General features: G+C 59.5%; 6 protein-coding genes and 1 non-coding gene across 17 annotated transcripts in view; 1 reads left to right on the forward strand and 6 right to left on the reverse strand.

Annotated features, from left to right (window-relative positions):
• Window positions 1-5,668: 5,668 nt before the first annotated feature.
• On the forward strand, window positions 5,669-23,657 carry TCFL5 (transcription factor like 5). Of its 5 annotated transcripts, XR_008557827.1 has the most exons (7): window positions 5,669-6,383; window positions 6,952-7,138; window positions 7,694-7,856; window positions 9,196-9,439; window positions 11,810-11,951; window positions 22,696-22,839; window positions 22,935-22,999. XR_008557827.1 is itself a non-coding variant. In XM_008157170.3 (6 exons), exons 1-6 carry the CDS (start codon window positions 5,725-5,727, stop codon window positions 23,055-23,057), a joined length of 1,518 nt encoding a protein of 505 aa, XP_008155392.3. In that variant the 5' UTR covers window positions 5,669-5,724; the 3' UTR covers window positions 23,058-23,657. The 5 variants fall into 5 exon arrangements, 4 of the variants coding, with proteins under 4 accessions (XP_008155392.3, XP_054580492.1, XP_054580493.1 ...); XM_008157170.3 differs by lacking the exon at window positions 22,696-22,839 and having other exon boundaries at window positions 22,935-23,657; XM_054724517.1 differs by lacking the exon at window positions 22,696-22,839 and having other exon boundaries at window positions 9,199-9,439; window positions 22,935-23,657.
• Window positions 7,457-7,577, reverse strand: LOC114228238 (small nucleolar RNA SNORA1). The gene has a single exon (XR_003614379.1). It is a non-coding gene; the product is annotated as a small nucleolar RNA SNORA1 (small nucleolar RNA).
• A 575-nt stretch (window positions 23,658-24,232) lies between the features above and the next one.
• COL9A3 (collagen type IX alpha 3 chain) lies at window positions 24,233-47,233 on the reverse strand. Its single transcript, XM_008157111.3, has 32 exons — window positions 47,153-47,233; window positions 46,553-46,621; window positions 45,354-45,389; window positions 44,709-44,780; window positions 44,075-44,128; window positions 43,165-43,200; window positions 42,894-42,917; window positions 42,594-42,647; window positions 42,214-42,267; window positions 41,882-41,923; window positions 40,782-40,838; window positions 40,418-40,471; window positions 39,887-39,940; window positions 39,585-39,638; window positions 39,142-39,195; window positions 38,413-38,466; window positions 37,688-37,741; window positions 36,616-36,669; window positions 36,465-36,518; window positions 36,226-36,270; window positions 36,090-36,143; window positions 35,952-36,005; window positions 35,435-35,488; window positions 35,244-35,315; window positions 31,744-31,779; window positions 31,201-31,245; window positions 30,134-30,166; window positions 29,842-29,988; window positions 29,695-29,749; window positions 29,105-29,287; window positions 25,323-25,400; window positions 24,233-24,420 (listed from the first exon to the last, which is right to left on the reverse strand). The coding sequence occupies exons 1-32, from the start codon at window positions 47,216-47,218 to the stop codon at window positions 24,233-24,235; spliced, it is 2,040 nt and encodes a 679-aa protein (XP_008155333.1). The 5' UTR covers window positions 47,219-47,233.
• A 1,859-nt stretch (window positions 47,234-49,092) lies between these two features.
• OGFR (opioid growth factor receptor) lies at window positions 49,093-59,209 on the reverse strand. Its single transcript, XM_008157169.3, has 7 exons — window positions 59,011-59,209; window positions 56,540-56,608; window positions 55,960-56,038; window positions 54,039-54,117; window positions 53,232-53,298; window positions 52,572-52,720; window positions 49,093-52,044 (listed from the first exon to the last, which is right to left on the reverse strand). The coding sequence occupies exons 1-7, from the start codon at window positions 59,173-59,175 to the stop codon at window positions 51,078-51,080; spliced, it is 1,575 nt and encodes a 524-aa protein (XP_008155391.2). The 5' UTR covers window positions 59,176-59,209; the 3' UTR covers window positions 49,093-51,077.
• A 3,484-nt stretch (window positions 59,210-62,693) lies between these two features.
• MRGBP (MRG domain binding protein) lies at window positions 62,694-66,762 on the reverse strand. 3 transcript variants are annotated; one of them, XM_008157110.3, is made up of 5 exons: window positions 66,479-66,722; window positions 66,170-66,291; window positions 64,460-64,541; window positions 64,154-64,228; window positions 62,694-63,574 (listed from the first exon to the last, which is right to left on the reverse strand). In XM_008157110.3, the coding sequence occupies exons 1-5, from the start codon at window positions 66,624-66,626 to the stop codon at window positions 63,387-63,389; spliced, it is 615 nt and encodes a 204-aa protein (XP_008155332.1). In that variant the 5' UTR covers window positions 66,627-66,722; the 3' UTR covers window positions 62,694-63,386. The 3 variants fall into 3 exon arrangements, with proteins under 3 accessions (XP_008155332.1, XP_027989276.1, XP_027989277.1); XM_028133475.2 differs by lacking the exon at window positions 62,694-63,574 and adding an exon at window positions 63,588-64,007 and having other exon boundaries at window positions 66,479-66,762; XM_028133476.2 differs by lacking the exon at window positions 62,694-63,574 and adding an exon at window positions 63,588-64,004 and having other exon boundaries at window positions 66,479-66,761.
• Window positions 66,763-83,989: 17,227 nt separating this feature from the next.
• On the reverse strand, window positions 83,990-105,867 carry NTSR1 (neurotensin receptor 1). The gene is made up of 4 exons (XM_008157109.3): window positions 105,184-105,867; window positions 88,166-88,367; window positions 85,026-85,116; window positions 83,990-84,239 (listed from the first exon to the last, which is right to left on the reverse strand). The coding sequence occupies exons 1-4, from the start codon at window positions 105,865-105,867 to the stop codon at window positions 83,990-83,992; spliced, it is 1,227 nt and encodes a 408-aa protein (XP_008155331.1).
• Window positions 105,868-125,235: 19,368 nt separating this feature from the next.
• The window catches only part of SLCO4A1 (solute carrier organic anion transporter family member 4A1), an 18,899-nt gene continuing 8,111 nt past the window's right edge, over window positions 125,236-136,023 (reverse strand). For 2 of the 5 annotated variants that reach the window (XM_028133482.2, XM_008157108.3), the window contains exons 2-12: window positions 135,479-136,023; window positions 135,026-135,116; window positions 133,598-133,719; window positions 133,169-133,280; window positions 129,941-130,095; window positions 128,617-128,812; window positions 128,366-128,531; window positions 128,096-128,268; window positions 127,781-127,845; window positions 127,282-127,430; window positions 125,236-126,161 (exon numbers count right to left, since the gene is read on the reverse strand). The exon at window positions 135,479-136,023 is cut by the window's right edge. In XM_028133482.2, coding sequence (XP_027989283.2) covers window positions 126,003-126,161; window positions 127,282-127,430; window positions 127,781-127,845; window positions 128,096-128,268; window positions 128,366-128,531; window positions 128,617-128,812; window positions 129,941-130,095; window positions 133,169-133,280; window positions 133,598-133,719; window positions 135,026-135,116; window positions 135,479-136,023 — 1,933 coding nt within the window. In that variant the 3' untranslated portion in view covers window positions 125,236-126,002. Of the gene's footprint in view, window positions 126,162-127,281; window positions 127,431-127,780; window positions 127,846-128,095; window positions 128,269-128,365; window positions 128,532-128,616; window positions 128,813-129,940; window positions 130,096-133,168; window positions 133,281-133,597; window positions 133,720-135,025; window positions 135,117-135,478 lie in introns of those variants that run through there. The other 3 variants (XM_054724311.1, XM_028133489.2, XM_028133486.2) reach the window with 3 other exon arrangements.

A 136,023-nucleotide genomic window follows, 5' to 3' on the forward strand; every position in this document is an offset into this window, starting at 1 on the left:
AAGCCATAATCTCCCAGCAAAGACAGTAACAAAACCTGCTCCCACCACACGAGACACCATCCCAAAACCACGCTGCCCGTCCCCAGGAGACCACACTTCCGTGAGCTGCCCGCCCTGCACACTCTGGGAGCAGGCCAGCTCTCTTGTCACATCTTCCGCTGGCTGACAGCACAAGAGGAAAGGGAAGCCGAGGCAAGTGGTTAATAGACATACAAACATGTTCCTGTCAAAGTCAGAAGAGGCACTTCAGCTATGACATCCTTGTTTCTGCAGCTGGCCATCTGGCCGCCGCTGGTATTCGTAAGGACCCCATTCCCCTGCCCAGCCTATGCTCCCTGTGCTGGTCGGGCCCCCAGCCTGGTGGGAGACCTGCCTTCCTTCCTGCTGGGTCTGTGCTGTGGGAGTCCTGGCTGAATTACACCATTGTCATTCTCTACCAACTATAATCACAAGAAACGGGTGCTCAGCGCCGGCCAGCCCCTGACAGGCCATCCCCCAGGCTGGCACAGTCTGCCATCTTTCCCCTGGAGAAGGTGCTCCTTCCTTTGGGCTGAGCCCTTTAGAAACTAAACTTGCAGGAACAGAAAACAGGTTTTTCCAGTGGATCAGCAGGGGCCATTGTGACAGGTCCCTGAATCCTGGCTTTGAAGCCAGAGCACCAGTACTGTTGCTAACTTAGAGCATATACTTGTGTCCTGAGACATCCGCCGGCCCTGTGCCGTGCTGCACCTAGCCAGCTCTGTAATTGGGTCCACAAAAGGTCATGGGACACACCTATCAGAGCGGCCAAAATCCAGAGCACCGACAACACCAAGTGCTGGCGAGGACGTGGAGCGGCGCGAACTCTCCTGCACTGCTGGTGGGAACGCAGCTGGTGCAGCCACTTTGGAAGACAGCGTGGTGGTCTCTGACAACCTGAACAGACTCGTGTTTACCCAAAGGAGCTGAGAGCTGATGTCCACACAAAACCTGCACATGAGTGTTTATAGTCATCCTATATGAAAAAGCCTAACATGCTAAGTGTCCGGTCGTCCAGTTGTCCATTCAACCAATCAAAGCATTATATGCTAGTGATATGCTAAGGCCCTCAACCGCTCGCTATGACGTGCACTGACCACCTGGGGGCAGATTCTCCCATCTATAGGTTAGCTTGCTGCTGGGGTCCGGCTGATCAGGACTGAGCGAGACAGGCCGGACACGCACTGGAGCCCTCCCACGGCCCCTCCCCGGCTGACCACCTCCTACGTCCCTCCTCTGCCCTGATTGTGCATCATTGGGGTCCCTCAGCCTGGCCTGTGCCCTCTCGCAATCTGGGATCCCTCGGGGGATGTTGGAGAGCCGGTTTTGGCCCGATCCCACAGGCCAGGCTGAGGGACCCCAATGGTGCATGAATTCGTACACTGGGCCCCTAGTTTTATTCATAATCACCAACACTTGGAAGCCACCAAGATGTCCTTCAGCAGGTGGAATGATAGGTCAGCCAGATGGGGGAATATTATTCAGCACCAAAAAATAAATGAGCTGACAAGCCATAACAAGACAGGGAGGAATGAAATGCATGACTGAGTGGAAGAAGTCAATTTGAAAGGCTTCTGTGTGACTCCAACTACGTGACATCTGGAAAAGGCAAAGCTGTGGAGACAGTAACGACCAGTGGTGGCCAGGGGTTGAGGGGAGGGATGAAGAGGCAGGGCACAGAGGATTTTAGGGCCGTGAAAGGATTCAGTGTGATATCAACATACATGTCCTATACCTGTTAAAATTCTGTTAAATTTATTTATTTATTTATTTATTTATTTATTTATTTATTTATTTATAATATATTTTATTGATTTTTTTACAGAGAGGAAGAGAGAGGGATAGAGAGTTAGAAACATCGATGAGAGAGAAACATCGATCAGCTGCCTCTTGCACACCCCCTACTGGGAATGTGCCCGCAACCAAGGTACATGCCCTTGACTGGAATCGAACCTGGGACCCTTGAGTCCGCAGGCCGACGCTCTATCCACTGAGCCAAACCGGTTTCGGCTAAAATTCTGTTAAATTTATTTTTTATTTTTAAGTAATTTTTATGTATTTTAAAGCAAATAATTTAAATGTGCAGCTACTGAGATACTTTCAAAAACTAATCTACTTATGTTCTCCCAGTCTCTATGCCATCTCCACCAGGAAGTTCTTCTGTATTTTAGTTGTAATGCCAGTTTGTTCCTGGGAGCATGTCCGTGCAGCATCCACTTACTCTCAAAATTCTGTTAAATTTACACCTAAGTGAAAGTTTAAAAATTTTTTTTATTGTTTAAAGCATTACATGTAGTAGTACATATATCTCCTTTTTTCCCCCCATTGACCTTCCCCCAGCCTCTCCTATCCTATGTCGCATGCCCTCATCCCACGCCCCCAGAGTCTTGTGTCCATTGGTTGTGCTTATATGCATGCATACAAGTCCTTCAGTTGATCTCTTCCCCCGCCCCCACCCGCCCCAACACTCCCGAGCCTTCCCGCTGTAATTTGACAGTCTGTTCAATGCTTCACTGCCTCTGTATCTATCTTTTTCTTCATCAGGTTATCATGTTCTTTATTTTCCATAAATGAGTGAGATCATGTGGTATTTTTCTTTCATTGCCTGGCTTATTTCACTTAACATAATGCTCTCCAGGTCCATCCATGCTGCTGCAAATGGTAAGAATTCCTTCTTTTTTATAGCAGCATAGTATTCCATTGTGTAGATGTACCATCGTTTTCTGATCCACTCATCTGCCCTAAGCGTGTTTTTGAGTGAGTGTACTGGCATATTTTAATTTCAGTGCACACCTGTGTATCACTGGTATACGGAACACAGTGGACATCTGCATGCTGTTCGTGTCTTCAGTGACTTGCTGAATTCACATACTCGCTTTTAGAGATGTCCTTGGATTTCCTGCACAGATGGGCATGGGGTCTGCAAGTAAAGGTGGGCGTGCACTTATCTTCCACCTGAAAGCCTGTCTCTCCCTGCTTTGTTGGGCTCAGTGGACCCTCGGTCAGTGTCAGTACTGAGCAGAAATGGTGACTGTGAGCATCTCGGCTTTTCCCCTCATCGGGGGTGTGGGGCATTTGCTCTTTACCACTAAGAGTGACATTAGCTGTAGTTATATTTCCTGTGTGCCCTTGGTTGGCAGAGTTTCTATCAGGAATGGATGTTGGATTGGTCAAACAGTTTTTTGTGTGTTTTTTTAGGTAATCATATGGCTGATATTTTTCATCTGTTAATATGGTAATTTCCATTGGTTGACTCTTAAAAGTACACAAAGCTTGCATCATAATCTCCTTTTTGTTAATTGTGTTGAGTTCAGTTGGCTAAGATTTTGTTAAAAAATTTTGCATACTTGCTCAGTTGGTTGAAGCATTGTCCTGTACACAAAATGCTGTGGGTTCAATTCCCCATCAGGGAACATACCTAGGTTTTAGATTTGATCCCCTGTTGGGCCCATACAGGAGGCAACCAATGGATGTTTCTCTCTTTCTAAAAAATCAATAAAAATATATTCTCGGGTGAGGATTTTAAAAAATGTTTGCCTAGCCCTAACCGGTTTGTCTCAGTGGATAGATGAAAGGGTCCCAGGTTCGATTCCGGTCAAGGGCATGTACCTTGGTTTCGGGCACATCCCCAGTAGGAGGTGTGCAGGAGGCAGCTGATCGATGTTTCTCTCATCGAAGTTTTTAACTCTCTATCCCTCTCCCTTCCTCTCTGTAAAAAATCAATAAAATATATTAAAAAATAAAAAATGTTTGCCTACTTGTTCATGGGGGCTGTAGCTCTGGAGTTTTACTTTCCTGTAATATTTGTGTCTGGTCTTCACCTGGGGTTGTGCTGGTTCCCCAGGAAGCTTGTGTCTGTGCAACAGTTTCAAGTTTAGCATTCATCCTCATCATGTGAGGCTCCCATGGACGGATGGTGAGCTTATGGTTTACTGGGTGGTCCAAAGCCGCTGAAGTGACTGGACTGCAGCGTGGGTCATCCCACAGCTGAGCAGTGCTGGCCTCGTTCTGTAAGCCGCTTCCTTCCTTCAGGGCTCCTCTCCCATTTGGCCTTCTCTTTTTCTCACACGTTTGGGGCCTGGGCCTGCTATTTGTGCAAAGCCCTGCAGCGGGGTGCTCACTAGGGCTCACTCGCCTCCTCTTGGGGTGATGAGTGCAGCGCTGTGAGCACAAACAACCACTGGACTGCACACTACATGGATGTGAAAATGCTCACCTGTCCGAATTCAAATGACGGCTCGGAGACAGAAGTATGGCCAAAAGGAGATTTTTAATAGTTCTCGAGAGCGGGTGTCCGTTGGTACAGGCACACCTGAGGCAGCTAACACAGCTTCTTTATTTAGTCCCTCCTTCAGTTCCTCATTGGCTGAGTACTATGGAGTCACCTGTTTCCTCAATGTCTCCCACTGGGCCATTTATTTATTTATATTTATTTTTAATATATTTTATTGATTTTTTACAGAGAGGAAGAGAGAGGGATAGAGAGCCAGAAACATCGATCAGCTGCCTCTTGCACAACCCCCACTGGGGATGTGCCCGCAACCAAGGTACATGCCCTTGACCGAAATCGAACCCGGGAACCTTTCAGTCCGCAGGCCGACGCTCTATCCACTGAGCCAAACCGGTTACCGCCCACTGGGCCATTTAAAAGAATTGGGCTGGCCAAAACCGGTTTGGCTCAGTGGATAGAGCGTCGGTCTGCGGACTGAAGGGTCCCGGGTTCGATTCCGGTCAAGGGCATGTACCTTGGTTGCGGGGCACATCCCCAGTGGGGGGTGTGCAGGAGGCAGCTGATCGATGTTTCTCTCTCATCGATGTTTCTAGCTCTCTGTCCCTCTCCTTTCCTCTCTGTAAAAAAATCAATAAAATATATTTAAAAAAAAATTTTTTTTTAAAATAAAAAATAAATAAAATAAAAGAATTGGGCTGAGGCCTTTTCCAGTTGCCTACACCTCCCCCTGTCCCGGGGGTTTCCACCATGATGCTGGCCCACACCCACAGTTCTTTGTTCCTATATCCTGTTCCCTCCTCCCTACATTCTGTTTGCCCTCGGGAAATTCAGGAAATTCCACCTAAAGCCCACCATGCTGGAGATGGATCACAGAGGCCCATTCCCTACAATGGACGAGCAGTACGGACTGTGCAGGAGCTCAGTAAAGCTGTGCAAATACCTTAGTCTCTTGGCCGGTATTCTGGAGTGCATCGCACGCCCTGGTAAATACTGGATGTGTATTGATCTGCCTGACTCTTCACCTGGCACCCAGACTGCCTGTCACACCTGTGTTTGGGCCTCTTCACCTGTCTACTGTTGGGGCGCCTGGAGACGTCGTGTCCGCCCCGCATGCTGAGAAGTGGGGAGCCGCACAGCACCCCGTGGCTCCGTGAACTCGGTGGAAGTGTGCGTGACTACCCGCCAGGCTTGGGTGGTTTCCGGTCTGCGGACCCCGGACCCCGGCCGTCGGGACCCGAGGACACTGGCCCCACCCCCGCGTGCGCGCGCAGCCCGGTCCGGCCGCCGCGGCCGAGGGGCGGGGCGGGGGGCGGTTGGAGGGCGGGGCCCGAGGGCGGGGGACGCGCAAGGGGAGGGGCTGCCGTTGGGGGCGGGGCCGCGCAAGCGCGTTGGGCCGGCGGTTTCCGGCGCGCCGTCCGCCTGTGCGCGTCCGACGCCGGCCCGCCCGCCGCGCGCCCCCCGCCGTTGGCGCCGGCATGTCGGGCCCCGGGCCGCGGGAGCCGCCGCAGGCGCAGGCGGGCGGGCCGGCGGGCCCCGAGGGCGCGGACGCGGCGCTGGGCGAGGCGGGGCTGAGCTTCACGACCACCGACCTGAGCCTGGTGGAGATGACGGAGGTCGAGTACACGCAGCTGCAGCACATCCTCTACTCGCACATGGAGGCGGCGGCCGAGGGCGAGCTCGAGACGCGCCTCAACTCGGCCTTCCTAGCGGCGGGGGGCGCGGCGGCGGCGGGGGGCGCGGCGGCGGCGGCGGGCGGGGGCGCGGCGCCCGTGTACCCGCTGCTGTGCCCGCCGGCGCTGGCCGACGGCGGCTTCGCGGGCGCCAACCCGTGCCTGGGCCACATCGACTTCCAGGAGCTACGCATGATGCTGCTGAGCGAGGCGGGCGCGCCCCCCGCCGCCGCCGCCGCCGAGAAGACGCCGGGCGCCGACGGCCCGGGCCCCGGCGCAGCGCGGCCCAAGGCGCCCGACGCCGCCGGCAAGGAGAACGCGGCTGCCGCGGAGGGCGCTTGCGAGGCGCGGGCCAAGTCGGCGGTGCGCGTCCGCCTGGAGGACCGCTTCAACAGCATCCCCGCCGAGCCCCCGCCCGCCCCGCGCGGCGCTGAGCCTCCCGAGCCCGGCGTGGCGCTCAACAAGTGGGTGCCCGGGCCGCGGGCGGGAGGGCTGGTCTCGGTGGAAGTGTGCGTGGCTACCCGCCGGGCCTGGGTGTGGAGGAAGGGGTCCTGTGCAGAGGCCACCCGTCCCTTCTGCCGCCATGAGCAGGCGCAGGCCCCGCTGGGTCTGGGTGAGGGAGACTTCCAGTGAGGTTTGACGGATGGCCCGCTCTGGTGAGCTCCCAGCCTATCTGCTCCCGGAACCCTGCAGCTTGCCATCCATCCCACCCTGTAGTTTTCCCCATTTTATGCAGAGTCATGATTTTGGAGGATGGCTCCCAAAAGAGACTGGTGTCCAGGGCGTGCTGGGGAGGAGGAGGAGGTATAACTAAAGATGACACAGTCTCCCTCTGAGGAAGAAGGTTGAGCTTGTCCATTACACCCGTTGACAGTTGCTTGGTCCGTGATGGGTGTGTTCCTCCCGGCAGAGTTGAGCACCTCCAGCAAGGGCAGTGTTAACCGCTGGAGGTGATGGTGAACGGTGGCCGGGTTCCAGGAAGCTTTCCAGCCGAGTCACCACGTGTTTCTGGGTTTTCTTTTGTCTCGGCAGTTTGGTGACTCTTATTCGACATCCATCTGAGTTAATGAACGTTCCTCTTCATCAGCAACAAAACAAATGCACAGCGTTAGTGAAAAATAAGACTGCTGCCGCGGCCACTACTCTGCAGCTCACCTACCCCCTGTTCACTGCGAATGCCTGCTCCTCCGGCGGGGGCGCCAGCCTCTCTCAGACACAGGTGCAGAAAGTGGCCTTGTTACGTGAAGTTAACGTCTTCACTTAGGTTCTTCCATTGACCTTTTTAACTTTTTCAAATAGGTAGCATTTGCGGCTTAGTTGGTTGGAGTGTTGTTCCATCCAGCCAAAGGTGGCGGGTTCGATTCCTGGTCAGGGCAGTTTCAATCCCCCGTTGGGACATGAGTGGGAGTGACCAATTGATGTTTCTCCCTCACATCGATGCTTCTCTCTCTTCTCTCTCTAAAATTTAATACAAAAAGAAGCAACATATAAAATTGAGAGCATTTATGTGGTTAGAGAATTTTTTTTTATTTGCAAAAAGTGTTACAGGTCTCATTGCCACCACTGTAATAAAATTACTGTGATGGAAGCATAACCTGTGTCTCAGTGTAGCCACATTAACAAATTGGTTAGGGAACTTCCAAAAGTCCTCTGTGACCTAAGCTCTTCATGTTGCATATTAATAGCTTTGCCGTCACTGCTGTTACTGCATTGCATTTGTACAGGAAAGAGAAGGCGCATCTTGATCAAGTTCCCGTTGCTTCATCTTTTCCAGAGTTCTAATAACTCATGTTCTATACTTGAGGCTGCCAAACATCAGGATATTGGATTGCCAAGAGCATTTTCTTTCTGTTACCAACAAGAAATTGAATCCACGAAGCAGACTTTAGGTAGTAGAAACAAAGCTTTGCCTGAGCAGGTTTGGATTAAAGTGGGAGGTAAGCCACCAGGTGGAAGGGAACAGGTACTTCTGCCCGACCTTTGCCCTCCTGTCCTTGTGGTCTTTCAAGGGGGCGGTGGTTTAGGAACGTGACCAGTCTTGGAAGTGTCTGTATCTCAGGGCGTCCATCTTCCCCTCGTCACCTCACTTCAGCATTTGCCTGGATTACGCTTGGTATGGGAACATTGCGTTCGGGGCTTGTTCTTGATGGTAAATACCCTACCACAAAAATGATAGACTCACATGGAGTTTCCGTTACCTTCAAGTCGGCAAAGCACGTAGGCTTGTTTGTTTTTATTTTCCTTGCAAGTAAGGCACGGCCTGAATTTGCTGGAAGCTTTAGGAGACAGTCTGCGGGTGGACAGGGGTCTGAGTTGGAGGCAAGGGGCCATAAGGTGACATAGAAACACAGACACTGCTGAAGGCAAACTGCTTTCCTCAGACGTTAACTCTCACCCCTTTTCCCTGGAAACGTTGGTTGTCAGGTTACCCACCCCCATAACACAGCGGGCACTAAGCTCTCCGAGGGCTGTGGCGGCACATGGGGTGGAGGGCTACTGCTTTCTCCTGAGGCAAGAACTAATTTTTTCCTTGTTTTTATGGCACTTGCTACAAAAGTATATGTTAACATTTGTCAGGTGTGAAGGTTAAGATTGAAATAGTTCCTGAACTGATTACTCAGCTTAAGGAATAAAACATCACCAGTGCCTGCAAATTCCCTCTGTCCAACATTCTGAAATGCGGTGATTCTTTTGAACGTAGCTTTATGTGGCTTCTCGGGATGCACGTCACCACGCACACCAGTTAGGTGTCTGCTGCTCTGTGTCTGGTGGAAACGATGTATTTCTGTATCTGATGTGATTGCCCCTCATGTGGGAAGAATCACTTGTAAGGTGAGGGTGAGTTGAATCTTCAACCACTTAGCTTTTGTCCTCTTCAGAGAATTGCAGGTAGAATACCACTTGTCTTATTAGAATAATTTCAGCTTTTCCCCCACTCTGAATATCAGAAAAATGAAATAACTTCTTGGTTGATAGATGACAGTTAATGCCTGTTGATTAACAAGGGGGGCTTTGGCAAGGCTGTGCTGATGAGCACTCGGCCTGTTGTGATTTAGTTGTAGGTTTGTGCCCCGTTTGGTGTTTGGAACGGGGAGCGTGGAGCTGGCTGCTCACACGGAGTTGCCTTCGTGTCCAGCTCGTCCTCTTCAGGTCTCTGGGCTCCTTTCCCATTAATGTTTATGTCTTGGATTCAAGATGCCAACAATGTACTCGGCATTACTGGAGATAAGTTAAAAATAAATAATTAAAGTTCCACTTGTTTCTTCTTTTGCAAAGAAGAAGCGCTGTGCAAACAAGCGATAAATAAGAGGAACCGGAGTAGGATGCGTCAGTTGGACACCAGTGTGGAGCGAAGAGCCCTCGGAGAGATTCAGAACGTGGGTGAAGGTGCCACCACCGCCCAGGGCGCCTGGCAGTCTGCAGAGTCATCACAGTCACACCTTGGGGAGCAGTCCCAGAGCGCCCCGGGCGGAAGGTCACAGCGCAGGGAAAGGCACAACCGCATGGAGAGGGACAGAAGGTAATGTGTGTGCGTGGGACCGAGCTTTGGAGCGTCTGTGGTCACCTAACTTAGACACATTAGTGATAACAGGCACCTTGCCATAAAAACAAGAGGAGCCGTGTCTCTGTTCAAACGGAGGAAAAGTTCGAATGAGTAAACGTGGACTTTGCTCTGCTGGGTGGATTGGAGTCCCCAACACCCCCAGACCATCCTGATCGATGAGAAAAGACATGGAAAAATTTGAGAAGGTGGAGGGGTGGGGGAGGGGCCTCCCAAGGGCTCTTCGCAGGGGAGCCCTGAGTTCTGGGACATGTGAAAGCTGTCAGCAGATTCCATGCCGAGATTGTGTTGGGACCAGTCCTGTGGGCGTCCGCTGCCCAGCACACAGTCAGGCTCCGGACCCAGAAGGAAAGCCCTTTCATGCAGACCACATTGTACAAACCGCTTAGGCACAGGGAGCCTCTCCCCTCACGGTGGGAAATCTTAACGTTCCCAGATGCCAGCCAGGCCAGCCTCATGGGCCTGCCTTCCTCCCTGAGCGGGGTGCAGCCTGCCGGCAGTTCCCCTGCAGCCCTTGTCACCAGTTTGTCCTGGTTCCTTTAAGAATGTTGGGGAAGGAGGGGGTTAAAACTGTTAAGTTGTTTTGTCTCTACATATATTTGCAGATTCTGTGAGTATTGAGGCCAGAATCAGGGTGGTTAGTGTTTCTCTCTTGCAGCTGGGGTTTTACGTGATGTTTTCTAACAGAGTTAGTTAACCCAGGCACTTCATTGAGCATGCAGGCCAGTTCTGTTATAGGCTCAGGAGGTGCAGCCCGTGGTGGAGCTGAGGCGGGTTACCTCTCTAAGGCGGGCGGGGACCTTGTTTCTGCCCAGGGCCATTTGGATATTTGTAACATTCTTGGGCCAGACAAGATTATCAACTTAAAAATTAGCTGCTACATTTTTTTAAAAATATATTTTATTGATTTTTTTACAGAGAGGAAGGGAGAGGGATAGAAAGCTAGAAACATCGATGAGAGAGAAACATCGGTCAGCTGCCTCCTGCACACCCCCTACTGGGGATGTGTCCGCAACCAAGGTACATGCCCTTGACCGGAATCGAACCTGGGACCCTTCAGTCCGAAGGCCGACGCTCTGTCCACTGAGCCAAACCGGTTTTGGCTAGCTGCTACATTTGATCAAACATTTAACTCACCCCTGATGCCTTGACAGGGCCAGACCTAATGATTTCGAGGGCATGAAGTGGTCCGAGGGCCAGGTTTCCCCACCCCTGCTCTAAAGGGTTACAGTTAAGCCAGCAGATACCATGGACTGGGATGCACACACACCCTTGAGCTCACCAGGTGACAGAGAGCATCTTTCCTCTGGCATTTGTTTAGAGGACAGTCACTGAGCACCTGCTCTGGGAAAACCCTCACATGCTCACAGTGGAAGTTTCCATTCTCACTCTGCCCCGTCCTAGTCTATAACAGCCTTCCGCCAGCTCTTTCCATCCTGTCCTGAGTTTCCGTCTATAAGAGCTACTGTCTACTACGTAGGTTTGGGTTAGAATTAAACAAGCTGATGAGGGGTGGAGAGCACCACTAAGTGCCAGCTGTGTTCACAAGGTCATGAAGTCCTGCGTGTTCAGTGGGCGGCCAGGACGAGGGCCATGTCCTGTGCATTGTTCGACTCCGCACGTCACTAGCCATATGTGTGAAAGTCACAGATGCCTAGTCGTGACTCCAGCTGTGATTTGAATGGTCTCTAAGGAGCCCAGGTTTCCAGATGTTAATAGGCTGGTGGTGTCGTCCTTTTTGAACCTGGTCCCTTGGTGAAGTGAGGCTGGGATCTTCGTCCTGGGCACACAGCGGGCAGCTCACTAACTTGAGGCAGAGGGTGACCTGCCCAGTAAAGAACACGACCCTTTGCTTCTAGTTTTAGGGGTTTGGGTCTGTCGTTGGTCTAGACCAGGGGTCCTCAAACTTTTTAAACGGGGCCAGTTCACTGTCCCTCAGACCATTGGAGGGCCGGACTATAGTTTAAAAAAAACTATGAACAAATTCCTATGCACACTGCACATACCTTATTTTGAAGTAAAAACAAACAAACAGCGAAAACACCCGCATGTGGCCCGCGGGCCGTAGTGTGAGGACGCCTGGTCTAGACCCTTGAATCTGGCCCCTGAGAAGTAAATAGGGAAACTCCCTGAGGACGTGCCCAGGGCAGGAGTGGCCCAGGAAAGGAGCCTGGGCTAGGGCAGTCGTGGGCACCCGGTCCTGGGGGGACAGAGGCCTTCGCCCGTGCACTCGGTGCCAGGCCCCTGAGCTCTGACCCTTCAAGTGACACACACACTTGTTCAGCTCTGTCTGCTTCAGATTCTCTGTTGCTTTGGATTTTGCTGTAGGCGCAGAATCCGCATTTGCTGTGATGAGTTGAATCTTTTGGTCCCGTTCTGCAACGCCGAGACAGATAAGGCCACGACCCTGCAGTGGACCACTGCGTTCCTAAAGTACATTCAGGAGCGCCATGGAGATTCTCTTAAGAAGGTGAGTATTGCCCGGCCAGCGTGGCTCAGTGGTTGAGCGTCAGCCTATGAACCAGGAGGTCACAGTTCGATTCCTGATAAGGCACAGGCTTGGGTTGTGGGCTTGACCCCTTGTGTGGGGCGTGCAGGAGGTAGCCGATCCATGATTCTCTGTCATCATTGATGTTTCTCTCCCTCTCACTCCCTCTCTGAGATCAATAAAAGCCTGTTAAATAAAAAAGGTGAGTATTGAGGCCAGGTGGAGTTTCAGGAGTTTGTCAGCTCATCCGTGTTCTAATGTGTCCTTTTCCCTGAAGATCCCAAACTGTCCTCTGTGTCCGGAATCGGACGTTACGGAGTCATTGTGAGCAGAGCTCTGCTCGTGGCGCGTGCTCTCACTGAGTGACGTGGCCTCCGCCTGGCCTGCTCGTTCCACGGTGGTGGAGATGACGGGTCGCACAGGCTGAGCGCTGTGTGTGGTGGGTGGACTGGGCGAGAGGGGCTTTCAGAGACTGGAGGAGGGAGTGGTTTTGCCCTCAGAAAACCCAAAAGGAGAAAGCAAGCAAAGGGCAGGTAAATGTCAAGTAAGTGGTCTGGACTTCGGGGCCTCCAAAGGCGGAAGAGAGACACTTGTGTGGGCTGGGTGACTGGGTGACCTGGGGCCCTGGGGCCAGCATGTCCTTGACCATCTGTTGGGTTCCCAGTGAGGGAGTGAGCTCGGGTCCCATAGGGCTGAGTGCTTGGTGTGGGTCTCGTCCGCCCCTTCCATGGTCCAGAGGAGAGAGCGCAGGTGGTGGCAGCTGTGGCTCCGGTGCTCCTCCGGGCACCTGGGCTCCAGTGTTGGCTGCAGAGCCGGCGGTGAGGCCGACTGGTGATGAGGCTTTGGTGGAGTGAGCCGCAGCACGAGTCTGATTGGAGAGCCAAGCTGAGGTTGGTGTGATAAACATGGAACCTTTTTAAAAAGAGCCTCATGTCCTGGCCGGGGCTTAGTCAGTTGGAGCGTCGTCCTGTACACCAAAAGGTTGTGGGTTTGATTCCCGGTCAGGACACATACCTAGTTTTCGGGTTTGATTCCTGGTCAGGGTGCGTTACAGGAGGCAGCTGGTTGATGTTTCTCACAATGATGTTTCTCTCTCTCCCCCACCCCCTTCCTCTCTCTCTTAAAAAAAAAAAAATCCAATCAATGACAACATCCTTGGGTGAGGATTTAAAAAAAAAAGCCTCCTGTGTCCAGATGCTGGACGCTGCAAGTGTGGCCGGGCGTGCTGAGTTGCTCTGCTTCCCTTGTCTGCGTCGTGTGAGCTTCATATTTCATCTTCGTCCTGGTTTTCATTGTCTATTTAATTGCATTTCCAAGCAATGCTTATGTTGGATTCCCTCTAACGGATCACTTACGGTTGTTTGTCATGCAGTTGCTCTTTAACTCTATTTGTTAGGGGTAGACGGTGGGGTTATTTTAATAAAATAAAGCTTTTACACTTTTTAAATGATTTAATGTTTGGCTCTGTGTACCTATTAGAAAATTATTAATAGAACTCATTCAAGTACGATGAAGGAATTACAACAGCAAAAACCTTGTTAAATATACGCACTCAGATTGATTTATAGGTACTATATTTTATGGACAGTATGCATCCTGGGCATTTCTGAAATTTAATTATATTGAATTTACAGATTCTTTCTGCATCAGATCATAGGAACATCAAGAAACGGGCCGGAGTGATGCCAGTTAGTGGGGGGAGTTAGGAAGCAAACAGCCTAAACACACGCGGGCCTCCTACTTGCATGAATGTCTTTGTCCTCAGAATACGATGCATGAGAGTCGGAAGTGATTTTCCTGAGTTATCTTAGTACACATTTTATTCCCACAAACCTTTCCTGCTCAGTCATACTTTAAATAAATGGAGACCCCGCTGGCCTGTGGGCGGCGGCCCCAGCATCTCAAGGAAGGGACACGGCCGTGTGGGCCCTGCCGCAGCGCGCGTCTGAGGCCAGGTGTCCACAGCCTCGCGGGGTCAGGCCCGAGTGGCACGCTGTGATCAGTGCTTTGCTGTGTGAGGAGCCTGGACTCTGGGAAGGAGAGGTCCGGGCAGGAGTGAAGGTGAAGACCCTGGTTGAGGGCCACAGAGCACTCACCGAGACTGCTGGGCTGGGATGCTGGAGGAGGGATTGGGGAGCACTCGGAGTTCTGGCTTGAGCTGCTGGGTGGACAGGGAGAAACAGGGCGGGCGGGCGGGCGGGCGGGCGGAACCCACGGGCTTTCCCGGACTGTTGAGTGCCCAGGACAACGGGCGAGTCTGCATGGGCCGGTGTGTCCTTGTCAGCGAGTAGGTGCTTGGCTTTGTCGTTTTCCTGATGAGCCTGCTGCATAGCAAATGCCTGTGCACATCAGCAACCTCACTCACAGACAACTGCAGACGTGACCCTTCTCCGCTGAATGTCTGCTCGTGTGTCATTGTCCTTCCTCACCAGGCCATCGTCATGCCTCCCTACATTGATAGTAGTTCTCTGATGTTGTCTAATAGTCACATGTCCCCAAAATGCTTTTAAAACGACTCAGCTGTGTTTTTCCCCTAAACCAGTGACCAGCCATGGGGTTTGCTTTCCTTATATTCAGCAGCCTCTAACTGGGGGTCCCTCCCTTAGTTACTGTGGCATCCAGGTGTCTGAAGGATTCTGCACTTAGATGGCTCCCTTTATTTATTTACTTATGGCAGTTTAAAATTTGATGCAATTTCAAACTTGAATGACAAGAATAGGACTGAGAGCCCCTTGTATACCCTCTTGGCTTCGCCCAGAGCTGCCAGCTGTTGGCATGTTGCCCATTCGCTCCGTTCTGTGCAGAATCTGTATTTTTCTGAACCTTTGATAGTGAGTTGTAGACACGAGGCCGCTTTGCACCTGGCCTGTGTGTGTTTCAGCTAGAACACGTGGTCAGAGGCAGGACTTCATACCGACACTATTACCGGTAGTTCAGGGGGAACGTTTACACTGCACCTGTTGTCCTGGGGGTGTCCCCACTCAGAATCCAGTCCAAGGTCACAGGGCTCCCCAGGCTGTCATTCATCCCTGCCTCTCTGCTGTGCACTTTCTGGTTCCACCTGAAGTCGGGGGACGGGACAGCTTGGCCAGATGGTCACTTTCCTTCTGTACCTGCTTGGTGATTAGGTGCAAAGGTGCTGTTACTTGTCCCATAGTTACTCACCTTTGAGAACTGGGCCCATGTCCCCTGCCAGCAACTATCCCCCTCCTTGCTGCTCAGCTGCACCGCTCAAAGGAATTGCCTGTCCCATCTCCTTTTTCCAACTGCCTTGGACTGCCTAGTGCCTGTTTAGCCAGTGATGGGTCAAAGGTGATTGTGCTGACCTGACCTTGACCGCCGCCGCCAGTCCCCAGGTCACCACCTTCCCTGGTGTTCCTGCTTCTCTTGGGGCACCTTCTCCCCTCCCTCCTATAATGTTACTCCCTGCCCCCTGTTCAAACGGTCTGGGAGTGGAGCGGCTGGGGACCTCACCGTTGGTGCACAGGGGTCACTGATCCCCATGTTCAGTGAGTGCACGTGACCCCTCCCTCATTCCCTCCAACAGGACCCCCCGCTCCTGGGGAAGGAGAGTGGCCGCCTGGCTTGGTGGGCTGGCACTGTGTGGGGAGACCCTCCCACTGTGTGGGGAGTACTTCGCAGCTTTGTGCTGATGAGTTCGTTCCTACCTCGTTCTTTCGTCTCTCCTCCTCTGTCTCTCATCCCAGCGTCCTGGCTCTGCTGTGGGTCTTCTCAGAGCACCGGCTCCTGGTCTGTTCTGGCCTCTTGGATCGGAAACAGGGGAGTCGGTAGGAGTGTGTTTTCTATCATAATTTGCTTTTATGTTGATTATCTTTAAACCTTTCCTCTCTTTCCTTCTTTTTAAGTTTAGATTTTCTGGTGCTTAAGTTGCAGGCTTACTTCATTTATTTTCAGCCTTTCTCACCTCTTGGTCAGTGACTATAAAGCAGACTGGTCCTTGGAAAACATCCCCAGCGTAGGGTAATGCTTCATCGTCTCCAAGTATCTGATGTCCTTGGTTTGTCTCTTTGCATGAATCCTGCAAAGGAGGATTTTCATTCTTCCTGTCTGTCTGTTTCTCACATTGTGATCAGTGAAGATGGTCATATAAAAAGTAGTTTTGAGGTTTATTGAGACTACCATGTGACCTCTCCTGTGGTCAATTGTTTTAAAAAATATATATTTCTTTATTGGTTTCAGAGAGGAAGGGAGAGGGAGAGAGAGATAGAATCAATGATGAGAGAGAATCACTGATCGGCTGCCTCCTGCACGCCCCCTACTGGGGATCAAGCCCGCAACCCGGGCATGTGCCCTTGACCAGAATTGAACCTGGGACACTTCAGTCCGCAGGCCAACGCTCTATCCACTGAGCCAAACCGGCGAGGGCTGAGGTCAATTTTTTATGGTTCTGTGGTCACTTGGAAAGAAAGTGCACCCTTCATTTGGTGAAGTCCATGTTTGTTAGGTCAAGATTATGAATTGTGATTTTGTCCCCTCTGGTCCCCAGAGACCTGTGTGACATCTCCCACTGAGATCGGATTTGATATCCCCTTGAATTCTGTGTCACACAGTTCAGAGCTCTGTTAGGCCCTCACATTCCCTGTTCCACTTTGTGTGTGGCTGTTGTATCAGTTCCAAGACCTTCCTGTGTCTTTATTTTAATATATATATATATATATATATATATATATATATATAATAATTTTATTGATTTTTTACAGAGAGGAAGGGAGAAGGATAGAGAGTTAGAAACATCGAACCTGGGACCGGAATCGAACCTGGGACTCTTGAGTCCACAGGCCGACGCTGTATCCACTGAGCCAAACCGGTTAGGGCCTTCCTGTGTCTTTAACCCTTTGTCTCTGTACTGACATGAGTTCTTACTCGTTGTAACTTCCTGGTGTCATTTCCTGACATGTAATTAGAACCACCTCCTTTCTCTTAAAAAGTACAGTTTTTGTTATTGGCATTCTCATATTTACAAATCTAACATGAATATCAAGTTCGGCCAGACGTCATGTCAAGGTGTTCTGATAAATCGTAAAAAATTCCTTAAAACTCAGCCTTTTCACTTGTTTGGTTGAAAACAGATGCTAATTGAGAGAGCAGAATGACAATGACTAGCTGACCTTCAGCTCAGCTGAGGAGGGTTAAGGAGGCCCCTGTCTCTGTTTCACAGTCACCCCAACTCCCAGGGACTTGGTTCCCCGGGACCCCAGGAGAGTCCAGATGAAGCATGGCTCAATCCACTTCCGGCAAAATACTGAAAATAAAGATGTGCTGGGGTTAGCCTCATGTGTGAAGATAGCTTAGAAAATCTCTCCAAGAACATTTTTCCATCTGAGAAATGGCTGTTTTGTTTCTGACTTCTATTTAGTTTTTTAAGAAAATACATTTTTATTGATTTCAGAGAGAGAGGAAAGGAGAGGGAGAGAGAGAGAGAAACATTGATCAGTTGCCTCCTCCATGCACCCTGACTGGGGAGTGAACCTGCAACCTAGGCATGTGCCCCGACCAGGAATTGAACTGGCAACTTTACAGTGCACAGGATGTCACCCAGCCAATTGAACCACACCAGCCAGGGCTTTATTTTGTTACTAGAGGCCCCTTGCATGAAGATTCGTGCAATAGCCTTCCTTCCCCTGACTGCCGGCACTGGTTTTCCTCTGGCACCCAGGACCCAGGCCTTCGCTCTGGCCGGATCCTTCAGTCTTCGCTCTGGCTGGAGCGCCGCTCCTGTAGCTCCTCCGCCCCCGCCCTCCCCCTCATAGCAGGCGTCCCGCCCCACCCGGCCACTCTGCGCCTGCATGCATGCTGCCCAGAGGCCCCGAGTGGCTGGGGGGCGGGGCCACCATAATCTTTGTTGGGTTAATTTGCATACTCACTCCGGATTGGCTGGTGGACATTGCAAAGTGACGGTCAATTTGCATATTTCTCTTTTATTAGTGTAGGTTTTAAAAGGTAAATTCTAGCCCTGGCTGGGTAGCTCTGTTGGTTGGAGCATCATCCCAATGCACCCAAGGTTGTGGCTTACTCTCTGGTTGGGGCGCATGTGGGAATCAGCCAGTGAATGCATGGATGAGTAGAACAGCAAATCGATGTTTCTTCCCCCACCCACTCACCCACCTCCCTTCTTCTCTCTGAAATGAATTTTTTTTAAAAAGGTAAATTCGACCCTTTCAAATATAGGCAGATATTTTATACTTGGGCTTTGGTTATCAGAACCCAGGAGATTATCAACATGTGGTTTGTCTTAAGTTGCACTAAAACCTTACAAAGTTTAGAGTATATTTATATACAGATATGGCTTCTGAGCGAAGCTGCACATGGCAGGGTCCTTGGTCACAACACCACTGAGACTGCAGTCCAGTGGAGTGCCCATCACTCCAGACGACTGGGGACAGCCAGTGCCCACAGTGCTGCCACTTACCTTCCTGGCATGAATGAACTATGCCCTCTTACAGCCAGCAACCAAAAGACAAACCTGATTCAAAGGACCTGACAAGACACTTCTCCACAGAGGCCATGCAGATGGCTAGTGAGCACATGGAAACATGCTCAGTATCACTACTCATCAGAGAGATGCAAACACAGTGAGATAGCACCTCACACCCATCTGTGGTGGCTACAGAAAAAAAAACACAAAACAAAAAAATAAGCAAGCAGGTGTTGGCGAAGATGTGGAGAAATTGGAGCCCTTGGGATTGCTGGTGGGATTGTAAATTGGGGCAGCCAGAGGGGGATCTCAGGTGGCAGCATAGATAAACACCAGGACTTGCCGCCTCTCACAACCACATCAAGATTACAACTAATGCAGAAATGCAGAAGAGCCATCGTTCAGAGCCTGAAATATGGCTCAGTGGAAGTCCTACAACTAGAGAAGTAAAGGAGAAAGCACATTGAGACTGGTAGGAGGGGAGAGGCGCAGAATGGGCTGGTCCGTCACCATGAGTGGCGTGATTTTGATTGGGAAGGGTATCTCCAAGGCCTCCTGTGAGAAGCAGGAGGTTCCAGCCCCACACCAGACCCCCAGCCCAGGATTCCAGAGTTGGGAAGAAAAGTCCCCATAACTTCAGGCTGTAAAAAACAGGAAGGAATTGTGGCTGAGTGACAGAAGCTGCTGAGACCCAGGTTTTCCTCTTAAAGGGCCCGCACACAAACTTACATGGTCCTGCTTCCTCTGAGCTCCAAGGGTGGGGGACCCAGACACATACAGGGAGAAACTAGACTGTCTGGCATCGGGCAGGAGCTCAGGGGTGGCTTTATCCCAGATGGTGCTTGTTTGGGTCATTGTTCCTGTGCTGGGACCTCCCCTGTTGCAGAGCTGACTGGAAGCCATATCTGAGTTTCCATCAGCCTTGGCCCACACTGTTCGCTCCACCCTGGTGATTCCCTGAGACCCTGCCCCATCCAATTTGCAGCCCCACTCAAGCTGTTTGCATTGGCTTTTCCATATGAATGGTCTGTCCTGGCTCAGGCTTCAGATTTTCTTAAAATCTCTCAAACACGCAGCAGCTGGCTTCAAATCTATACTAATAAAAGGGTGATATGCTAATTAGACCAGGAGACCTTCCAGACAAAGCCATGGTGGCAGGGCTGAGGCAGAGGTGGTTAAGGGCAATCAGGCCAGGAGGGGAGGGCAGTTGGGTTTGATCAGGCTGGCGGGGGCGGGGCAGTTGGAGGCAAGCAGGCCGGCAGGGGGGGCAGTTGGGGGTGAGGAGGCCAGCAGGGGGGCAGTTCGGGGCGATCAGGCTGGCAGGGGGGGCAGTTGGTGGCAAGCAGGCAGGCAGTTGGGGGCGATCAGGCTGGTGGGGGGGCAGTTGGGAGCGAGCACGCCAATGGGGGGGCAGTTGGAGGCAATCAGACCAGCAAAGGCGGGCAGTTGGCGAGGAGGCTGGCTGGGGGGTAGTTGGGGGAGATCAGGCAGGCAGGCAGGTGAGCAGTTAGGAGCCAGTGGTCCTGGATCGGGCCTAAACCGGCAGTCGGACATCCGCTGAGGGGTCCCAGATTAGAGAGGGTGCAGGCTGGGCTGAGGGACACCCCCCTCCCCCCCGTGCATGAATTTCGTGCACCGGGCCACCAGTCTATCAATAAAAGGCCTAAGACCTGGCATCAGTACCAGCCTGCCTTGCTTCACAGCTGGGCCTTGCCTGAGGTCTTCCTAGCCCAATACAAGTAGCAGCCACCTGCAGATGTCTCTGTAGCTTCTGCAGGATGACTGCAGGCAGTGGCCAACTTTGCACCCCTGGGAGGCCCCAGAGCCAGTGCACCCAGTGGACAGCTTCAGACCAAACCATATTACAACTCTATACATCCAAAAGTAACACCATCAAGGGTCAGACTCCGTGAGCACCAAAGCCCCATTGAAACAAGTCCTGTTACAGTGGGGTGTCTTCTGCACAGCAGCTCTTCCATTGTAGACACAGCTGGTCATCAGCCAATTGGCCTGGAGGTCAACTCCTCCCAGTGAAGCCAACAGAAATCAAGGCTCAACTGCAACAAGACTGTGCACACAGCCCACATGGGCGCACCTAAAGTGCCCAGCTGAAGTAACTAGGGAGGCTGAGCCACTGGGCCCTACAGGACACCTAATCCACAAAGCCATTCTACTAATTCCAGGAGACATAACAGCTCTACCTAATACATAGAAACAAAGGGAAACAGCCAAAATGTGGAGACAAACATATGGAAAGAAATGGAAGCAAGGAAACTACTAGATACAGAGTTCATAACAATGGTTATAAGGTTGCTCAAGGATCTTAAGGGGACTTAGTGAGATTTTCAAGGATCTTAGTGAAAAAGGACCAGTCAGAAATTAAGCATACACTAACTGAAATAAAGTAATTTACAGGGAATCAACAGTAGAGTAGAAGATTCTGAGAATCAAATCAACCGTTTGAAATATGAGGAAGCAAAAAACAATCAGAAGAGCAAAAAGAATCCAAAAATATGAAGGTAGTATAAGGAGCCTCTGTGACAACTTCAAGCGTACCAACACTCGCACTATGGAGGTGCCAGAAGGAGAAGAGAGAGAGAGATACTGAAAACCTATTTGAAGATATAATGACAGAGAACTTCCCCTACCTGATGAAAGAAATAGAATTACAAGTTCAGAAGTGCAGAGAGTCCCAAATAAGGAACCCAAAGAGGCCCACACCAAGACACATCATAATTAAAATGCCAAGGGTTAAAGAGAGAATCTTAAAAGCAGCAAGAGAAAAGCAGTTAGTTCCTTCAAGGGAGTGCCCATACGACTGTCAGCTGATTTCTCAACAGAAACTATGCAGACCAGAACGGAGTGGCAAGAAATGTTAAAAGTGATGAATAGCAAGAACCTACAACCAAGATTACCCAGCAAAGCTATCGTTTAGAATTGAAAGTCAGATAAAGAGCTTCACAGACAAGAAAAAGCTAAAAGTTCATCACTATCAAACCGGTATTACATGAAATGTTGAAGGGTATGCTTTAAGAAAAGAAGAAAGGGAAAAAAAGATAAAAAATAGGAACAATAAAATGGCAATAAATACATATCTACCAACAATTGGAACTAAAAAAATAAACAAGGAATCTAATGAACAAAATAGAATCAGAGGCATGGAAACATGTAACAGACTGACGAATTCCAGAGGGAAGGGGTGAGTGGAGGATGGAAAGATGAACTGGAGATCTTGTATGTGTGTATGCATTACCTATGGACACAGCCAATAGGGTGAAGAAGGCCTGGGGTGGGGTAGGAACTGGGTGGAGAGGAGAAATGGTGGGTGATGGGGAGGTGGGGAAGGGGAGGACATCTGTAATATTCTAAACAATAAAGATGGAAAAAATGAATAAATTAGTGCAGCCATATGGAAGACTATCTGGTGGGTCCTCAAAAGGTTTAACATAGAACTATCATAAGATCCAGCAATTTTACTTCCAGGTATTTACCCCAAATAATTGAAAACAGGAACCCAAATGGATACTTGTATGAAAATGTTCACAACAGCATCATTCACAACGGGCAAAATGTGGAAACAACCTGTGTCCATTGGCAGATGGATGAACAAAATGTGCTTTATCCACACAAAGGACTGTTAGCCATAAAAACGAAGGAGGTCCTGACACCTGCAACATGGAGGGACCTGGAGGACATATAAGTGACTTAAGCCAGTCATAGGAGGACAAGTCCTGTGGCTCCACTTACCTGAGGGCCTAGAGGAGTCAGATTCACAGAGACAGAGGTAGATGCTGGGCGCTGGGGATGGGGGGGTTAGTGTTTCATGGGGGCAGAGTGTCAGTTTGGCGTAATGAAAAACTTGGGAATAGATGGAGGGGATGGTTACACAACAGTGCGAATGTACTTAATGGCAGTGAATTGTACACTTACAAATGGTTAAAATGGTAAACTTCCTGCTGTATATATTTTACCACAATAAAAATATAAACCCAGATCTAGTTATTTAAGAATGCTATGCTTTAAAAAAAAAGACATTTGGAAATTTATGTGGTTATACAACAGCGTGAATATATTTCATGCATCTGAATCACACTTACAAATGGTTAAAACTGTAAAGTTCATGCTGTATATATTTTACCACAGTAAAATAACAAATGCAAATGTGGTTGCTTTTAAACTATAAGACGTCTTAGAGTGTGACCAGGTATTGTGAGAAGCTGTTGGAAAATTAAAGTAAATGTCAGTGCAACTTATGAGAAAAGTGTTTAAATCCCTATTTTTATCATACAGACCCCTAGCAAGATGTGATGTAAGTTTGTGAACCAGTAACCCAGGTACATGCCCTTGACCGGAATGGAACCCAGGGCTCTTTGGTGCGTGGGCTGACGCTCTAACCACTGACCACATTGGCCAGGGCTAACTGTATATTTTGAAGTAGGTTAGCTCTTACTTTCAACCTTTTGTATTTTCGAAGAAAGCAATTTTCACGTCTGTGGATTGGTACACTAATGATCTTTTCTCAACTGTAGGAATTTGAGAGTGTGTTTTGCGGTAAAACTGGCAGGAGACTAAAGTTGACCAGACCAGACTCCCTGGCGACATGTCCCGCGCAGGAGAGTCTGCAGAGCAGCCCTGCCATGGAGATCAAGTGAGCGGACTGGACACTGGTTCCTGGAAGCAGGCGGCCTCCGCCCGGCCATGGGTGTGTCCAAGCCCTGGAGCTCCGCGCCAACCGTCAACTCTCCAGGGACGTGACTCAAGTTGGGACTCCAGTGGGGACTTTGAAAGCACATTTTGTAAAAATATTTATCTAGAACAAAATATCAAACAAAGTATTCGTCCACTAATGTCCTCTTAGACCATTGGGATGCAGACACAGTGACAATTAGTAATTTTTCAATTATCTGTCTGATTCCATCATGTTTTCTTAACATGATAACTTAAAAAATTAACACCCTTTGTAATTTCTTTAGTCTTACAAGGTACACTGCTTTTTACTTATTTCCTTTACATTTAAAAATGCCCCCTTAGCAATTGGAAAAGTCAAAATGTTCTTCACTAGAAGTAGTTTGGAAATTCATTTCATTTGTTTATCGCCTCCCCTTGCAACGGCTTCCAGTCACGTGGACTGCATTGCAGAATTTTGCTAGGAATTCCCAGAGACATCCTCAAAGCTCCTTTGGTCCATAGAGGAGATGCTTTCACACTGAGAGTCATTACTTTTCCTGTAATAAACTATTGTTTGGAACTGAGTGTTTCAAATGAGTGGCTTTATTTATTACAACAGGTTTAGTGCAATACAAAGTCACCATCAATAAATACTGTTGGTCAGAGACAGTTAAAAGTTTTACACAAAAGAAGCAGGTGGGTCAGACTAGACCTTGGTGTGGCGGGTACTGTATGTGAAATCCTTTATTTTTTGTTACACTGGTCAGTCATGCATTTGAATGTATCATTTTATTGGGATTATATCTGAGTGTACACAAATGCCATGTAAACAAGTTGCTGAATTTTCTCATGGGCTTGTACACTGTGTGTACTCCCTGTCCCTCCTGGTGGTACCACACAGGGCTTGTGTCCAAGGTCCCACATTACAGCCGCACCGGCCGCTGTACACACACGAGACGGGACTTCCCCAGCAGCTGGAGGATGGGGAGGGACCAGGTGTCCAGGTGCCGCCACCGAGGATGCAGGCAGGCAGCAAGGCCTCGCTGGACGTCCCGCACGGTGTGTTGCTCTCTCCTTAGCAGTGGACGCTGCTGACCCCCGGTGTCCCTTCAGAGCACTCTGCTTCAATTGGTGTCACTCTCACTTTCTAGGTTGTGTTTTAGGAGCTTCTAGGACCTGACTTTTCGCTGCCGCCCATCACGGCTCCTTGGCAAGCTGAGGTGTCACAGATGCCGGGGGTCCCCTGAGCACCAACAGCACCAGGAAGGCCAGGGTCTCCGGGCAGCCCAGGCTCACCGTGGGCGCCGTCCTGGCCGTCCTTACCCACACCAGGCACGCCTTGGGGTCCTTGAGACAGAAGGAAGATGCGTGTAGATGTAGTGAGACAGCCACAGTGGGACTCCCCGTCCACCCGCAGGCCTCCCCAAACTTACTGGCTTGTCTGCAAACCCTGGAAACCAAGGGAGGAGAGCCCAGGCCTGGAGAAGCGTGGGGCGGAGCCCCTGGGTGGGAGGGGCGGCGAGGCAGGGGCAGGGTCTGGGTCTTATCCACAGTGTGGCAGCTCAGACTCTACACTCAGAGGGCTGCATGGGTGTGGTGGCAGGAGTGAGAGGTGGGGATGCATGGGGAAGGATGGACGGGGAGCCAATGAAGACTCCCACCTAGGGGTCACCTGATTGGGGGGGTGTGGAGGTGGATCAGCAGAGGAGGAGCCAGGAACCTGGGGTGTGGCCAGGAGAGGAGATTGGGGGGGGGCGGTTTTGGGGGGAGGCCCTGCCCCCCCCCCCGTGGTGTGGACTCCCAGGATGTGAGTGCAGATGAAAATGACCCCAAACAGTCCCCCAGAAGGCTGGGGTGGGGTGTCGGGGGGCTGGCCTTCGCTGGGGACAGCTCTTATATTTGACATTAAAATTTAAACATTCAGGGGGAAAAATGTTTTTAATTCAGGGTACTTGTGGGTCCGTTAAGAGAAAATTCTGTTAGAATTTAAGTGAAATGGATACTAGATGGCTTTAGTTAAACACTTTAACAGAGTCTGCTTAACTAAAGGCGAGCAGGAGGCCCTGTCTTGGCAAACCGTTCACGTATTGAAATGGTTGTCAGACGGTCGCGAACCTCGCCTCAAAAGCTTCGCCCGAGAAAGCAACTGCTTTATCAGACCTGAGACACTGCCCCCAGTGCTGCCCACAAGGAGGGAGTTGGGGAAAGGCGCCCAGAAGCAGAAGTGGTTAAAGACACTGGCCCTGTACCTTGGAGCCCCTGGTCTCCGTCGGGCCCGTCCAGACCCACGCCGGCCGTGCCCTTGTCTCCTCGGTCCCCCTGGCTTCCTATCAGAGGGATTTGACAGAGCAGGTGTTGAGACTGCGGAAAGCTTCAGGGCAGCGGCGACAGCCACAGAGCACGCGTAAGGCTCTGACACGGGGAGCCCGGCCCTGTGACCGCCCGCATCCCAGTGGCCATCTCTTACGGTGTTCGTTTTGTTTGGAAGTACTTAAGCCGGTCACACAGTTGAGCATTCCATTTGTATCCCTATTTCAACATGGCCCACAAGTTGTGCCAGGTTTTTAAATGTCCCTCCTACTGTGGGATCCTGCCACCCCCCTCCCACCAGCTCTGGTCTTTGCAACACCGAGGTCTCCCGACAGGAGTCCTGTTTGTCGGCCTGCCCTCTGTGTGAAGCTACGTTCCTGGTAAGCGGGAACTGCACCGAGGCAGTGACCCTTGCAGACAGCATGGGAGAGGAGCCTTCGTCTGATGCGAGGTGACCAACTCCAGCTCCCTCCGTGGGTGTCAGGGAGCCTTCCAATCCCGTCGACTCTGCATTAGTGAGCAGTATGAGCCAGGTGAGGAGTATGGGCCAGGTGAGGAGTGTGAGGCCAGGTGAGCAGTGTGAGGCCAGGTGAGGAGTATGGGCCAGGTGAGGAGTGTGAGGCCAGGTGAGGAGTGTGAGGCCAGGTGAGCAGTGTGAGGCCAGGTGAGCAGTATGAGCCAGGTGAGGAGTATGGGCCAGGTGAGCAGTGTGAGGCCAGGTGAGCAGTGTGAGGCCAGGTGAGGAGTATGGGCCAGGTGAGGAGTGTGAGGCCAGGTGAGCAGTGTGAGGCCAGGTGAGGAGTGTGAAGCCAGGTGAGGAGTGTGAGGCCAGGTGAGGAGTATGGGCCAGGTGAGGAGTATGGGCCAGGTGAGGAGTGTGAGGCCAGGTGAGGAGTATGGGCCAGGTGAGGAGTGTGAGGCCAGGTGAGCAGTGTGAGGCCAGGTGAGGAGTATGGGCCAGGTGAGGAGTATGGGCCAGGTGAGGAGTGTGAGGCCAGGTGAGGAGTATGGGCCAGGTGAGGAGTATGGGCCAGGTGAGGAGTGTGAGGCCAGGTGAGGAGTATGGGCCAGGTGAGCAGTGTGAGGCCAGGTGAGGAGTATGGGCCAGGTGAGGAGTATGGGCCAGGTGAGGAGTGTGAGGCCAGGTGAGGAGTGTGAGGCCAGGTGAGCAGTGTGAGGCCAGGTGAGGAGTATGGGCCAGGTGAGGAGTGTGGGCCAGGTGAGGAGTGTGAGGCCAGGTGAGCAGTGTGAGGCCAGGTGAGGAGTATGGGCCAGGTGAGGAGTGTGAGGCCAGGTGAGCAGTGTGAGGCCAGGTGAGGAGTGTGAGGCCAGGTGAGGAGTGTGGGCCAGGTGAGCAGTATGGGCCAGGTGAGCAGTGTGAGGCCAGGTGAGGAGTGTGGGCCAGGTGAGGAGTGTGAGGCCAGGTGAGGAGTGTGGGCCAGGTGAGCAGTATGGGCCAGGTGAGGAGTGTGGGCCAGGTGAGCAGTATGAGCCAGGTGAGGAGTATGGGCCAGGTGAGGAGTATGGGCCAGGTGAGGAGTATGGGCCAGGTGAGGAGTGTGAGGCCAGGTGAGGAGTATGGGCCAGGTGAGGAGTATGGGCCAGGTGAGGAGTGTGGGCCAGGTGAGCAGTGTGAGGCCAGGTGAGGAGTATGGGCCAGGTGAGGAGTGTGGGCCAGGTGAGGAGTGTGGGCCAGGTGAGGAGTATGGGCCAGGTGAGGAGTATGGGCCAGGTGAGGAGTGTGAGGCCAGGTGAGGAGTGTGAGGCCAGGTGAGCAGTATGAGCCAGGTGAGGAGTATGAGCCAGGTGAGCAGTATGAGCCAGGTGAGGAGTATGGGCCAGGTGAGGAGTGTGAGGCCAGGTGAGCAGTGTGAGGCCAGGTGAGCAGTATGAGCCAGGTGAGGAGTGTGAGGCCAGGTGAGGAGTGTGAGGCCAGGTGAGGAGTGTGAGGCCAGGTGAGCAGTATGGGCCAGGTGAGGAGTATGAGCCAGGTGAGCAGTATGAGCCAGGTGAGGAGTATGGGCCAGGTGAGGAGTGTGAGGCCAGGTGAGCAGTGTGAGGCCAGGTGAGCAGTATGAGCCAGGTGAGGAGTGTGAGGCCAGGTGAGGAGTGTGGGCCAGGTGAGCAGTGTGAGGCCAGGTGAGGAGTATGGGCCAGGTGAGGAGTGTGGGCCAGGTGAGGAGTGTGGGCCAGGTGAGCAGTGTGAGGCCAGGTGAGCAGTGTGAGGCCAGGTGAGCAGTGTGAGGCCAGGTGAGGAGTATGGGCCAGGTGAGGAGTGTGAGGCCAGGTGAGGAGTGTGAGGCCAGGTGAGGAGTGTGAGGCCAGGTGAGGAGTGTGAGGCCAGGTGAGCAGTGTGAGGCCAGGTGAGGAGTATGGGCCAGGTGAGCAGTGTGAGGCCAGGTGAGCAGTGTGAGGCCAGGTGAGGAGTGTGAGGCCGTCATCACACACAGGCTACCAGGACTGCTGGCAGGATAGGCCTCCCCATGGGGCATGCCGGGTCCTGCCGTGCCCCAGACCTGTGTGTCCAGGGGTGGGGAGCTCAGCACTGACTGGTTTTGCCTGAGGTTCTGCACTGCACATTCCCAGATTAATGCCACAGCCACCCTTGGGCACCACCCCTGTGCCGCCGTCCTGAGGAGGTGATGCCAGCCCTGCCCGGACAAAGGCCCATCCTCAGGCGGGAAGCGGCTGTGTGATGACCGTCGTGGCTGCATTGCCGCGCTGGCTTGCTGAGAGAACCAGGAAAGGTGATTAACTCTAGTTTTGAATCTTATTTTCAGAAGTAGTGAGGCTTTCGGATCCCTGTGCGAAGAAAGCCTGCCTGCTCCTGGTGCCGGACAGACATCCAGGCACCAGAACCGTCTCCAACACCACGGAGGGTGGGCAGTAACTCAGGGCCAAGGTCGCCTCTGGGACGAGAAGGTGAACTTGACATGCTCACTCTCTAGTGCTGGAGCTGCTCAATCTCTACGCTAGCTTTCAGAAGCACAATTATTTGGTCAATAAATTGGAAGAAATTGGAATCGTGAGCCCGACTGGCTGCAGGCCACCTGTGCTGGCAAACTTCGCATTTTAACACGAGCTCAGTGTTAAAGGCCATCTGGGAAAAGGTCCGTGGCAAGTATCTGCCACGCTGGTGTCCGCAGGTCCCCAGGCCACACTTCTGTCGGGGCACAGAGCGCCCTGTGGCATCTGCGTGGCAGGGCCACTCCATGGGTCCTGGCGGGCCAGGCCAGGATTTACCTCCTGTCTAAATTACGTTCCCTAGTTCCTCCTAGTTCATAGGAGGTTTCTGAATTTTAAAATTTCTGCCTTTTGCAACAGCAGTGGTTGTATTTTCATGAAGGTGAATTCTATTAAGTATAAAGAGGCCCTGATTATCCGTCTCCCACGTTTTAGTAACCCTCCACCCAAAACATTGGTCTGACTGAGAAAACATGGTATTTAAAATGTGCCTGCGGATGGAGAGGAGTTTACTGTGCTGGGCCCAGGGCGGGTCCAGCACACGCTCAGCCTTTCCGAGTGCTGTGCGGCACGTGGACAGAGGAGGGCAGCGTGGGGGGACCCCGAAGCCAGTCAAGGCCAGAACGTCCACTGGCTCGTGCCTGGGTGACTTCGGGTCCCTGGGTTCCCTCGGGTTCTCTTCCCTCCCTCGCCCCATGGAGGAGACATCTCTGTGGAGGGGCAGGTCTGGCTTCCATGCGGGGCTGCCTAGACTCACCTCTGGGTCCGGGGTCTCCCAGCTCTCCGGTGGGACCACGATATCCAGGGGGCCCCCGAGCACCGGGGTGACCAATGGAGCCTGGAGGCCCCGGGGGACCCGGGGGGCCGGCCGGGCCGGGCCGACCGATGGGTCCTGGAGCTAACGGCTTCCGCAGGTGAGCAGCTAACTGTGCGATTTGTTCTTTGGGGACAGAGACACAGCGGGTGGTCAGGCGGGCACCAGTGCTGCCTGCAAAGTGGGGCTGCTCTGCCTCCCAGAGGCGCTTTCCTTAGGGCCTGGGAAGCTCAGCACTGGGCTCGTGACGCGTGCGCCAGCCCTCCTCTGCAGGCCGGAGGGAGGCCGGCTTCCTCAGAGTCCTGAGGCCTGGCAACCGCGTGGCAGCTGGGCCCCCCCCCCGTCCCCCCCCCCCCCGCCCGTCAAGCCCAGAGGGCACGGCTGAGTGCCTTGTAACTCTCTCTCCAGCGACACTGGGGACATGCAGGCGTGGTGGGACCCTGCCGCGGACCCTGGTCGGGGCGGGGCGGGGCGGGGCGGGGCGGGGCGGGGCGGGCGGCGGGAGCGGCAGCCCAGGGGGAGGGAGCGCTTACCGCTGACCAGGCCCCCGCACAGCTCCCGGATGCGCTGCTCACTGGCTTCTTTCCCCTGAAATTCACCCCAAAGTTTGTCAGCGTGTGGGGTGGTGCTGGCACCTCTGAGGCCCCCGACGGTCACACTCTGAGAGGAAGGCCACGTACCGGGACCCCGGGCTTCCCGGTGATGCCAGGCACACCTTGCACCCCCTGGAGGCCCACGGGCCCGGGCGGACCCGGGACGCCCTCTACGCCGCTGGTGCCGTTGGGACCCTGGATGCCTTTCGGGCCCAGTTCCCCTCGACTGCCGGGCTGGGGAGAGACAACAGACCCCGATGGTCGGGGCAGCCACCTGCGGCTGCCACCCGGCTTCCGAGGAGCGAGGTTGGCGACGATGGGCCGGCCGGGCCGGCACCGCTCCTTGGCCTTTGTGTTGGACTGTCCGGCAGCTACTCACCTCTCCTTTGGGTCCGACGGGGCCACTGGCTCCCTGCAAGAGAGAAGGTGAGCATCTTAGTGACTCACATGAGAAACATGGGTCACTTACTCCCGCAACCTAGTGTGCCCTGACCAGGAATTTAACCCGAGACCCTTCAGTGAGGGGCCAGTGCTCTAACCACGGAGCACCCCGGCCAGGGCTCTACTGATGGTTTTTAACTTGGCTTCCCTAGAGGTGTGCTGGTCGCTGCACAGGACCTCCTCATGCACACGCTCACTCGTTCCCACTCCGCTGCTGCTGTCACACACGTGCCTCGATCCCCTCTCCGGCTGCTCCTCTGGAAGCCGCCTGCCTGGGTGTAGAGGGGACACAGTCCCCACCAGACACCCGAGTGGCTGTCTGGGTGACAGCCCGTGGAGGCCAAAAGGAAGACCAGGAGCGAGGCTTTCAGCTCACACAGCCTGAGCACAGCGGGAGCGGTCCCCCCGCTCGAAGGCACCACCCGCCGGTCAGATGAGCGGGCGGGGTTCCCAGGGCCGCGTGGCAAGGCTGTCAAGGAAGCCACACAGTGAAGAGCACGCACACGGAGACCACCGGCTGCAGGTGTAAAAAGCCTGCCCTGGGCGTGAGGCTCAGCCAGGGACAAGGATGCTGCCTGAGCCACGTGGGCCTCACAGAGGAGAGGCTCACACGCGGGACTAGGAACCCCGCCACGTGGGAGCCAGCAAGACCCTTTCCACCCCGCGACTGCCCCCTCGGCGTCCAGGGCAGACGTGCATCTGCCGGTGAACTGAAGAGTTCACTGGAGACCTAACCTCCTCTAGCTCAGCAGAAACCCAGTTTTCTTCCATTAACACTCAACTGTGGTAATTCACTCCAATGGCCACAGATGGTGCCCTTTGTAGGCGGTGTCACTGCAGGACAGGCCTGTGGCCGCCTCTCCCCCCAGGACAGCACAGGGGACGGCAGTGGCCTGCCTCGCTGAGCCGGCTCGGCGTTGCTCACCCTTGCTGGGACCACTGCTGGTCCCCGAGCTGGCCAGCCTGTTTCTAGTTTAACAGTGAAGTCAAAGTGATCACACTCACCAGTTCGCCCTTGTCCCCGGGAAGGCCATCAGAGCCAGCGATGCCCTGAAAAGACGCCCAAGTTAAAGGGTGTTCGTGCCCGAGGGGGCCCCCAAAGCTAGCTGGCGTGAGAGGCTTTTCTCCCAGGAGAGACCCCTTGGGCTCAGATTGTTCTAGGTCCCCGGCCAGTAGCAGAAGGGCCAAGTGCTGCTGGAGGTCGGAAGCAGAGGCAGGGGTGCAGGCCCATCCACCCCCAAGGTTCCAGGGAGCAAATGCTGCCTGGAAAAGCAGGGGAACCTAGACTTGCCCCTGCCACTTCCCAGGTCGGCAGGGAACACCCCCTCCGGAGAGAGTCCCCAAGCAGCTACTATGGACCCGGGAGCCAGCCGAGGACGTGGGGCCGGCCGCCCCGCCCCGTCCCAGGTCTGGCTCTGGGGCTGGGTGCCCAGAGCGGTCTCACTGCTGGGAGGGAGCGAGGAGCAAGTGAGAGCCTTGGACAGAGATGGAGGAAGGACATGAGAAGGGAGCCGCTGCCCGGAGCTCAGAGGGGGCAGCCCAGCTCACCTCGTCTCCCTTGGGACCTGTGACTCCTCCCGGGCCCTGCAGAGAGAAGGCTCGGTGTTAGAGGAATCAGGGAACCCGAGGTGTGTGCTCCCTCCCTGGACGCTCAGTCCCAAAGCTAGGCTCGCGTGTGACCCCTCGAGGTCTCAGGGCCTTCCCTCGCAACCGCCTGTCTCGTGGGGGCTGCGCAGCACGGCTGACTGCCTCACAGGCATCTCTAATCTGGTCTTGTTTCTAACACCTTCACACACAACCCTGGGCTGAGTTCCCGTTGGGATTGCTGAGTCAGAGGCTCCAGAGCCCCCAGGCTGCCAGGTGTGGGAACTGTGAGGTGGCCCCACACCAGCAACATGCAAATGGCCCATCTGCTCAAACAGCAGCGTGAGGACCAAAGGGACAAGTCTGAGACTGCCCGTGGTGGGCGACTGGACCCCAGGGCGGCAGCTGCGGAGTTCAGGAGGGGCTCAGCCTCCCCCTGAGTCCTCATGCTGGGAGCATCCTGCCCTGGAGCTTCCCCCTGGAGGCTAATGAAGGCCCCTGGAGGCTAATGAAGGGCCCTGGAGGCTAATGAAGGCCCCTGGAGGCTAATGAAGGCCCCTGGAGGCTAATGAAGACCCCCTGGAGGCTAATGAAGACCCCCCTGGAGGCTAATGAAGACCCCCCTGGAGGCTAATGAAGGGCCCCCTGGAGGCTAATGAAGGCCCCTGGAGGCTAATGAAGACCCCCCTGGAGGCTAATGAAGGCCCCTGGAGGCTAATGAAGACCCCCCTGGAGGCTAATGAAGGCCCCTGGAGGCTAATGAAGGCCCCTGGAGGCTAATGAAGGGCCCTGGAGGCTAATGAAGACCCCCCTGGAGGCTAATGAAGGCCCCTGGAGGCTAATGAAGGGCCCTGGAGGCTAATGAAGACCCCTCTGGAGGCTAATGAAGGCCCCTGGAGGCTAATGAAGACCCCCCTGGAGGCTAATGAAGACCCCCCTGGAGGCTAATGAAGACCCCCCTGGAGGCTAATGAAGGCCCCTGGAGGCTAATGAAGACCCCCCTGGAGGCTAATGAAGACCCCCCTGGAGGCTAATGAAGGCCCCTGGAGGCTAATGAAGACCCCCTGGAGGCTAATGAAGACCCCCTGGAGGCTAATGAAGACCCCCCTGGAGGCTAATGAAGACCCCCCTGGAGGCTAATGAAGGCCCCTGGAGGCTAATGAAGACCCCCTGGAGGCTAATGAAGACCCCCCTGGAGGCTAATGAAGACCCCTGGAGGCTAATGAAGGCCCCTGGAGGCTAATGAAGACCCCCTGGAGGCTAATGAAGACCCCCCTGGAGGCTAATGAAGACCCCCCTGGAGGCTAATGAAGGCCCCTGGAGGCTAATGAAGACCCCCCTGGAGGCTAATGAAGGGCCACTGGAGGCTAATGAAGACCCACCTGGAGGCTAATGAAGACCCCCCTGGAGGCTAATGAAGGCCCCTGGAGGCTAATGAAGACCCCCCTGGAGGCTAATGAAGGCCCGTGGAGGCTAATGAAGGGCCCTGGAGGCTAATGAAGACCCCCCTGGAGGCTAATGAAGACCCCCCTGGAGGCTAATGAAGGGCCCCTGGAGGCTAATGAAGGCCCCCTGGAGGCTAATGAAGACCCCCCTGGAGGCTAATGAAGACCCCCTTGGAGGCTAATGAAGACCCCCCTGGAGGCTAATGAAGACCCCCCTGGAGGCTAATGAAGACCCCCTGGAGGCTAATGAAGACCCCCCTGGAGGCTAATGAAGACCCCCCTGGAGGCTAATGAAGGCCCCTGGAGGCTAATGAAGACCCCCTGGAGGCTAATGAAGACCCCCCTGGAGGCTAATGAAGACCCCTGGAGGCTAATGAAGGCCCCTGGAGGCTAATGAAGACCCCCTGGAGGCTAATGAAGACCCCCCTGGAGGCTAATGAAGACCCCCCTGGAGGCTAATGAAGGCCCCTGGAGGCTAATGAAGACCCCCCTGGAGGCTAATGAAGGGCCACTGGAGGCTAGTGAAGACCCACCTGGAGGCTAATGAAGACCCCCCTGGAGGCTAATGAAGGCCCCTGGAGGCTAATGAAGACCCCCCTGGAGGCTAATGAAGGCCCGTGGAGGCTAATGAAGGGCCCTGGAGGCTAATGAAGACCCCCCTGGAGGCTAATGAAGACCCCCCTGGAGGCTAATGAAGGGCCCCTGGAGGCTAATGAAGGCCCCCTGGAGGCTAATGAAGACCCCCCTGGAGGCTAATGAAGGCCCCCTTGGAGGCTAATGAAGACCCCCCTGGAGGCTAATGAAGACCCCCCTGGAGGCTAATGAAGACCCCCCTGGAGGCTAATGAAGACCCCCCTGGAGGCTAATGAAGACCCCCCTGGAGGCTAATGAAGGCCCCTGGAGGCTAATGAAGGCCCCTGGAGGCTAATGAAGGGCCCCTGGAGGCTAATGAAGGCCCCCTGGAGGCTAATGAAGACCCCCTGGAGGCTAATGAAGGGCCCCCTGGAGGCTAATGAAGGGCCCCTGGAGGCTAATGAAGACCCCCCTGGAGGCTAATGAAGACCCCCTGGAGGCTAATGAAGGGCCCCTGGAGGCTAATGAAGGGCCCCTGGAGGCTAATGAAGGGCCCCTGGAGGCTAATGAAGACCCCCCTGGAGGCTAATGAAGACCCCCTGGAGGCTAATGAAGGGCCCCTGGAGGCTAATGAAGGGCCCCTGGAGGCTAATGAAGACCCCCCTGGAGGCTAATGAAGACCCCCCTGGAGGCTAATGAAGGGCCCCTGGAGGCTAATGAAGGGCCCCTGGAGGCTAATGAAGGGCCCCTGGAGGCTAATGAAGACCCCCCTGGAGGCTAATGAAGACCCCCCTGGAGGCTAATGAAGGGCCCCTGGAGGCTAATGAAGGGCCCCTGGAGGCTAATGAAGACCCCCCTGGAGGCTAATGAAGACCCCCATGGAGGCTAATGAAGGGCCCCTGGAGGCTAATGAAGGGCCCCTGGAGGCTAGTGAAGGGCCCCTGGAGGCTAATGAAGACCCCCTGGAGGCTAATGAAGACCCCCTGGAGGCTAATGAAGACCCCCTGGAGGCTAATGAAGGGCCCCTGGAGGCTAATGAAGGGCGTTGTCTCTACCACAGGCCAGTGGTGTCCTGTCCCCAGCATGCCGGGTGGTCGCAGCGATGCCTGGAGGCAGGGGTGTCCTTCGCGGGGCCTTGGGTACCCGCCTGAGGAGCCGCAGGTGGAGCAGGGCTCCCACAGACCTGGGGTAGCATGGCCGGCTAGGCCACAGCCTCCTCCCTGAGGCCCTCAGGCACCTGGTCATCTGGTGATCACCAGCCGGCCTGGCACCCTCTGTGCCCCACTGTCCTGGACAGGAGGGACCCCATGCGAACCTCCTGGCTGTCACAAGACCACTAGGGGAGTCTAGGAGGGGTGGCCACAGGGCAGTCCGGTGGTTTAGAGTGAGGTTGTCATGGTTATTTCAGAGCAACCCTCAGGCACCCCTGCGAGGACAGCCACTTACCCGGTCACCCACGCTGCCGCGGAGGCCCTGGGGGCCTGGCAGGCCAGGGTCCCCGATGCTACCCTTCCAGCCCTATAGACAAAGACCAGCCGGTCAGCACCCACAGGGAGCCCAGCAGGGCCCCCCCCCCCCCGCCCAGCTGGCCCACCTGGGCTCACTGGGCACAAACCCTGGCCCCAAACCTCACCCACCTGGAAGCCTCGGATGCCAGGGGCCCCGGGAGGGCCTTGCGGGCCCAGAGCCCCCTGAAATCAGAAGGAAGGTGAGTCCAGCTCTGCCTCCCCAGGGGGCGGGCAGACACAGGCACTGGGCCCAGCCATCAGGCCCAGTGGTAAGGGACAGGGTGGGGGTGTCCTGCGGGTAGTTGGGGCGTCCCGAGGTTAGGCCAGGTGCACCGTGGGACCTCATGCAGCAACCAGACTTGCCCAGGCCTCCGGGGCCGTGGCTGGCGAGGTCATTGTCGCCCTCCATGGTGGGCCACGGGCCTGGGGAGCTTCCACAGCACCTCCCAGGGTGCGAGGCGGGGCCGTGGCTTTGTCCCCTCAGCACCGACGTCTCAAGAGCAGGACTGCTCCGGCCTGGCCCTCACATCTCCTAAGTTTCCTGTGCTCCGCCCATTGGTGCGTCCCAAATGCCCCCCAGCCCGCACAGACAGGGCACGTGGTGGTGGCTCCCGGCCAATCCCGCCCACGCTCGTCCCCCACTCACCGCTGAGCCCCTGTGGCCAGCCTCCCCGCGCTCCCCAGGCACACCAGCGTCCCCCTGGCCCAGGGAGAGAGAGGGAGGAGGGGTCAGCAGGGTCTGTGCCCTCGGGTGTGGGGTGAGGGTGGGGGCTGGGATACTCACCGGGATGCCCGGTTCTCCTAAGGGGCCAGCCTCGCCCAGCTCTCCAGCTCTGCCCTGCACAGAGAGGGACCTCCATCTAGGACCCTGGGCTGGGCTCCCTCCCCCCTCCTCCCCCCCGGAGAAAGAAGCCACCTACCAGTTCTCCCTTCTCACCCTTTGACCCTGCTCGCCCGGGGAGACCCTGCAGGACAGAGGCCAGGGGTCAGAGCTGCCGCGTCCAGGGGGGAGCACATGGACCGGAAGCAGAGAACCCCAATGGCTGAGGAGCTTCCTTTCGCAGAGACCCCGCACCAGCCCCAGCCAGGGACCCCAGGAGACGCCCTGTGCTGGGAGCACCCCCTGCAGCCCGGCCCCGTGGGAGACCCACGCACTCACCGGCAGCCCACTGGGACCCTTCTCTCCTGGGGCACCATTGCGACCAGCCTCTCCCTGTGGGAGATTCGGGGGTGATGGGGTGCTGAGGCCCAGGAGGCTGAACTCCCCACAGACCCCCTCCACCCTCCCAGGCCACTGGCCAAGTACCCACCTTCTCACCATCCTGTCCTGGCACGCCATCCCTGCCGTCCTTGCCTGGCATGCCCTGGGGATAGGCAATGGCATGAGGTCTGACAGGCAGTGTCCCCCACTCCACACCCCTCCCCTGTCCCATCACCCTCCAGGCCACCTGCTTGGGCAGTCCCCCCTCTCCACACTGACTCTGTGCCTCCTGAACCAGAGGACCCTGAGCTGGTCTCCTGGCTCAGTGGCCACAGTTTAGTAACCTGTGCTGCCCTGAGACCACCCAGGCGAGGGGGCGCGGGCAGGGAGGGCGCGGGCTGGGAGGGGGCGCGGGCAGGGAGGGGGCGTGGGCAGGGAGGGGGCGCGGGCAGGGAGGGGGCGCGGGCAGGGAGGGGGCGTGGGCTGGGCAGGGTGGTGAGGATGCACCCTGATGCTCATTGAGCGCCTGTGGAACCATGTGCCACCCTCCACCTCTGTCCAGACTCCTCACAGTCCCTAGGGGGTCCTGCTTTACAGATGGGGAAACTGAGGCTGGGGCCAGGCCTGTCTGATCCCATACTCGTGACTCATTTGGAACTGAGGGCACAGCCGAGTCTGGGGGAGGCAGGGACCGCAGTGTGCCTCTCGCCCACCGCCTCAGCCACCTGCCTCCCCGCTCGGGTGTCCTGCTCAGGGGCACGAGGGCCTGAGCTCCAGGAGGGTGGGGAGGAGCCCAGAGGGGGGTGAGTGTGGGCACGTAGCAGGGCGGGGGGCGGGGGCCAGAGGGCCGGTGTCCTGCATGTGTGTTTGCTGGTCCTGCGCACCTCCATCTCACGTGCCCCAGATTACAGAGAGGTTCCCCCGACTGCCCCGCCTCCCCTGCGGCCTCTGCGGGTCAGGGTGGACTCAGGATGGTCCGGCCCGTGAGAGGGAAAATTGGGGGACTGTTCAACCATGATTATGTGTTTCCAGAGGATGACAGCAGAGTGCCGAGCCCCGTGAAGGCCACCTGCCCCTGGAGGCGGGGACACGGTGCAGAGGACAGGAAGCACTGCGTTGGCCGAGAGCAGCAACGCGGACAGACAGTCCCTCCGTGGAGGGGCCAGGCCGCGGGGACTCACCGGCTCTCCCACAGGCCCTGCCACTCCGGGGACTCCTTTGGGACCAGGTCGGCCCTAAAAGACACGCGAGCCATTACAGTTGGAACTGTGAGGGACGTCCCTCCCATATGATCACAATCGTTCCCGGGTGACCTGGGCCGTGGCCCTGGATCCAGGTGTGGTGTTGGTCAGGGAACAGCTGCGTGGCCAATCCCCGTGCAGGGCCCTGGCTTGGGGCCTGCGGACACTGCAGTGTTGGGGGGCCAGCTCAGTCCAGGAAAGAACTGGGCGGTGTCCGCGGGCCAGTGCCAGTTTGGGGCGGTCCTCCGATGGCCTGGTCACCTCTCGGCTTTACTTGTGTTTGCTGGCGTAGCACCGGATGCGTCGGCATCGGTGTAACTTCATCTCACAGCTGTGCAACCTTGGCACAAGGTCAAGCTCTGCTGCCCAGGCCTCTCGGCGGATGTGTGTCCGTGGCCAGAATTTGCACCCAGGAGGTGGGTCCTATGGCCCAAGCCCGCTGCTTCGGGGCAGGGGACTTGTCCGATGACCATAGCTTCAAGGAGCTGCTGGGCAAATGTGGGGAGGGCTCCCAGGCAGGCCAGGCCCCTCCGCCCAGTGGCTCACACCACCCACCCGCAGAAAGGGCAGTCACCTGTGTCCCGTGGCACAGGACATCCGTGTGTCCTCCCCCCACCCCCCAGGCCACGTTCTTTTGAGGAAGGACCCAAGCTTCTCTCACTTACGAGGTCACCCTTGGGCCCGCGGAACCCCTCTGGGCCCCTCTCGCCTCTGTCACCCTGAAATAACAAGGGGGGACAAGGACAGAGTTCACAACTCAAGCAAGTGGGAGAGCTAGACTGAGGCGTGACTGGCAGGATCAGCCTGCAAGTGGTCAGAGGTGGCAGGGCCGAGGCTGCTGAGGGTCACAGAGGCCAGAGGAACGCTGACCACACCTCACTCCATTCCAGAAAGAGCAAGTGCAAATCTTCCATGAAGGACAGACCCACTTCTTTGGTAAACTCTCTTCCCAGGTGTGCCCACTGGCACAGCCAGGTGTGCCCACAGGTACCTGCCCAGGTGTACTCACTGGCACGGCCAGGTGTGCCCACAGGTACCTGCCCAGGTGTTCCCACTGGCACGGCCAGGTGTGCCCACAGGTACCTGCCCAGGTGTTCCCACTGGCACGGCCAGGTGTGCCCACAGGTACCTGCCCAGGTGTACCCACTGGCACGGCCAGGTGTGCCCACAGGTACCTGCCCAGGTGTTCCCACTGGCACGGCCAGGTGTGCCCACAGGTACCTGCCCAGGTGTTCCCACTGGCACGGCCAGGTGTGCCCACGGAGCAGAAGGGCTCAGCCCAGGGAAAGTACAGTGAGCCCAGTGGGGCTGGGGAGGCGTCTGAGTGAGGAAGAGGGAAGGGAACAGGGAGCCTGGGCCTGCATGGGCCCTCCACCCCCAGGACTCACACATACCGCTTTCCCGGGGGCTCCTGGGATCCCGGGGGGTCCTCGAAACCCGATGGGACCCTGTAGAGAAGAGGGGGCACCTGTGCCTCACTTCTGAACCTGGCCAGCATCCCACAGAGGACCCTGCTCCGTGTGGAAGGCCCTGCCTCGAGCACCCCGCAGACTCCTCCTTCGTTAGCCACCTAGTGGTCCCCAAGCCCCTTCCCTGTTTGCCAAGGCCTCCCTCCTGTCCCATCCTCCTGGACCTGGGCAAAGAGCCCTCCACAGCCCAGCTCTGGAGACGACCCCTCTCCAAAGGCTCAGAGGCAGCCTTGCAAAGTCACACAGCCCATCTGTGGCCACTGGGGAGGTCTGGAGGTGGCTCCCCAACCGCCTGTGCTGACGACCTGGCCCAAAGCCCACCACGTGCGGGTGGGTGGGGACTGGTGGGTAGGTGCTGGCAGACTTACCCGGTCCCCAGGGGGCCCGAGCGGCCCTGGCAGTCCTCGGAGCCCCCGAGGGCCCTGTGGGGAGAGAGCTGGAGATGCAGGGCCCAGGCCAGAGCCCCCCAGGACTGCCCCTGCCCCAGGAGCCACTGAGTGGCCCTGGTGGCTTCCCTAGAAGCCTCAGCCTCAGCTCAGGCCCTGAGAGGTGGGGCCCCAAACCCTTAGGATTAGCATCCTGAGGGGAAGGGACCATCCCCCACAGCCTCAAGCTGTCCAAGGGGCTCTCATCCCACATCATCATCCTGTCCAGACCCTCCCCCACTCACCTGCAGCCCCACTGTGCCAGGAATGCCGGCAGACCCAGGGGGGCCGGGGTCACCCTGCAGAGGAGGCAGAGAAAGTGATGGTAGTTGGGTCAGCCCCAAGGTCTTACAGCCCCTTCCATGCCCACCTGCCCCGCCCCTCAGGCTGGCCCGCCTCCAGAGACAGGCTCCCAGCCACTCCGACACCTCCTCCTGGCTGGGTGGCCCCCTCTGCTGCCCACGTGGCAGTCTGGCCACTCCCACCATGCTGGAGGGCACCGGCCTCAGCCCCAGCCTGTGGTGAGGAAAAGATGCCCTCCGCGGGCGCGCAGTGGCTGTAGGGACGGTGGCAGGGCTGCTTGGGGGCCACTTGGAGCTGAAGCCAGCCTTCTCTGGCCAGCAGTGAGGCCTGCCCAGCCTGCTGGGGACGTGTGCATAGACGCTTCTCCGTCAGGTGTGGGGGGCTCTCCCTTCCAGCCCCTCGATGCCACCACAGCCACTCACCCACCACCACCACTCAAATGCCCTCCCCTCCAGCTGCCACCACCAGGGTACCTTCTCGCCATCTTTGCCAACTTCTCCTTGTTCCCCTTTGTAGCCGGTGGGTCCCTAAAAGCCAGTGGTAGGTGATGAGTCACAGCCTGACACCCCCTCTCCCCCCACAGCCCTGAGCCAAGGACCCATGGGGAGACAGCCCAGATTGAGGCAGGGCTGGTCACAGGGGTGCCGCTGGACCGGGAAAGAGCTCTCTCAGCGAGCATGCCAGCTGATTGGAGGGGTAGAGCAAGGCCCTCAGGCAGGGTGGGAAGCCAGCCCCCCTTTCTAGACTCCCATCTCAGCCCACACAGGTGCTGGGCTGCCTCCTTCCGGGTGTGGAGGGGGGCTCAGGTCTGAGTCACCCTGTGGCCACACCACTCACCTTGAACCCTGGCATTCCTGGGGGACCGGGAGGCCCTGGCGGGCAGATGGCCGGGCACTGTCAGAAGACAGAGTGGTCAGACCCCTCCCAGACAACAGGGACCCCATGGGAACTCTGAGCAAGACCCCAACACTGAGCTCAGCACCAGGGGCCCTGAGATGGGCCATTCCTGATATGAAGGGGTCCCCGGGGCCACACGGGGCCTCACTGAGGGCTGCCTCAGGCTCTGTAGGAGCCAGACCTCGGCCTCCTCGCAGCCTGGCTCCAATTTCTCAGCCTCAGTGTAGGCGCCACAGGTTCAAGGCAGCTATTCAGTGAGTGTCTGCGGCCTCACAAAGGCGCCTTCATGCGAGCCCCACTCCCTGCAGCGAGCGAGCGCCGGCGCTTCCCCAGCACACGCTTCAGGAAGGACGTGTCCCTCAGGCACAGGCTGGATGCTCGTTTTGGGGAGGCTGTGGGGTGGGGGCCTAGGGATTCTAGATCATTCCACGGCCGATTTGGCACGGAGCCAAGGCCATCGACTACCGTGTCTGGGCGGACCCATCGGCGGCTCAGCCATTGTTCTCATTCTGGAAGGTGCCCCTCCTTCTGGGACTCGGATGGGACGAGAAGAGAGGGCAGACAGCCCCAGAGGGCGAGGCAGCTGTCGCTCTCCCTTCCGAGCTGCCGACCCCCAGCAGCACGGGCGGAGAAACAGATCTGGCCCCACCACCGCTTCCCCTTTGACACGCGTGACGAAGCTCTAAGGCCAAGAAACAGTGACCAGTCCGGCACCTTGTGTGACCGGCACGTTCTGTCTGCGGGCCGTGCCGCCGTGGCCAGGCGGCTGGAGCCCTGGAGGGCAGCTGGGCTGAGGGGCTGGACTGTGCAACTGGGTTTTGCCTAATTTGGGTTTTCACTGCTGTGTGTGGCTCCTGCAGGGCTGGACTGGGACGGGGTGAGGTGGGCGGGGTTGGGGGAGGCTGTGCCCAGACCCCATCTCTGCCTTCCTTCTGGGAGGGAATGGGCTGATTTCCCAGATGGATCTCTGAGGCAGGGGATCAGGCCAGAGCCCCTCCCACCAAGACAGGCACCCCAGCCCCGTCACAAACAACACCCACCTGAAGGTCAGTAGCGCCTTCGGGGAGGACCCCTGGGTGACCCTGGAACAGAGATGGCTGACTGTGACCCTGCCCACCCACCTTCCCTGCCTCCCCATCCCCACCACTCAGGGACCATGAGGGGCCTTGGGCCCTCATCCCTCCTGTGGTCAGAGCTGAGTGCTACTGGCCTGTCGGCAGGGCATGTCACCAGGACAGAGCCCTGACCATCCGCACCCTCTGCTGGGCCTGGACCCAGTCGGGGAGGGCGTGGGCACAGATCTTGGGTGAGGGCCGGGGACAGAAGACCAGGCCCCCCATGCAGTCACCCAGAGCCCCTGCCCGGTACTCACAGGGGGTCCAGGAGGTCCCGGAGGGCCAGGCAGGCCTGGGAGTCCAGAGGGTCCCTGGGGGATGTCATGACTTAGGTGCACAGGCCCAGCCCCCCTCCCCCCGAGGTGAGGGTCCCAGCTACTTCCAAGAGAAGCCTCTCGGATTGTGTCCTTGGGGGGCTGCTCCCAGCTCTGCCTACCGCCACCCCACCTTGCCTAGGGTCTGTGGTCCTGAGGTTGGGCCTGTCCCAGTCCCTGGATGTCAGCCACAGCTTCCATCATGAAAGGGAAGGGGGGCCAGGGGTGGGGGCAGAAAGGGAAGGGTGGAAGGTGGGAAGCCCCTGGTGGGTGAATTCGGGGGTCTTGGCAAGCAGTGGGGAAGGTCTGGGGCAGCCACTCACCGGGGGGCCCCGGAGGCCGAGTCCACCTGGGAGCCCGCTGATGCCCGCCTCTCCCTGGAGGTAAAGAAGTGAGGGCGGGAGGGTCTGCGCCTAAGGGCTTCGGGGAGCTGAGGAGTCAGAGCCCCTCCCAGGCCCCACGCAGGGTCGGCCTGCCCTCTCCGAAGGGACTGAGACTCCAGGGGTGCCATGTCTCTGTTCCCCGCCAGAACCTCCCACCCCTGGTTGGGCGCCTGACAGCCGGTTGGCTCTGGCTGTGGTGGGTGTGCTTGGCTCGGGGCCACGAGGGTTGTAGGTACTCACAGGGGGTCCGGGGAGGCCTTTGCCCTGCAAAGCCAAGCATGGGGTCAGAGCTTCCTGGGACAGGACAGTGTGCCCACCCCACTCTCCCCCTGAGCCGACGGGGGGGCGTGGGGAAGAGCAGCTCAGGGGGTCCTGGCGCAGGAGAGCCTCCCCCTCCCCCTGGGAGAGAGGACCCAGCCCCGAGGGTCAGCAGAGGAGAGGGCCTGGGACCTCACCCTGGTCAGACCCTGCAGCTCCTCAGACGCCCACCATGAGGAGAGACTGTACTCACCCCAAGCCCGGGCGGCCCCGGGGGTCCCAGACTTCCCTGAGAAGGAAACGGTGTCAGGGATGGGGTGGGCCCAGTCACCCCTCCTCTGTCTGCAAACCTGTTCCCCTCCCTCCCAGATCCATCCCACAGCTCCTCTGAGGAGGGGCCGCATTTTACAGGAGACAGGGCCCTGGGAGGGCTCCCTCTGCTGCCCAGTCGCCTGGGACTGGTCCCAGCCCCTGGTGGTTGAATTCAGAGGTCACTGAACCCTCCGCCTTGGCCTGCGGAGGAGCCTGAACCTCCGGCAGCCCAGGTGCCCGCCTGGCCCGCCAGTCCTCCTGTCACCCAGCACCCTGAAGATACGGTCCTTGTACTGAGGCCACTGTCCTCCCAGGTCCTGCCCACCCAAGGCTCCCTGCAGAGACCCTGGAGTTCACCTACCCCCATCCACCAGGCACCAAAGGACCCACTGGCCACAGCTGCCACTCTCGCCCTTGTCCCCACTCCTGCAGCCGAGTTCCCTCGGCCTCCCCGCCCTCTGCACCCGGGACTGGGGGGACGGTCACTGCTCAGAGCGGGGAGGGGACGGCGTGCGGGGCTGGAGAAAGCCTCCCTAAAAAGACTGGTCAGTCGGGAAGTGGGCTTCAGGAGACGATGGTCAGACTAAGGGCACAGCCTGGGCGCCCCGGGCCTCTGGGGTGGGCACAGAGACGGCTGGGGGATCACCGGGGAGCAGGAGCGCACGTGGGGCCCATCACCCCCAACCATATCAGCCTCCCCCACAGTCTGAATGCCGGGACAACTCTGCCCAGAGGTCAGTGTGGAATGGGGGCCGAGCACTTGCCACCCTATGTCCCCCTGCTACCCTGCAGCCCTGCAGGGCCCCCCAGCCCCGTGCTCGTCCCTGGGCTGAACTGCAGCTGGCACTCACCCGCTCTCCAGGGGCGCCCTTGGATCCAGGTGGTCCTTCCCTACCAGTCAGACCCTGGGAGGGAGGCAGGGCTTGAGGGGTCCCATGGAGAGGAGGTGCCCCCTCCCCCGTGCAGGGGAAAAACAAGCCATGGGCCCTTCCCTAACTAAACTGAGTCCAGAGCGGCCGAGAAGACCCTCGGGCCTGGCACCTTCCTGTGCTGGCCATCCACTGTCCACCTGGGGGCCCAGAGCCTCTGGGGGACAGGGAGGCAGCCAGCGGGAACCCAGCGCCCGGAGCCGTTGCTGGCGTTGGCGAGCCCAGCAGTCCCTTCCGGACCTCAGCCCCGTGGTCTTGGGGCCAGGCCTTGAGCCCCTGATGACCAACAGGCGGGGCTCGTAGGGGCCTGGATAATGGGTGTTTGTCCCAGATAAGCAGGAGCTGGTGGGACTTTCCCCTCTGCTGTGGGCGGGCTCTGTCCTCTGCTGGCCAAGGCCGGACTGAGCTCTGGGATAAAGGCCAGAGCGGGCCCAGCTAGAGCAGCAATTAACCCTGACTCCTGGGTGCTGGGGAGGAACCCTTCCAAGCCCAGAGGGGAGTGGGGCTCAGGGGAGGGGGAGGGCTCACGGGAGGGGAGAAGGAGAGGCACACTCACGTCCACGCCAGGCAGCCCCGGCAGCCCGGCCTCTCCTGGTTTCCCTGGCTTCCCCGCGGCCCCTTTGGGTCCCTGTGGGGGAAGGGCAGAGGTGTGAGGAAGGGTCCAATGGGGAGCCTTGGCCTCACCAAGAAATCAAGTGTTTTCCAGTTCGGGCACCAGCCACCACACAAGAGGGGCCTGGCCCTGCCCGTGTGCTGCAGACCCTACCCAGCTGGGGTCACCTGCCACCCCGCACTGGCCCCAGGAGGGCATCCCTCTCCAGCGGACCCCTACTTGCCCACATCTTCAGGACCTCCACCTGGACACGTCAGCCGCTCCGGCCAAGGGCTGACCGTGGGACCCTCAGTTCCTGGGCCCACACAGCTCTGAGGGCTCACTGGGGACCTCTGGCCAACTTCCCTGCGGGGCTGCATTCCTCGCCTGCCCAGGCACTGGCCCAAAGAAAGCTTCCAAGCCAGCACCTCCCAGAGCCTCGCAGCCTCCTACACCCCCTCCCTCCCACCCCTTCCTGGCTCAGCCCTGCTCCGTAACCCAGGGCCCAGTGTGGTGGGAAGGGGTGTCAATGACCCCTCTGTTTTAGGCCCACCCTCCCCTCCAGACTGGAATGAGCCATCCCTCCCCCACCACAGCCAGGACACTCACCGGGGGCCCAGGCAGACCCGGAGGACCAGCTTCTCCCTGCAGAGGGGGAGACACCTTATGTGACCAAGGGTCCCCTGAAGACCCCGCCCCAGGGGAGCAGTGCTGGGCCCCCGAGGCCCTGCCCCAGAAGACAAGTCGGGAGCCCCTCACCTCATCGTCCACACCTATGGGCCAGGTGCTGAGGCAGGCACTGGGGGGAGGGGCTAGCTGGACGGGCTGGGCTCAGCCCCGACATGGCCTACACTGCTTTTGGGGATCACCTTGAGGGCTCAGGGTCATGACCCCCAGGACCAAGGGGAAGGCTCCAAGAAGCCCTAGCTCCTCCACTGCTGGAAAAGTTCGGGAAGCACTGTGGGCGCCGAGGCCTGCTGCCCGCCTCTGTCCAGAGGGGCGGCCCCAGACCCGTGCGGCCCCAGAAGGCAGCCCAGGCCTCCCTGCCATGACCTCCAGGCCTGAAAGCCTTTAACCGAGGCTCCGGGCAGGTTTGAGAGGGCGGGTCCTCAGGAGGGACGATCGCTGGGCCCGGGAGCCCTGGGTGCCAAGTGCCCAGCCAGGCGGGAGAGGTGTGGGGTCCAGGTTGAGGGGGAGGCTCAGGGCCACCTATGGCCAGGCAGGGCCTTGAGGACTCAGAGGGGATAATATGGGTGAGGAAATGCCTTGAAGGGGCCCCCTGCCTTTCGTGGAGGTGGCTGGGTGGAGGGGCTCTCACCCCAGACGGCTCCTGGGGGACAGGCTGTAGGATTTCAGCTGCCTCCCCATATTGCTGGCCTGGGACACCTACCAGGGATGCAGTGCAGGCCAAGCCCCTCCAAGGCTGGCTTCAGCCCCCAGCAGCCCCAACAAGACCCACGAAGAGGGTCAGGCCCTGACTTCCACACCCAGCCCCCGAATACAGGAGCACAGACCCTGGGGGGACCCAGAGACACATACCTCAGTGCCCACATTTCCAGTCCAAAGACCACCATGCAGCCCCCCCCCCCACCCCCGCTCCATGCAGTCCTCGTGGGGTGTGTCCCAGGTAGGAACAAGGATCGTCTTTGTTTCACATCCCACAGGGTGCTGGCTCATATCCCAACATCACCCAACCTGCAAAGTGGAACTTAGTTTTCTCTCCATCAGGCCCAGGGCTTTGTAAAGGTTGGAGCCAGAGCTAGAACCCCACCGAACCCTCCTGGGCCCTCCCCATGCCCCAAACTCACATCAACGCCATCTTTGCCCGGCTTTCCAGGTGGCCCTTGGGGACCAGGAGGACCCCGAGGTCCCACTTTCTGAAATGGAGAAATGTCACTAGGCACCTGGGACTTTTCATCCCTCCCCCTCGAGGTGGGTCCCCTGGTTGGCGCTTGGGTCAGTCCGACGGAGTGTCCCTTCTTCCCAGGGTCGAGCAGCACTGGGGCCTGGCACAGGGGCCCATGACCCCGGCTGGCTTCAGCGATGCCCCCCGCCCCCTGCCACTGTCTACTGCCTCATCTGAGCAGCCAGGAAGGGCTGTGCCCGCCCGCAGGGAGCCTGGGAACAAAGGCCACATTGTGGTCTCTGGCGGTGGCGGCACCCTAGCCTGGGAGGACCAGGCAGCCTCCTGGGCTCATGCAGAGGAGGTCCGGTGTCTGTGGGCTCAGCCTGGTAGCCGCGGCAGGTCTGTGCCGTTCTCCACGTCCCAGGCTCACTCGCTGGCTGGCCCAGGTGGCTGGGGTGGGGGGCGGCCCCCCAGGCTGCACTGCTCGATGTCTGACATCAGAGCCCTAGACCCCCACCCAGTCCGCTGGGGTGAGCCCGGCTCTCCTGCGCCCCGTGCTCACCTGCGCCTCGGTCCCGGCCAGGAGCTGCCCGAGCAGGAGCAGGGCCAGCGTGGGGGCTCCGGCCATGGCTGCATGCGCTGTGAGTGGCGCTGGAGGCGCAGCCAGGGGCTCTGGGGCTCCGGGTTTGGAGGGCGGGGCAGGCGGTGGGCAGGTTGCCAGTTCCCGCCCCTCTGGCTGCACACAAACCCCCCATTCAGCGGGGCCCACCAAGGTGGGCAGGGGCTTCCGCGCCGCCACCGCCACGGAGCCTCCCAGTCCAGGCTGTGGGAGGAAGGCTGGGGCCGGCGGGGGTTGTGGGGGGGTGGTGAGCAACCAGTGGCATTTTTTTGGTCAGCCTCTGAGTTAAAATTACCCCGGACTGGGGAGTTAGACACATACACCTTTTAGCAACAGAGAAAGACGCTCTTCTCTTCCCTGCGCCTCCCCAGGGCGTGGAGGGCTCCTGTGGGGGGGAAGGTGCACCTTCAGTCTGAGAAATGGAGTCCGGAGCTGCCTGCCCTTCCCCAGGCCCTGAGTGGGCCCCAGGCGCCCACGGCCCAGGAAGACCCCAGGAAGGTGAGTGCCCTGTGCCAGGGTTCAGACCAGCCCCCACAGCCCTGATTCTTGACATGGGCCCCGCCATGGGCAAAAGTCTAGGGCCACGCCTGCCAGGTTGGGGACACCTCCTGCTTCAGGGCCTTACCCCAAACTTTATACTGAGTGGTCCATCCACATGAGCTATGGCTGGCACAGGCCTGGCTGTCTCTGGCACCCCTCATCCCAAGGGAGAGCAAAGTGGTGGCTCTGGCCGAACGGAAGGAGGACCACCAGGACCCCGAGGCCTGAGCAAACGGTGATGAATAGGGACTCTAAGGCTGAGTCAGGTGCTCCGTTTCCCACAAGCCCCTGGCAGCTCAGGGGTCCCTGGATTTGGGCAAACTGATTACTCACTCTGGGAGGGGAAGGGGCAGCACTTGGGTCCAGGTGGCCTCCATGGCTACCCTAGGGTAAGGTGACCAGATTTTAACATTGGTAAAGCGGGACACCATTGACCGGGGTGGGGGAGGGTGGGGAGGGGAGGTTCTTGATTAAAAATGTGGTCTATATGGAGCAACAAAAATTTTCATAGAACGCAAAAATAGTATTGTAATATACTTTTTAAAATTTCAACATAAGTAAAATTTACAAATATAATAAATAAAAAATTATGTATAGTATTATTTTATTCTTTGGCATATTTCTCATTTGAGTGAATTTTTTTTAGTAGATTGCTGTCGTTGTTAAAAGGTCATGAATTTGCCGTAACATAAGTCGTAAGTGTCATTTTCAAGGCCGGCGCTAGACTTTTTGCCGCCACTATAAAATATAAATAATACAAGTACTGTCTGCTAAATTCAAGAAAATTTATGTATTTATGAAATAAATAAATTACTTACCTAAATTATCTGAATAGCTGATTTGTAATGACATCACTTGTTTAACTAGCTTCCTAGCACGCAGTACGATGTGTATCGTCTGAGAGACAGTTACAAAATGTTTTCGTCGTTGCCAATCCCCAAAAATGCCATTGTTCATTAAGTCCAAACAATGGTGGTCGAATTCTAACAACTGATCAACAATGCGAACTTTGATAGGCAGTTCTCGATAATCAGTTCTCAACAATTATTTGTTATTATTAAAGTTTAACGTTATAAAATTAACAAAAATAATATAAAACTCATATCCTGGCTAAATAGCCACATGGCCGCCGAAAACCGTATATTCCCTTCCCGTTCTCCCGCCGTTCCCTAGCTTGTCGTGCATTCTTTCCAAAAATCAGGACTTTTTTAAAACGCTGCGGGACGCGGGACAAATTGTTAAAAATTGGGACTGTCCCACCAAAAGCGGGACGTCTGGTCACCTTACCCTAGGGGCCTCTCCAACATCCAGGTCACCTACAGGCCCACCCCAAGACATCTGAACATTGAGAGGTCATGGCACACGTGTCAGCTTCATTCCCACATGTGGGAATGCAGGACTTTTTAAAAATATATTTTTTAAATATGAGATTTTATTGATTTCAGAGAGGAAGGGAGAGGGAGAGAGAGAAACATCAATGAGAGAGAGAATCATTGATCGACTGCATCCTGCATGCCCCACACTAGGGATCAATCGGCCCTGACCAGGAATTGAACCATGATCTCCTGGTTTAGAGTTCGATGCTCAACCACTGAGCCACACCAGCCAGGTGGGAACGCAGGACGTCTGAGACGAAATGAATTCAAATGAGAGGCGAGGGATGAACCATGAAAGGGAGCCTCAGGGAAGCACCTGGCTACCAAAAACCCGTTCAGGCTGGGCCGCAGGCTGAGCTCCTGCCCTCCAGCAGAACCGGAGCCACCTGGGTCTTACAGAGAGCAGCGGGCTGGGGAAGCCCTCCACCGCCACCCCAAGCCCGGAGTCTGGGGAGCAAGATCGGTTCCCCCCAGCTCCAGCCTCAGTCCCTCCCAGCTGCCCCTCAACTCCCAAGGAAGCCCAGCTGGCCTCCAGCTCCTTCAGGAGCCACCTGGTACCTGGCATCCTGCTCCACTGCCCGCAGCACGCCAGCCCCAACTCCTAGCAAACCCTTCCATCCTGCTGATGGGAAACGCCCGCCCCCCTTCCCACTCCCCAGAGCGGCCCCTGCGGCCAAGCCCAAACAGCTGCAGTGGCCTGGGCCTGGGGGATAGGGGTCAGTGTACTGGAGCTGCCTGGCTGTCCCTAGTTCCCCACTGCTGGGCACAGACCCCAGGGCGACTCCAGTGGAGTTTCCTTCTGGCATCAAGCTTCTCTATCTGAACTTGAACCCCACAGGCTCTCACCCTGGACCCCGACCACTGGAGTCCCTGACTCAGTGTTTGACGTCCCACACCCACATCAGCACTCAGTGCCTCTGCGGTGCAAACAGAGGATAAGGACATGCCCCTCCCCCATGTGGGTGCTGGAGAGTTCAGGCAGGGTCTCTCCCTCCAAAATGACTTCCAATTTGTCTGTCACATCCGAGTCTCCCCCCGCCCCTCCTGCCCTCCCCGGGACTAGAGCAAATTGTCAATGCTTCTCATGGAAAGGAGGAGGATCGCCCTCCGCAGCTCCCTCCTTCCTCAGGAGAGCAGTGAGCTCATCACTTCATTTGTGCAAAGGCAAGTGTGTGTGGCCCTCTGCCAAGTCCCCCCATGCCAGTGTCAGGAAGGGAGGGCTCCTGGCTCAGGGGATGAAGCCAGGCTGGGAGCTCCCCGTGTCCCGGGGCGAGGGCCTGCTATAGCAGGGGATGCACTGTGCCCGTGCCAGGTTGGAGGAGCCAAGGGCGTCCTGGGAGGCTGTGCCTTGGAGTGGAGGGTCAGCAGGGGGCCGTGGCTGGCAGGGCAGGGACAAAGCCACAGAGAACACAGCTGCGTTAGTTTGCTTCCAAAGCACATCACTGCACTCAGAATCCCGGCAGGCGAAGGAGTGGCTAGACCTGGGCATTCTGAACACTGCCCCCCGCTGGCGGCGCCGCCTGTGCCCAGCCTTCCTCTGAACGGGTAACAAATGCAGCCACGGAACAAAGCCAGCCGCATGCCCTGTGACCAGGGTGCAGTGGGCAGGGCAGGCGGCCAGAGTCCAGAGAGCAGCATGGCCCACGGAACCAGGCCAATCCACCTTGCCACCCACAGGACCGCTATCCACACCAAAACACTCGAAATCAAGTGTATTTATTCAGAAAAGGCCTGGGCACTAGACTAAGAAAGTGAGCCCCACGCCCTGCCAGGCCCTCAGGGCCCATTTACAAAGAAGGGTCAGCGGCACAGAGGGAGGCAGCCGGTGAGGCCGAGGTAAGGGCTCTGAAGTCCTTGGCCTTCCCTGGGGCCTGGGCACGCCGCAGTGACCCGGCGAGGCCAGCACTGCTGGGCGCTGGGACAGCTGGCAATGCGCCCGCTGGTCCCACAGCCTAAGGCGTTGGGGGCTTGGCAGCCAGCCCCGCCCCCGCCCCCGCGTCCAACGCAGGTTCGGCGGGGGCCGGGCTCCTGGGGGCCCCCTGCTCCAGCACCCCCTGGCCTTCTGCCTCCTCCTCCACCTCATTCTCGCCCACCCCGGCCTCAGGACGCCCCGAGGGGCCAGGGGGCCAGGTGGGGGCCGGCGTCTGATCCACTTTCCTTCGTTTCCTCACTTCGTCAGCCACCTTGGCCCGTGGGGGCGGGGGACAGGGCTGCTCGGTCTCCCCGGGTTCCTGGCTGCCCATTTCCTGGGTCCCTGCCCCGAGGCTGCCCTGGCTGAGGGCGCAGCCCTCCAGGTTCAGGGCGATCTTCTCCACCTCCGAGGCGCTCTGGGGGCCCAGCTCCCCTGGGGCCTGCTCCCGCCGGTTCAGCTCCAACTTCCTCTTCTTGCTCTCCTTGGGGCTCGCGGGCTCCGGCCCCTCCTCCCCCTGGCTCCCGGCCTCCTCTCCCAGGTCCCTCTCCGGGGCTCCCTCCTCCTGGGGCTCAGTGCGCGGCTGCTGGGGCCCCGCGGCCACACTATCCCCGCCCTCGCCCGGTCCGCAGGTCCGCCCCTGTGCGCCCTCCTTGAGGGGGGCGTCCACGGGGCTCGCCTCCCCCTCGGCCTGCTCGGGGCCCGCAGGCAAGGGCGGGCGAGGTGGGGAGTGCAGCCTGAGCCTCCGCAGCTTGTCGTGGGGCGCCCAGACGAACTGGCGGCGCGGCCGGAAGTGCTCCCAGGCGAAGCGCAGCAGCGCGCGGCGCTGGCGCGGGCAGCGCACGGTGAACACGAAGTAGTCCAGGGCGCTCTGCCGCACGCCCGGCAGCTCGCCGCGCACCAGCGTCTCCTCCAGGAAGAAGCGCACCAGCGGCGCCTGGTAGCGCTCCAGGCCCAGCTCGCCCAGCGACTTGAGGATGCGCGTGATGCGGAGGTTGTTGTGGCTGTGCCTGGGGGGCAGAGGGCGCTGGTGGGCGGGCCGCGAGGCCTGCTTTCCCTCTCCCGCCAGGCTGCCCCCCACCTCCAGGAGCCTGAGGTAGGCTGGGTTTACGATGCCTCCTCAATCCTCTTGAAGGGTGACCGTCCCCTTGGTCCCATGGAGCACCCGCTCCCCCCGCAAGGCTGGAGGAGGTCGGAGGGGGCTCCTGTAGGTTGTGCCAATGGGCAGATTCATCCCCTGCACTTCCTCCAGACCCTCCTCACCTGGCTTCTCAACAGGCACAGGGGTGCTGTGAAGCTGACCCAGCCTGGTGGGTAGTAGGCACAGTGACCAGTGGGACTCCCTTTAGGCCCTCACACCCTATCAGGCAGCCCCCCCACCCCCCCACACACACACACAAGCAAGGAGCAGGGTGCTCAGCCTCAGTCGCTTGTCCCTGCTCCCACAAGGGCTCCCAGGGCACTTGCCAGAACCCTAGCACAGTCCCCCTCTCAGCCTAAGACCTGGCTGTGCCAGCTACCCCGCTGGGGTCCTCACCAGTTGAGATTCTGGAAGCGCTTCTGGTAGCTCTGCGCTCGGCGCACCTTGCCTGTGTCCCGGTCCTCGAGCTCGATTCCGTAGAACCCCAGCATGAGCTCGTAGGCCTGGACAAACCGCTCCCCAGCTTCCTTGGTGCTTTTAAAGGCCTGGAAAGCAGCCCCGGAGAGCGAGAGCTCAGGAGCCACCCCCCACAGACATCAGCGGGCGATGCCTCCCTCAGGTCTGATTCATCTAGAGGCCGGGACTCAGGGTGGAGAAGCCCTATAGCCCTATAGCTCCTTCATGTAACCGTCTACTCTGAGCTCCACCAGTTCACCAGGGCCTGAGTGTCTGCTTTAGTCCGGAGAGGAATTCCTCAAGCTGCTGGGAAGCGCTCAGGATTTGCCAGGGTGGCATCGGGCACCCGCCATCGCCTAGGAGCATGCTGCTCTTCCTGACATGCCCAGTGGCTCCCCATCAATCCCTCTGGGGGTCTTGCTCCAGCCCTTAGAAGGGGTGACAAAGACTAGCCCCTGCCCCAGACGCCCCAAGGTAGAGCTATTTCTCTGAAAGACTGAGGAGTGCCTGGGGCAGAGATGAGGAACACTTTAGAGGGAAGGTAATTAGGGGGACTTACAGCTCCTGCCCTGTGAGTGGCTCCCCAGAGGCCCGGCTCACCTTGATCTCCCGCTGCGTGAGGGGCTTGGCGTACCAGTTCACCCCTGGCTCCCGCAGAGGAAAGAGCCTGTGGGAGAAGATGCAGGCAATGCTCTGAGCAGCCTGGAGTGGCTCACCACTCCACCCTAGCACGGGCTCGCTAGACCCACACGTCACAGGCTCTCACAACAAAGTCAAGGGGTGAGGGCAGGAGAGCTCCAGGGTGGGCATCACAGACCAGGGCACAGAACAGGCACGTGTGGCCTACAGCAGCAAGGGCGACCAGCTAGCCGCTTCGCCCAGGCCGGTCAGCTGTCCCTCTTGTTCTTCGTCCTTCCTTTCTCATCATGGATGCTGAGGGTCCCTGTGCCCAGGAGAGGCCCCCGGGAGCCGTCCTCAAAGACACACTGTTTGTAGGGCTACCACACGGGGCGGTTAGCACCCTGCCACGCAGGACAGGCCACACTAGCTGCCTCGGGGCCCACGTGCGGCAGGCTTCATATCCGCTGCCCCCCCCCCCCCACCCCCCCCACCCCCGTGCAGCCTCCGCTCCCAGCCAGCCACAGAGGCTGCTCTCAGCTTAAGAACCCCGGCCTGCAGTGCCCGCAGGAAGCACCACATTCAGCTTCGGAAAGGATGCAGTGTGCCGGCCAGGTGTGCCTGGGCACTGCAGGAAGAGGCTCGCCTAAGCCAGGCCCTCCACCTCCTCCCCAGGGGTCCAGCCCCATCTCAGCCCCCCAGCTCTGCCCCTCCTCCCCAGGACTCCCAGCCCCGACCCAGATGCCGAGCCCACCTGTGCTCCGAGCCCCACGCTCGCCCTCTGCTCACCACTGGATGTAGGAATGGTTGTCCTCCAGGAGGTCGTAGTCGTCCCTCCACTTCTGAAGAATATCCTCAATGAAACAGCCTAGGAGCCCCCCGGGGACAAGTCAGTGAGTCATCGTGGAACTACTCAAGCTCGGTCCTGCTACCCACCTTTTTTTAAAAATCCTCACCCAAGCATTTTTCCCCATTGATTTTCAGACAGAGTGGAAGCGAGGGGGAGAGATAGAGAGAAACATTGACGTGAGAGAGACACATCAACTGCTTGCTTCCTGCACGCGCCCTGATTGGCATGGAGATTGAGCCTGCAATGGAGGTAGGTGCCCCTGACCAGACTCAAACCTGTGACCCTTCTGTCTGCAGGCCAATGCTCTACCCGGAGAGCCAAACTGGCCAGAGCTCCCACCTTTCTTGAGGACCCTGGGGCTCTGCAGCTTTGAGTTGCACATCTCATGTGATTTTAATCCAATTTAGGCCCTCGGCCTCTTTGCAACTTGAGAGCAGATGCCAGAGAGGACTCTGCCCAAGGGAGGGACAGGTGCTCCCGACCTGCACCTGTCTTTGCCAGAGGTCCTCACTGCCCCTCACACCAGGGCTTGTCATCAGGACTCTGTCCTCACACAGAACCTGCAGCTGAGCCCACCCCGTAGCTGGTCTTCCATTGGCCACTATTTCTGCAAAGGGGCGGAGAGTGAGGATTTGAGGCTGTGCCGCCACATGGCTTCTGGGGCAATTATGCTGCACCCTAGGGAAACAGCTACAGACCACGGTTCCAATAACACTTCACTCATGGCCCGGCCCATGTGGCTCAGTAGCTGTGCATCAACCTATGAACCAGGAGGTCATAGTTCGATTCCCAGTTGGGGCATATGCCAGGGTTGCGGGCTCAATGCCCACAGTGTGGGGCATGCAGGAGGCAACTGACCAATGGTCAATGATTCTCTCTCATCATTAATGTTTCTATCTCTCTCTCCCTCTTCCTTCCTCTCTGAAATCAATAAGGAATATACTGGAGGCTCGGTGCATGAAAATTCATGCACTGGAGGGGGGGGGGGGTCCCCTCAGCCCAGCCTGCCCCTCTCACAGTCCAGGAGCCCTCAGGGGCAGGAGGCAACCCAGCAATTGGGAAGGTGACGCCCCAGCACACATCTGCTGCTGCCACTGCTGGCAGCGCAAACCTCGGCTGACCCTGGTTACCTGAGCCTCGGGCGGCCCTGGGCGGCTGGGGGGCTGAGGGGACTGGGGACTCCGGAAGCAGGTGCGTGGAGTGGCCGGACCCACCCCCAGGCGAGCCCAGACTTGCCATGCACCTGCCGCCCTGGCAGGGCTGAGGGGACTGGGCGCCGCCATCTTTGAGGGCGTGGCAGTCAATTAGCATATTCCCTCCTTATTGGCTGTGGGCGTCGCCATCTTTGCAATGGCATGAGGGTCAACTAGCATATTCACTCTTTATTAGATAGTGTACACACACACACACACACACATATATATATGTATATATGTATGTATATATATGAACTTCACTCATGGACACTGAAATTTGGATTTCATATAATTTTCAAGTCACAGAATATTATTCTACCTTAAATTTTTTCCAACCATTTAAAAACGTGAAACCACACTCACTCACTAGTTGACATGTGGCTTTCCCACTTGGCAGAAGAGCCACGTGGTGTGACAGAGACCTTGGGGCCTGCAAAGCCGCCCGTATTTATTGTTTGGTTCATCACAGCAAGTTTGCCTGTGGGGTCCAAGCTGCAGGTTGGGGCCCTGGTGTCCCCTCAGTAGCCTCCAGGGGGGCACTGTGGAGCTACCTGAAAGCTATAGGCCCCAGTGCCCCAGTCCCAGTCCAGGTCCCAGCAGCCCCAGAGGCAGAGAGGGGAGAGGGGACCCGCAGCAGAGGCAGCTGCAGGAGGCCAGCACGCACCATTGGGCAGGAACTGGATCTCATTTCTGTAGAAACTCAGGTTTGGCATGTCACCGTTGCTGTCCCCTTCCATCAAATCCTAAGGAGCCAAAGAGAGTGCCGGTGACATCATCAGAACAGGCTGGCCTCAGACTACAGCTTTCCTGGGGAGGGACATCTGCTCTCCACTGGAAAACACCAGACATCCTGAGGGCTGGTGAGGTCCCATGTGCCAACCTGGGCTCCGCACCCCTAGGGTCAGCACCCCCTCTGACCTCCTCCTCCTCCTCCCCAACGTGGCCAATGCTGGGAGGTCCCCTTCTTCTGCACCCAGAGGCAGCCCAAGGGTTTCCTGAGGCTCATGGGTGCAGAGGGCAGGGGCTGAGGACACAGGAGACCACTGCGGGGGCAGGCGGTGTGGGGCCGCATGTGGCTGTGCCGAGAGCTGGCACCAGGACGCCTAGGAAAGGCAAGGGCGCTGAGGCCCCAGAGGCGGGCTGAGGAGCAGACTTGCCACGGGCCTCATCCGGGTGGAATGGAAGGCGGGGTTTTGCCCCAGGGGGGCTGTGAGGGTTCGAGGGTGCTTCAGGCAGCTACGTACCGGGTAGTGGTGCCGGTACCTGCGTGTGTCCTGCATGGCTCTCCAGTTTAGGGACCCCGTCATCCTAGACTGGGAAGAGAAGAGAGAGGATGAGACCCCATGGGAAATGCCCGCCTTCCTAGAGGCCTGCCAGCAAGCAGACCCCCTCCCCGTGAGCCCCATCCTGGTGAGGGCAGCAAGGACCTGGGCCAGATGCCAACAAAGCCAGAGGAGCCCAGAGAGGTTGGAGTGAGGCCTGCCCCCTGCTCAGCCCTCAGGACCCCCGGGCTCCTGGGCACATTCTTGGGGGGCAGCCCTCCAATCTCCAGCTTCACTCCCTCCTGTGTTTGCTGGCCACCCCCTCAGCTGCAGTTCTATCTCCCCAGGAACCCGCCTTCGGGGGCACTCCCTCCTGTGTTTGCTGGCCACCCCCTCAGCTGCAGTTCTATCTCCCCAGGAACCCGCCTTCGGGGGCACTCCCTCCGTGCACTGGGCTGGACACGGGCACCAGGCTTGTCCCCAAGGACAGTGCCTTGCCACTTACAGCCCTAGGAGGGCCCAAACGCTCGTCACAGGGTCTGATGAAGGAACGAATGCCCAAAGCCCAGGGCGCCAGTCCCATCCCACACAGTCCCGCTGCTCAGTGCCCAGACCCTGGGTCTCCTGGCCACCAGCCCTTCTCTGCAACACGTCAGAGGCTCCTCGCTTCCCTCCCCACCCCAGCAGCCCTGTCTCCACAGGCCAAGCACCCTGGGGTCCTGGGAAGGATGGGAGGTAACTGGTGAGCAGGAAGCTAAGGACATGCAGCCCACCCACCTATTACAGGGTAGGGGGCACAGGCAGGGCTGAGCCCAGCTGTCTGACTGAGGCTGGGGGAGGATGAGGGGGCAGGGCAGAGGTAGCTCATCCGGGGAGACAGCTGGGTCCCAGGACCTGGGAAGAGCCAAGAAGTGCCGGAGTGGTCAGGAGGCCAGGTCCACCACTGTGGCTCTAGGCTCCAGCCCCTCCCCAGCCCCCAGCCCCCAGCCCCCCTCAATGGTCTGAACTCCAGCCAGGTCCAGGGCTGCCCCCCTGCCAGCTGGTTAGGTTCTCTCCTACAGGCCAAGGGCCAGAGAACAAAACCGAAACTCAGCAGGTGCATGTTCCACTTCTCCACCAGTTTCTGTTTCTCCTGCCCCTGGGCCAGTGGGGCACCACACGGGGCAGCACTGCAGGGTGGAGTCCTCTGGGAAGGGGTCAGAGGGTCATGGGCATCTCACAGGGTGGGCAAGGCGCCAGAGCAGGCCTCCAGCAGCGTGGCCTGTGGAACGGTGGGAGGACAGCGTCCCCCGCCTAACCCTCGCCACCTGCTGGGGGACAGAGCCGGATTCCTGCCCGGTGACTCCAGGCCCATGACCCTGACCACTGCCCAGCCTGCCTCCTCGGGAACTTGTCCCAAAACACCGGACGTGCTTAGGCCCCTGCCTTTCCGGCAGGCCCAGGAGCCTCTCGGGCCCTCGCATTGGTCACTTTAAGACATTCAGATCACCCTGAAAACCAGCGTTCTCGGGTCCAGGGAGAATCCATCCCAGGGACCACCTGATGGCTTCAAGATTCTCCAGACACGCAGTTAAGACGCTGTAATCCAAAAGCAACTGGGACACAGGGTGACAGCTACCATTCCGGGTACCATCCCTCCCTAACTCCTGCGGCCCCCACACCCCAGTGAGTGCTAGCAAACAGCCCCTGCTAACAAGTAACCAGTGGCAAGACAAGTACTGGGTGGCAACAAAAGTAACAGTGCTAATGAGTAACCAAGGGTAACCAGAAGTAACCACTGGGCACAGCCTCCTGTGTTTGCTGGCCTCCTGTGTTTCCGGGCTCCCATGGCACATAACGCAGCCTCCAAGGCACCTCCAGGAGGGGAAGGCCAGCCCCGGCCCAGAGGAACAGCGGGTGGGGCGGGCGTGGAGGGGAGCAGGAGGGTGGGGAACAGGCCGAGGTGCTCCCTGAGGGGCAGTGAGGTGGCCAGCACAGAGCGCTGGGATCTAGAAGACAGAGCCACGGGCCTGGAGGTGGATGTGACAGAGGGAGGAGGTCAAGGGTGTGCCAGGGGCATCCTTTGGAGGAAATGTCACCACCACACAGATTCAGTCCTGGGCACCTGTCTTAGGGCGGCCCTGGGTCTCTCTGCAAAGCCTCCTGTCTGGGTCAGGTGGGGGGTGGGGGCGGCAAGCAGGGGCAGATCCCAGGGTGTCCATCAGATTATGAGGGGGCAGGGGGACCAGGGTGGGGAAAGGGCATAGCCGGAGAGGGAGTTGGGCCCCAAGTCGGGTCTCCAGGAGATGCCCCCGTCCCCCGACACTCCCGGCGGGGGGAGGGGGGAGTGGACAGTTTTTCCCAGATCAGGGCCTGGCCCCATTCTGGGGTGCGGGGCATCGCGGGTCTCATGGGTGCGGGGATCACGGGTCTCGGGGTGCGGGCCTCCCGGGGCGTGGGGTGCGGGGCTGCACCTGCAGCGCGCGGGGCCGCGCCTCCTCGTCCTCGTCCCCGTCCTCGTCCTCCGCATCTCCCGGGGCGCCGGCCTCGCCATCGTCCTCCCCGGCGCTCGGGCCCCCGCCGTCCTCCTCCTCCTCCTCCTCGTCCTCCCAGGTGGAGTCGCGGTCCGGGTCGTCCATGCTCGGATGGCGGCGGGACCGCGCTCCGCCGGAAGCGAAAGTGAAACCCGGAGGAAGCGCGGGGGCGGGGCGGGGCGGGGAGGGGCGGGGCGCCCCGGGTCGCGGGGCTGCCGACTCCGCCCGCCCAGGGGCCCGCCCTGGAAGTATGTGCCCTGGGGCTGCCCGCCCGAGACGCCCCAACCCCAAAACTCCCCTTCCCTTGCCCAGAACGTCCCCCCTAGAGGGTGTGCCCATCCCAAGATGCCAGCCTGGGACTTCTCACAGGAGGCTGCCCTGAGGAACGGCCCCTGGAGGTTGTCCACAGAGCGTGCCTGTCCCCAGAGCCCCTCCTAGATCGCCTCCCACCCGAGGATTTCCCCCAATGTTCTCCCCTCCGAGAACGCCCCTCCCTTGGAGGTCCCCCCCGATGTCCCCTGGAGGACATGCCCCCCAGATGTCCCTTCCCCCGGAGAATGCCCTTGGAGGATGCCCCCGGGAGGGGGATTGCCTGGAAGTTGTCCCCCAGTGAATCTACCCCACCGGGGTGCCCTGCGGGTGTCAGCTGGTCTGCGGTCCATCGGAGGCTGGTTTGGGGAGCCATCTCTGTACCTCCAAGCTGCTCAGACTGTGGGACAGAGGGCGCTGTGTCCCCTCCACAGGGGCTCACAGCGGCAGTTTGCTCCTTGGAGGCCAGCAGGAGTGTCTGCAGCGCCCTGAGTCACTGCGCCCCAACCCCAGGAGGCAGAAATGACGGGTCACCCAGGAGCTGGGAGGTGAAAATTACCTGCAGCTGCAAATGTCCCAGTGACTGTGGGTCCCTGTCAACCTTGGCTCTGACGTCTGCTGGGTGACAAGCGCTCCAGCAAAGTGGGTGACTCGCCCTCAAGATGAAACTTGGGGGTGGTCGCTCCAGGTAAAACCGTCGCCTAGAACGCAGCTCCAGGTCATCATCACAAAAGCAGCCGACACCCAGTCCCCTCGTAGGCTCGGCCCTGAGGAGCGCGGCCTGTGGGCGACGGGGCCACAGGAGGGGGCACACCCAGCCCCGCAGGGGGCGCTGATTCTCCTGGCCCTCGAGCCAGCGGAGAGGTTCAGGCTGCCTGTGCCTGGGGATGGGGACGCTCCTCGTACCGCGCAGCTGGTGGCGGCCAAGAGTGGACAGAGACTTCTAATCGCCCAGGAGCTCAGCGGGAGGCCTGTCTTGGTGCGGGTGCCACGCTCCCTGACAGGTCGACCTCCGTTAACTCTCCGGCACAGCCCGCCTGGCCGGAGCCGAGTCTGCTCCCCTTTCCAGAAGGACAGAGGTGACTCCCCCAAAGGATCGGAGCTCTGGGCATTTCTGCCACCAAGGGCCAGGGTAGATTTCCTGGGCAGGGCGGCCAGCCCACAGGCCTGGCTTGTTAGCCCATTTGCAGTTCGCCTTGGAGCCCTGGCTATGATGCCGGGGTACAGGGGCTCCTCTGATGGAGGCTTAGGGTGCTGGGCTGTGGGTCATTCCGGGTTTGCTGGTCTGGGAGCTTAAGGTTGGCAGGTCCCTTCCCTGTGAGCCCTGGGGAGGGTAGCCCGGCTTCACCACCCCAGCCTGCCATTCGGTTTGCCCACCGCTGCCTCCTGCCAGGGCCAGGACTGTAGACACTGCCCAACTGCTGCGTCATGAGTGACAGCCACACCCGGTCACCAAAGATTCCGCTGCGAGAACAGCTGGGGCTCCGGGGGTGCCACGTGGGCTCAGCACTCCAGGAGGCTTGTTGCCCAGGAGCGTGAGGTGGCCGAGAGCATCACACCAGTGCCACGTCCACAGGCCTCACACGCTGCCCCGTGTGCTTGGCCGGGCTCTGTGTGGGAGTCTGGCTGAGGCGGGATCAGGTTCCTGCCCTAACACTTCCCTCAGCAGAAATAGTTGCGGCCATGTTATTTGGCCAAAGTCCGCCCCCTACTCAACTAGCCTTGCGGGCGGGCCCACTGCTGCAGCAAGTGTTCAACACTTCTTGGGAGCCCGCAGGCCTTCTGGATCCCCTTGGGGGGGCTCGGCCAGAGCAGGGAGCCCTGAGACCACACCACCTGGTTCCCACCCACTGGCCCTGCAAGCAAGGTGCTCAGGCCCGTGTCCTTGGCGCAAAGGGCTGCTCGCTGAGGCGCCTGTGCGGGCAGCAGAGTTGCAGGACTGTGCTTCTTTTTGTTCTGTAGGCCTTCGTCTCTAAGCGCTCCCCACCACTGTTTCCTTGTTCAGATAATTTCCATGCTACCTGGTGGATGTACCGAAGACCCATGTCACAGATTGGACCCCTAGGCTGGGAGACATCACGTGCCACAGGTGCCTGTGAGCCTGACCTGCACAAATCCCAGGCAGCCGGCAGGACTGGACTCACATGCAGGGAAGCTGAGCTGGCGAGGGCTGAGCAGCCCTGGGCAGGGACAGTGTCTGCTCAGGACAGGGGGAGTGGGGCCACCTGCCCACCCTTCTTAAAGTGCAGTAAAATGTTCATTGAAACAAGGCAGGTTTATTGACTAGGCTTTTCCAGCAAATTCTGAGGCCTCTGAAGATGCTGTTCCAGATGGGAGTTTCTCAGGAAATCTAGTGAAGGGAGCCCCTCCCGTGCCGAGTGCCACCCCAGGTTTCTCTCATGCATCACAACTCTGGACCTGGCAGAGTGGGTACTGAGGGTGGTGGGCACTGGCAGTGAGAGGGAGGCCAAGGGGCATATCTCCCTGCATGTGTTCTAGAACTCTCTAGAAGGCAGACCGCTGCTCTCTTCCCATGAAGAGTTGTTGCCTGCTTTGCTGCGAGGACAGTTGGGAGCGTGGTGTGTGCTGTGCAGACCTCTGGGACTGTATCCCTGGGGCAAGGGCAGTGCAGGAGGGTGTGGGGAAGGCAGCCTCGACCACCCTGGGTTCTGTCTAGATCCCTGCTCCATGCTGACCACACCATGGGGCCCCCAAGCCTCGGAGCGCCAGCTTCTGCTGCAGTTCCAGTACAGGGTGGACGCCGAGAGCAGCCGCTCAGGTCAGCAGACCCTGGTACAGACACTCTGTGCCAAGCACCGTCGGCCTGCTGGGAGGCAGGGTGCCAGCAATGTCTTCAAGGCCCTGAAGGAATGGGTCTGGCGCAGGCCAGCCTCCAACCTGATGCTGGGCGGCCTCTCAGCACAGGGTCCTGGACGGGCTGCAGCAAGTTCTGACTTCCTGCTCCCAGACGGTGGGAAGGCTGCTGGGTGGGCGGGAACTCAGGGGCCTGTTGTGGGTGTGCCGGCGGGCTCTCCATCACTTGGTGGACTTCTGCCGTGCACAGCAGTCACAGCGCCGGGCACAGGCGACGTCCAGTATGGAGGAGGCGCAGCTGTGCCTCGTTTCTCTCCCATCGAGGGCCTGTCACAGTCACTCACACTCCGCACCTGTCACCTGTTACGAGTTGCACCTACATTGTATCAAGTGAGTCAAGTACATCTAAGTGTACGCTTAGTTATCAATCTTGGAAAAACAAGGACTTCCTACTGTAGCCAAAGCAACTGATTTTGGTATGAAAATCACACAAGCCCAGGTTGCTTTCTGTGCTTTAATGTTCCAAAGGCCCCCAGCCCGGCCATCACCTCCTGTCTGCCTCCCCTCCACTCACTCATTTGGTCTGTTTGCAAGTTACTCAGTAATACAAAAATAACCACAAATTCTCTGTGTCTGGCATATAAAAACTGAGCAAAAATTATCCCATCGCTCATTACCTTAAACAAAACATCTTGGAAAAAATACAACATAGGTTTTTAACTTCTGCAGTATTTTTTCATATAAAACACTAGTAAAATAGGCTTCTTAGAAATTAAATAGTGAAATATCAACCACATTATACACATCGTTACAGTACAAGTGAATGAGGCCCAGCACCCAGCTGTGTCTCAGGCGCTGAGGGAGGGGCCGCTGCATGCGGCTTGTCTGGCCTTTCTCCTGAGGACGCAGTCACTTGAGCAAGCGCAGCGGACAGATGGACAGACGGCCCAGTGGGAAGACTGGTGCTCCTGGGCGGGCGGGGACAACGGCATTGCTGCTCATTCCTCCAGGTCTCTCTGGCATGCAGCTGTAGCTCGGGCCGCTGGTGCAGAGAGCAGCGGAACTGACACAAAGCACACTCCACCTAAGCCGTGGTCCCGTTTCTAGGGGTGTGGGTGCCACAGACCGCCGGGCCCAGGGCGGGCAGCAGGGGCCGAGCACCTGACCCCTGCCAGCCCTTCTCTGAGGAGCATCTAAGTTCGGCGCCGCTTGGCAGCACTGGGGCTGGAGGGGTTGCTGTTGGCGGTCAGGACCTTGTCGGTGACTCGGCTGCGCTTGCGCTTGTCCACCCCTTCCTTGGCCCCCAAGTCTGAGGAGTTCTTGTCTCTGTCTTTGCTGCACTTTTCGGTTGCTTTTCCCAAGCTTCCTGAAGATGAAAAAACTGGGAAACAAAATCATTTGGCTGAAAACAGAATATCCAGAATTTTATTTCTTCTTCTTGTTCAGTTAGAAAATTCTGTATCTACACATATGAACCCACAAGCTTCTCCTGAGCTGGGGCGCCCGCCCGGCCCACAGAGCACCTGGTCCTCCTGAGGATGTGCCCACCGTGGGGGCCTCGGGCACCACGCGCTCAGCTCAGGCTGCAGGACCCGCCCTGGCCGCCACTCACGCCTGTGCTGCAAGGTGGAGCCAGCTTTGCTACTCAGAGTTTGTCCTGTACTGGGGCCTCCGGCACTGCACACTGGGTCCACCTGACTGGGCCCGCCGGTGCCCGGGGCCGCCCTGTGGTTCATTCATGGTGTCGGCCACACGCACGATGTCCATGCCCGGCGAGGCTCCTGCCCGAGCAGATGGAAGCTGCCTTTCAACTGCTGGACCAGACAGAGTAGCTGTGGCTGCAACGGGCTAGAAATACAGGCTGGGGACCTGCGCTGCGCCCTGCGGGAAGGCCTTGCCAGGGGTGGGTGCTGTGTCGCCCGGGACCCCGGTGGAGGGACGGGAGAAGCTGCACACTTACCATCATCAGCCCCATTGTGGGGGTCCATGTCTTCCTTCATTTCCTCCTTCATTTCCTCTTCAATGGTCACTTTTCCTGTGGGGAGACAGCTGCCTTCACTCCACGCCCACACTGTTGGGTGACTACGCCTGGCTCGACCTGGGGTGGCTCAGGCTGGGGCTGCTCCCGACCATCCGGGTGGGCTGAGCATCACAGGCCAGAGACCCTCACTCTTCCCGGAGGCTCATGCCCTTCACCCTGACACCACCACCCTCGCCCACCTCCCGCCTTTCCCGATTCCCAAACCTAACCCTGTCCAAGTCTCACCTTCGCGGACTTCCTGAATGATTTCTTCCGGGAGGACGAAGTTCCTCTCTGGGTTTGGGAATGGAAGAATCTCAGACTCGTGCTGATGGCAAATAGGAAGTTTAGTTTTTTTAAGAAACAAAAAAGATGATGTGGTTTTAGGAAGTGACTAAAAATGTGTACGAGCCACCTCAGGAGCACCCAGTGAGTACACAGTGTCGCCCTGAGGCTGCGGAGGTGGGCAGGCGACAGCCAGGGAGGAGTCTTGGTGAGAAGAATGCTGGTCAGTGTCACCTGAGGTGCGCTGGGCCGCCTCCCTGCTGCCACACGCTCAGAGGGCAGCGGCAGCCAGCAGCCTGGACACCGGGCGTGTGGGCAGAGAAAGCCATCCTCCAGAAAGCAGGTGAGGAGAGCAGAGACCCGAGGCCCCGACGGCCTGTCAGGTTCCACCTGTCCTGCACGTCACGTGTGCCAGAAGGGACAGAGACCCTGATACATGGAACACTGGACGAGGGAAGGTGAGTTGGTGGGAGGGGATTCGGGAAACGGGCTTCCACCCGCCACCCACATGGGAGCCATGTCAAGCCAGGCGGCCCGCCGTCAACGTGCTGATCAGCATCTCTGGCCGCAGTGACCCACTGGTTGCTGGCCCCCCTGCTCACTCTGCGGGTAGGGTCCAGGGACTTGTGCTAACAAGGGCCAGAGTGGTGCTGGGGTCTAGGCAGTACCATCCCTGAGGTCTTGCTCATACCTGAGTGACAGGCCATGACAGGAAGAGGGAGAGGGCTGCTGTCCTGAGCTGAGAGCCCTGGGTGTGCACCGCAGCCTCCTGGGGCCTGTCCTGTGGGCCTCCCGCGCTAGTGTCTGTGCCTCAGAGCTGCCTGCCTGTCTCCCCGAGGACACCAGGCTCTGCTGCTCTCATCTCCATGTCCCACTTCCGGCCCCCAGCAGCCTGAAGTCAGGGTGTGGGAAGTGCCTGTGGTCCAGGTGACCCCACACATGACAGACATGGGAGCTTTGCACCCAAAGCCACCCCAGAAGAACCCCTCTAGTGCAGCAGCTGACCCTCAAAGGGGCTGTGCATAAACAGCAGCCAGCTCCAGGGCACAGCTGTGACCCATAACAAGCAGAGGCAAAGGACTTGCCGGAGGTCGACAAGATGCAAGGGACAGCACAGGGTCTGGACAGAAGGCGGGGGGGCTGGCAAGCCTTCCCTGACCCAGCTTAGGCTCCTGCCTCGACCCCAGGTGGGTGCCCTCCTCTGATCTCCTGCTGTTCCTCTGTGGGGAACACCTGTCCCTTTGGCCCTCCTGGTTACCTAGGTAACCTGGCCAGCTGGGAGTCCCAGCAGGCCTGAAGTCCTGCCTGTCTGGTTCTCACAGAAGCCACCAGTCACCTTAACCTGACCGGAATGTGGGCACTTCCTGCCTGGAGCACTCCTGGGGCCTCCCATAGGACAGATGCCCACGTGAGGGCCCCCTCCCTTGGCCTGGGCTCCGGCGTTACCTCCCTGGAGAGACTTTCACTGATCACCAATCTACAGGAGCTTCTGCACAGGTAACCAGCTATCATCACTAGGTCTGTGCTTTCTTCAGCCCCACTCGGAGCTCCCTGGTTGAATGAATGGGCCCCACGAGGACGCAGGCTCTCTGAGGACAGACCCAGGAGGCCTGGAGGAAGGGGAGGAAGGGGCTCGGCCTTGGGGACTGGGGAGGGCGGGGCCCAGCTCACCAGCGCCTGCATGTCATACATGGTACTCAGGTGGTCCCAGATGACCTTGGACGGCACCTGCCTGCCGATGTTCTGGCTGAACTTGTCCCTGATACAGATCATGTGGAAGTGCCGGTTCACACCTGCGGGAGAAGGCTCAGGTTGGAGGGAGGGGAGGAGGGCAGGCGTCGGTGGGAAAGGAGTAAAGAAGAGGCAGAGGCGGGGCGCGGGAACCCGGGCAGGGTGGGTGGGAGGGGGCTCCGCCCGGCGCGCGCCCCTGGCCGTTGCCGGCTCGCCCCGCCCCCACGCAGGTCCGCGGCGCCCGCTCACCGACGGGCTTGTGGCCCAGCATGGCGTGGAAGAGGCACACCTCCACCTCCGGGCTCCACACCACCGTCTCCTCGGCGGGGCTAGTGGCCGCCTCCCCCGGCCCCTTGTCGCCCGCCGCGCCCCCGCCGCCCACCTCGGCCTCCCCCATGGCCCGGCTCAGCGACGAGCCCCCAACGGGAGCGGCGGGAGCGGCGGGGCCACGGCTCCGCGCAAGCGCACTCGCCGGGGTGCGTGCTCCGCAGGCTCAGCACGCAGGCGCAGGCTCAGCAGAGGGTGGGTCCCGGCGCGCGCCCGCGGCGCCCCCTGGCGGTGCGGCCGAGTAACGCAGCGCGGACCTCCGGAAATGGAGATTTGGGGAAGGGGATGGTGGCGCTCTAAATTAGGTTGAGGAGATCGCTGCACAACTCTGGGTAAACCCCGTCGAATGTAAATGGCCGAATTGCAAATTACACCCCAATAAAGCGATTAAGAAATAAGAACAGGCCACAGTCAATTCCGCCAGTGTTATTGCCTCTGGTCTGAGCACTGCACAAAGCGGCTTCTGCGCAACGGGGAAGGATCTTGACCCAGACGCCCAAACAGGTGGGCGCCTGGGGGGTTAGCCCGGGCTGCGGCAGGGGCCAGGCCTGGGTGGGGCCCCGGAGAGGCCCGAGAGACCCCGGCGCAAGTTAACTGCGGTCCGCACCGGGGCGTGGCCGAGGCAGGGCCGGGTCGGGCCAGAGGGAGGGTTAACCGCTAGTCGGCGCCCAAACCGCGGCCGGGGGCGGGCCGGGGCGGGGCCGGGGCGGAGTCTTGCCCTGGGGCGTGGTCAAGTGGGGCTGCGGCTGGGAGGCAGCAGCCCAGTGACGAATCAAAGCAGCACCCAATCAAGGCATCCCGGGCCTCCGCCCCGCCCCGCCCATTCCTGCCCGGCCACGCCCCCGTGGTGCCCTAGCCCCGGACCCGCGGGCAGTGCGCTCTTTGGCTCCCAGTGGTTGTAGACTCGACCTTGGGGCTTGCGGGTCCCTTTCTCTGCCGCCTGCAAGCTGTGTGAGTCGCGCCAGGCACAGAGCCTCTTTAGGCCTCAGTTTCCTCAAGGGCGCATTCCCAGGGGTATTGCGAGGGTTCTGCCCTGCCAGCCGCCTGTCTACTCAGTGTCCCGGATACAGTTCGGGCTTCATAGGAAACAGCTGGAGCCAGCCGCTGGCCCGCGTAGACTCTGGAACAGCCACGTGGACTCAAAGCGGGGTCAGCTGGCTGGGGCCTGAACCTCGGCTTCCCATCTGTGAAGGGGGCTGCCGGTGATGCAGTCCCCACACTTCCAGCAGGAGAGGTGGCCCAGAGAGGATTCTGCAGTGGCCCAGGGCCTCCAGCTGTCCTGGGAGCCCTGAGGTAGCTGGGAGTTCCGGTCCCGCCTGGCCGTGCTCCTCTGCCTTGGCCCAGAGTGGGATCTGACTCAGTGGTGGCCGCAAGGCAGCAGCAGGGCTGCTTAACACAGGCTCCTCAACGCAGCAAGTGCTCAATGGAGGGTGGCCCTCCATTATAACCTCCTTACTGTGCCCTGGACACTTAGGGTCCCTGCTCCTTGGCCACATTCACTCTGCTCACTCCCACCCCATCTTTGCCTTTTTAAAAATATAAATATTTTACAGAGAGGAAGGGAGAGGGATAGAGAGTTAGAAACATCAATGAGAGAGAAACATCAACCAGCTGCCTCCTGTACACCCCCTACTGGGGATGTGCCCTCAACCAAGGTACATGCCCTTGACCGGAGTCGAACCTGGGACCTTTCCGTCCGCAGGCCGACGCTCTATCCACTGAGCCACACCGGTTAGGGCCCATCTTTGCCTTTTTCCATTGGAGAGCCTCCTCTCCCAGGTGCCTGGGGAACCACAAACACCTCCAGCTGGAGTGGCAAGCTATCTGCTCCACCACCAGCTGGGGCTTGCAGCCCACACATCTCACCTCTAGGGGGCGTCTCCCACTCACTGTTTGGACCCAAACCAGGGCTCCTCAGAAGCATGCAGGCAGGAACCAAATGAAGGCTGTTCCTTTGCAACCTGGCCCACCCAGAGGCTGCCATCTTGAAAAGGAAGTCCAGTTCTTCAGAAGGGCATCCGACGGAGGAATCGCTGTGACGACCCGACCCCGGGACTTGTGTCCCGCCTGGGGAGGGAAGCGCTGTGGTCGGCTCCATTGATACTCACAGCACCCTGTCCTGGTCCTATTATTGTCCCCACCACAGCCCTGCAGGGCTGAGCTGGGCCAGGCAGGAGGGGAGCCACAGGATGCCAGGCTCAGCGGCTGATCATCCCTGACTGGTGTGGGGGGTTGACTTCTTTTTGGGGTTGCCAGATTCAACATTAGTTAAATTCCAATTTCAGATAAACAAGGAATAATTTTACAGTATAAGTATGTCTCAAATATTCATAGGCTATGCTTATATAAAAAAATTATTCACTATTTAAAATTCAGGTTTAACTGGACGTCTTATATTTTATCTGACGCTCCTACTCCTAAATTTGCCTAAATTACTGTCTGGTTGGCAGCTTGATGTGCTGAGATGCAGGGCCCACCCCGTCCTCTTGCTGACGTGTGTGAGGGAGGGAAGGGCGGCCCTGTCACTGCCGGGCACTTAGGATTTGTAGAGGGAGTGAGAGACTCTGCTGCGATGGCCAGGGGAGACCTCAGCCCAGGTTCTCCTGAGCTGATTTTGTGGGTGCAGAAGACCCCCCCCCCCCAGGGAAGGGTGTACAAGAATCAACTTCATTCCCTCCTGCCTCACTGAACAGTCTGCGTGTTTCTGCCCGGAAACGCCTGGCGGTGAGGTGGGCGGTGGCATGGACCAAGAGGAGGAGGTGGAAGTTCTGGTAGCCCGGCGTCTCCGAGTGTGAGCGGCGGCCCTCGCCAGCAGCCCGGTTAGCGGGGACAAGTGCCTGTGTGTGTATGTGCATGCACGTGTCAGCGCACATGCGTCCCCGCTCTGCTGAGTCAGCCTGGGGGGGGGGGCGCTGTTGAGAGCAGTCCCCCGGGTGTCTTGAGGTGAGGGCACCATGGGGTGCCGCCAGCTGCCTCCAGTGCTGCTCTCAGGTTGCCTGGCAGTGGGCCGGGGAGGCGGCAGAGCTGCTTTCCACCATCGCTCCCCTTCCCAGTTCTTTGTTGTGGGATATGGGCCTTCCACGCCCTTGTGCACAGCCCTTTGTCATTAGCGCCAGGCCCTGCTGGAAGGACCTTTGTCCGGCTGGCAAAGGGTGATTGTGAGAGCTGATGGCCTCCCCTGGGACTGCAGGGACCAAGCGGAGAGAAGGGTTTCCTGGTTATTCTGTGCCAATGGCCATTATCATCCTGTTTGTGTTGGGGAAACCGAGGCACAGGAATACTGGGTAACTGGTCCACTATGCTAAGTGGGGTGCCAGGCTTTGCACTCTGCCCATGTGATCCCCCACTCTCTCATCTTCCCTGAGAGAGGGGTCCCACGGGTACCCCTCATTTGCCCTGCTGGAACTGACGGGCCCATCCCCTCCGCTCTCCCCTCCTGTGGCCCCGGTGAGCCCGTGGCCAGTTTGTAGGAAGCCTTTCTCCAGGAGGTGTCATGCTGGGGGGTGGAGATGGGGGAGGTGCGGGCCTCCTGATCAGGGACACTGTGGAGGCAGTGTGCTCCGTCCTCAGTGAGAGCAGCTCCCAGGGAGCGTGCGCAGTGGGTCACAGTGATGGGGACTCAGCTTCGTGCTCAGTGCGGCCCAGCGCCAGGGAGAGGGGAGGAGAGCTGGTCTCCAAGGGCTGTGCTTTTTGATGTCGGTTTTGAAGACCCCTACCCCCCAAGAGCCAACTCCAGTGACACCTTTGCCCCATAGACACCCTCTCCCACTGCCCCCCCCCCCGTTCTATTTTCTAATGACGAGGGCTTTATGCACCTTCTGATGGTGGTGTCACCTGTCATTCCCCTCTCAGAGCCCTGGGACCACTCTGACCTCAAAATGCTGCAGGACAGCAATGTGACAGCCGCCAAATGCCGTGGAGGCCGTGGCTGGGTGCTCATCATTTCAGCTCTCAGGTCAGTTTCAAGGGATAAACAAGAGTGAATTTATTTTGAAAAGATGGAATTGTTCCCCACTGATGCAGCTTCCATAGGCCAGCTCTGCTTTCTTGTGCACTTACCAAAAAAAGGAAATGCTTCTTTGGGTCAATGTGGAGAATAGCGAATGTGCTCTTTGTAAAGGGCAGCGGTTCTCTTTAGAGGCAGGAAAAGTCATTCTGAAATCAAATTCCTCTGCCCCGCACTTGCCCTGAGCCAGGCCCTGCAGCTTCTATAGTGTACTGCTAGTCTCTTCCTCTATCCATCCTTTCATCCATTCATCTGACCACTCTCCTTCCATCCATCCACCATCCATCCACCAACCATCCATCCACCATCCATCCACCCAGCCATCCACCATCCACCATCCAACCATCCATCCATCCATCCATCCATCCAACCATCCATCCACCCATCCACCATCCACCATCCATCAACCCATCCATCCATCCATCCATCCATCCAACCATCCATCCACCCTCCATCCACCCATCCATCAACCATCCATCCACCATCCATCCATCAACCCACCCATCCACCATCCATCCATCCATCCATCCATCCACCATCCATCCACTCCTCCATCAACCCACCCATCCACCATCCATCCATCCATCCATCCACCATCCATCCACTCCTCCATCAACCCACCCATCCACCATCCATCAACCCATCCATCAACCCACCCATCCACCATCCATCCATCCATCCATCCATCCACCATCCATCCACTCCTCCATCAACCCACCCATCTACCATCCATCCACCCATCCATCAACCCACCCATCTACCATCCATCCATCCATCCATCCATCCATCCACCATCCATCCACCCACCCATCCACCATCCATCCACCCACCCATCCACCATCCATCCATCCATCCATCCATCCAACCATCCATCCACCCATCCATCAACCATCCATCCATCCATCCATCCATCCATCCATCCATCCACCATCCATCCACTCCTCCATCAACCCACCCATCTACCATCCATCCACCATCCATCCACCATCCATCCACTCCTCCATCAACCCACCCATCTACCATCCATCCATCCATCCATCCACCATCCATCCACCCACCCATCTACCATCCATCCATCCATCCATCCACTCCTCCATCAACCCACCCATCTACCATCCATCCACCATCCATCCACCCCTCCATCAACCCACCCATCCACCATCCATCCATCCATCCATCCACTCATCTATCCATTCATCTATCTACCTACTCACCCACCCATCCACCATCCATCAACCCACCCATCCACCATCCATCCATCCATCCATCCACCATCCATCCACTCCTCCATCAACCCACCCATCTACCATCCATCCACCATCCATCCACCATCCATCCACTCCTCCATCAACCCACCCATCTACCATCCATCCACCATCCATCCACTCCTCCATCAACCCACCCATCTACCATCCATCCACCATCCATCCACCATCCATCCACCATCCATCCACTCCTCCATCAACCCACCCATCTACCATCCATCCACCATCCATCCACTCCTCCATCAACCCACCCATCTACCATCCATCCACCATCCATCCACCATCCATCCACCATCCATCCACTCCTCCATCAACCCACCCATCTACCATCCATCCATCCATCCATCCATCCACCATCCATCCATCAACCCACCCATCTACCATCCATCCACCATCCATCCACTCCTCCATCAACCTACCCATCTACCATCCATCCACCATCCATCCATCCACTCATCTATCCATCCATCCATCTACCTACTCACGCATCCATCTACCAACCATCCATCCACCCAACCATCCATTCATCTGTCAACCCACCCATCTACCATCCATCCACCATCCATCTACCAACCATCCATCCACCATCCATCCACCATCCATCAACCCATCCATCCACCATCCATCAACCCACCCATCCTCCATCCATCCATCCATCCATCCCCATCCATCCACCCTCCATCCATCCATCCATCCATCCAACAGCCCACCCATCTACCATCCATCCATCCATCCACTCATCTATCCATCCATCCATCTATCTACCTACTCACCCATCCATCTACCAACCATCCATCCACCATCCATCCACCCAACCATCCACTCATCTGTCAACCGTCCCATCTACCATTCATCCACCATCCATCCACTCCTCCATCAACCCACCCATCCACCATCCATCCATCCATCCACTCATCTATCCATTCATCTATCTACCTACTCACCCATCCATCCACTCATCCATCAACCCACCCACCTACCATCCATCCATCCATCCATCCACCCACCCATCTACTATCTATCCATCTATCCATCCATCCATCCATCCATCCATCCATCCATCCATCCATCCACTCATCTATCCACCCATCTATCTACCTATTCACCCATCCACCCACTCATCCATCAACCCACCCATCTACCATCCAGTCATCCATTCATCCATCCACTCATTTATTCATCCATCTATCTATCTACTCACCCATCCATCCACTCATCCATCAACCCACCCATCTACCATCCATCCATCCACTCATTATCCATCCATCTACTATCCATCCATTCACCATCCATCTACCCATCCATCCACCCACTCATCCATCAACCCACCCATCTACCGTCCATCCATCCATCCATCCATTTATCTACCTACTCACCCATCCACCCACCTACCCACCCACCCACACACCCACTCATCCATCCATCCACCCACCCACTCATCCATCTACTTGTTTATCCACCCATCAACTATCCATCCAGCCATCCACCATCCATCCATCCTACCATCCATCCATCTATCCATCTATCCATCCATCCACTCATCTACCCATCCACTCATCCACCCATCCACCAACTATCCATCATTCATCCAGGGCAGCGGAAAGGTCCACAGGGGTGGCCGCCAGAGCAGGTGCACATCAGTGAGCAGCAGCCAAAGCTGCTGGTGGTGGGAGGAATGGTTCCCAGCCTGGGCCACACCGGCTGGAGTGCGTGTCCCTGTGGTCTGCCTCTTCTGTCCACTGACCACGGACCATGCTGTCCCAGGCTGGTCCCCAGAGCAGCACTTGGAACACCGTGGAGAGCAGGGCATGCTGGTTCAGGAGCTCAGATCTGTCCACTCCCTGCAGACGGGGAGCCGGGCCCCCACCGCACCTCACCGTGGCCTCCAATTCGGATCCAGGATGCAGCCTGCTCAGGACAAGGCAGGTGAAGGCTGCGGAACTCCCAGCATCAGACGACACTGTAGGTGGGCCCTGGGGGTTTCTGGCACTGGCTGAGCCAGCTCCCCTGCTGTGGATGGTGACCACTGGGGCATGGGAGGGGCTGAGCTCAGGGCTCCTCTACACGTGTGCACAGACACACATGCAAAGCTTTCTTTAAAAATATATGTTTATTGATTTCAGAGAGGAAGGGAGAGGGAGAGAGGGATAGAGACATCAATGATGAGGAAGAATCATTGATTGTCTGCCTCCTGCATGCCCCCTATTGGGGATTGAGCCCACAACCTGGGCATGTGCCCTTGATTGGAATCGAACCTGGGACCCGCAGGCCAATGCTCTATCCATTGAGCCAAACCAGCTAGGTTTGGCTCAATGGATAGAGCAAAGCTTTCTTAATAGCAAAAGACTAAAAAGCCGCCCCTGGGTCCGAGTGAGGCTGGGTCCCGGGTCCGGGTGAGGCCACGCCCCTGGGTCCGGGAGAGGCCACGCGCCCCTGGGTCCAGGTGAGGCCACACACCCCTGGGTCTGGGTGAAGCTGGATCTCGGGTCCAGGTGAGGCCGTGCGCCCCTGGATCCGGGTGAGGCTGGGTCCCGGGTCCAGGTGAGGCTGCGTGCCCCCGGGTCCGGGTGAGGCCGTGCGCACCTGGGTCCGGGTGAGGCCACGCGCCCCGGGGCCCAGGTGATGCTGGGTCCCAGGTCCGGGTGAGGCCGCGCACCCCTGAGTCCGGGTGAAGCCGTGCCCCTGGGTGCGGCCGAGACCAAACCAGAGGGAGTCGGACCTGCATTACCACCATTTGTCCACCATCCAGAGCTGAGGGGTCAGTGCCGACATGTGCACATAAGGAACTGGTGGACATTGAAATTGGGTCTCAAAAGAACTGTTGGTCCAGAAAGAAACTCACTACAGACTGATTCATTTGCCTGTCAGCATAACTATTATTGCTCGTCTCACATTCAGTTCTTATAAGTATATATCTAGTGACACATGATCTCGCTCATCTAGGGGAAATGATGAACAACATAGACTGATGAACAAGAACAGAACCAGAAACAAGGAGGCATCGATCGGTCTATCGGGCCTCAGAGGGAGGGTAGGGAAAGGTGGGGGTAGCGGGGAGAGATCAACCAAAGGACTTGTGTGCATGCATATGAGCCTATCCAATGGTTAAGGACAACAGGGGGGTGGGGGCATCCGTGGGCAGGGGTGTGGGATGGAAATGGGGGGTAAGGACAAATATGTGACACCTTAATCAATAAAGAAATTAAAAGAAAAATAAATAAATACATTGGTTAAATAAAATATATGAAAGAAAAAGAAAGAAAAAGACTGAAAAGCACATGGGTCTGAATCAATAGGGCAGTAAGAATAGCCAAAGTGGTGCATGGTTACTGTAGCGATTTCCCACTGCTGCTGCTGCAACAAGTTACCACATTGTGGCAGCTTCAAACTGCGGGCGTTTCCTGTCTTACTGTGAGGTCAGAGGGCCGGCCTGGTGTGGCTGGGTCCTCTGCACAGGGTCACACTCTGAAACCAAGGTGTCGTCAGTGAGCGCCTGCTGGGAGGCTCTGGGGACAAGCCGAGCTGGCTCACCTGCTGTGCGTGGGCTCCAGTTCCTGGAGGCTGTAGGCCTGAGGCCATCCTTGCTGCCTGTGGCCTGGATTGTCCCCAGCTTCTCGGGCTCAGGCCCTTTCTCCACCTTCAAAGCCAGCGGCAGGCGGGGTCCTCCGCGTACCTTCAGTCTCTCCGACTTGCCCTCCGGCTCCAGAGAGGCCAGAGACATTTCTCTGCTTTTAACTCTTCCTGTGACTTCTAGGCCTACCTAGTAACACAGGACACCCTTCCTACCCTAATGCTTGTGGCCTCACTCACATCTACAACATCCCTCTGCCCTGTCCCATAACACGACACGTGTCCCAGGCTCGGGGGGTGGGGTGAACATCTGCCTCCACAGACACTAAGCCACCTCCCGAGGCGGGAGCTCTGCGGGTCTGATGCGGAAGGACCCAGCACTCTGGACACTGAGGCGGGCCGGGCTAGCACAGGGCTGCCGCCCCCTCCCAGGACAGGACGCCCTCCTGGCTGCCTCCGGCGGGCCTGAGTGGCGGGAGGAACAGTGACGGTTCCTGGCATCAGCTTCGCCCCTCTTTTGTGTTGTGCTACTTATTTGAAAATAACATATTTTTAAAACACAAAATAAGAAAAGTCAAGATTGAAAATCAAGTCTGGGTCAGGGGCCGCACGCACAGCCGTGGTGACTGGGAAGCTGTCTGGGCTCCGGGTAAGTCATGGCTGGAAAGTCACTGAACATCACCCAGGGCCACTGGCCTTCAAAGAACCCGGAGCTCAGCCCCTGAGCGATGGACTGGACGCTGGCTTTCAGGACGGGCGGGAGGTGAGGGCAGGCACACCCGCCAGCTCGCACCCCGCTCTGCTTGGAGGTGGCAGGGCGCCCGGGGAGCCCTGTCCAGTGTGTGGGGGGTGGGGTGAGGGGATGAAGGGGTAGGGGGTGAGGGGGGTGGGGGAAAGGCGGGCGGGGGAGGGTGCTGGTTGGGGGAGGGTGCTGGTTTGGGGAGCAGCAGGGACAGGACCCCTGAGGTGAATCTTCTGAGGTGACCCAGAGAGACAGTTACTGCCCGGCCACGAGAGAATCTGCCCGTGGCTCTTTGGTGCTCTGAGTGGGTGAGGCCAGGGTCCTCTGGCCACAGGAAAGGGGTCAGGCCCCAGGAGGGACCTTCGCCATCCATTTCCCACCGTCTCCCCCTGAGACTGGATTCCCACGCTGTCAAGGGGCCGGGGCACAGACCATGCGGGGACACTGCCCCCTTGGCCCCTCCCCATTTGTAAACTGAGGACGACATGGGGTGTCTCCAGGGCTGCTGGGAGGCCCTGAACCCCTGGGTACACGCAGCTCCAAGGCTCACCCCTGGCTCCTGAGAACCAGTCAGCAGCCTCTGCTCACTCGAGGGGAGGGGCTGGGCGGAGCCGCCACGGCCTCACACGGGACCCCCCCCCCCCCCCCCGCAGCAGGTGGGCAGGGTGTCTGGTGGTGCTGACCAGCTCGGAAAGGCAGAGTGGCCGAGGGGACAGTGTGGCGGTCCCGGGGGTAGTCAGGGGTGAGGACCATGTGGTGTGGGGGACCCGGGGTGCCCAGCCTGCTCCACCTCTGGCCTCAGACGGAGGCCCGCCGGGACGGGGCCTCTGCTCTGTGGTCGGGGCACCGCTGCCGGGCGGCCTCTCAGGCCGAGGGAGCGTCGCTGTCGAACGGAGATGGATGACGGGGCTGCTCGGAGGAGCCTGCGTGCCGGGCGGGAGAAGCAATTAGGTGATTAAGGGCAATCTGGGCCCAAGAGAGGCGACGGATGTGGACAAATAGCCAGCAGTCTGGCCGCCGAGCTGGCCCCGCTCGGGACGCCAGGGTCCCATGGGCAGGACTGGCCACTCCAGGATGGGGGCACTCAGAGGCCGCCGCGCCCGCCCTGCCCACGTGTCCCTGTGAGCCATGCCGTCCTGCCAGGCCCAGGTCCAGCTGGCCCACCTGTCAGCATTGCTCTGCCGCACAGGCGTCCCCTGAGGGAAGCATGGCCTCCCTGCCGCTCCGGTCCTCACCCCGATGGCCGCAGCGCCTTGTCTTTCTCCTGACTCCCTTGTGCCCCCATCTCACAGCGCCCAGGGCCCGCCCGCTCACTACGCCCGCAGAGCAGGGCTGCGCTCCCCGGGGCTCAGGGAAGTCTGTCCGTGGGGATCTCCACCTGCTGGGGGCTCCCAGGGGCGCAAGGCCAAAGCTGCCCCCTAGCTCCCTCCTCCAAGTGGTCTCCCTGGATTGCAGCCCCCGGCTGGTCTGCGCAGGGTCTCCGCCGCCTCCCTGAGTGGGAGGCTCCACCCCTGACTGGTCCTCTGCTTGGACACGGGACAGGAACCCCGACTGCTCAGGCGGGAGAGGCCTTTTGTTATGGGAGCATCTGAATGTTAGAAATCTATTTTAATTTTGTGCCTACAAATAGCTTTGTGAGTGTGCACACAGGGGAAGGAGGGACGCCACATGCATGGATGTGGCATGTGAGTGCGTGTGTGTGTGTGTGCGTGCGTGTGTGTGTGTGTGTGTGTGTGTGCAGGCGCCAGTCAGGACCTGCCGTGTCTGTGAGCAGCAGGCGGCAGTGACAGGTGCGGGCAGGACACGGGCCCCCCTGCGGCACGCGTGTCTCCGGACGGGACCAGTGGAGGCGGCACCTGTACACACACTCTTCCATGTTACTTAAAATTTCCACATGAAAATGAATCGCTCTTTTAATAAAAGGAAAGGGTTTGCATCTTGAAAGATAATGTGCACACAGCAAGCTACGGGCACCGGGTTGGGGGCCAGACCGAGGCCCCCCTGCGCCTGGCCCTGCCTCAGCTCCGCTCCGTTCTGCTCCCTGGTTCCAACCCCCCACCCCCTCTGCGGGTGGTGGGTTCCCCCCCGGTCCACTTGCTGGAATAGAGGTTCCAGCGGAGAAAACCTGAGCCCACGCCCCTGACGAGGAAGGAGCAGCTGAGGTGTGGGCCTTGGGCACTCAGGAGGGCGGCACCGGCGAGAAGCTCAATGCTAAGCTGAGCAGCAAGATGACGAAGATGCCGCCCTTGTCGCCTGCCTGGCGGAGGCCCCAGTGCAGGCCCCGGGCACTGGGCAGCCCACGCAGCCTGCTCGCAGGAGCGGCCCGCAGGCTCGGTGGTGTCCCCTGGCTGCCAGTCACGTCAGCCAACGTGGCCGGTGTCACTGCTTCGGGGGAGAGTGCCAAGCCGTGCAGGTGGCCCCGCTCTGAAGATGCGAGGGCCATTCCCGGGGACCCCTCAGGAGGTCTGGGTTGCCCCCTCAGCTGTAAAGCAGAGCAGCGAGCACAGGTTCGGTCCAGCTCCAGGCAGGCCGGGGTGGCCTCCCCGCCCCAGCAAGAACTGGCGAGGAGGTGACCAGCTGTCGGCTTGCTCATTAGGGTTTGGAGTGTCTCTGATTACCAGGCCGTGTAGTCAAAGATAAGCCAACTGTGGTAGGAGCGTGACTGTTTGCGGAACTGCCCTCAAACACAGTCACTGGGGGTTTGCATGTTCCCATTTCTCCCCACACACTGGCCCCATGAAGACAGCCCCAGGGTCTCCTGGGCCGGGGAGTGAGAACCCTGCCTGGGAATTGGGTGAGACTCTCTGGCTGGCACTGGGGACTTGGTTCAGCAGGTTCCAGACCCGGCCACGGAAGGACAGCCTGGGTTGTGGGGAGGGAGGCCTGGCCACGAGGAGGGGCGGCAAGGACTAAGCTGGGTGTGCTTCGGGCCTGGGAACTGGCTCTGGCTCTGGGCTGGGCTGAGGGCTCCCACGTGTCTCCCTTCATCTCAAAGGGACAAGGTGGGACTGGAGAGGCCTGGGCAGTGAGGAGGGTGGTGCCAGGCACCCAAAGGTCTGCCGATTGCCTCCTGAGCTGGGCCGCAGGCTGAGGACTGGCCACCTTTCAGAGCTGAGGAATGAGGACCACTGGGGTGGGAGGCCGGAGCAGGCTGGGTGTATGCATGCACATGTGTGTGTCATGTGCAGGTATGTGCACAACAGCGCCTGCCCCAGCTCCTGGCTCTGCCACTCCTCACTCCGCAGGGGTCAGCAGTTGGGGGGCCTGGGAACAGGGCAGGGGCACTAACCCTGTCCCCTCAGAAAGCCACCACTGTCTGCCGCCTGCCAGCAGACAGCCTGGACACTCCTCCCCATCTGGCCCTGGCTTCCCCTGCCTCTGTCCGCTCTGCGAAGCAGCCTCATTTCTTTCATAAATTCAGCTTGGACATGGTTTCCATGGTGTTTGATAAAAATTGGAATTCAAATCATAATTGTGAGGAATGGGGGACATGGGAGGAGGGAGGGAGTGGGGGTTGGAGGAAGGGCCGGGGAGGGAGGGCAGGGTGCGGGGGTGGGGGGAGCTTCCCAGCCCAGGCTCCTGCCTAAGCTGGTGGCTGTTGTTTTACCCCTTCGGGTGTACTTTCATTTGTGCAGAGCTCGCCCTCCTCCGTGGCTTAGCAATGGCGATGAGCCAGAGGCACCCTCCCTCTGCGGGTGGTGGGTTCCCCCCCGGTCCACTTGCTGGAATAGAGGTTCCAGCGGAGAAAACCTGTGGGGCGTGTGGAGGGCCTGGGTACGTGCCCTCGTGAAACAGGGGCGCTGAGCTGTGGCTAGGGTTCCGGACTGCCTGCGTGCGTTATCCAAATCCTCTCTCGAGGACTAGCCTGAAACTCCATTAGAACTGCATTCCTTCGGATGTTTTTATAAAACGTCAGTGCCTCTGCTGGAACTCAGTGAGGGATGGGAGTCCCTGCCTCCCTGCTGGCTGTAGGGGGGAGGGGGGGCTCAAAAAGCACAGAGGGTGGGGCACTTGGAGCCTCATGCCTCATCCCTGAGCCAATCAGAACTCCTGGCAGGTGAGTAAGTGAATGATGGATGGACAGGAGGCGGGAAGGGCTGGGCAGTTGTCCGGTGCTCAGTGGGCCTGGGACAATGCAGCACAAGTTGCCGCGGGTGCAGGGTCCCAGGCCACCAGAGCGTCTGCTCACATGAACAGGGGGCTGGGGGGAGGCTGGGACGCCAGTCGGGGTCAGTACTGCTGTGCTGTCCAGGCTGCCAGGGCCCCAGGGGAGTGGACAGAGGGCTCTCTGCGGGTTGAGAAGACACTTTCCTTTTCGACCACCACGGCTGGGGCCTCGGGGACCCTGCTGTGGGGAGATTCAGGCAGAGCGGAGGTAGCAGGAAAGGGAGGAATGTGGGGGTGCCCCAATTCAGAAGGCACCTCCTGTGGGTTGGTGTCCAGGCTGTCTGCTGGCAGGTGGCAGACAGTGGTGGCTTTCTGAGGGGACAGGATTAGTGCCCCTGCCCTGTTCCCAGGCCCCCCAACTGCTGACCTCTAGCTTTGCTCCCTCAATTCCCTCGGTTGGGGTGTGGAGACCGACGTCAGAGTCAGACGTCAGAGAACCCCACACCTCTTCCTCAGGTCTCTGTGCCTAGAGCACAGACCAGGAAATTGAGGCTCAGGAAGGGCTAGTGTGGGCTCAGGGCTCCCTGACACCAGGCTGTGAGGGGACCCCATGGCCCACAGGGGGCTGCTCCTGCACAAGCCCCTCTTCCTCCACGGCTTCCTGAAGCTCTGGAGGGTGGATGGGACCTGAACTGGGGGATCCTGGCCCCCAATCCCCCACCCTCTCAAAGACACGACCAAAGCCCACATGTGTTGGTTAAAGGGTCCCAGTGGGGGCTGTCTGCTGTGCTAGCAAATATCTGTTGAGTGAGTGCATGAATGAATGAGTGGGTGGATGAGTGAGTGAATGGATGAGTGAGTGAGTGAGGAGATGGATGAGTGAGTGAATGAATGAGTGGATGGATGAGTGAGTGGATGGATGAGTGAGTGGATGGATGAGTGAGGAGAGGATGAGTGAATGAATGAATGAGTGGATGGATGAATGAGTGAATAGGTGAGTGAATGAATGGATAAGTGAGGAGATAGATGAGTGAGTGAATGGATGAGTGAGTGGATGAGTGGATGAATGAGTGAGTGAGTGGATGAGTGAGTGGATGGATGAGTGGATGGATGAGTGAGTGGATGAGTGGGTGAATGGATGAGTGAGTGAATGGATGGGTGAGTGAGTGGATGAATGAGTGAGTGGATGGATGAGTGAATGGATGAGTGAGTGAATGGATGATGAGTGAATGAGTGGATGAGTGAGTGGATGGATAAATGAGGAGATGGATGAGTGAGTGAATGAATGAGTGGATGGATGAATGAGTGAATAGGTGAGTGAGTGGACGGATGAGTGAATGGATGAATGAGTGAATAGGTGAGTGAGTGGATGGATGAGTGAGTGAATGGATGAGTGAGTGGATGGATGAGTGAGTGGATGGATGAGTGAGTGAGTGGATGAGTGAGTGAGTGGATGAGTGAGTGGATGGATGAGTGAATGAATGAGTGAGTGAATGGATGAGTGAGTGAGTGGATGAGTGAGTGGACGAGTGAGTGAGTGGATGAGTGAGTGGACAGATGAGTGAATGGATGAGTGAGTGGATGAGTGAGTGGATGGATGAGTGAGTGAATGGATGAGTGAGTGAATGGATGGATGAGTGAGTGGATGGATGAGTGAATGAGTGGATGAGTGAGTGAGTGAGTGAGTGAGTGGATGGATGAGTGAACAGATGGATGCACACAGGCCCACAGCAGTGGAGCCAGTCACGGGGGCCACCATTTCCTTTATTGAGAAACTCGGGATTCTGTCGATGGCTATGCATTGAGGTGGGGTGTGAAGTGACACGACCACTGACCAGTCACTGGGGACACTGTGCTCCAAGACTGGACCTGCCAACGCATGGAGCCCTGGAGTGACAACACGACGAGGCCAGGAGCTGACGTGGCACCAGGACGGCTGGGCAGGTGCGCAGACAGGGCCCAGGATAACAACAGGAAGGTGGCTCTGGGGTGGCAGCCATAGACGCACCCTGGCTGCGTGCAGGTCTGGGCGGTGGGGTCCCCATCTTGTGTCCACTCTGCCTCCCCTCAGAGATGTCTGTCCATTCTGGGCGGGGTCCTCTGGGTCAGTCACCTGCAGCCTGATGGAGACCACTGTGGGCCTGCTCCCTGCCGTTCCCGGGGCCCGAGGCAGGGCTCCGAGGGCGAGGCCACACTGACGGGTCTGAAGGGTCCGGGGTGGTGCGGCCCCCGCGGGGCTCCTGGTGGGAGACTGAGTCCGGGGACTCTGGGCCGGGACGAGCCCCGAGTCCCGAGTCCACGCTGCCCACGCGAACTGCCTGCCGTCTCCCATGCCCAGGGGGAGGCTCCTCGGAAAAGGCCTGTGTCTTGCGCTCTGGCCCTCTGCACCGGAGGCCTGGCTGCCCGCGGCAGCCCCCTGGCCGGGATCGGACCTGCTCGGGGCTAGGCTGGGCGTCGTTTGGAGACTGGCTCCTGCAGACCCAGGAGGCGCCTGCTTCTCTGGTGCCGGCTGGGCCGGGCCTGCCAGCTGGTGACAAACACGTCTGGTCCGCCTGGCTGCCGGCCCGCAGCTGCTCCTCCTACCTGCGCTGCCAGGCCCCACTCCGCTGCCCGGCGCTGGGCTGCTGGGGCACCTGGGCAGCGGTGAGAGCATGTCCCTGGCCCGGCCCGGGTCCCCTCCACCCCCACGAAGGGTCCCTGCAGAGCCTCACTGCCACCGTGGCGGGGGAGGAGGAGGCGGAGCCCTGCAGTGCAGGCTGGCCTTTGCTGTCCGTAAGGCACATCCGAGCTTCCGGAGCCGCCCTGGGAGAGGCGTCCACCTGCGGCACCGCCCCGTGCTCCTGAGCTGGGCCAGCGCGGGGACACGGGTCCTCTCTTCACTCACTTGGCCGAGTCCTGCCAGCTGGCTCCGCCCAGTGCTCATCTTGGGGTCAGTCACTGCCTCCCAGGGCCAGTCCAGCCCAGGCCTTTCGTCTCTCCTCTCCAAACATCCATTAGTCTGGGGATAAGCCTGCCTTCCGCCCAGCATGAATTTCTCCTCATTAAGGCTCTTTTGGGGTCTGGGAGAGAAACAATTTCTCTGGCTTTGAAAGAGGCCAGATGGGAGGCGTGGGAGGGATGGGGTGGGGGAGAGAGAGAAGCAGAAGGAAATGAGCCTCTGGGTATGAGGTCCCAGGCCCAGTGCAGGCAGCGGGCATAGAGGTGGAGGCCAATCGGCAGACCAGCCTCCTTGAGACCCCTCCCAGCCCCCTCCCTGCCCCTTCCCAGGCCCCTCCCTGCCCCCTCCCTGCCCCTTCCCAGCCCCCTCCCTGCCCCCTCCCAGCCCCCTCCCTGCCCCCTCCCAGCCCCCTCCCTGCCCCCTCCCAGCCCCCTCCCTGCCCCTTCCCAGCCCCCTCCTTGCCCCTTCCCAGCCCCCTCCCTGCCCCTCTCAGCCCCCTCCCTGCCCCTTCCCAGCCCCCTTCCTGCCCCTTCCCAGCCCCCTCCCTGCCCCCTCCCAGCCCCCTCCCTGCCCCTTCCCAGCCCCCTCCCTGCCCCTTCCCAGCCCCCTCCTTGCCCCTTCCCAGCCCCCTCCCTGCCCCTCTCAGCCCCCTCCCTGCCCCTTCCCAGCCCCCTTCCTGCCCCTTCCCAGCCCCCTCCCTGCCCCTCTCAGCCCCCTCCCTGCCCCTCCCAGCCTCCTTGCAGCCCCCTCTCTGCCTCTCCCTGGCATTGCCGTCACCGGTCACCTGTCACCTGCCCTCCCAGCCCTAGTAGAGTGTCTCTCTGGTGACGTTGCTGGAGAAGGTGTGGTTGCTGGACACACTGTTGGTCTTCCTGGAGAAGGTGGGCCTCTTGCTCCTGCGCCCCCACAGGGGACAGAGGCAGGCCAGGGTGGCCAGGAAGGTCTGGCGGAAGTTGGCGGAGACGAGGTTGTACAGCACGGGGTTGGCGGCAGAGCTGACGTAGAAGAGGGCGTTGGTCAGCATGTAGAAGTAGTGGTAGAAGTCGTAGAGGAACCTGGGGTGGGAGGGCCGCTCAGACTGCGTGCATGACCCACAGCCGCCAGCAGACATGGTGGCTTGGGACAATAATATAAAAACGACTTATAATTTTTTGATGTGAGGACATTTCATAATAAATTCCAGGTTCTTGCTTCTCCCGCCGGCTCGTGTCAGCCGCAGGGTGTGGCTGCTCGCTCGCCCGCCCCACCTCCCCGGCAGTGGCCCGCCCGCCCTGGGCAGCCCCGGTCTGGGCTGCGGGGCTCAGGTGCTGACTTCAGCCCAGCAGCTGGGCAGGGGCCCCTCAGGTCTTCTGGGTAGCTGTGCCCTCACCCTTGACTTGTTTGCCTCCACTCACCGGGACCTCACCCCCTCACAGCCGCTCACTTCACCACCAGGCACCCCTGAGTCCCAGGAACCCTTTACTGGGGTCCCTTCACTCGGAAGCACTGCTGTGCAGGGAGGAGCTCCGGGCCTGGGCTGCGTCCCAGAGAGGCCCGCCGAAGTGTCACCGCGGGGGGTGGCCGCGCTCAGCCCCTGGCGCCCTCTTCCATCCCCCAGCTGCCTTCCTCCCCCACACCTGGGAGCCAGCCCTCCCCGAGCTCTGCAGACCCTCTAACCCGTCTCAGCTCGCACTCTCCCAAGACCTGCTCTCCTTTCCTGCGGCCCTTTCCCTCGCCAAGTCCGCTGCCAGCATCTGTCCCTCTGAGGGCCCTGACCATACCCCGCCCTGAGCTGCTCCCCTCAGCGCCCCATGCCCTCCTGTTTGGGGAGCACACACCCCGCCCCAGCCTCTGGTACTCACGGGGTCCACTGCTCGTCGGAAATGTAGCAGAACATGAGGCGCCGCACGTGGTAGGGCAGCCAGCAGACCACGAAGGCGATGACCACGGCGCCTGCGACAGAGACACCGGCCTCAGGGCGGGAGGGGGACCAGAAGAACGTGGTCTGTGGACCAGAGGCTTGGCGCCGTGGAGACCTCCACACACCAAGGTGACGCACAGGTTCCATGTTATCCCTCAAAATCCAGCAGCACTTCTCACAGAAATAGAAAAAGTCATCCTAAAATTGCTATGGAATCTCAAAGAATCTCAAAGTAGCCAAAACAACCTAAGAGAGAACAAAGCTGGACTCAACTTCCTGGTTTCAAAACTCACCGAAAAGCTACAGGAAGAAACCAAGTGGTCCTGGCAGAGACAGAGCGAAGGGAGAGAACAGGGCCCGGAAGCCAAGGCTCACGCTCATGCCCACGTGACTGTGAGCAGGTGTCGAGGCCTCCAAGGGCAGAGGGCAGTCTTTGCGGGAAAAGAGGAATCCACACGCAAAAGGATGGAGTTAGACCTTCCCTCACACAAAACCACACAGAATATACAAAAGACACAAACACGAACTCCAAACGGGCCAAGGACCTAAATGTGAGGGCTGAGAGTGTAAAGCTCAGAAGAAAACACAGACAAAAGCTGTGCCACAGCGTGACTTCTTGGATGTGCCAGGAAAGACACAGGCAAGAAAGGAAAAACATAATTTATACGTCAAAGTAAACACTGTATCCAGGACACAGCCCAGGCAAAGGCACAGAATGGAAGAGCATGTTCGCAAATCATGCCTCTCTGATGAGGGTCCATATGGAGAACTTCCACATCTCAACAGCAACACAGCAAAGCCCACCTAAGAGACAGCCCTGGCTGGTGGAGTGGGTCCCATGCACTGGAGGGTGCAATTCCCGGTCAGGGCTCTTACCCAGGGTGTACGCTTTATCCTCGGTCAGCATGTGGGAGGCAACCAGCCCATGTCTCTCTCTCTCTCTCTCTCTCTCTCTCTCTCTCTCTCTCTCTCCCTTCCCTCCCTCCCTCCCTCTCTTTCTAAAATCAATAAAAAACATATCATCGGGTGAGGAATTAAAATATATAGGGTGTCCCCAAAAAAGTATACGTATACTTTGAATAATTAGAAGGCAGTGTTTATTAAAATACTAGAGGCTCAGTGCATGACATTCGTGCACTGGGGGGTGGGGGGAGTCCCTCAGCCCGGCCTGCGCCCTTTTGCAATCTGGGAGCCCTCGGGGACATCCTTAGCGCTGCTGCGGAGGTGGGCCGCTGTGCTCACCAGCCGTCAACCGAGCTTCTGGCTGGAGTGGCGCTCCCCCTGTGGGAGTGCACTGACCACGGGGGAGGGGGGGCAGCTCCTGCATTGAGTATCTGCCCCCTGGTGGTCAGCGTGCATCATAGTGACCAGTTGTTCCACCGTTTGGTTGATTTGCATATTACCCTTTTATTATATAGGATATTTACTGTCATGTATTTCAAACAGAATTTAATAATATGCTTATTCTGCTCTTACTCTTTACTTGGCATCTTAGCAAGCAAAGTAAAGGGCATAATAATAAATACACATTACTTTAATAACAAAAGAAATTCCATAGATCAAATGTTGATTAGTAATGGGAGGATCCCTTGTAAAGTATATGCGTGTCTAACTACTATGCTGTACACCTGAAACTAATACAAAATAGTAATAAATGTAAACTGTAATTGAAAAAAGATGCAAACAGATAAAAATATGTTATTAGGAGATCAAAATAAAATATTAGTATCTTAAAAAGTCAAATAATAAAATAAAATACATTTCATTTTCAAAACTGAGGCACCAGCTGTTAAAGTGCACACACAGCCGAAGCCGGTGTGGCTCAGTGGGTAGAGCGTCGGCCTGCGGACCGAAGGGTCCCGGGTTCGATTCCGGTCAGGGGCACATCCCCGGTAGGGGGTGTGCAGGAGGCAGCTGATCCATCGATGTTCTCTCTCATCGATGTTCTGACTCTCTATCCCTCTCCCTTCCTCTCTGTAAAAGATCAATAAAATATGTTTTTTTTTTAAAGTGCACACACATTTTTGGGGCCCCCTGTGTATATATGAGTGGGCAACCAAGGACTGGCATGGACATTTCACCAAAGAGGCTAAACCCATGACCAATACGCACAGGAAACATGCTCAACATCGCTCTCCTCAGGGAAACGAGAACCAAAACTACAGTGAGGGGACGCCTCGTGCCAAAACCCACAGAAACCAACGAGCCGGAAACATCACAACTCCTGGCCGTCTGCGGAGAAATGGAGAACCTGTCCACGGCTGGTGAGGACGCACGGTGGCGCAGCCGCGGGGGAACGGCGTGGCTGTTCGTACAGACATTAAAAACACAACGACCTCCAGCAATTCCACCGCCGACACATGCTCCCTAGGTGGACCTTGAGGGCCTCATGCAGGGACAGAAGCCAGTCACAAAGGACACCTCTATGATTCCACTCTCAGCACCAGCCAGCTTTCTCGCCGGGCCCCGCCGCCTCAGGGCCTTAGCACAGCTGTCTGCAGCTCTGTCTCAGTCTGCAGCTCTGTTGCCAAGATCAGTTTCTGGGCAGCCGATCAATGAGTCTCTCTCCTCATTGATGTTTCTCTCTCTCCCCCTCTCCCTTCCTCTGACACCAATGAAAAAAAAAAGACCAGCTCCTGGTCCTGCTGATCTCAGCTGGGGGTCTCTTCTCAGCCCCTCCTGGCGGCCAGGTCATGGTTTTTCTTCTTCATGCTCATCCCTGTCTGAACATGTGTGATGTGTGTGTTTGCTTCCTCTGGAGCAGCCTGTGCTCCCCCTGGAATGTAGGGGTGACCCTGCCACTGCTGCCTTGGCTCTGGGGCGAGCGGTCTGAGACTTGGTGGTGCATGAACAAACGGGAGAGCGAGTGAATGGGCGAGTGCGTGAGTGGCTGATGCGTGAATGGGTGCGTGCGTGGCAGATGGGGGATGAATGAGTGAGTGCAGTGAAGAGCAGCACTCTCAGCCTTGGCTCCACCCCACAGGTCTTTAAACATTGCCTTATTTGGGGGTGTAGCACCCACTGCTTTGCTGGTCCCTGGCCATCCCCCCCCCCCCCACAGAGGGCCCAGTGGTTACGTACGTAAAACCCGGACTCCGTGGCGCAGAGCCTGGACCCGGCCGGGCTCGACGGACATGCTAAACGCGCTGTGCTTGCCCCCAGCCGCGCACACGTGGCCCTGCTCTGCCGCCTGGCGGACCATGACTGTCAGTTTGTTGGCGATGATGGTGTTGAGGATGGAGATGGCCACCATGGGGAACACGAAAGACATGAAGGTATTGATCTGTGGAGAAAGCAGACAGCCGTCGGCCCTCTTCTCAGGGGGCTGGGCCTGGGCCCAGAAGACAAACTGATTCTCTCTGAGTCACCACAGCCGGGTATAATTTAAACAGAGAGAATGTATCCAACACAGATTTTAAACGTCAAAACATTTAAAATACGGCACCTCGCTGAGTGCAGGCAGCATAAATAGCTACTTCTGTGGGCTGGGCGGGGCCTCATGGGCTGTGGGGTCTGGCCTGGGGGAGGAGGCCATGGCCCTGCAGCCCCACCTGACCAGACTGGGTTCCCGATTGGAGATGAAACTCAGGCCAATGCTGGCTTCTGGGGTGGGGGTGGGGGTGGGGGGGGTTGCGGGTGGGGGGCGCGCGATGCCTGTCCTGGCTTCCCCAGCCTCCAGCCTGGAAACCAGACAGCTGCATCGGGGAGGTGCCTTCTCTTGCCAAGGCTCACAGCACGAATGAGGGCTCAGGCTGTGCCCCTTTTCTGCACTCTACCCCCCACTTCTGGGAACAGGGCAACAGCCCAGCCCCCACCACTGCAACAAGCAAAGAGGAAGGCATCTGACAGCCCAGTGCAATGTGACTGTAGGCGGGGAGAGGCAGCCGAGGGCCCTGGGCAGAGACGGGGACATGGACAGGCTGCGCTCGGTCTATGCATTTGTCCAAATAAGACACGAGAGTGCCTTGGGGATAGACAGGCTAATCCTAAAATTCAAATGGAAAATAACATCATCTCAGGATAGCCAGGAAAGTTCCGGAAAGGTAGAGTGGTGGGTCAGCGCGAGACAGGGAGGCCCCAGCGGTACTGCGATGGGAGCACGCCGAAAGGAGACTTCCCTGAGGACAGTGCGGCTCGGGGGTGGGCAGACCGGAGAGAGGCCAGAACGCTTGCCGCGTGGGATAGAGATGGCACCTGAGCAGGCGGAGAAGGGGTGTCCGTCTGCAAAGCCAGGAGGCTGCACCCTCTGCCCCTTCCCAGGACTCCCCGTGCTTCCTGGGAACTGCCCACCCCCTCTCCAGACCTGGCCCATCAGCACATCAGACAGCCCTGGGCAGGCCCTCATTGGAGAAAGGAGGCCACCTGCCATCCCACACCACGCTCACCCAGTGCGGGCCGCCACATGCCTTGTGCGCAGGGCTTGCCGGTGAGAATGTGCTTTTGTGGCTGTTGGCACCGGCTTCCCACCTTGTGGGCGGGACCCGCCTGAGTGATGCCCGCACAGGAGACGGAGAGCGCCATGGTGTGGTTTCCGCACTTTGACTCAGCGGTGCCTGCAGCCCTCACTCCTGAGTAAAATAAACATTCCCCCCCACCCCACCCCCCCGTTTAAGACAACCCAAATTAGTTCCTGAAACGTGCACCCTACCTCACACCAAACAACAAACAACCAACAAAACTCGGGTGGAGCAAAGGTTAACAAACGGAAATAAAAGCCACAAGACTGCCTGAGGAGATCATGGCGCTTGGCTTCTCACGCATCTGCTGCCTGCTGGAATTTCAAAAACAGCGCCTCAGGTACTGCTGGGAAATTCTGCTGTAAAATTCGTGATGGGACATAAGTGGTTTCAGCCTAGGGAGAGATTCCTGTCTTGCTCTCCAAATGTTTCTATGACCACCTTCCCGCCCTCCTCTGCCTCCGGCATTGGTAGTTTGCGAGGGAGACAGAGGGAAATAAATGGCCAAACCGTCAGAAGAGGGTGTGTGTCCGGGGCAGCTGGATGGGCAGCCGGTGTGCTTGGGCGGGGGCTGGCCCAGGAGCGGCAGGCCAGGCGGGTGAGGCCGCCTCAGGTGCAGAGGGTCCGAGGGGGGCTCGCTGAGGTGGTCACCGCCCGGCCCGCCCTCCGGAAGACCCTGCTGGGCTGTCCGGCCATCCCTCTCTCATTAGTCCCCGTGTGTTCAGGTAAAGGGGCAGCCCGGACGCAGCCACTTTGCGCTCCAGCAGCAGCCCGCGGGCGGTGCGTGGGAAGGTGCTAAGTGCCGCTTACGATTTTGCAAACCCCGGCGGCTCAGTGACACTGTGTCTGAAATGGCTCCCTGGGCGGCGGCAGGGGCCCCAGCAGGCGCCCAGCCCAGCAGGCCCGCTCACAGGGGCGGCCTTCTCACCCCGGGGCGGACTCCAGACGGACAGAATGCGCCTCAGACCCCGAGTCCTGAAGCAAAGCGAGCGCCCGGGTTTCCAGGGCGGGAACAATGAGGCGAGTCCCCCACAGCCGCTGTGTCAGGGCCACGCCACGCAGTCTTGCTTGAAAGGCGACTTCGGTGCTCACTACTTGAGCTGGCGGGTACGTTCCGATGCACCCACACCAGGGGTGCTCCGTCGACGCCGAGAGGGAGCCCGCCAGGGTGGGCTGAGGCCCAGTTCAGGGAAAAGAGCTGGGACAGAGCAGCTAGCGTGTCCTAACGTGAGGGGACAGCCCTACGCCCAGGCCGGCTTCCGAGAGAAACCACCGGTGTGGGCACACGCAGGCTGGCCCCGGAGGGGCGGGCGGCTCCGCAGTCGTCTTGAATTCAGAGCACCCCATGGAGCGAGGGGAATGCCTCTGCTGGGGAGGCGCCCTGGGACGGGCCTGGGTCCTTGCCCCTCGGTACGTGACTGCCACACTCGTCACCCGGCCGCCCTGGGACGGGGAGTGCCGAAGGGGGAAGGGACTGGGCTCGGGGGCCTGACTTCATTTCAGAAGGACCGGGAGCCAGGAGAGCAGGGAGGGTCTCTCCAGGTGACGGGCAGAGTGTCCCAGGGCCAGCACCGTCCAGGGCGACTATGCCCTTGGCGTTCCTCATCCAATGAGCACCTCGATGCTTAGATGCTGCCGGGACCCCAAACTGAAAGGCCTGCTGCCCAGTAGCACACACATGGCCCGCAGCACAAGCATCCGGAAAAGAAGACAGCGAGGCTGAGTGGCACACCCTGAGGAGTCCAGCGTGTGGCTGGGGCGGGGGCCCTCGCACTTCCCCGAAACTGCTAGCATTTCTGAGCCGAAGGGGGAGGACCAGGGGACAGGAGGGGGATGGGACCAGGAGGCACTGAGTCATCTTACTGCCTGAGAAGCCACCACGGGAGGGGACCGTGGATTAGGTGCAGCTTAGGGCTTAGCTGCTTCCGGCCACAAGTCTCAGCCGTGCACAGCTCAGATGGCCCACCATTAGGTAGCGTGAATACACAGATTTTGGCTCAATATAATAAAGGACATTTAGTGCCTCTAATCCCCACTTCCCAGTTGGTACACAGCCTTTAGCTGTTAACAAGGCCGGACACCATGCTCAGAACTCGGTATGTCCCCCCATTGAACACACATGTCCAATCCTGGCACCCTCACTTTATAGAAGGAAAAATGCAGCAGAGTTCTGAGCTGGCTGGCTGACCGCGGGGAGCGCTCATGCGCGGTCTAGGCAGACCTCGCCGCAGCGCGGAGGAGCGGAGCGTGAGAGCAAGGGCGCCAGCCAGAGGAGAGTGAGGGCCGTCCTCAATGGGGAAGCTTCGCTGGATGCGTGCTTCCCAGCTTCCCAGAGAGGACACATTTTGGGGGGCCACTGCAAACTTTTGAGAGTCACTTCTAGTTCTTGGTGATCTCTCAGGGCTGAGCCTCGGTCTTTCTCTCTCCTCTCCCTTGGCCACGCTCTGCTCTGCCCAGGTCCCGGCTCCTCTCTGGTTTGGAATTTCTGGGAGAGGCTGGACCAGAGCCACTGGTGACTCAGAGAGGAGAGAATGCTGGAGTCCCAGGAGCCCTGGTCAGCACCATGGACAGTAACCCATAAGCCTGATGGGGCTGCCCAGGGTTCCAGGGAGCGGGGACGGGGATGGGCAGGGACCAAGCCAGCCAGGGGCAGAGGCCACCAAGGACCCCCCACCTTGTCCTCAGACCCTTCCTGTCCTCTCATGGGGGGCAGGGGGCAGCCCCAAACTCTGCAGGAACCCCGTCTCCAGGCCCTATACAAGGGAGTCTCCCCGACCCCTCAGGGCCAGAGCCACAGAGGCAGCACACAGTCTGAGAGCAAACGCAGTGGACAGAAGCCGCTTTGGAGCCGCATCCTGCCTGCTCCTGGGTGGGCTGGGCCCTGGCACCAGCCCGGCAGCTGGTCTCCCAGCATGCCTGTCCTCCACCTGTGCCAGGGAGGTGTCCTTCCGGAGGGTAGGACAGGGCCCTCCCCTTGGCCTGGCCTATGTCCGCTCGGAGGCAGCAGCTGGGGCGGGCTGGCTTTTCGGCCATGCCAGCACCTCTCAGACGGCATGGAAGCCCTCTGCAGAGTGCCAACCACGGAGGCTGAGGGCCTGTCCGCCGCGTTTTCGAATGTCTGCTGCCGAAAAGCCACGAGGATGCTCAGACAGTGGGATGTCTGCCAGCAGCAGCAGAGCGGGCTTTACCAATCCTTGGAGGGACAGTGTCAGAGCGTGAGCAGGCCGGTGGACAGCCTTGGGGCAAGAAGGAGCCTTAGTGGTCACCTGACCCCGCGGGTCCCAGCCCTGTCCCCACTGCACCGCACACTGTGGCAGCGACCCTTTGTCAGCACTGGCTGCTGCTCACCCCGCGAGCGAGCATGAGCCGACGCGGCCGGGCCTGCTAAGCCTCCTGTTTGCACTTTGCTCAGGTGTTGGGCACTGATCGAGTCTGAGGGATCACGGTGCCAGCTCCCACGTGCGGTGCGTTCTGGGGGCTTCACGTGTGCCCTGGCAGCAGCCGCGCCCCAGAGACCGTGCTCCGCGCCAGCCGGGAGGGTGGGGCCTGGCCCTGACCGAGCCGCGCTGGGAGTGGCTTTCCTGGCAGGTGTTCAAAACCCCTCGGCCGCAGCTCAGGGAGGTCCCGTGAGTCCGGGACACGCTTTGCCACAGGCCAGAGCCCGCAGCGCTGACTGCGCACAGAAAGGTCCCACCTGCAGCCGGGTCCTGGCTGGGCCTGGGGACCTGCCCCCTCTGTGCAGCTGGCCCGCCGCCTGTCTGCTGTGTGCCCGTCATGGCCACGGCTGAGTCTCCAGCCCCACAATTTTGGTGTTTTCCTGCCATGTAATTGTGTGGGCTGTTCCCTCCCGATTTTGAATTGCCGGCCACTGGCAGCATCGGGCCCTGAGCTCTGTGGGCGCCTGGCTCTGTGGGCACCTGGCTCTGTGGGCGCCTGGCTCTGTGCCAGCTTCCGGCTCTTTTCGGTAGAATTAGCCCCTCCCCGCTCTAGGTGAATCTCATTATGGTGGACCCAGAACCGGCCGATGGAGGAGGGCTAGGAGCAGGGCCACTGGTATCCTCTGAGGCCCCTAAGGGAAAGGGACTCATCCCAACTCAGCCAGCATTTGGCTGTTTCTTCCCAAATTGACCAGCTTCGGGGCTTGGCGGGACCTTGTGCTCTGGGCTTAACCCCCAGGATGTGACACTTTTTGTGCTGTTGTTGCTAATCCTCACCTGAGGGTATTTTTCCATTGATTTTTTTTTAAGAGAGAGTAGAAGGAAAAGAGAGAGAGAGAAACATTGATGTGAGAGAGACACATCAATCGATTGCCTTCTGCACCTGCCCTGACCGGGGCTGGGGATCGAACCTGCAACCCAGGTACATGCTCTTGGCCGGGAATTAACCCACAACCCTTCAGTTCAAGGGCCAATGCTCTTACCATTGAGCCAAACTGATCAGGGCTGCACGTGACCCTGTGCTCCTTCAGCCAGGGCCCTCCTGGGGCTTCCACCAGGAATGGCTGTGATTAGGAGCAGGTCGGCCTCAGAAATGATGTCAGGATCCTGTGCCACCATCCCCACTCAGCCCACTGCGCCACCAGCCTGGCTGTGGTTCTGTCCCGGACAAAATCAGTGGGTTAGGTAAGAGGGACAGGCAGGTGTGGCCAGAGGCCGGGCGGCGCCAGCGGTGGCCACAGCGTGTCCAGAGCATGGCAGCCATGTCGATCACAGGCTGTCCTTCCTCCGTCCCGGTGTCTCTTGCGATGGGCTTCCCGAGACATGGGCCCAGTGGACATGAGACTGCTGCTCCCAGGCTCGTGTGTACGGGAAGAGAGAGAGAGAAACATTGATGTGAGAGAGACACATCAATCGCGGCGCGGGAAGGGCCTAGATTGCTGTGTGTCCAGACTTGGAGCGAGGAGCAAGGCGGCCAGGGTTTGGGCCTCTTCTTAGGCAGGGCTGTTTCCTGCCGGTCCACCTGGAGCCCCTGCCACAGGCCTCGGGCGGCCAGCCCGGGCTCGGAGGGAGGGTGGGTGGGTGGGTGGGGGGCTGTCCCGGAGGCAGGCCTCGGCCTGTCACAGGCCACTCCGTCTGCACCATTCCTCCACCCACGGAAGGAATTTAATCTCTCTCCTAATAATGGTTCGTCACAAAGACATAATTGGTTCATTTGTTGGACTCGCAGAGCTGCAAGCCTGTACGCTGGGGTTTTTGTTGGCGGGAGTGCAATCTGGCTGAAGCAGCCGCAGCCTTTGAGGAAAGCAAATGTGGCATTCATTCCCTCCCTGCCCGCGGCCCTCCCCTTCCGCTGAGCAAATCATGGCAATTTGCAGAACTGTGAATGGGGCCGGCCGGGGAGCCGGACCCTGTGGGGTCAGGCTGACCGCTCTGGCACAGATAGGCAGGCTCCCCTGAGCGCCTGGCGCTGCCCCTCTGCCTGGGCCCGGCGGGCCGTCTGTCACCTGAGCAGCCAGGAGAGGGTGGTGCGGGTCCACTTTTTCCGTTAGCTTGGACAGTCCATGTTTGTTCTCCCAACTCCACCCGAGTTGGCTGCAGAGCCTGGCACCCACTGTCACTCAAATGCTGTGTGAATGAACAAATGAGTGCGCGGCTGCTCTAGCAAAGCACCACAGCAGAACTCTCTTCCCACAGCTCTGGCGGGGCAGGTTCTGGTGAGGCCGCCTCCCCGTGTCCTCGGGGCTCTCTGGCCTTTTCATGGGGACTCCACCCCCATGACCTCAGCACCTCCTCCTGCCACCACATGGGGATGGATTTCAGCACATGCCCTGGGGGACACAAACATTCAGTCCACGGCAGCTGGCAAAGGGAGCGGTGCCGCCCCAGCACAGGCACCCTAACCCGGGGAGCCTGGGCAGGCTCTGGGACAGCGCCCACGCACACAGACCCGGTGCGTCCACGGCGGCCGCCCACGCACACAGCGCCCGGCACAGATGCCACGATGCCTCTGGGAGCTCCATCGCAAAAGCAGAAGCAGAGCACCGGGCCGGGCCGTGCGAGTCAGAGCGGGCGGAGCAACCTCAGACCACGGCCAAGGGCCCTGCGATGGCGCCGCCATCACTCTCCCCACAGGGTGACCTGCCCGCCCCACGCTGCTCCCAGCCCAGAACCTTCTTCCTCATCAGCTGAGACCCAAGTCATGAGTGGCCCTCAGAGGGTGGTGTCCCCTCCCTCCCCATCCCGAGGCGAGACCACCAGGCCATGCCCTCCCAGCTGCCCACCGCATCCTCGGGTAGGACGGCCCGGAGCTTGTCTATAGCAGCGGAGCTTTCTAGAACTCTCTTCCGGAATGGATCCTGGACTGACTCCCTGGGCGTTGCCCGCGCTCTCAGCCCACTGTTTCAGGAGAACCAGACATCTCCTGCCCCGAGGGGGTTAGTGTTTGAGCCCCCAGAGCTGCGACGCTGGAGGATGACCGTGCGGGGAGCCGCGGCCGCGCCAGGGCCATGGAGGCGTTGCCTGCTGCGACTGGTGACCGAGACTCACTTCCTCTGACGGATCTTCTCCCAAAACACGGCCTCACACTGTTAGTGACATTACAGCGTTGGGATCTGCAGGTCCCGTGCTGCCATGAACACGGCCTCACACTGTTCGTGACTTTACAGCGTTGGGACCTGCAGGTCCCGTGCTGCCATGAACATTCATGGCCTCGAGACCGTGCAGGCTCGTTCTGTGCTCCCAGAACAGTCCGCCTGGCCATGCCTCTCTGCCGTGGTGTGACAATGCCATGGGGTGGGGGGATCTCACTGGAGAACGTTCTGGAACTTCAAAGCTGCCAGCTGCTAGAGGCCCCTTTCACCCAGATGTCAGCAATGTACTCGGGCCTGGGCCACCCGCCGTGACCCCAACAGGAGGAGAGAAAGCTGGGAGGGCAGGAGAGAAGCTGAATCCGGAACAAGAGTGGAAGTGGGAGGAGACTTGTCTTAAGCCCCTCAGAGTGGCTGTGTGGGCTCGGCCGGGCCCTCAGCCCATGCTGGCCTCAGGGCTCCTGCAGACAGTCTGGCCTGGGTCGAGGGCACGGGCTCGGGCTCGCCATGGCTGTTTGCATGGATTCCCAGGATGCAGGGCCATTTGCTGTAAAAGTTTTCCGGCCAGAGCCAACGACCCAGAGCCCAGGACTCCCGGCCACGGCTCTCCCTCCACCACCTCGGACACACACACGTTCTTGCGGAATCCACGTCCCGCTGCTCCATCTGTGCTGCCGATACAGCTGCTCCACCACCAGCCGGGCCAGAGCCATTGCCCACAGCTGTCCCAGGGACCCCTCAGACCGCCCCTGCGGAGCCAGCAGCCTGGTCCGCGCGCAGGAGTTGGCTGCAGACCCACCTGCTGGAAGGGCCCGTCCCAGGGAAGGGAGCGCAGCCCAGGCAGCGGCGGCCTGTTTGTTTTTGCAAGCTGTTTGCGCTCGGCACTGGGGCCCACCTGTTCCCGGGAAACTCCTGCTGGGCCTCCCTGCAATCCGCCCGGCCCAGGCCTGGCCCCAGCCCTTGCGGCCGCCCTTGCACAGAGATTCGGGTTGTGCCATGTGGCTGGGGAGGAACCGAGGCCGCGGCAGAGTCCACCACATGTAGTGACAAGTGTGGGCTGTGGGCGCAGGTGCGGCCCTGCCTGGCCCGGCGAGCTGGTCTCACAGAGAACCTTCGGTCCTGGAGCACCTGGGGCCTTTGGGACCCAGGAGCACAGGTGAGGCTGAGTCCACTCCCTCCGTGCTCTGGCCAGCACCCAGCACCCTGCAGCCTCGGTGCAGCGGCCTCCTCGGGACGCAGAGGGGCGGATGCAGAGGGAACGGCTCCCCAGCAACACGACGCGACGTGAAGGAGGAAATTTGTCGCTGGCGGAGACGCACGGTCGCGGGCAGCCTGCAGCCCCACAGCCCCAGGCAGTAAAGCGTGGCTGGTGCTTCAGGTCCCCGCTGTGTGTGGACAACCGCACTGCTTGGCCCGAATCAGCGCCAGGATGGAGAAAACCTCCATGCTTGTGAAGCTCTGCCCTGCGCCCTGGCCGTGCTGCTCAGGGGTTAGAGTGTCGGCCTGCAAACCAAAGGGGCTTGGGTTTGATTCCTGGTCAAAGCGCATACCTGGGTTATAGGTTTATTCCTGAGCCCAGTCAGGGTGTGCGCAGGAGGCAGTCAATCGATGCGTCTCTCTCACATCCATGTTTCTCTCTCTCCTTCCCTCACCCTCCCTCTCTCCCTTCCACTCTCTCTAAAAGCAACAGAAAAATGTCCTCAGATGAGGATTAAGAAAGAAAGGAAGGAGGGAAGGAAGGAAGGAAGGAAGGAAGGAAGGAAGAAAGACATGCTCTGCAAGGGAGTGTTGGGTCTCCTGGGACTGAGTGTAGGCGGAGGGGACACTGGCCTCATCTTACAGGCAGGACACAGATGCAGAGTGAGGGGTCCACGGGGCCTGTCTTCTGCCCCTAGGCCCAGGCAACCCCCCGGTTTTTGTCATAAAGAGCCACCCTCCTGGGCTTCGCTCTTCAATCTCCCCAGGGCAGGAGGAATGGCAGTGAGTCTAAGTCATTGGCCATGAGCGTGGAAGTTGCCTGACAGCGTGGCCGGCTCCCGGAAGCCGAGCTTCCCGGATCGCTGACCCCTGGCATGTCAGTGCTTGGGTTTTAATTGTGGCTCCCCAGGGTGATCCCAGCTCTCAATTTTGGGGAGAGTCGACCAGGGGTGCCCCTTCCACTTTTTGAATTCGTTTAAAAGGTCAGGGAAGGATTCCATTCAAGCTCAGCAAGGGGCACCCAGAAAGTGCTGAAATCGGCTCTAAACACTTTAAATGTCACCCATAGAGGCGCCCCCTCGGCAGGGGGCCGGGCTCGAGTCCCTGTGCTGCTGACCGCTGACCCGTGGAACATGGCAGGTTCCCAGGCCACTAGCACATCTGCCCAAGCGACCCATGGGGCCTTCAGGACAGAAGGTGTTTGGGGTCAGAGACACGAGGACCTGCCCTGGGTTAAATGGAAGCTCCCGTGTTTCCTTTATTAGACGCGGCCTTTAAACAAGCTGTCGGGAAGAGGAATTGCAGGAAGTGGAGCCTTGTCTCGGTGCCCGGCAAACATCTGCATCTAGTCTCAGGCCAGTTGGACGGGCCAGGACCTCAGAGGCACCTCCTGGTCCAGAAAAGCCCTTTTGGCTGGGGCACCATCCCAGCCCCACATCCCACTCCAGCGCCCGTTTGTGGCTCACTTCGGCGGCCGTGTTATCCCCAACCTTCTGGGCCTCTGAGAGAGCAAAGGGTCCGGGAGACCTGCACCCTCCAGGCCCCTGTGCCCTCCTCTGGCCCTCGTCCTCCAAGTCCGGTCAGCCTGGAGGTGGAGCAGATGTCCACCAGGGCGGCTCAAGTCCCCAGAGAACCGTCCACCTCCCCAAAATGGGTCTCAGGGTGGCGGGATCTGGGACCCGGGCATTGTGCCAGCCTGTGGGGACGGGGCCTTTGGGTGGCCTTCCTCCTGCTTCCTGCAAAGCCACGTGGGCATGGGACCACCAAGACTCAGCGCTCACGGGTTCCACTGCCCCGCCCCCCCTTGGCGCTGGGGCCTGTGCTCCCGGCCTGCGGTCCCGGGAAGGTGGGCAGCCCGCCTGAGGCCACCGGAGCAGGGTCACCGGAAGGCCGGGCGCTTCTCTGTGGGCCGGCGCTGCCTCCTCCAGGCCCGCGGCCAGAGGGAAATAAATGGGCGACATCACAGGGCTCCCCACGCGGAGGGCAGCCCAGGGGCGGTCTCCAGGCTGTGAGTTCAAGAGGGTCCCGGGCGGACCCTCACCCCCACTTGGTGCCCCTCCCATTGAAGGTCCCCGGAGCAGCCGGTGGCGATGGCGATGGGAACGGCAGGTGAGCCCCGACCCGGGTCCTGGGAGAGGCTCAGTACAGAGGCGACTGCTTCTCCCTCATCCCAGGAGATAAATCCTGACCCTCGACAGCTGCTTCCCGCCGCGCACATCCCGTTGGGCGCTGAGCCCAGGCCGACTGACTTACGACCGAGGGAGTCTTTGATTTTCGTTCCCGATCAGCCCGACGCACGGGTCTCCCAAGTGGCACAACCTGACGAACTGCCACTGTCCCTGACCCTCAGGAGCCAGCGGCTGCATCCTGCCCGTAGCTGGGGAGTTACCCCCAGGCACAGCACTCCTGCCTGGCCGCTCAGCGCAGTAACTCCCACACTGCCCAGGGCTCTCGGAGCGCTCTGGAGGGTGGAAGTGGTGTGGGTCTTTGGTTGTTGTTGTTAATCCTCCCCTGAGCACATTTTTCCATTGATTTTTTTAGAGAGAGTGGAGGAGAGAGAGAGAGAAAGACATTGATATGAGAGAGACATCCATTGGTAGCTTCCTGCAGGAGCCCTGACCAGGGCCGGGGATCAAACCTGCAACCCAGGTATGTGCCTTGACCAGAATCAAACCTGGGACCCTTCGGTGCATGGGCCAACGTTCTAACCCCTGAGCACACCAGCCAGCGCAGAAGTGGCGTGTTTTTTTTTAAGAAAGAACCGTTCTGGATTACAAGGGCACGGAACTCTCTGAAGAATGCTGTAGTCATTGGCTACGTCAAGGGGGAGTGGGATTTATAACACATTCACCTTTCAACAGAGACACTGAACTAAAAATGTTTCAGCATAAATAATGTGGCTCTTTTCCTCAGTCTAAGATTTACCCAAACACAGTGTCTATCTTCGGCTTTGTTTCTCCGATGACTGTGTTCCTTGTCATGTATCCTTTGGCGAAATTGTTGGGGTTTTCTTTTTTTGTTAATCCTAGCCCGAGGATTTTTTTACATTGCTTTTTCAGAGAGTGGAAGGGAGTGAGGGAAGGGAGAGAGAGACGCATGTGAGAGACACACCGATGGGCTGCCTTCTGCACGGGCCCCTGGGGCCATGCCCCGAACCCTTGACCGGGAATTGAACCCGAGACCCTTGGGTGTGCGCCGATACTCTAACCACTGAGCCACGGCAGCCAGGCGCAACATTGTTTTAGTAGTTCCTCCGAACCAGCCTGTTATCATAAACGACCTCAGATGTGTTTAAAGTGGGTCGTGTTGAGAGTCCACGGGAGACTGTGTCTCCTGCACAAACAGCTCTACGGTTGTGCAGAGTGTCAGGCGACTGTGTCGACACTGGGCAAGCTACTGTGCGAGGCTGTGGTCCCGTCGCCTGTTCCTTGTCCTGGGGACATTTCCCTGATCGTGACGTGAGGAGCTGGGGCGTTGGCAGAGCCTGGCTATTCCCGCTGAGGAGGCAGAGATGTGAGATTGGGGTGGCCAAGTGGCTTGAACCTGCAGAGTGAGACACGGGAGGGGAGACCTACAGGACGGGGTGGGGAGCCGCCTGTGGGCTGGCAGGGCTGTGTGCACAGACAAACCTGTGACAGGCTAGGGGAGGGCAGCTGGCATCTGGCAGAGCTGGGGGGAGAGGTCTCATTACCATCCCGCTCTGGCCCTGGGAAGCCTGCAAAGCTCACCTTAGGAGGGAGGACCGCGTCCTCGGGAGGGTCCAGGCTACACCTGCTCTCAGCAGCCAGTTCTAACCGACAAATCCCAGGGAGACGGAGTCTGGACTAATGAGGCGTAAAAGCGAGTCTGCCCAAGTTCGAGAGGCCAGCAACTGAGCAGCCAGCTGAAGCAAGAATGTGCACTCCTCAGAGAAAGATAGCAGAGCCCAGCATCTCTGCCATGCGCCACACACACTGTCCAGTGTGAATAAGATGCCTGGATGTGCAAAGAAGTAGGAAATGGGCCCCACAGGGAAAAAGCAGTCAGTCTAGAGAGCTGCCTGAACAGAGCGAGGCGTGGGCGCGTCAGGCGTGAACCGAGCACTGACCTGGGAGACTCGAGGGTGAGTGTGGATGGCTGAGAACAGCTGCTGCAAGATCCACCACAGAGAAAGGGCTTATAAACGTGTAGGATCTGCAGGCTGAGAACTACCGATGGAATAAACGAAAGGGCCCCAATGAACCGCGCGAGTACTGAACTCCAAGCCCCCGTCAGATGCCGCGTCTCCGCACGACGGCCTAGAGATGCGCCCAGTTGGAGTCGCGCAGGCTCTCCATACGTGTTGGCTGGGAAGCTGATTCTAAAGCGTATGTAGGAAGCAAGGGGCCTCGGGTAGCAAAGACGGTTTTAGGGAAGAAGAAGGACGTGGAGGACTCACTCTACCTCAAGCGTGCCTCGTGTCTGACGTGCCGGCACCGGGAAGACTGTAGAGCCGCGGCATCGCGGCGGGGCAGTGCCGAGCACAGGTGGGAGGCGCAGGGGACTCTGGAACAGGCTCGGGGACTTGGATTAAAGTGCCAAACACTTCACTGGAGAGAAGCCTCTCCTCACGGGGCCTGGCCACTCAGGTGCCTGTGTGCAAAGAAGACTCGGCCCCACACGCTGGTGAAAACCAGCTCAGGCTGGAGCACAAACGCAAACGTGACACAAAGCTGTGAGGACTTCTGGGAGACAGCCGAGGACGTCTCTGTGACCTTGGCACGTCCCCCCAGTCTGCCTCCCAAGTGTCTCCTCAGGGTAAACGAGAGCGTGATCCACACGAGGTCCGGCTCACGCATGTTTATAGCTCAGCCCTCCAACCGGGGAATGAGGGGCGTGAACCGGTGGATGGGTGGTGCCCTCGGAGCACTGCCCAGGGAGGAGGTCGCTAGCGCAGCCGAGAAACACTGACAGGTGGTTGGTGGCCTCACTGCAACCAGTTTTCCTCCACTTTGTGGAGGCAGGTCTTGCTCGGCTGCCTCTGCCTCCGTGGAACCACGTCGGACGCGAATGGCCTGATGCTCGGGCAGCCGAGCAGGGGGTCCTGATCTCCTCCCGGGACACTCCACTCCCCCAGGGAGGGGCCACCCCGCCAGGGCTGGCCACCCAGCGAGGGCCCCTCTGTTGGCACTGAACCTGAAAGAGATTTTCTGCAGCAGCAGTGGGGAGGCCGGCCCCGGTCCTGGAAAACGGCAGCCATGAGGCCATGACCGGACCACCCCCTGCCGCTGCTCACGCAGGGCTCCGGGCTCCTGCCTGGCGGTGCTGGACTGGAAGCGCCGGCCACGTGGGATCTGAGCAGGACGCTCACCCCCCAGGCTTCTGCCAGTCTCAGCTCACGGCCCTCCTGGCCGCCCCTGCACAGTGGACATTCACTGTGCCACCTGACGTGGGCCTTGCCACCGGAAGCCAGCGACGCGGAACCTGCGACAGCAGGACCTGAAACACGCCCAGGTCAGAGCGGGGTCGGCCGGGGTGGTGGGGACCAGCCCGACTCAACCCACGCGCAGGGTCACGTGCGGACGGCCGCCGCCTCCAAGACGCCCGCGTGGACAGCAGGGGCCGCCCTGCTCCGGGAAGGGGCTTCCTCACGGGACGAGCATGTGACCGCTCACTCACACAGGGTCCTCCACTCCCTGAGCTGTGCCTGTGCTGGCCGGGCCGCCCTGTCCTCCCATCAGCTCTGCTCGGCCCGCTGCCACCCCGGCCCGGCCACACTCGGGAAATGCCCCCTCTGCTCACCACTTCAAAGCTGCCCAGGTATCTGTCACAACCCATCCCTAACCATGACCTGTTTGCAGTGCCCAGAAGGGACCCGCAGAGGCGGTGCTGGGAGAGGGCCTGTGTGGAAGGGACCCGTGATTGGCCAGCACCTCCGAACACGGTGGACGAGCGGAGACACGCCGACGCAGGCACCCAGCTGCTCTCTGGCCAGATGTCACTTTAAAAACAGCAGAAGTTTGCCCAGACTGGCAAGTGCCAGAAGCCCGAGCAGGACTGTCACCCGGGAAAGCGCCTGGGAGGGCGATGGCCGCGCAGGAGAGAGGAAGGCGGCAGGCCAAGGCCATGCCCCGCAAGGAAGCGCGTTCGAGTACAGGGAGCAGAAAGCGGGGTGCAGAGGCCCCTGGGAGCTGTCGGCCGCAGGTGGACGAGCGTCTCAGCATGCTCAGTGTCCAGCAGCAGAGGCCTTTGAAGAGAGGCGCTGGGAAGCGCCCGAGTCTTTGGCAAATTCGGGGGCAGAAGCAAGCCCAGGCCATCGTGGACACCCGGCAGACCATCGCCCAGGACATCCCACGGGCCCGTGCCACAGCCGCCGCACAAGGACGCAGAATGGCCCTTCGGGAGGTGGGGCGATGCGCATCGGTGTCTGTTCTGTGGGGCCAGCCGAGCGGCCACCAGGCCGGAGGAGGATGCTTTATGGGGCTGTGCTCCTGCCCTTGTTCTGACGGCGATCAGCTCAGGCAGCTCCTGGCTGCGCCCTGCAGGTCTGCTTGGAGGCATCTCCTGGGGGGCAGCGAGTTGCTGACCTCAGCCTGCCACATCACACCTCTGAAGGCAGGTGGCATGGCCGCTGCCCCCTCAATGCCAAGGCAGGCTGGGAGGGCCCCTGGGCACAGCTCGGGAAGAAAATGGAACCTCAAAGAAGGGAAATGGTGATTCCCACTGTGACCCGTGCGCACGGCACCGGCTGCCGCTAGCACGAGGAGGGCGTGGAGCGCAGCCCTGCTGAGACTCTTCCCCACGAGGCGTGGCTACGTGGGGACGGGGCCTCTCCACACGGCACCGGGAGCCACAAGTCCTCAGCAGAGGTGAGGGGGACCCACGAGGTCACAGCCCAGGGATCGAGGTGTAGAAAGATGACAGCACCTGCCCCATTGCTGCCCCCCTGCCCGAGTCCCACTCCAGGTGCATCAGCACCATCTGGTCGGCAGGTATGGCTCGTGTGTGAGGTGATGCCCGACAGGGACAGTGCTGCTCTCCCGGCCCCTCCGTCCCTGGCCTCCCTGTCTCACCCTGACCGCCAAGGCTACCCATGGCCTAGAGCCACGATGCCATTCAAAGTGGCACTTCTGCCCGGACTCCTCCGTGGATGCCTTCTCCTGGAAGTCCTGCCTGACAAGCCTTTTGTGGGGGGGCTGGATCCCCCACCCGGCCAGGTCCCTCCTCCAAGCGACTGCCTGGGTGGGGTCCCAGCTGGGTTCCCATGGCGCTGTGCTCAGGCCCGGGGAGAGCAGCGGGCTGCTCGCTGCAGGGCGCTTGCCTCACACAGCCCCCCCCTGCCACCACGTCAGACGCCGGGTCTGCCCAGCAAAGACAACATGGTCTCCACCACGCCCATGACGGCGCCTCCGAGCCTTTCCGTGGCAGAGCCCCCAGCACCCCACAGCCCTGTCGAGCCTCTGCCTGCTGAGGTCAGGGCTCTGGATGCCCTGTCGCTCGGGTGGGGAAACTAAGGCTAGACCAATCAGCTGGCCTCCCAAGCATGGGCCAGCCCGGCGCCCGCCAGGAGGCAGGGCAGCCTGGGCATCTGCTGCTGAGGAGACAGACCCGCCTCCTTCTGGGACCAGTGGTCCTGAGAGCACCGTGCAGGGGGCCCCGGGAGCCGGCCCAGCGCACAGGGAATCTGGAGGCTGCCAAGCCCACCCTTGGCCCCCAGGGAGGTCAGGACCGGAGGCCCCGCCCCTTTGACAGAAGGAGGGGATGAGAGGAAGGGCTGAGGCCTGGCCACCCTGGAGTCCAGGTGACAAGGAGGGGCCAGGCTGCCCCCCTACCTCTCCCAGCTTCCGGGAGCAGCATTTCTCAGAGATGTCTCTCAGCTCCCCGCGCCCAGAGGGCACTCCTTTAGGGGGAAGGAAAGAGACCGCGGGCTTCCCCATCCTCTCCGGGAACAGGCCGCTCACCTGGATGACGACTTTGATGGTGGCGGCGCTGACGACGGGCGTGCACACCAGGCTGTCGGGGTGCTGGCTGTCGGCGCCGCGGCTCTGCTCGCCCATGGTGAAGAGCATGGGCACAGCCAGCAGGCCGGCGGCGACCCAGATGGCGCTGATGAACTTCTTGGTGCGGCTCCGAGACATGAGGGTCTTGGCCTTGAAGGGGTGGCAGATGGCCAGGTAGCGCTCCAGGCTCAGGCTGGCCACGTTGAGGGCCGTGGCGTAGGTGCAGGCGTCTCGCAGGAAGTAGTAGCCCCTGCAGACGGCATCCCCGAAGGCCCAGGGGTGGTGCACCCAGATGAAGTTGTACAGCTCCACGGGCATGGCCAGCAGCAGGATGAGCAGGTCGGAGAGCGCCAGGCTGCCCAGGTGGTAGTGCACGGTGCTCTGCAGGCTCTGCAGCGACTTCTTTCGCGCCAGCGTGAACACCGTCACCGCGTTGCCCACCGTGCCCACGGCGAAGAGCGCCAGGTACACGGCGGTCACCAGCACCTTGGAGTAGATGTCCGTGTCCACGTCCAGGTCGCTGCTGGGTGGCGCCTGCTCCGGCTCTGAGGCGTTGTCCCAGCCGGGGCCCGCAGGCGAGGGCGGCAGCGGGAAGGGCCGGGCGCCCAGGGGGCCGGAGCCGGTCGCTGAGCTATTGAGGCGCATGGTGGGCGTGCTGGGCCCGGTGCCGCTCGTCAGGGTGCCGCTCGTCAGGGTCCGGGGCTCAGCCAGCGCCCCGCCGCTGAAGTCCAAGGGGGGTGGGCGTGTCTCAGGTGGTGGGGTGGACCAAGCCCGAGGGGAGGGCGCGAGAGAGCAAGGGGACGCTGTCCAGCGGGGGAGCGACCGCCCCGGACCCGCCCCCTGGAGCGCTAGCGGCTTGCGCTCACCCGCTCACCCGGGGATGTGCGTTCCGCTCCGGCTCAGACTCCCAGCTCCGGCTGCTGGCTCCCTCCGTGCTCCGCCCCTCCCTCCCGCTCGGGCTGCGGGCGAGCCTGTGCGGGAGCGAGCTCACTCAGGCGGCCTCAGCACCTCGCTGGAGCTCGGCACGCCCACCCCGCACTCTTTCCGCCCCGCCCCGCCCCGCCCCGGCCCGCCAGGCTCCGAGCCTCCAGGAGCGGTGGCCCAGGGGCGCGCCCAGCCTGGGGGTTGGGAGGGGCGAGGAAGGGGGAGGCGGCCCCAGCCGCTGACCCCGCCCGCTGGGGGTGAAGGGCTGGGGTCCCTAACACGCTCCCAGGGGCATTCGGCGTGGGCGGTAGGGATGCTGACTGTTTCCAGGGACCCTCCCCAGGCCACAGGCCTTCCTTCCCCTTGCCTTCCCTGCTTTCACCCCGGAGGGGCTGCCTCCACCCACCTCCTCACCACCTCCCACTCCTCACTCCATCAGGGAAGGGGCCACGGGGCCGCCCCCTCCTGGGGGCGGCAGCCAGAAGTTGGGTGCCCTGGGGCTCCAGCACAGCTAGGTGGGTGGAGAGGGAGGCAGGAGGCAGGAGGCAGGAGCAAAGCAACACGCCTCCCATGCAAGCGGGTTCCTGTCCCTGTGCCCTGGGGCTGCTGGGGGTGTGAGTGGGCTCGAAGGCTCCTTATGGGGTCTGATTTGGCCATCAAGAGTCACCCTGAGAGCCTGCGCTGGCCGGGGCTGGGGGAGTCACAGCCTCAGAGCCTGTCCCTGTCCCCGTGTGAACTGGCTGTGGACTGGCGGGCTGCACCTGCTGTCCTGGGACTAGAAACCCAGTGGGCTGAGGGCAGTGGGCAGGGGGGTGGGGGGCTGGTAAGTAAAGGGGTGAGGCCCAGGAACCCGTCCCGCTCAGGAGGGAAGTTTAGGCTCATGAGCTGACGGTGGCTGCCTGGGTCCCTGCTCATTCTTGTTTGCAGCTGGCTTGGGATGCCTGTGCCACCCACAGCCGTGTTCCCAGGGAGTCGTACACAGGACATTATGGCTTAAACATGCAGCCTTCAAAGCAAGCACAGAGTCCCTCTGTCAGAGGCCGGCACAGCCAGCTCGGCCACACGGGCTCAAACTGGGCCTGCTGCTGACCTGGGCCAGCGTTGTTGCTTCTCTGGGCCTCGATTTTGCCCTGAATGGACCGATGCTCGGGGGCCAGGCTATTACGAAGCTGGCTGTGGGGCCACAGGAGGTGCTGGGCGAGCAGCTGTGCACCGAACACTAGAGCGGTCTGCGTGGCACCTTCAGGGGTGGCGGGAGAGGTGCCGTGGCCAACACAGGGTGCTTTAGCACCCCCGGGTTAGACCAGGTCTGCTCTGGAAGACAGACCTACCCGTTAAGAGACCAGGGGGTTGGGCCCTGCGTGTCTGCGTCACAAAAGGGAGTGATGGTAACGTTGGGTTTTCCAACCATAGTGCCCTCTGCCCTCCTCCATCAGGAGTCCCCTCAGGGGAAGGCACCAGCCCGCGAAAACGCAGTCTCGCCCGGCCGCCTCAGCTCACTATTTGGTTTTCAAACCCATGACCTTTCTGCTAAGCCGGCTTTCCTTTCAAAGGTTTCTCTTTGAGCCAGCCTAGGAGCTTAGACAATCACAAAAGGAAACTTAGCACAAATATTATGACAAGGCATTTGCTTAAAACCACCCAGGAAATGTCACTTGGAGGCCTTGTTCTACAAAGTGCGTGGCAGGCCCTGGTCTGGCTCCGGGCAGCCCGCTAGGGACAGCTCTGCCCTGCACCTCAGAGCCCGCAAGGCGCAGCCACGCCACCAGCTCTATGATCTTTGCCCTCAGGAAGGGCTGACCCTGGGGTGTGTCCATTGGTGACTGGCATACAATTGGCACTTTGAGGGCTTTAGGGGAGCAGAGCTCCATGGCCAGCTGGAGAGCTTCGGGACCTGCTGCCAAACACCGACACTCCAATTGCTGTGTGTTGCAGGAGCTGGCCTGCCCAGCTGGCCTGCTCGCCTTCCTGGGGTCTCTGACGTGGGTCCTGGCTGCTGAGCAGGGCATTACCTGTGCCCTGGGACAGAGGTAGGACCAAGGGTCGCCAAAGGGAAGATGCCTGGGTGTGCAGCCCAGCGGGCCCTGGTTTGTTTGCTACCTTATCCCAGCCCCTGGCGCTGCCTGCGGCACAGTTGGGGCCCCATGGACTTTTCTGAACGAGAGGAGGAGAGAAGACCACGCAGCCACAGCCAGAATGTGCAGTGTCCGCTGTCACTCCCACCAGCTTCCAGATGCGGAGGGAATCGCCCAGAAGCCGGACAGAGGACCCCCGTTCAGTCCCAGGCCTGCAGCTGTGGGGGCTGCTGGCCAGCACAAGGGTCCATCTGGAAGAGGCTTTCCTTCTCTGGCCACGAGAATTCAGTTCTTGTAGTCACAGCGTCATGGGGTCTCGCTCTTTCCTCTGCTCCCCACCCCAGCATTGGGCAATTCTTGCTAGCAAGAGGGCTTCTTTCGAAGTTTTAAAAATAAGCTCATGGCCACACACGCACTGGTGATATATTTACTTATTGCTGCCAACAAAGTGCCCCTAGCCGAGTGACTCAAAACGACAAACGTTGTTGTTGTTGTTATTATTACTAGAGGCGGGTGCACGAATTGGTGCACAGGTGGGGTCTGGCTGGCCTGCCCCCGATCAGGGCCCATTTAGCCAGCCTGCCCCACCCAGATCATCAGAGTATAGGGGACTGACTGGGGGGTGGGGCCAGAGGGAGGGAGGGGCCCCAGGCAGTTGGTGGGCCGGCCCCACCCCCTGGTCCCACCCAGGTCCTGCTTGAACTCCCGGTGGAGGGGACAATTTGCATATTACCCTCTTATTACATAGAATTATTATTATTGTGTTTGCTCCAGGCTCCAGGCAGGTGGAGAGTGCAGGTTCATGAGACACTCAGAACAGCATGAGGTGCAGGCTTTGTAGCATTTGGCTGGAGGTTTCCCCCTGGCAGCGTGGAAATTGCACAGGTTCCAGGATGCACAGTATTCCAAGGATGACTTAAAAATAGATCAACACATGCACAAATGTAAGCGAAGTTTGAGCGCCAGTGGGCTGGAGGGGCAGGCCGGGCCTCTCCCCTGGGCTCCACTGTGCTCACATGGTGTCCTGGCCGCTGGCGCACCCCGGGCCCAGCCCAGGCCCATGGAGCCAGGGCTATCATCTCGTCCCAGGTCGCCTCTCAGCTGTGAACGTGAGCCTTGTTCACTGGGAGGAAGACAGGTGAGGCGTGGCTGCCTGAGGGGACAGGCCACCACGGGGCTGCAGGTGGGGGCTGGGCAGCAGTGTCTTTGAGTCCTACGTCCACTCTCCCCTGACCTGGGCTCGGGGGCAAGGTAAATGCGCAGGGTACACTTCGGTTTCCTCCTCTGTAAAATGCAGACCTCGTGGCCTGTGCTGTTGGGTTGCGAGGGGCGCATGACCTCGTGCCCCTCAGTTACCCCGACCTCACAGGGGCTTGCTCTGCTGTGGACTGGAGACACCGGGCAGGGAGAGCAGGGAGGCACGTCCTGTTCTCTCCTCAGGGCTTTCTGTCAGGCTGATGTTCGTCTGTCCATCTGTCCGGCAGACAGATGTGTGGTCAGCACCAGGTGACACAGAGCGCCCTCAGGAGCCCACAGCCCACCGCACAGGAGTGTCTCCGGCGGAGAGCTCAGGGTGTGGGAGGAGGGCTGGGGGCCTGGCTGACGGCCGGGGGCTCTGGGTAAGGACAGAGAGGCTGGAGGCTCAGCTCCTGGGTCCCAGCGAGCATAGGTGTGGGTTTCATTCCCACATTGCAGGGTCCATTCAGGGCTGCGCTCAGGCTGCGGGTGGGGGGCTGTCCCTCCACAGCATTTGGTGAGGTGGCCGGGAGGAGGGGACAGACCGTGGGGATGCCATGGTCATGGCTGTCATTTCTTCCCCAACAGCAGCAGGGCCCCTTCTCCCGACCAGCCAACCACCTCGAGGTGCACCTTCCCGATTGGCCGAGCAGAGCCACTTAGGAGGTGGCAGAAAGGGGCCGGAGCGCGCTGGGCTCTGGGGACCCAGCAGAGGCGTGAAAGGAGAGCCGGTATTTGGGGGAACCGGGGTGTGTTAGATCGTGTCCTAAGGAAAGAGAGAATCCGACATCCAGAATCTGTGTTAATGCAACCCCGCTTCCCGAAACCTGCCCTTGGCGGTTTGGCTACCCACTCATTTCTGTGATCCACACAGAGCGGCTTCGGGATTTCCTTCGCATGCCCAGGTTCTTCTCTGCACGGGCCTGAAACTAGCAAAGTAACAGACACCCCATCGCCTTCCCAGGCATTCCCCTCCCCCATGCCCGTCCCCCATCCCACCCAGGTCCTGCTGGAACCAGCCCCAGGGAAGGCATTTTCTTTTGCAGATTTGCTCTTGGACGAGAGACAAACACACAAGCAGCACACCCAACACGCAGGCGCTCAAGTCCATCTGTTCACTTTCCAAAGGGAAGCAGCCCTTGCCCCTCCCCGGGAAGCGGGCCTTGACCTCAGGCAAATGTCTGGCCTGCGGTTACAGTTCCCAGGCGTGCTGGTGTAGCACATCCCCTCTCCGCACGGGTCCAGGTGGGGATGTCCCAATGACCCCGGGGGAGGGGGAGGGCGGGGGAGGGGACCCGGTGCAGGGAGTCCCTCCTGCCCTGGCGCCTTTTCTGTGAGGCTTTGCCAAGCGGCCCTTCTGGGAAAGGCAGAAGGGGCAGCTGGGTGTCCGTGTCTCCATCCATCCTCTGCTCTTGACCTTCTCCCATCGGGGGGCGGGGGGAGGGGGGAGGAGGGGGAAGGGGAGGACGGAGTTTGCATAAACGTAACTTCTGACAGTTCAGCTCCTCTCCAGAGGTCCGGTCCCGCTCTCTTTGTCTGCAAAGGGAGCGCTCATTGCCTAGAAATATTTAAATAGAAAAACGTCTCTCGTCTTCCAGTGACGAGCTCCCAAAATAAAACCTGAACGGGTGCCTCTTGTCATTCTTGCCTCGGAGCTGTCATTGAGGGCGACACCCACGGGAATCAAAGCCAGGTGCCAGAGGGGCCGAGGGCAGGTGGCCAGGGCAGGGGGGAGGGGTCCCACAGAGGTGGCCACAGCAAGCTAGGTGGCCTGTGGGCTCCAAGGCACAGTCCCCACGGCAAGCCTGGACTGTACTGAGCGAGGCCGGGCTGGGGCGCTGAGCGCTCAGACCAGCTCCTCTGGGACTGCTGACCTGCACCTTCTCCCTCAGGCGCTGAGTGTCCAGGGGCTCCCAGCAGTGACCACAGCCCGGGGCTGTGTTCTCTCGGCCAGTGAGTGCAAAGAGGGCGCAAAGCCCCCCTTTCTCAGGGGCTCAACGCAGGGCAGAGGTGACATGTGTCACGTCATCCCGCTCCCGGGCGTCCCGGAGGGCCCTCGGAGGGTGCCGGCCCTCGAGGGGGAGCCTGGACCTCCCTCAGTCCAGGTCCGAGAAACCCTCTGCAGGGCAGGCAGGAGGCTGCGCAGACAGTCCATCCGTGGGAGCCCGGTGGTGTGCACCGGGGCGGTTGCTGGTGTTTGCTGGCACAGCCACGCGGTTTTTTTCAGAATATCATCCTGGGGGAAAGGAGCTTAAGGAAAACATGTCCCAGTGTAAATGAGCACTAAAAGATAATGAGATTATGCCGCCTGCAGGCAAACAGGGCTCGCCGGACCGCCCCCTCTTACACGTAAACACACGCACAGTTCCCGGTGCACAGGCGAGCCGGGCCGCTGGGTGCCACGTGCCAGCATTGTTGTGGGCACTTTTACAGCGTGGGCTCCATGATCCAGCTCGCCCCCTCGCACATGCACACGCACCGTGCACGCACACATAGCATGTTGAATATGACCGTGCATAACGGCGCAGTGGCTGAGACACGAAGCGTTTGCTATTCTACTTTCCGGCTGGATGTCACTGAGGAGTACATCCTTGGCGGCCCTCGGTCGCAGCCTGGCTCCTGTAATCTTTTCCAAATGCCACTTGTGTTTACCAGGCCGATGGGCTGGTCCTCTGTGGGAAATCTGTTGCTCCTTTGTTAGTCCTCACAACGGACCAAGCAGGGCCGCTCCGCCCAGAACAGCTGGCACTGACCCGAGGGACATCTGCTGGCTGTGCCGCTCCAGACCCGAGGCGAAGGCGCCCCCGCCCGCCCAGGCCTGCCCCTCCCGCCTGGTCACGGGGTCCCTGCTCCCCAGAGCCCACCCTCGAGGCAGGGGCGGGCTGCCTCCCCTCTCCTGCCCTGGTCATCAGAGCCGCCACTCCCATGGCCCGGAGATGAGTCGGGGATGAATGTGTCACCCGAGGTGGACTGTCGGCGTTGGGGAGGTTGCTGAGCTGGGCCCAGACGAGCTGGGGATGGGTAGAGGCTCGGAGCCCTGACAGCATCCTTCTACCCAACCCTGCTGTCCCGGTGCTTGCCGCCCACACCGCTCCTCCTCAAGCTGGTTGGGCCTTGGTTTCCATGGCGGCACCCAAGCTCCGTGACCATGATCACTTCAGACACCCTGCGTCCTGTGGCGTGAAGGGGGAAGTGGCAGAACAAGCGTGGTTTTGTTTTTCTGTGCCCGGCTGGAAAACGGTAATGGTGTCACGCACGAATAGATTCTTGTCTTCTCTGAAATGTCAGGGCTCGATGATGAAGACGCACGCTCCTGAGACGCGCTGGCCTCCCGGGCGCCGGGAAAATCTGCTCCTTCCTGTGACGGGAGGGCCCCACCGCAGCACGCCTGTCGCAGGCGGGTTGGCCCACAAGCCGAGCTCCTCGGATGGAAAAGCAATTTTCTGAGAAAACAATTCCAGGGCCTCAGAGCTACTTCCGTGGAAACGCCGCAGAGCCTGCCACCTCAGGACTGGCGCCCGCGGCTCCGGCTCAGGCTCCGCAGCCGAGCCTCGGGCTGAGCTCTCCTGAGTCCTCGGGGACGACCGTCACCAGTGTCTCCGTCTGTTTTCAACTTGCGGGTGGATGGATGAGGTTTTCCTTACCTTTTCAAATACATATACTAGTATACACACTGGAGGCCCGATGCATGAAATTCGGGCAAGAGCAGGCCTTCCTTCCCCTGGCTGCCGGCACCCGCTTCCCTGTGGCACCCGGGACCTGGGCTGCCCTCACAGCCCCGGCTTCGTCCGGAAGGATGTCCGGTCTAATTAGCATATCACCCTTTTATTATTATAGATAACTAGAGGCCCAGTGCACGAAATTCGTGCACAGCGGGGAGGGGGGTGGGTAGCGGGGGGTGTTGTCCCTCAGCCCAGCCTGCAGTCTCTCCAATCTGGGACCCCTCAAGGGATCTTCATTTTTTCCTTCAAGAGTGTGGTGGAAAAACCCTAGTTTACCTTCTTGGATTCTTATAACCCAAATTACCAACAACACTGCAATTGGTGGCCTACAGGGAGCTTAGCCAATGAGTTGTCAGAAAAGGTATTTACTCTCAAAATGGTTTGCCTCAGTGGATAGACAGTAGGCCTGCAGACTGAAGGGTCCTAGGTTTGATTCCTGTTAAGGGCATGTACCTTGGTTGGAGGCATATCCCCAGTGGGGAGTGTGCAGGAGGCAGCTAATGGATGTTTCTCTCTCACTGATATTTCCAAAGGTCTATCCCTCTCCCCTCTTCTCTGTAAAAAAAAAAAAAAAAATCGCTGAAACCGGTTTGGCTCAGTGGATAGAGCGTCAGCCTGCGGACTGAAGGGTCCCGGGTTCGATTCCGGTCAAGGGCATGTACCTTGGTTGTGGGCACATCCCCAGTGGGGGTTGTGCAAGAGGCAGCTGATCAATGTTTCTCTATCATCAATGTTTCTAACTCTCTATCCCTCTCTCTTCCTCTCTGTAAAAAATTAATCCTACCTAATAATAGACAAATATGCAAATTGACCACACCTTCGCTACACCCAAGACACGCCCACCAGCCAAGCCACACCCACCAACCAATCAGGACGAGTATGCAAATTATCCAACCAAGATGGTGGCTAATTTGCATATCAAGACAGCGTAGAAAGAAGCCAAGAGCTGCAAAAGGGAGCAAAGCTGTGGAGAAGCAAGCAAGCTGGGGGGGGGGAGGGGGGAGGAGAAGGGAGGAGCAGAGGCAGGGCCGGGGGAGAAGGAAGGAGAGCAGGTGGCTGGCTGAGAAGGCGGGGCGGGGGAGAAGGGAGGAGTGGAGGCAGGGCCGGGGGAGAAGGAAGGAGAGGGGGCGGGCTGGTGGAGAAGGCGGGGCGGGGGAGAAGGGAGGAGCGGAGGTGGGGCCGGGGGAGAAGGGAAAAGCAGGCTGGCTGGCGGAGAAGGCGGGGCAGGGTAGAGTGCAGCAGGAAACCCTATTGCAGGATTTTTCCTGCAACGGAAACGCTAGTAAAATATATTTTTTTAAAAAAAATCAATAAATATTTTTTTCAAAGGCGTATCCTCTGCAGCTCATGTAGCCCTTGGGTTGTGTCCACTGGCCTAGGGGCGTGTACCTGCCACCTGGTGGTGGCTGCCAGGGTCTCCGCACACCCCAGAGGCCAGCAGCCATCCCCCTGTGGAGGGCGCTAGGCTGGGGGCATGGACACGAACCGCCACTTGGTGCTGGAGCTTGGAAAGCCTCTGGGGCGGGGCGGGAACATCCCTGTCTCCAAACGCCCCAAGGCCAGCAGCCAGCCTGACCATGGGCCTCAGGCTCGGGGCTTACAGGGACCCTGGGCAGCACACAGCGGTGGCCGCCAGGGTCTCGGCACACCCAGGAGGCCAGCAGCAGTCCCCGGTTCTGGGCGCCTGGCTGGGGACGTGGCCCCAAACCACCGCTTTGTGCAGGAGCCTTTGCAAGCCGCTGGGGGCGGGGCGGAACATCCCCATGTCACTATAGCGACGGGGGGATGTTCCCGCCCACCAGGTTGCTTGGCGCCTACACCCATAGGCTCTGAGTGGCCAGGGGGCGTTCTGGGACCCCTGCGGCTCAGGACCTAAGCACAGGCCTACAGGCTAGGAACGGCCTGGGTCTGGAGGATGTTTCCTGGACCCAGGCCACTCAGCGCCCACATATGCAAATTAACCGCCATCTTGTTCGCTCTGATTGGCTGTGGGCGTAGCGGAGGTGCGGTCAATTTGCATGTTTCTCTATTATAAGGTAGGATATATAAATCCTCACCCAAGGGTATGTTTGTATTATTTTTTTAGAGAGAGAACATCGATGTGAGAAACATCAATTGGTTGCCTCCCGTCTGTGCCCAGGCTGTGCATCAAACCTGAAACCCAGGCATGTGCCCTGATCAGAATCGAACCCGCAACCTTTTGGTGCACAGGACGATGCCCAACCGACTGAACCACTGAGCCAGGGCTTAAAATAATATTTAAAATAAAGCTGGGGGAGGCTGGTGGGCGAGGGGGTGGATCGGGTTGTCTGTGGTTGGGGCTGTGGGGTCAGGTGGTGAGCACATTTTCTGCAACAAAGTTAACGAAACAAAGCGGGCAGAACAACGTGTTTATCAAAGCGCGTTCTTGTTCTTGCCCATGAAAGCGAATTGCCAGCCATCAGGGTCCTTTTCACTGTTAGAAACTAAATCTCAAATCAGTCATGGGGGATCCAGCTGCAGCTTCTCCACAAACCCTGGTGCGCCGGCCGGGGCAGATCAAGGCTGGTCCTGGGTTCAGGGAGGGAGGGGCGGGGCTTGGGGAGGCGGGGCTTGGTGCTCTGAGGACTGGCTCTGTCCACTCTTCTGGCCGTCTGCTGCCTCGGAGGACTAACTACAAGAGGGAGGTCCAAGGCATTTTTTTCAATGGGAAGTTAACATTTTTTTGGTTTTGTTAATCCTCACACAGGGATATCTTTTAAATGATTTTTCGAGAGAGTAGAAGGCGGGGAGGTGAGAGAGAAAGAGAGAGGGAAACATCTGCCTCCCACATACACACCGATTGGGGCAGGGGATCGAACTTGCCACCCAAGTACAATTGATGGGGAAGTGATGGGGAATTGAACCGCGATTGAAGCCCTTGATGGGGAATTGAACCTGCGATCCTTTGGTCTGAGGGCCGACTCTCTAACCATTAAGCACCACAGGGCAGGGAGGGTATCTGTTAATGAGCTTTTCGATGAATTTGATTTTCCAAACTTCTGCTCAGATGTGCTTTCATGCTGATAGGTGCTCATTAGGTTATTTGAATAAATTAATGAGTTTCTCAGAAAATAACAGGCCTCCCTCCCTGCTCGCCTGGTGCCCAGCCGCCCTTAGGACTCTGGGTTCCCAGGCGTTGGCGTCATGTCGCGGTCCTTCCTGGGGTTGCACTGGCCCTGGGTGAGTGTCCGCCTTCCGGGTTCCAGCCCCAGCGCAGGAGCAGGTGGCGGGCGCTGTCCTTCTGCGTCCGGGCACCCTCCCAGGTGCGTGTGACCCATGACGTGGCTTGGCCTCCACCCTGCCCTTGGGGAATGGAGCCTGCTGGAGAGGCGCTGCACCCGGGTCTCAGAGAGGGGAGCGGGAAGGGGCGTCACGTCAGAGCTCCCGGAGTTCAAATACCAAAAACAGAGCTTGCTCTTCAGGTGAGCGGTCGGCGCCCCGAGGCACCTGCTTTCATCCGCAGCATGGAAATGCCCTCCCCTCTCACCTGGGACATTCGCCCGCCCGAGTAATAAACTCCGTCTCCTCGGTGTCCCCGGGAAGCAGAGGGAGGCGCTGCCACCTCAGCTGCGTGGGGAGAAAGGCTCATTGGAGCCGGGAGCTGGGAGACCTTACCGGTCACCTGTCTCGTGGGGAGACGCAGCTCAGCTGGCTCTCCGCTCCCCGCCCACAAGGATCGCTGGGCCCAGACCCCAGAACTGGGGCTGCTCTGCTCTCCCAGCCCAGAAGCCCGCCCACGGGGAGGGCACCACCCACACAGGACGCGGGGGAGGCGGGCTGGGGCGCGGCCTTTGGGTTCACTCTCTTTCTTCTCAAGACCTCCCCTCCCCACTCCTGCCGCGCACCCCGCCCTGCTCCGCCCGACCGCCAGACCGTCCATCCTGCTTAAGGATCTTGCTGAGGCCTCGCGTGCCCTGGCCTGACCCCGCTGGCCCTGTCCGACTCGGGTCTCCCCCGGAAGTTTGGGCCGCGGGACCCGCAGCGGCTCCTGCTGCCCTCGGAGGTTTTCTGGGCCGGGTGGGAAGCAGCCCCGGAGGTGGGCCTGTGCTCGCTGAGAAGAGCGTCACCAGCTGCACCCAGGCCTGGGCGGTGGGGGGGGTGCGGGGGGGGGCTGATAGTGACCCAGGGCGTGATTGCCCGCTGGGCGCCGCACTCCCCAGGCTCCTGCTCTCCTTCTCTCGTGGGAATGGTGGCTCCCGGGAGGGCGGACCGCGTGGCGGGGCTGGGTGAGGGCCTGCGCACGCAGGAAACGGGAGGGCGGCGGGAACGGACGAGGGGAACACAGTGCCTGAGCGTGGTGACCGGCTGCCCGGTGCTCCCCGCGTGCAGGAGGCGGGGACACCCTCCCGGAGCCTCTGCACCAGGGCCGAGGGCAACAGGCTCTCCCCAAAGCGGGTCCCACATGGTCCTGGCAGAGCTGTGGGTCCAACCTCGGGGGACGCCGGCACAGTGGACATACTTTCTGGGGAGACCTGAGGTTCTGCCAAGAGGCCACATGGCCCGACGGTGTGGATGACGGCTGACTTTATGTCATTCCACCAGGTCACGGGGCCCACCTCACACATTACTCTGGGGTGTGGGGGGGCAGCCTGTGGGGTGTCGGGGGGCAGCCTGTGAGTCGGCGGGCTCAGGGAAGCAGATAGCCCGCCCCCGTGTGTCGGGGGGGCCTCGTCTACCTCGCTCACGGCCTGGGGAGACCGAGCAGAGAAAGGAGGCTGTGTCCCCCGCCTGGCCGCTGAGTGGGACCTCGGGCTTCTCCTGCCTCAGCCGGGGCTGCCCCGGCCCCTGGTCTCAGCGCACACAGCAGACCGGCCTCTCAGCTCCGCAGTCGTGGGCCAGTCATCACAATCCAGCCCTCCCCCGCCCCTCCCTCTCCTCTCTCTCACACACCCTGCCTGGCACAGGTTGGCTATTCAGCTCTCTGTGCCTCAGTTTCCTTAGCCGTTAAGCAAGGAGGACGATTAGTTTAACTATTTAATAAACACAAACACTGCACTTTCCCTCTAGTCTTCATAAACTCCAGTGGAACAACGCTGTGGCAGCCCTCCCACGCGGGAGGCGGGGAGCGAGCACAGAGGTGCGCGTGCCCAGGACCACGCCTATCTGAACCCGCTGCCGCGGAGTCAGGAGATGGCCGCCGCAGGTGCCTGGTCACAGGCGTGTGCACTGCTTCCCATTCGCGACCTCATCACGCCCCCGCCTGCTGGAAGCCCCGGGGCCACGGGAAGCTCGGCCTTGTCTCTGGTGCGTGCAGCCGGAACGAGGGCCTGGCCGCTTCACCCACTGCCCCCCTGCGGCCCCAGCACCCCTCGGAATGAGTGACCAAGTTCTGAATTAAATGCAGCAGAGAGCAGGTGCGGCGGGAGCCGGCTGGGAATGAAAGGTGTTGTACCTGGAACAGCCACGGAGCGGCTATCGCAGCGCCTTCCTCACGCGCCAGTGAGAGTCCGTCCGGCATCCAGGTGCGAACTCCATCAGGAGCACCCGCTCCCACAGCTCGTCTTTGTGCCCCGAGGAGCCGCACACAGAGGACAGGGGTCTCCCCCAGCACAGCCAGTCCTTCGGGGACCACCCGTCTCCACCTCGGGGCCCGGGACGACCAGATGGTGGCCGTCGAGCACCTGGTGCCTGGCCAGGCCCGTCCTCGGAGCCGTGCACAGACGAATGGATTCATCCTCACCTGTGTGGGTGCCTGTGACCAAGTGGTTGAACCTCAAGCATGACGCTCAGTGAGCCAGCCGGAGCCACGTGGCCACTGGGTGTGGGCTCCGATGATAAGAAACATCCAGCCGAAACCGGTTTGGCTCAGTGGATAGAGCGTCGGTCTGCGGACTGAGGGGTCCCAGGTTCGATTCCGGTCAAGGGCATGGACCTTGGTTGCGGGCACATCCCCGGTGGGGAGTGTGCAGGAGGCAGCTGGTCGATGTTTCTCTCATCGATGTTTCTAACTCTCTACCCCTCTCCCTTATTCTCTGTAAAAAATCAATCCTACATTATAATAGAGAAACATGCAAATTGACCGCACCTCCGCTATGCCCATGATTGGGCCTGCGAGAGGCTGGGGGCGGGACTCCGGGTGGCCTATCTGGCCGTTGAGAAAACCAAGATGGCGGCGCCAAATCCTCTTAGTTCCGGGGGTCCTGGGAGCGATCGCGACCCGGGGGGGCGTGGCCGGGCACAGCCAGCAGCCTCCCGGGGGTCCCCTGCGGGATCGGGATCGCGACAGGGGGGGCATGGCCGGGCACGGCCAGCAGCCTCCGGGGGTCCTGGGGAGCGATCGCGACGGGGGGTGGCCGGACACCGCCAGCAGCCTCCGGGGGTCCTGGGGAGCGATCGCGACCCGGGGGGGCGTGGCCGGGCACGGCCAGCAGCCTCCCGGGGGTCCTGGGGAGCCATCGCGACCCGGGGGGGCGTGGCCGGGCACGGCCAGCAGCCTCCCGGGGGTCCCCTGCGGGATCGCGACCGGGGGGGGGGGGTGGCCAGGCACGGCCAGCAGCCTCCCAGGGGTCCTGGGGAGCCATCACGACCCGGGGTGGCGTGGCCGGGCACGGCCAGCAGCCTCCCGGGGGTCCTGGGGAGCCATCGCGACCGGGGGGGCGTGGCCGGGCACGGCCAGCAGCCTCTCGGGGGTCCCCGGGCAGATCAGGGACCCGGGGGGCATGGCCGGGCCCAGCCAGCTGCTCCAGGGCCGGGGTTCCCGGGGGATTGCCACCCTGGCCTAAATAGCTGGTGCTGAGAGGGATCAATGGGGCCAGTGGAAGGAGCAGGTGGTAGTTGACCACCGAGGCCATCTGCAGCAGCCGGATGCAGAGCTGGGGTCCACGTTCTCCAGGTTGGCCTCCGTGGGGCCCGTGTCGCACCCATAGTAGCCGAGTGGGCATGCTGGCATAGTAGCCCCAGCATGAGGCCAGCTTCCCAAGCCAGGCTGCGGAGGGAGGGAGGGCCTCTGGGCTGGGAGCACTCCCCCACCCCAGTGGACAGGCCACAGAGAGCGAGCAGCAGAGAGCTACTAGCGGTGGTGGGTGTGGTGGCCTGGCTTCCAAGGGGCTGGCTTTAGCTGCTGTGGCCTGCACTGAGGTGGCTGGTGGTGGGGGCAACTGCGGGGGCGCATCCGAGGCTGGGGCACTGGGAGACGTGGGACTGCAGCCCAGAAAGCGAGGCTCTGGAGGATCTGGTCACCGACCCCCGGCATTGAAGCCGCCTCCTACAAGATGTATCCTAGCCTAGGTGTGTGGGAAGCAGGTTCAGGAACCTCTCCCTTTGTGGCACCAAAGCCCAGGCCTGCCAGCACCCCAGAGGAGACCCCCGCCAGGATCGGGGGCTTGACCAGTCTCTAAACCAGGGCGGCCATTAGCCCAGGCCTGCCAGCACCCCAGAGGAGACCCCCACCAGGATCAGGGGCGTGACCAGCCTCTAAACCGCCCGCAGCCCTAGCCCAGGCCTGCCAGCACCCCAGAGGAGACCCCTACCAGGATTGGGGTCATGGCCAGCCTTTAAACTGTGGCGGCCCCTAGCCCAAGGAGGCCTCCTGGCCGAGGACGCCTGAGTCTGTTCTTGACCTAGGGCCGGGCTCTCCCCGCAAGGGACTCAGAAGCCGCCAGAGTCTAACTGCCAGTCTCTGGGAGTGCATCCACTGTCCACCAAAAAGTAGGGCCATCAAACCATTCAGTCTCAGTGCAGGCACAGGTCCGTGGCTGACGGGGTGGAGGCCAGACCAAAAACAAAACAGCAGAAACACCCTGCCCACCTGGGCGGGTACTGCTGTAGTCCACGTGGCCTGGGCAGTGTAGAAAGCACTACCTTCTCCCAGGTCCTGTGCTGGCACCTCCGCCTCGCTCACCCTCAAGCCCCCCTGAGTCCTGACAGCAAAGTGTGTGGGGCATTCTGCAGGAGTTGTGCCGTTCTGGGTGCTTTTGCCCAAAGACACACTTTGGGATGAATTCAGAGCCACATCTCATTTCCCATGAGACTGGAAGAGGATTTTGACAAAAGCTTTCCACATCTCTGTTTATTCTTTTGAATCCATAAAACGACCTTAAAAAAAGCATCCGGGCCACCTAAGAAAGAATGCACTTTCTGGCCAGAGCACGCAGGATTCTTTTGCCCAACAGGTTAAAGGGAACAGAGCTGGCACAGTGGGAATGGCCCTGGTGCCCTATGAGGAGACCGGGGGAATGGGGTTGTCGAAATTCCATAAGCCTCTTGCCACCTTCTCTTTTGCAAACCACACCATCCAGATCCACCAGGACTGGAGGCAACTGGGAATCACAGCCGTGATTTGGGACATGGTGAGCAAATCTTGAGGGGCCTCTGAAAACATTTGCAATTGATTATAAGACTGGTCTTTATTTAAAAAGAAATAAAAGAACAGCTTTGTTGAGATATAACCCATATACTGTACATGTTACCTAAAGTGTACAATGAACTGGTTTTTTAAAGTAAATTCAGAGTGGTACAACCATCACCATGCTCAATTTTTAAATATCTTCATGACCCATCCCCTCCAAAAAAAACTTCTACCCACTGGAATCACTTTCCTGATCATCTTCCCCAAAATAGATTGCACTTTAAAGGTGGGTAAAGGAAAGTTGAGGGAAGTTAAAACACTGCACAAAGGATATTGTAAGATGACAAAGCCCAAAGTGAAGATCATGTGTTTTCTTTAAAAAATATATATTTTTAAAATTTCAGAAAGGGAGAGGGAGAGAGAGAGATAGAAACATCAATGATAAGAATCACTGATCAGCCGAAACCGGTTTGGCTCAGTGGATAGAGCGTCAGTCTGCGGACTGGAAGGTCCCAGGTTCGATTCCGGTTAAGGGCATGTACATTGGTTGCTGGCACATATCCTGGTGGGGGGTGTGCAGGAAGCAGCTGGTCGATGTTTCTCTCTCATCGATGTTTCTAGCTCTCTATCCCTCTCCCTTCCTCTCTGTGAAAAATCAATAAAATATATTATAAAAAAAAAAAAAAAGAATCACTGATCAGCTGCCGCCCACAGGCCCCCTACTGGGGATTGAGCCCGAAACCCAGTGCCCCTGATCAGAATCAAACCTGGACTCTTCAGTCCACAGGCCGATGCTCTCTCCATTAAGCCAAACTGACCAGGGCCATGTGTTTTCTTCAAGTTCTGCGTGGTTGTAATGGTCCCCAAATCTATACTAATAAAAGGGTAATATGCTAATTAGAGTGGTTGTCTTCTGGACATCTTTCCAGACAAAGCCGCAGTGGCTACAAAGGCCAAGGCTCAGGCAGCCATAACCAGCTGCAGTGGCAGCAGCATTGGGGTTATGGGGGTGGTGCCTCCAGAGGGAGGCCAGACTGGGGGCCAAGGCACAGGCAGTTTGGGGTGATCAGGCTGATAGGGGAGGGCAAGGTAGGGGCAATCAGGCTGGCAGGAGATCAAGGTAGGGGCGAGCAGGCAGGCAGACAGTGGGGTTAGGGACAATCAGGCAGGCAGGCAGATGAGTGGTTAGGAGCCAGCGGTTCCGGATTGTGAGAGGGATGTCCTACTGCTAGAAGTTGGACATCCCCTGAGGGGTCCCAGATTGAAGAGGGTGCAGATTGGGCTGAGGGGCACACCCCCCACCCCCCCAGTGCACGAATTTCGTGCACCGGGCCTCTAGTAAAATATAAAAAAAAAGAAACATCCAGACTCAGGGGTGGCGTTGTGGTGGCCGGGGGCTTGGGGGTCTTTCTGCCGTGATGGACGCGTCCTAGCTGACCGCAACAGCAGTTGCACGGCTGTGAGGACCTGGAGGCCACTGCACTGTGCCCACACGTGGCATGCAGTTACCTTTCCACTCTCTGTCTTTAGGAAGGTGAGCTTTAAACAGTCCCAGCCCAGCCGGACCCTGCTCAAGGGCAAAGACAGGAGTGAGCGAGTCCAAGTTCTGGCTTCTGCCGGGTCCTGGGGTCCCATCCCATGAGGGGGGCCAAGGGCCTTCCATCGGGGAGAGGGTGTTGGGGACCTAAGAGGGCCCCAGGCGCTACCTGTGGGTTAGCCCCAGTGCCTGTCCCAGGCCCCTGCCGCCCTCTGGCCGGGCCTGGGCTCCCTGTCGCTCAGCACGAGGCCCAGCCCCGCGCAGGCGCTCCTTCCTCGTCCACAGCCGGGCGGGCCGTTAGCTCCGCGCTCACTGCGCAACCCCATGCACTGCCCGGTTTCTGGCAAATGGAGGGGCTGGGTCAGGCTTTGTGGAGGGGCTGGCATCCAGCCCACAGTCACAGGGGCATCTCCAGGGGAGTGGAAGGAAGAGACCCTGTGGTGGCTGCACTTGCTCCCGGTGGACCCCTGCTGGGCAGAGATGGCCCAGCCGCCTGGCAGGTAGCCTGACACACCGGGCGTGTCTGTGCTGCCCCCTTGTGTCCAGTGACTACAACTGCGGATCTCACCCCCACTGCCGGCACCACCGCACCGCTGGCAGGGGCGGGAGTTGGGCTGCTGGGCTCAGAGCTCACACCAGAGGTGGTACCTGGGGAGCCAGGCTCAGCGGAATCCTAAAACACCCACCGGCTCGGCCCCAAGCTGGGGAAGGAAGAGGGTGCCCCAGGAGGATAGAGGTGCAATGAACAGGAGGGAGTTTAAAATATATATGTTGTTATTGATTTTTTAGAGAGAGGAAGGGAGAGGGAGAGACAGAAGCATCAACGATGAAAGAATCATTGATCGGCTGCCTCCACACTGGGGACTGAGCTCGCAACCGGACGTGTGCCCTGACCGGCAACTGAACCGTGACCTCCTGGTTCCTAGGTTGATGCTCAACCGCTGAGCCACGCGGCCGGGCAGGGGGTTTGCTCAGAACACAGCCCTGGACACTCGAACACACCGGGGCAGCCCCGCCCTTGGTGTTGTAGCAACTGGGGTCGGGCAGAGCTGATGCCTTGAGGCACCTCCAGCCGGCAGTGCCACATGCCTCTGCCGGGAACTCGGATTGCCACGCCTGACCCTCCAGGAGATGAAGCCCCGAGTGAGCCCCGGAGCCACAGGCCAGAGGACACCCAGGAGAGCTGTGCCGTGCTCAGGGCTAAGTGGGACCCGAGGCTGCGGAGAGGAGCGGACATGGTCCAGGCAGAGGGGTCCGGCCTGCAGGTGTTGGGGGATGAAAGGGCCCAGAGGCTGGCTTCTCACTAGAGGCACCATGAGAGCATCCTTATGGGTGGGGGGCAGGACAGGGGACAAGATAGAGGATAGCGGGGAGGAAGGGGAGCCACCTGGGCAGGAGGGGGAATATATATGAGAGGAGTTTGGGGGTGAAACAGGGGAACAAGGACCCCAACTGGCCAAGGAGCAGAGGGGTCACAGTGAGCAGGATGGGAGGCAGAGGCTGAGGCGGGAGGCGGTCCCGCAGGCGGGGTGGGCTTGAGGGAGTCTCCAGGGCCTGGCAGCCCAGCGATGGGCGTGGGTGAGATTGTGGGGAGAGGCCCGATGGAGCTCTGGCGACTCCAATGTTAAGGTCTTTCACCTGCCAAGCCCCTGACAAAGGAGAGCCCGCCTGGGTGGGGAGGCGGCGGTGAGGAGCCTCCTCGGAGAGCAGAAAGCCACCCCTTGCTTCCATTCTTCCAAACGCTGTGGAGTTGACAGCGAGCTCCCAGCAGCTGCAATGCAACAGTGGGTGTCACAGGCCATTGCCCGGCCCGGTCACCGCACCATCAGAATCAGATGTTTAGGGAAAGAGTGACCCCCTAAACATCTGGGGCTCCTTTCATCTTGTTTTATGAACCATAGGTTGGCACACACACATGCACACATGCACATACATACATGCACATACATACATGCACACACACACTCTTCCTGCGCCAGTGGCAGTGAATGAAGGTGGGACCTGGAGTTGAGGGCCCAGGTGGGTGTGGCGCCCTGGAGGGGGAAGACTACTGGTTATGGGGGGGGGCACTGGCAGGGGGGACACCCCGGGAGGCTCCTGAGAAAACAGGCTCGCCTGGCAGCCCTCGCAGACTCCCAAAAGCCCACACGAAGGATGTGCAAAACCACCGAACTTTGCAAATTTATAGAAATAAACACACTAACAGGGACATAGTTTTTAAATATTAAAATATATTTACACACATAATTTTGTCTGAGGACACCAGGAAACAAACATCCCGTGAAAGTCCAGCACCCTCCGGCGAATCCACAGGTTCTGCTGGGCGAGCACACGCCCAGCGGGTAGGAAACCGATTCTAGAAGTAAGTGTTTATGCAGATGGTCCCTAAACATATGCTCCCATCCCACCGGGGTCGTGCGGCGAGGACAGGAGGTGACAGCAGGTTTGAGTAAGGAACTGGCTCCTTGGGGAGCACACCCCGGAAATGGCGTCCCACGGGCCTCCCCTCCGCAGGACAAACAGGAAGTCAGGGCAGTGCTGGGGACTGCGGAGGCACCAGCCGCCAGCACTCAGCGGGGCCAGCGCTTGGTGCTTCCCACCGGCGGCGGCCCCGCCCTGGGAACCGAGAACCGAAGTGGGCACAGCGCCAGCAGCGAGGCGTCAACGCTGTCCGCCGCGTCCATGGGGAAAGGCCACCGAGTGCGAGTCCAGGGCCGGGAAGCGGAGGGGCCGCAGCGGGGCCGCCACACGCCCCCAGCGCATTTCCCATGTCTTGCAGTCCTTCTCCTTGCCGCCTCCCGGGCTCGGACATGAGCAGCAGCCCTCCTGCCTCGAGCCCCCCAGAATCTAAGGGGAGATTTTCTAAGAGTCCTCAGACTGGGGAGCAATCAGTGAGGGGTCAGCCCTTCTGTGGAGAAGCTAGCTGGTGGTTTTGGGGAGCGCTGAGTGCTGGCCCAGGTCCGGTGGGCGGGCTGGCATCAGACGTTGCTCTGGAGGCCTGAGGGGGCACCCTGGAGGTCCGAGGGGCTGTCCGAGGCCGAGGATTGGCTGGGCAGAGAAGCTTCCAGGCCCTGGGGAGACCCCGGCAGGGACTTGTACAGGACGTATGCAGCGGCGAAGAAGAGGAAGCCCAGCACCTGCAGAGAAAGGGGCTGCTGGACCGGAGCTGCCCACCCAGGCCCCGCGCGTCCCAGCTCCTCTCGGGGCTCTCAAGACCCCCCACTCTGGCAAGAAGACCCCTTTTCCTGCATAGCGCATCCCCAGCACAGACACCAGTGCAGTGAAGGAAGGAAAATGCATTTGACTAAAAGCAGAGGCACTGGATAGGGGGGCTGAACAGTGTCCCCCAAAGATATATCTGAGTCATGATCCCAGAGCGTGTGAACTGGGAAGATGTAATGAAGGAACTTGGGATGAGGGCATACTGGATGGGGCCCCCAGTCCAGTATGTTGTCCTTGTAAGAGAAAGGAGACAGGGGTTTGTCACAAATACATGGGGGGGGGGGGTTCTGTGAACATGGGGCAGAGATGGGGTGACAGATCTACAAGCCAAAGGTTGCTGGCAGACAGATGTCCCAGGGACCTGCTCCCTGGGGAGGGCATGTCTCTTTAAAATCAACCCGGGGCTATTCTCCAGAGCCCCACAAATCCCTGGTCACACTTGGCTATTTTTACACTAATCTGAAGGGAGATAAACCAGGCTCAGCCAATACTGCGTTGGAGGCCCCCCAGGAAAGGTCCTGCCGTGGAGCCAGGCCCTAGGCTTCCTCTTGTTTGGAGTCCTGAGCCTCCCCTCCCACGGAACGGGCCGCACCGGGCGCCTACGCCCAGCGCGGGGGCAGGAAGTTTCCGTCCGTGGCTTGAAGCAGAGGGTCAGGCTGAGAACTAGGAAGGCACATTAAAGCCGTGTGGCTCAGGGGCCCAGCACACCGACCCGGCCTGCACGTGCCCAGGCTGCCAGGCTTTATTCCTCCAGAGCCCGAGCTGCCAGAGCCACAGGACACACCCAGGCTGCCGTGGCAAAGGCCCTGGAAGGCAGGGCGCCCTCTGACCCCGGGCTGCAAGCTCAGGCCGTGACCCAGGCTGGCTCTCCCAGTCACCACAACATCAGGGTCCCAATGCCAACTCTAGACGGGGAAGGACAGGCTCTGCAAGATGGGCTTCACTGCTGGGAGGCCCCAGGGGAGTGCCCAGAACCCTGCTGCTAGAAGAGTCCGGGCTTCCTCCCTCAGCCCGCCCAGCAGCCCAGCTGCTCACCTTATACACCAGCCCGGCGATGAGCATGTACCGGCTCATGGCTGCGTTCTGGTACAGGAAGCAGGAGCCCTGCTGGCCACACTGGTCCTGCCACAGCAGGCAGGCCTTGTCAATCACCCAGCCGAAGGCGATGGGCCCTGGGATGCCCCCTGTGGAGAGAGGCCCACTCAGAACCCCAACGTGCCCAGGCTCTCAGAAAGGGGACCTCGGCCACTGGTGTTCCCAGGGGGGTGCAAAGGGGGCCTAAGTGTTCCTTCTCTGGGGACTCGGCTGCAGGCCAGGACATTTCCTGTGACCCCCGACCCCCAGGGAGCTTTTGTGTTAGTGAGGAAAAGGCACCCTCTGGGCAAAAAGTGACATGGGCGCCTCTAGTGGAGCGTTAGGGAAAGGCGTTCTTCCCAGGTGGGCACAGGCCTGGGTGGGGAGACACTTGCCAGGTGCCCTGTGCGGTGAGCATCATGCCCAGCTGTGCGTGGCCCTCACCCCGCACAGTAAGTACCTAGAGTCCTAACCACGATCCACTGGATTCCCAGCGCGAAGGACCTCTGCTGGTCGCAGACGCACCTGAACCAGAAAAGCATGTCAAAGCTCAGGAAGTGTGGCCGCCGCCAAGTCACACCCCCAAGCCCACAGCCAGGTCCTGGCCGAGCTCCAGGCCGCACTGCCACCTCCCCAGGTGGAAAGACCTCACAGAGGCGCAGCTTTCTGGCCACCTGAGGCCCAGCAGGGACCCCGCGGCTCTGGGAGCTCCGCTGGAGGCGCCGGAGGGAAGGCTCCAGAGGGAGCGAGCCGAGTGAAGCCCAGCCGTGCTTACCGTAGGGTTGCTGTCAGCGCGGGAATGCTGCTGAGGAATGTAAAGGTAATTACAACGAATATGAAAACCAGAAGGAGGGGCTTGCTCTGACAAGTTGAAGTGCATTTCCCTGCAGTAGCATGGCCAAAACCAGAGGAAAAATTCTGAAGGACACACCTACAGTCTCGGTACACCTGAGGAGCGCAACAACAGCGCCGATTACCGGAGGAAGGGACGGGGCCCTCCCAGCTCCGGGGCGCAGGATGGGATGTGGGCAGGGGCTGCACTCACCTTCTGCCCGCCAGGGCCGGGCGCGGCCACCTCCAGGCAGCCCGCGTGGCAGGGCGAGTAGTACATGAGGCCGTCGGAGCCGCACACGGGGCTGTAGTGCCCTGGCCCGCAGCCGCAGGCGGCGTTACAGGCGGCGGTCAGCTCCAGGTGGCCCTCGGGCGAGACGCTGCAGGTGGGAGATGCGGGTGGTGGGCGGAGGCCGGTGCCAGGTGGCCTCGCCCGTGCACCCCAGCTGGCGCGCGGGGCCTTACCTGCTGTTGTGGCGGGCCGTCACGCCCACCATGGGCACGTTGGGGCAGTGCGCGAAGAAGACCAGGATGGCCAGCAGGCTGGTCAGGGAGCAGGTCAGGCAGAACTTGATGATGCTCGAGCCACGGAGCTTCAACTTGTTCACAAAGAAGCCACCCAGGAAGGTGCCGCCCCCACCCGCTGGCACCACCAGGTACCCTGTGAGAGGGGGGAAGGGGCTCAGCCAGCGGTTCAGGATGTCCCGGTGCCTGGGGTGGGCCCTGATCCGGCCGCATCTTGTTATCCCTACTTTACAGACGGGGGCACGAGGTGCAGAGCCACCCCTGTCCGGATGGCAGCGCCGGGCTCGCTGCTGCTGCCCTGCCTCTGGGGGGGAGCCGAGGTCCACGGCACTTGCCCACCCACGGCCTCTACCCAGTCCAAACGCGCGGACATTGGAAGCCTGTGAAGTTGAAATTAGGTGATGGGAGTGGGGGCTCCAAGGGGCCATGGGCAACCTGAAAGCCCCCGGGCTCAGGCGGCCCATCTCCCCAGCACTGACCAAAGCCAGCTCGGGGGGCAGGAGCGGGGGCTCCAGAGGACATGCTGTTCCAGGGGCGTCAGTGCAGGGAGAGGGGCCAGTGGGGAAGGGAGGCAGCTGTGGGTGGGGGTCTGGGTATGTGGAGCCGGCTGAGGTGGCGTTAGTCGGAGGAAGGGGGTGGGGTCCTCTAATCCGATGGCTCCCCCACGTGCTGGGAACGGGAACCTGAGAGGTGCCCAGTGGAGTGGCCTGGGTGCTGCTCCCCACCTTTCACTCACGGCTGACCTGTGCCCTATGACCTCTCTCCCCACTCTCCCCGCCGAGGAGGCTGCCCCTTGGGCAGCAGTGGGAGGAGGAGCCACACTCTCCTGGGAGGGCTGCCTGCTCTGGCCACAGAGCGCCTGCAGCCGGGAGGGTCCTCTGAGGCCCTGGACACTGGGTGCCTAGCTCAGGGGGATGACGCACGCCCAGGTCCTGGGTGGCAAGTGGGAGATGCCGGCAAGCTGGGGGCCACCCCGGCCCTCCCAGCTAGAGAGGGACCCCACCAGGAGGGCAGCCGGCTCCACGGGGCCCTGAGACCGGCCAGCACGCCGCGCATGCGTGGTCAGTGCGCCCGAAGCCCCCGGGGAGGGGTGCCACGGAGCCTTGCCTATAGCCCAGACGCTGGTTCTGGGCTCTCCCTGCCTGGCGGCCCCACGGGAGCAGCGCAGTCTGGGCGTATCCGGAGGCGCTCTCCATGACCCCTCGCTCGTCTGAGAGCTGCTGAGGAGGCTGCGGACCCCTGGAGGTTCAGAGACTTTTCTCACCAAACAAGGTGGCGGCTTCCGAGGCGCTGAGGCTGAATTGGGACTCGAGGAACTTGGGGCCGAAGGTGGACATGCCAGCAATGAGGGTGGCCTCGGTGGCCCCAGCCAGGCAGAGCAGGATGAACACGGGGTTCTTCAGGAGGAGCCAGATGGAACTGGACAGGGCAGGGGGGCGGAGACAAGAGAGGAGACAGAGGGTCAGAGTGGGCCAGAGCCAGGGTGAGGAAGCCACGGCTCCCGAGGCCATCGTCCTTCCCACCTGAGCTCACTGAGCCCCAGTTCTGTGAGGAACAGAGTGGGTCGCCAATGAGCTGGGAGGCACCCCACATTTTTTCCAGAGAAACCAAGAGGATGTGTTTGGCTGGGCTGTGGCAGGGAGTGACCTGGCACCAGGATCCTGAGCGCGTGGCTTGTTGTAAAGCTGCGGTCACTGATTACGGAAGAGCCTTATCGCCGCCTTGGCCAGCGTTCGGGCTTTGCTGTGAGGAGGGACCTTGAGTGACCCATGTCTGTTTAATCACCTCTGGGGGCCACTGTTGCCAAGTCGTGGCCTGGACGGGCCCCTGGGAAAGGGGGACGCGGCACTGAGGGTGGGGCTCCGCAACCAGCAGCTGCGGGAAGGCGGCGGGAAGCCCCGCAGGCTTGGACAGAGGGGCCCTCCCCGGAGCCCCGTGCGCTTGGCCGGCTCTGGGCTTCGCCTGGGACACACTTGGGGGTGAAGACAGGGGCCTGAGGAAGGGTGTTGGTGCCATCGAACCTGGCCGCGGATGCCCTGGTGGACCCGCCTGCACCCATTTCTGAGGACTGAGAACTCGGAGCCCCGCACAGCCTGCGGGACCACTGGGCCATGGGTCCGGCTGTGGGGTGGAGGGTTTCGGGAGCGCCGGGTGTGGGCCCTGAGCCTGGAGGTGCTGGCGTCACGCTCGGAAGCTTCGCGGGGGAGGTGTCTGTCCCGTGTCACCGTGTCAGGACTGGGTGCCAGGCCTCGGTCTGCACAGAGGCTCCGAGGGCCAGGCCCTGCAAGAGTGGGGTCCTGCACGCCACATGGGGTGCAGCACTGTCCACACGTGCGAGACACTCAGAGACTGTTAAGATGTCGTGAGAGCCCGGCGGGGCTCAGCTGGTTGGGCGCCGCCCGTGCACCACAGGCTGCCGGTTCGGTTCCTGGTCAGGCACACACCTGGGTTGCGGGTTCGATCCCCAAGTGACGAGCGTATGGAAGGCAACCGATGGATGCTTCTCTTACATCGATGTTTCTCTTCGTCTCTCTTCCTCTCTCTAAGCATGTCCTTGGGTGAGGCTTGAAGGACACCAATGGCACTAACACAGTGCGGGAGGCAAACGGATGGGAACACACATCAACCCCCGGGAGGGCCGGAAACAGAGGGCTGGGCCTCGGCGGGCAGCCAGGGCTCCAGCTCCCGCGGCTTTTCTCTGCACCTCTTCTCCCCCCACTCGCCCCTCAGCCATGGCGGCAGCGTCTGGGCCAGCACAGAAGTGTTGGCCAATGGCTTACGTTACTGCCCCCGGAAGTGGAGAGGGACACAGGCTGGGGTGGGGCAGCCTCACTCATACGCTGACAGCAAAGCAGTCTGTGACACGTGACTAACCGTCGAGGGGCTCAGGGCTGCTCCCTAAAGGCCGGAGCGGTGCCGGTCCTGGGGTCCCTGCCCGCGCAGCCCGGTCACCCTCACGCCAGCATCTGTCACAGCCACGTGGACGTCGTGACCCTGAGACGCTCTTCTCAGAGGACGCGGGTTTGAGCAGCGGCCTGCAGGGGCCACAATTCCCCGTGGCACCGGCCCTCCGAGCAGGTGGGAGGGGCCGCCTGGTGAAGGACACCCCCACTTGTCTTTCCAGACAGGGGTGACTTGCTCAGCTGAACTCCGAGCAGCCCTCACCAGGCCTCGCTCCAATGGGGAACCCAGGGCCTGCAAAGCTGGCTTCCGCACTAGGTGCTGGGAAGGCCGTGGACAAGATGCCGTCAGAGTGGGTGTGGCGGGGGGCTCTGGCGGCTCAGGGCAGCCGGACGCCCCAGCACCTTCTCCGCCAGGCACAGGTCTCAGGTCCCGTTTGTGTTCTTTGGCGGGGACAGCCGTGTGGCCAGTCCCTCCCGCCTTGCCCGACCAGCCCACGCGCTGGGGCCGTGGCTGGGCAGGAAGGGACTCTCCCGAGTGGCCAGCACACTCCTCGTTTCCTTCTCCCGCAGGACGTGCGACTGAGGTTTGGCTTAACTAGTCACGATTTAACAGGCACACGCACCGGCTTTCCGACCAGCAACTGGTCTGGGAACTGAGCCTGGACAGGGACTTCCGGACGTCGGCCACCTCCCCGGGCCACTGGGGGCAGGCCCAGTGCCCAGCACGGTGCCAGCTGGGAGCGTGCCAGGAGACAATGCTCCCACCCCTGCCCGAGGTGGACCTGGGCCAGCTCGCCTGTGGGGGGCACCCTCCTGAGTGGGTGGCTCTTTTGGGGGATCTGACAGGAAGTGGGGAGGGGAGAACAAGCCCTAGGCGGGTGGAGACCTTTGTGTTGGCTCTGCTGCCCTGGAGGGTGCCCTCGGCCCTGACCCCCTTCACCCTCCGTGCTGGACAGGCACCAGGCTCGCCCCCACTGCCAACAGCCCGAGCCCTGGGGGCTGTTAGACTGCCCTTAACGGGCTCAGGACACTGCAGGGTGGGGGGTGTTGGTGAGCGGGAGAGACCCCCGTGGAAGGCCCGATCCTGGGCAGAGGGGCCCTGGGCAGCCATGAGCCCCCAGGCCCCACGTCCTGCTGAGACCCCAGCAGCCCAGGCAGGGCTCTATTTGTGAATGAGGATGGCAACGCAAGTCATGTCCCACAAGAGGGGAGACACGAACAAGATGTGCACACGGCCGGGCGGGGGCAGGTGCAGGGAGCGAGGGCCCGGCCCGAGGCCGGAAGGGCGGCGCCAGCCTGGAGCCCATGAGCCGTGTGCAGGCGACACCTAGTGAAGTGGTGAGAGGGTGCAACAGAGCGAGGGCCTGCGGCCGGTTAGGGGCGACTCTTGGGGCCTGGCCCGAGGTCAGTGCGCGCCCCTGGGGACCAGGGGTCATGAACTAGGGGCTGTGCGCTCATGTGGCCCCGAGGGCCACTCCAACACTCCTCGTTTGGGGCCAAGCCTCCGTGTGTGTGAGACCCCCAGAGGGTCTCCAGGACACACGGGCATGGGCGAGAGGCGCAGGCAGATGACGCCCCAAGTTCCTTACAGAGGCAAGTCTCTGATGGTTTTCCCAAAGCCGGGGCTGCTGGCCGCCTTGGGGCTCCTGTCCTTCAGCTGGTGTGTCTCAGAGGCTCTCATGGCCACGTAGCGCTGGGAGCCTGGAGGGACAAGATGCCAGGAGACTCAGGGCCTGCAGGGCATGGACGGCTGTGGGATGGAGGGTATGCGGACCCACCCTGGCAACAGAGTGGGACAGAGCCAGCAGACAACCTGGCACCACTGAAACCAGCCTCTGCCATGGCCCCCGGGGAGGGCACACAGCTGGCCGGCCCGCCCTGCAGGATGGAGGCCCCGGCAGACACCACATCTGGACTCTCCTGCGCATCTCAGCAGCTCACATGACGAGACGGGCTGGCACACTGGGGGCGGAGGGGGGCGGGGAAGGGATGTGGGGGAAGGAGGGGGGAGCACCCACCTGGCAGCCGCCGCGGGTAGCCGAGGATGGGAACCGCAATGAAGAAGGCAGCGGCCCCGGTGCCCAGGAAGCCCACCCACCAGGCACCAACCCACAGCGGGCTCTCGGTGGTCAGCTCGGTCCTGTGGGAGAAGGCAGTGGGGTCAGCATCCAGGGCACGTGAGCTGGGTGTCCCTTGACTTGCTGGTCCACGCAGGCCAGTGGGAGGGTGTAGAGAGTGAGGGACACAGCCCCACCTACCTCTTGCACAGAACGTGCACATTTGACACCCAATTTAGTCAACCTGAGGCCACAGGTGGCGTTTGTACCAGGGCAGAGGCGCGCCATCTGCAGAGAGAGTCCAAGGGTAGCAGCAGTGCCCCCTGCTTCTCAGAAGGCGCTAGGAAGCCACCGAGACGGTGAGGGCCTGGAGCACGGACGCTCTTCCTTCCTGCTCCCTCCTCTCGTCTCTCTGTCTCTCTCTGTCTTGATATCTCCCTCTCTCCTTCTCTCCCTCCCTCTCTCCCTCTCTCGCTCAGATTTACAAAAACCTAGTATCACAAGCAGAGTATACAAGGAATAAAAGAAACACTCTGTGACGTAACAGGCAATGCAGATTTGGGCTTCACCCCATCTTAGCACAGAGCTCCTTAATTCTTTGTAATTTCCTGGGTGACAGCAGTGTCTTTGTTCGGATGTGGCCACTCTTGGCGGGTCCCTTGAGAGCCTCTGAGGGGGCCTGGTCACCAGAAACACCAACCACGAGGTCAGCAAGTGGCAACTTTTGGTCCATGCCGACTCCGGTGGTAGTTGCACCAACGGGCAATGAGTTAACCAACCACCCCTGCGAAGTGAAGCCGTAAAAACCCTGACAGAAGGGGGTGCACGTGGTGGAGCTGGGAGGTTGGACCCAGAGAGGGTACGGAGCTCTGGCCCCTCCCACACCGCACCCCATCTATTCCCGTTGGTTCCTCCCCCAGGTCTGAAAGCCACTTGAGCAAATCACTGAGCTGAGGGGTCCTGGGAACCTCCGTGTTGATCCCACGGCGAATGGAAGGGAACCTGGTGTCTTTTCTCGGTGGGGGGGGGGGATCTCATGGGACTGAACCCTGACCTATGGGGTCTGCGCTGACACTGGGAGTCAAGGTCAGAATGCAGTTGGATTTGGGATACCCAGCTGGTGTCTGGGAAGCGCTTGGCGTGGAAAAGCCCACGGAAAAGAATCTCACACCGGCAGAGGCGAAGCCACTCTCCTCTGCAAAGACACCGGAGGCCTGGTCTCCCGCGGCTCAGGGCTGTCCTTCACACTGTTCCCGCCCCAGGCCTGTCCTCAAAGCCACGCAGACCAGCAGGTCCTGGACCACACAGATGCCCCACCCCACGCCCCTCCCCGTGGACAGCGCGTCCTCTCGCGATTCCTGTGCCACAGGGGAGAGCCCAGTCACTCACCGCCGGCCGAGTTCCGTGTAAATGTTCAGCAGGGCGCCTCCGATCAGGTAGCCGGCCGCGGGGCCGAGGATGGCCGCCGTGTAGAAGATGGCTGCAAGGGAAGCAGGGCCATCAGGGGGCTGCCACGCCTGCTCCCCGCCGGCTGTGTGACACTCAGACACCGGGCCCACCGGGGAGCAGCCCACCCACTCCCGCACTGCCTGCCTGCCCGCCGCCGGGACGCCCCCCTTTAACCAGAGCCTCCACTGTGTCTGAGGCCTGGCTGGGGTCAGCCTTTTAAGGGGAGTTTAAAACATTTCTCTCAGAGCCAACCGCAGGTGCCGCTGGGAGTCCTCCCCTTGCCTCAGAGCACCGAGGCCACGTGCGGCCACCGGCAAAGCGCACAGAAGGGGCCAGGCTCTGAGCAGACGCCCATCACACTGCCTCCCGCCAGCCCCTGCCGGCCTCACTCACCAATGTAGACAGGCGAGTAGCTGGACTTGACGTTCTCGTCCAGGTAGGTGACCCCCAGCGTGTACAGGGGCGTGGCGCCCGCTCCGTGCAGGAACTGGCCCAGCATAAAGACGAGCCGGTAGCTGGACAGGCTCGAGGCGCGGTCCCCGCACGCCACGCTGCGGTTGGCCCGGCACAGCCCGAGGCCCTCGTCCACCTCCACCTGGTAGGGGCCCGTGGTGAAGTGGGGCAGCGCGAACACCAGCGAGCCGGCGCCCATGAGCAGCACACCCCAGCCCAGCCAGCGGGGCTTGTGTCCACTGCCCCCGAAGTAGCTGACGAAGGTGAGGCAGAGGCAGGCGGCCAGGTCGTAGCTGCTGGCGATGAGGCCGCTTTGGTAGCTGTGCAGGTCATAGCGCCGCTCGATGGAGGTGATGACCGTGTTGATGAAGCCGTTCACGGTCATGCCCTGCAGGAAGGAGGCCGCGCACAGGAAGCCCAGGAAGCCCCGCGGGGTGTTGAGGGCCTGCAGGCATTTGGGGGTGAAGGCCCGCCAGCCGCACTCC

Source organism: Eptesicus fuscus, chromosome 12, assembly GCF_027574615.1.
Source record: "Eptesicus fuscus isolate TK198812 chromosome 12, DD_ASM_mEF_20220401, whole genome shotgun sequence".
Classification (NCBI taxonomy): domain Eukaryota; kingdom Metazoa; phylum Chordata; class Mammalia; order Chiroptera; family Vespertilionidae; genus Eptesicus; species Eptesicus fuscus.

Bases quoted from the DNA above. Each gene is read 5' to 3' on its own strand.
- COL9A3 (XM_008157111.3), bottom strand. From the start codon at position 47,218: ATGGCCGGAGCCCCCACGCTGGCCCTGCTCCTGCTCGGGCAGCTCCTG. The intron at 43,201-44,074 runs GTGAGTGCCAGC...TTTCCTTCTCAG, and splicing joins AGGGCGCCCCTGGAGAGCGG to GGAAGTCTGGGACCCCCGGG. The intron at 41,924-42,213 runs GTGAGTACCGGG...TCTCTGTTCCAG, and splicing joins CGGGACCTCCTGGACCCCCT to GGTCACCCAGGGGTCCTCCC.
- TCFL5 (XM_008157170.3), top strand. From the start codon at position 5,725: ATGTCGGGCCCCGGGCCGCGGGAGCCGCCGCAGGCGCAGGCGGGCGGG. The intron at 7,857-9,195 runs GTAAGCCACCAG...TCTTTTGCAAAG, and splicing joins GGTTTGGATTAAAGTGGGAG to AAGAAGCGCTGTGCAAACAA. The intron at 9,440-11,809 runs GTAATGTGTGTG...ATTTTGCTGTAG, and splicing joins CGCATGGAGAGGGACAGAAG to GCGCAGAATCCGCATTTGCT.
- OGFR (XM_008157169.3), bottom strand. From the start codon at position 59,175: ATGGACGACCCGGACCGCGACTCCACCTGGGAGGACGAGGAGGAGGAG. The intron at 56,039-56,539 runs GTACGTAGCTGC...TTGGCTCCTTAG, and splicing joins GGTACCGGCACCACTACCCG to GATTTGATGGAAGGGGACAG. The intron at 52,721-53,231 runs GTGAGCCGGGCC...GCTGCTTTCCAG, and splicing joins TCACGCAGCGGGAGATCAAG to GCCTTTAAAAGCACCAAGGA.
- MRGBP (XM_008157110.3), bottom strand. From the start codon at position 66,626: ATGGGGGAGGCCGAGGTGGGCGGCGGGGGCGCGGCGGGCGACAAGGGG. The intron at 66,292-66,478 runs GTGAGCGGGCGC...CTTCTCCCGCAG, and splicing joins GCTGGGCCACAAGCCCGTCG to GTGTGAACCGGCACTTCCAC. The intron at 64,542-66,169 runs GTGAGCTGGGCC...ATTTGCCATCAG, and splicing joins TGTATGACATGCAGGCGCTG to CACGAGTCTGAGATTCTTCC.
- NTSR1 (XM_008157109.3), bottom strand. From the start codon at position 105,867: ATGCGCCTCAATAGCTCAGCGACCGGCTCCGGCCCCCTGGGCGCCCGG. The intron at 88,368-105,183 runs GTGAGCGGCCTG...CTTTCTCCACAG, and splicing joins CCATCAAAGTCGTCATCCAG to ATCAATACCTTCATGTCTTT. The intron at 84,240-85,025 runs GTGAGTACCAGA...CTCCCACCCCAG, and splicing joins TCCGACGAGCAGTGGACCCC to GTTCCTCTACGACTTCTACC.